The 143,562-nt window shown below is 41.5% G+C and overlaps 4 protein-coding genes and 1 long non-coding RNA gene across 14 annotated transcripts; 2 read left to right on the top strand and 3 right to left on the bottom strand.

Annotated features, from left to right (window-relative positions):
* The first annotated feature begins 32,432 nt into the window (after positions 1 to 32,432).
* On the top strand, positions 32,433 to 64,778 carry Prpf4b (pre-mRNA processing factor 4B). 5 transcript variants are annotated; one of them, XM_059263186.1, is made up of 17 exons: positions 32,436 to 32,637; positions 39,981 to 41,177; positions 42,294 to 42,467; positions 44,878 to 45,033; positions 46,408 to 46,489; positions 48,000 to 48,210; positions 49,501 to 49,574; positions 51,092 to 51,182; positions 51,773 to 51,920; positions 52,891 to 53,028; positions 53,595 to 53,748; positions 57,645 to 57,759; positions 58,373 to 58,524; positions 59,009 to 59,095; positions 60,079 to 61,968; positions 62,733 to 62,778; positions 64,596 to 64,778. In XM_059263186.1, exons 1-15 carry the CDS (start codon positions 32,597 to 32,599, stop codon positions 60,280 to 60,282), a joined length of 3,024 nt encoding a protein of 1,007 aa, XP_059119169.1. In that variant the 5' UTR covers positions 32,436 to 32,596; the 3' UTR covers positions 60,283 to 61,968; positions 62,733 to 62,778; positions 64,596 to 64,778. The 5 variants fall into 5 exon arrangements, with proteins under 5 accessions (XP_059119172.1, XP_059119169.1, XP_059119170.1 ...); XM_059263187.1 differs by having other exon boundaries at positions 60,079 to 62,296; XM_059263185.1 differs by having other exon boundaries at positions 60,079 to 62,396.
* Positions 64,779 to 70,016: 5,238 nt separating this feature from the next.
* Fam217a (family with sequence similarity 217 member A) lies at positions 70,017 to 78,326 on the bottom strand. 4 transcript variants are annotated; one of them, XM_059263174.1, is made up of 8 exons: positions 78,281 to 78,326; positions 78,052 to 78,235; positions 77,004 to 77,100; positions 75,181 to 75,262; positions 75,048 to 75,061; positions 74,235 to 74,309; positions 74,081 to 74,151; positions 70,017 to 71,580 (listed from the first exon to the last, which is right to left on the bottom strand). In XM_059263174.1, the coding sequence occupies exons 3-8, from the start codon at positions 77,064 to 77,066 to the stop codon at positions 70,353 to 70,355; spliced, it is 1,533 nt and encodes a 510-aa protein (XP_059119157.1). In that variant the 5' UTR covers positions 77,067 to 77,100; positions 78,052 to 78,235; positions 78,281 to 78,326; the 3' UTR covers positions 70,017 to 70,352. The 4 variants fall into 4 exon arrangements, with proteins under 4 accessions (XP_059119157.1, XP_059119154.1, XP_059119155.1 ...); XM_059263171.1 differs by lacking the exon at positions 78,281 to 78,326 and having other exon boundaries at positions 74,081 to 74,148; positions 78,052 to 78,229; XM_059263172.1 differs by lacking the exons at positions 75,048 to 75,061; positions 75,181 to 75,262; positions 78,281 to 78,326 and having other exon boundaries at positions 78,052 to 78,229.
* Positions 78,327 to 81,287: 2,961 nt separating this feature from the next.
* Positions 81,288 to 85,585, bottom strand: LOC131911220 (uncharacterized). Its single transcript, XR_009379301.1, has 2 exons — positions 85,248 to 85,585; positions 81,288 to 83,340 (listed from the first exon to the last, which is right to left on the bottom strand). It is a non-coding gene; the product is annotated as an uncharacterized LOC131911220 (long non-coding RNA).
* Positions 85,586 to 85,618: 33 nt separating this feature from the next.
* Positions 85,619 to 113,182, top strand: LOC131911218 (testis expressed protein 56-like). 3 transcript variants are annotated; one of them, XM_059263182.1, is made up of 6 exons: positions 85,620 to 85,942; positions 88,170 to 88,368; positions 95,682 to 95,904; positions 105,345 to 105,443; positions 106,754 to 106,856; positions 112,713 to 113,182. In XM_059263182.1, the coding sequence occupies exons 1-4, from the start codon at positions 85,762 to 85,764 to the stop codon at positions 105,378 to 105,380; spliced, it is 639 nt and encodes a 212-aa protein (XP_059119165.1). In that variant the 5' UTR covers positions 85,620 to 85,761; the 3' UTR covers positions 105,381 to 105,443; positions 106,754 to 106,856; positions 112,713 to 113,182. The 3 variants fall into 3 exon arrangements, with proteins under 3 accessions (XP_059119164.1, XP_059119166.1, XP_059119165.1); XM_059263181.1 differs by lacking the exon at positions 106,754 to 106,856 and having other exon boundaries at positions 85,619 to 85,942; positions 105,347 to 105,443; XM_059263183.1 differs by lacking the exons at positions 106,754 to 106,856; positions 112,713 to 113,182 and adding an exon at positions 97,942 to 98,039 and having other exon boundaries at positions 85,619 to 85,942.
* LOC131911219 (enoyl-CoA delta isomerase 2-like) lies at positions 99,589 to 117,287 on the bottom strand. Its single transcript, XM_059263184.1, has 9 exons — positions 117,139 to 117,287; positions 113,405 to 113,482; positions 112,910 to 113,098; positions 110,685 to 110,754; positions 108,599 to 108,698; positions 107,498 to 107,618; positions 102,687 to 102,776; positions 100,917 to 101,060; positions 99,589 to 99,901 (listed from the first exon to the last, which is right to left on the bottom strand). The coding sequence occupies exons 1-9, from the start codon at positions 117,145 to 117,147 to the stop codon at positions 99,746 to 99,748; spliced, it is 957 nt and encodes a 318-aa protein (XP_059119167.1). The 5' UTR covers positions 117,148 to 117,287; the 3' UTR covers positions 99,589 to 99,745.
* Positions 117,288 to 143,562: the final 26,275 nt, after the last annotated feature.

Here is a 143,562-nt window from a genome sequence, read left to right as displayed (position 1 = left end):
TACATCTATAGGTCATCTAGGATATTTTAACAAGTTATTTTTCTAATCTGTTAACATGGAATGTCTTTTTTCATTTATTAGGGTATTTTTTAAAATTTATTTCATTTGGTATAGTTTTTGTATAAAGCATCTTTGGATAAATTCATTCCTAAGTATATTAATTTAATGTTATTTGAAGTGAAGAATGTTTTGCATAGTTCATAGTTAGTATATGGAAACCCTATTTATTGATATATTTTTGTACATTGATTTTATATTCTGCAACCTTACCCAATTTGTGTATTAGTTCTAGCAGATTTTGGTGGAGCCTATAGGTTATAATGCATATCATGTACAACTAGAGATGACTTAATCCAGTCCTTTCTAATGTGAGCATGTTTTATTTATTTTCTTACCTAACCTTCTGACTAGGACCCCAGGGTAATGTAGAACAGAATTGGCAAGTTGGGGGTATCATTGTACCCCTGACCGGATAATCAAAGCTTTCCCCTTTTCACTACTGACTATAGCACTACATGTTAGCTAAATAATTAGGATATTATTTAGATAAATAGTAACATGGACTTACATATGGCCTTAATTGTGTTGTGATACATTATTTCTATACCTCATTATTCAATTTTAAATTGTTTTTGTTTTTGTTTTGATACAGGGTTTCTATGTGTAAAAGTCTTGGCTGTCCTAGAACTCGATTTGTAAACCAGGATGGCCTTGAACTCACATAGATCTGCCTGCCTCTGGCTCCCAGATACTGAGATTAAAGGCATATGCCATCATGACTGGCTCAATTTTCAATTTTTTTTAAAGATGTATTTTATTTGTGTAAGTGTTTGCCTATATATATGTATTGTATCACATGTATGCCTAATGTCTGAAATTCCCAGAATTGGACCCCCTGGGACTGGAGTTATAGATGTGGTTGGTGATCTGCCATGTGGGTGCTGGGAACCAAATGTGGGTCTATTGCAAGTAGAAACTGCTCTTAACCACGGAGCCACCTCTTCAGCCCACATTCAAGATATATCACCCTAAAACGTCGTTAAACTTGCGAAGTGATTTTTCTACATCTATTGATATGATTATGTGGGATTTCATCCTTCACTTGATTGATGTGGCAAGCCACATTTATCAGTTTGTGTACTTGAGTCATCCTTGTATTGTGAGCACAATGGACTTGACCATCGTGATAACCTTTTTTCCAGTGCTGTTGAATTCGTGTGCGGCATTTTGCTGAAAATTTTTGCATCTATATTCACCAAAAATATTGATCAGTAATTGTCCTTTTTTCATAGAGTCCTTGTTTGTGTTTGGTACCAGAGTAGTACTGGCCTTGTGAAATGACTTGGGAAATATTTCCTCCTCTTTAATATTTTAGAAGGGTTTGAGAGAAAATTGATTCAATAGTGAAGATTTCCTTTGGGGGAAAAGTATATCAGATCCAATCTCTTTACTCATTTTTAGTCTGTTTAGAATTTGTATTTCTTCATAATTCAGTATTGGTAAATTGTATATTTCCAAGAATGTATCCATTCTGGGTTACTCAGTTTGTTGGCATGTTACTGTTCATAGTTTTTCATGTTCTTCTGTTGACTTCCATTTCTGATTTCATTTATTGGTCTTCTCTTTTTTATTCTCAGGTTCAGAATTTGTTCATGTCTTCATCATTCAAAACCACTCAAGCTTTGAAAAGATCTGTTATATTATTTTCTAAGTCTCTATTTCATTCATTCCTATGCTGATATTCCTTATTTCCTACACATTTGGACTTTACTCATTCTTTCTTGCTCCTTGGAGTTTTTGGCTTGTTTCTTTGACTTGATTCTGGCAATGCAGGGACCAGGACTGCAGCCTCGAACGTTCTGGCACTGAGCTGTACCCTCGGCCTTTTGGCGTTTAACATTCATTATCTGCAATCTGCTTCTTCACTATCTGCTTGTTAGGATGAACATCCTTCTTAGAACTGCTTCTCCTAAATCTGGTATGGTCTCTGTCCTTCATGTTTGCCCCACAATATTAATTTCCCATTTGATTTTTAAATCCTTATGTCATTCAGGCCAATATTGTTGCCATATTTTTTGTGAATTTTCTAAGTTTCTTCCTGATACTGAGTTATGGTCTCGTGCCATCATGGTAAGGGAAAACAAAAACAAAAACCCTTGAAGTTTCCTGACTGATCCAGTCTCTAGCCTGCCAGGGCTAGGGTGCTCTTTGAAGCCCAACACACAGGCAGACTTCTATGACTTTTGTGAGCCTGGAGGACATTTTGTCTCCCCCAGCACCAGTCTTGCAGGCTCCCAGTGACCCATTGCCTCCAGTAGGCTGCCACCAAAACAAATTTTGTATTCACTACTTTCAAAAATCACGCCACAAGCTGGGGCTCAAGTGTTCAATGAAGGAACCTCACAGTAAGTTAAAGTTCACAAACAAACAAACAAGCGTAAGTCTGTGAGGGTCATTTCACACTCAAACAACAGCAGAATGCTCTTACTCCTTTCTCTTTACCTTTATGTATCTCTGATATGTGTTTGCTTTGTGGTTACTACAAGGCTTCGTAGAACTTATTTTATAGTTTTTTTAACTTTAATCTCATACCAAAACTCTGCACTTTCCAACAGCTCCCTCCAGTCTGTGTTCTTGATGTCACAATTTAATCATTGGTATATCGTATTTCCCTTAGTTAATTATTGGGGCTGTAGCTGCTTTATAATAATAATACTAACAAAATGAAAGACAAACTATAATAAAAAATTTAAAGGCAAAATGCATTATTAAATAAAAGCAAGACAAATATCAGAAAAACAGAAGTAAATAAATTTTAAAAAAATAAAAAGGGAAAAATATAAGAGTAAAGGATAGGATTTTTTGTTTCTTTGGTTTTGTTGTTGCTGTTTTGTTTGTTTGTCTGATTTTTAACAAAATAAGAAAAAGGAAGAACAGAGGAAAGAAAAGCAAAATAGATGTGTATGTACAGGATGGGGTTGGGGTGGGTCTAAAAAAAAATAGTTGAAAGCACCAAGTCTCTGGGTCACCAAAAATGAGCTTCCAGGTTCAAGGTACCAAAACCATAGCCCAGCTAGGGACCAAAGACAGAAAAGAAGCCTAAACCTGGTGGGATGGATTAGGGAGTAAACGTACTCACTGCCAAGCCTGATGACCTGAGTTTGAGTCCCTATATGACGTAAGTTGTTCTCTGAGCTCCACACACATGCTGTCATTTACACACACACACACACACACACACACACACACACACACACACACACACACAATGTAATTTAAAAAAAGAATAGAGTCAGTTATGGCTAGGAGCTAGAGATAATTCACAGTGGCTTTCTCACTTCTTAGTCTCAAGAATCCTCTGTTTCCTAGAAGGAAAGGACATAGGAACTCAAAGGGCATTTATCTGTGAGGACTGTGGCATTCAATATTCCCTGTGTTAGAAATATAGCCCTCACAATGCCTTAGTTCTTTTGCATTTCTAGCTTGTAACTTTTTTAACTTTTTAAGTAGTTTAGTTTGCATATACCCCAACATAATTCAGTTCCTTTCCTCATTGAGTAATTGGTCTCACAATGATGCCTGAACATAACTGGCATGATGATAGTACAGTGAGCATGATTATTTATCATGGTTCTTGGCGGTGTAGCCTCAGGAGACTGTGGAGTCCTGCTCCCTTCCTCTCTTACTCACCTTTCCACCATAAAGTGAAGGGTTTTGCTCTGTTACACATTCCTGCCCTGATAGGGCTGGACCTCCACAACTGAGCCGCAGTTAACCTCTTCTTTTTTGTAAATTCACAGTTATAGGCCTTTGTTTTAGTAATGGAAAGATGGCTAAAACAATAGGTTTTGTCCTTGCTTGAATGGTTTCTGAAGAGAATTCTGATGTAATTTTCATCCTCGACCCCTGTAGATAATGTGTCTTTTTACCTCTGGCTTCTTTTGAGGTTTTCCCTTTCTCTTTGATTTCTTCTGCTTCTTCAGGACAAGCCTAAATGTCTATGCTTTTCGTCTCTTTCTGCTTTTGGTTTTGTAGGCTCTGTGGTCTGGTTCTTACCATTAACTGTAGAAAGTCCTTGGCTTATCATTTCTATCATATCATATCATGTTATCATTTCTAATCATATTCACACTCTCACAGCTCATCACTTCTGTCAATTTCTTACCTTTTGTTAGTCCTGTGATGTATATGTTACACGTTCTTTTCCTTGTACTCTGGTTTTAAAGTATTGGCTCTATGCCCTCTATTCCTTCTCCCCTTCTTTCCAGTTGGCAATGTTTACAATGACATATCTTTGAGCTTACCGCCTTTCCCACTGATATGCTCGTTGTTACAGACAAATCTGAGATGAATTCAATTTTAGGAAGTTTATTTGAGCAAGAAAGTTTCTGGGGCAGCATTCTGGAGCATAACTGGTCCCAAATTCCTCCCATATGTGGTGGTTATATTTACAGTATGATGAAAGGAAATGACTTAGGGAAATAACCTGTTTGGCTACAATCAGTACTTACCCTATGTGGACATGGTGTGTCAATTGGCAGCCTGTGATTGGCTGGAGCTAGACTACTATGATTGACAGAGAATGAGCTGTTGCAAGAAAATACTTCTAAATTAGCTTACAGTTTATTTACATACCAAGGCTACAGTTTGTTACACACAGAGGCAGCTTTGGGCCAAATTTTAATCTTGATACAGATCCAAGCCAAGCTTACCACCTTAACACTGTCAAAAAAATGAACAGATAAAGAGTTGAAGGAAAGAATTTAAATAGGAAATACTTTTTTAGCTCACTATGTTCAAGTCTATGTTCATTTCTCTCTGTTGCTTCTTGGCCCATGGTGAGGTAGAACATCATGGTGGTAAGAACTTAAGAAGAGTAGGAGGGGGGAGAGGAGGAGGAGGAAGAGGAGGAGGAGGAGGAAGAAGAAGAGGAGGAGGAAGAGGAGGAAGAGGAGGTGGAGGAGGAGGAGGAGGAGGAGGAGGAGGAGGAGGAGGAGGCTGGTCAAGTCTTGGAGGCAAGGAATCAGAGCGAGCGAGAGGAGGCAGCCAAGGATGGTAATATATTCTTCCCAGGGCATGCCTCCAGTAACTTCTACCACTCAGGCTCTGCTTTCTATAGTTCCACCAACCCTCCAGAGTCTGTTGACAGTTTTCAATCCATCAATGGAATAATCCATTGCTAAAGGCAGAGACATGAGGATCCAGTCAATTGCTAAAAGGTCCACTGTGATAGGAGAGTAGAGACAGGAAAAATACACAGGATTAGCACAGGAAAGAAGTAGTTGGCAGAGAAAGACCAGAAACCCTTCCCTACTTGGAACAGATGAACCTGAATAAAAGCACCTCCCCATCGTCACCCCCACCCCACTCCAATATGCAAATGTGGGAGAGGCCTGTGCTGTGTAAATGGTCATGTATAAAGGGTCATGTAGTTCACAGCCCAGTGCCTTCGAATGTGGGCTTTTCCCTCAGCTCACTGGTGTACTCCATTCTCAGAAGTACTGTTACCTTTCTTAATAAACTGTCTCTATTTCTATTTCTACCATGTGTCCTGAGTACAGTTCTTTACCCTAGGACACAAGAGCTTGTAAAACATCAGTACGTGCTCCTGGCCTGTAGCCTTTGACCACTGTAGCATTAGGGGCCAGTACATGGGATTTCAGCGAGACACTTCTTCTCTAAAAACCACCACCAAAACCCACGTTTTCCTATTGTTAGAGTGTTTGGGATTTGAACTGCTTCCTTTTGGTTCTTCTGCAGTGTCTTCTCTTTAGCCACCCCATCCCCCACCTGATCCTGTGTTTTGTCCACTTTTCCCAGTAGCACTCTTAGCATGCTATTCTTGGTTATTTTAAACCATAGATCTGATAATCCCAAACTTTCTGTCCTATTTGAACCTAGTCCTGGAACTTGCTCTGTCTTTTCCAGCTACGTTCTGCCTTGTATGGCTTGTGATTTATTTTGTGAAGGCTACATATGGTCAACTGGGTAATAGAAACAGGTTTGTATGGAAGTGAAATTGTGTTCATCTGTCTAGAAGTTAAACGTGTTTTGCTCTTTGTCCCTCGTGTAGGTGTCAGAGGCTAAAATACCTTCTGATGTCACTGTTTTTCTCTCCTGGTCTCTTTGTGGTTCCAGAGATTTTATTGAGCAGATTTCCATGCCTTTCTTCTAGCTGTGCTCTGCTCCTATAGAGTCCTGACATGGAGGCCAGGCGAGGAGTGAAGAGTGTCCTACAGATGAGTATTTAAGTCTTAGTCTCTGGTAGAACCTGTGCCCCGCTAGCATGACCTTCAGGAGCTCCTCACCCCCACCCTCACATGCACAGCTTAGGGAAAGACAAGGGCTGAAGCTATCTGCCTATTAAAGCAATAGACCCTAGGGAACTGAGATTTCCCCAGGCATGTCATGCTGTCGAGAGAACGTAAAGACTGAAACCTGATATCAGCTGGGAGTAGGGGGCAAAACTTGTCTCCCAGAAAGAGATTTCACATGCCTGACAAGTTGTCAGAGCACCTCAGCAGGAAAGACTGGATCTGAGACTATGATAGATGGGCCCACACCTTGACTGAGATTGCATAGCTATGCATACCTCTTATCCTCTAATTGAACCTACATCCCCTGTGTCAAGGCCCCCCAGAATGGTCTTGGAAAGGAGTGGTGGTTCTGGACCTCTTTGTTCCTCTGCTCAACATGACCACAGTCACTAAATCTCTTCTTTCCACTCCTCACTACTACTTATTGAGGATGAGAATAGATGGCCAAGTCTGGCTTACTAGGGGTTGGCAGAGCCAGGCTCCTCTTACTCTAACTAGCACCTATCTCTATCTTCCTGTGTTCTTATCACTAATTGACAGCACTTTCTTTATCATAGAAGTTCACAAACATAGAAGCCTGCGGGATTGTGGCCTCTTGTCTCTTCTTGTTTCATATTTACTATAAATCCCGTGGCTTTATATTAAGTGTATGCATCCATAACATAGACTCAGCTCTTTAATTCAGATCTTCATTGATAAGAATTGTTTGGCCCTTTGCATCTCACATAAAGTCTAGAATTGGACTGTCAGTTTAATAATAGCAATAGTAAGATAGCCGGGTGGTGGTGGCGTATACCTTTAATCCCAGCACTTGGGAGGCAGAGGCAATCTTCTTAGATGGTACTGGGCAGTTCATCAAGCTCCCAGTCAGCCCATGAACATCAGGAGAAACAAATGACACTCTACTGTTCTGTGTTGCTAAGCTATGATGCTCACTACAGTAGGTTATGACATGAATTTCTCACTTAAGATCAGTTGCCTTAGGGATGTGTCCAGGAGATGCCCAGAGCATGAGTGTCTGAGGTTTAAGGGATGAATCTAGGTGAGTAGATGGAGAAGGGGCAGAGACAGCCCAGGAAAAGCATCTTAGGACAGGTAGAGAGCGCTCTGGGGGCAGTGGAGCCCACATGAGAGCAGTTTAAAGCACCATTCATTCTTATTAGTCACAGTAGGGAGGTTCTCTGAACTTTTTTTATGCTAACTAGTGACTACAAAACCATTCCTTCTAGAGAAAATATAGAATTAGATTCCTCCAAGCCTCTGGTCACAATATCTAAGCCAACCAAACACCACCATGCTACCTAGTGTCATTTTTCTACATCCTAGTACAACAAGCTGGTCTCCTCAGCATTGAAAACCTGCCCTTCCACACAAACATCCTTTATAGCACTTATTAATAAATAAGTTCTTCAAGTTCTTCCTCAGCTTCTAATATGAGGCCATGCCTTGCCTGAAAACTCAGTGTCTTACCACCTTTTGAAATGTGGGAGCCAGGACTAGCAAGAAGGGTTTAACATTTTTGTGACCATAAACTTCTTTGGCTTCTTTCTGCTCCATACACACACACACACACACACACACACACACACACACACACACACACACTCACGTACAATTACTCACTGTATCTAGGTCTGTGAAGTTAGTTAGTTAGTTTAGTTAGTTAGCTACTTGGTTGGTTGGTTAGTTGGTTGGTTGCTTGTTGCTTGCTTGGTTGGTTGGTTAGTTACTTGGTTGATTGGTTAGTTTGCTAGTTGGTTACTTAGCAATGTCTCATTGCTTCAACAAAATACGTGACAAAACAACTTAAGGCTGGGCTGCAGTGGTGCGCACCTTTAATCCCAGCACTCGGGAGGCAGAGGCAGGAGGATCTCTGTGAGTTCGAGGCCAGACTGGTCTACAGAGTGAGTTCTAGGATAACCAAGGCTACACAGAGAAACCCTTTCTTGGAAAAAAAAACTTAAGGAGGAAGAGTTAGTTTTGGGTACACAGGTTAAACATCTAATTCATTAATCCATTATGTTTGGGAAGCCATGGTAGCAGATGTTTGAGGCAGCTGGCCACATGTGTGCATCAGATTCCCGAAGCAGAGAAGGTAATCAACTTACTTTTTTCTTTTATTTAATCCAGGATCCCATCCCACTGACCAGTGCTACTCACCATTAAGGTGGGTTTTCCTGGTTCAACTAATCTAATCTACACGATCCCTCACAGTCATGCCAAGGGGCTTGTCTCCTAGGTTATCCTAGATCCTGCCAAGTTGATAATATTAACCATCATACATACATCCATATACGTTAACATATGCATATGCAGATATACTTATGTGTTATACTTGTAAAGCAAGCACTTTACCACTGAGCTACATCCCCAGCGCTCTTTTGATAAAATCAGAAATCATCCAATGAATGAAGCTGCTTTTCTGTCCTTCCCCTAGTTTCATCGTATTATGTTGATGTCACATTAGCACCTGCTGAATGGGTGAATGAAGCCAGTTTCCTTTTTCTGTCCCGTGAGTTTGCATGTTGTTGATTCATTGACATTAAGCTTGTTGCCATAGCTCTAAACTTTTGCCTGAAGAGGCTAGAACATCTGTCAGCCATGCTGCAGCCTTCTTGTACTAGGAAACAGCAGCCAGCACCTCAGCATGATGCTGGAGGCCCATTAGAAATAGTGAAATACTACAAGAACAAAAATGGAAAACATGGTACATAAGAGGATGCAGAAAGGACAGATGTTCACAGTTAGAGCTGGAACAAGCAACAACCATGTCGCCCTAATTCAGCTCACCTAGAACTTTGCACTGGGCAGCTCAAAGATTTTTCCATTCTGTACATGTCTGCAAATTGCTGTAATATACCAAGTACTCTTTTGGAGGTGTTGGGCTTAGGGTTCTCAGATGATCCTAGCTAACAAGATTCAGGCAGGAGGAATTCTGTGAGTTAAAGGCCAACCTAGTCTACATATTGAGTTCCAGGCCAGCCAGAATTACAGAGTGAGACCTTCTCTCAAAAACAAACAAACAAAAAACTAATTGTTTAAGAATCCCCATCCTGTTCAGATTTTGAACTTATATTGATTTCTATACATTTTCCACTATGCTATATGCCTACAAGTGACACAAAACAGTGTGTGTCACATGTACTGTGATTAAGGCATTAGGAGTTTTGTCTGATTCTGATAAATAGGCATAAAGGGCTCAACACTGCCTCTAATGATTCCATGTGGAGTAGCAAGGCTGTAGAAAATATGCTTATAAAACCAGAAATAGTATCGTACACACAAGGAAAATACTAAGGTCCCAACAAGTAAAAAATTACTTTAGAAAAAATTGTTTGGGGGTGAGGAGATGGCTCAGATAAGGTACTTGCCTTGCAAGCTTGAAGGCTGAAGTTCCGATACACAGAAGCCACATACGCTGGGTGGTTGAGGGAGCCCATCTGTAGTGCTCAGAAGGCAGAGACATGGGATAACCAGGACAAACTGGTTAGATAAACTAGCCATGTCTACCACAAGTTCTAAGTTCAATTGAGAGATCCTGTCTGCTGCAGGCCGCAGGAATATATCATAAGAACTCAGCTGGTTATGGCAAAGTCACTACCTGGAGGAATCAGGGAATTCCTCCAGAGGAAGCTAAATCCCAAGGAGTTTTTGGTGTTACTTGGCTTGTTATATATCAGCTGTATTCTGTTATGAAAATCATATGTGCCTTCATAGTTTTCCCAATTGACTTTTCCCTAAGAAGGACTAACAGTGTGGACTGATCACCCTCTGGACATACACATTATCTCCCTTAGCCACTTTCAAGGACTACAGGAAACACCACCCAGGTGGGCGCCCAACTTCCAAGGACTAACAGTGATAACAGCCCACCTGCAAGTCTCCTGACTTAAATTCCACAAGGAGACACTGCCCAGGTGGGCCCCAACTTCTGAGGACTAACAATGATAACAGCCCACATGCAAGTCTCCTGACTTACGGTAAATTCCACAAGGAGACACCGCCTAGGAGAGGTGGACATTAAGTAATAGCTTTACACAATTCAGCTCGGACCCTCCCTTTATATACCGGGACTTCCAGGGCACAGGGGGAGAAAAGAGAATGGAAGAACTAGATGGGTAAGAACTTGAGAGGAATAAACTGAGATGGGGAAGAACTAGGTTGAAGGGCTAAAAGAGAGTACTAAAGGAATGAGATGGAAGATGAAGAAGAGCCAGATGGGGAAGAACAAGATGAGGAAGAGCCAGATGAGAGAGAAGGAGATGGGAGAGGAGCTGATAGGGGAAAGAACTAGATAGATGAGAACCTAGAAGGGACAGAACTAGATGAAGGAATTAAGATAGAACCTAGAGGGGACAGTAGATAAATATAGAGAAATCAGGCAAGGAAGGAGCTAGACATGAAAGCAGAATAGAAGCTGTGTAGAGAGAGAACTATCACAGAATAATAAAGTATATGAACTAAGGAGTTTCGTGTACATAGATTCATTTCTTTTTATCAAAGATTAATTATCAGCTGGTTGTAGATTCTTCCCGGACCCTGGGAGGGGATTATCGAGGGGCTGGACCCCCCTAGTCCCTGATACCTGTCTCAATGAATAAAGTGGAGAGCAATCAAAGAAGATGTCCTGTAGTAGTTTGAATGTAATTGGCGCCCATAATCTCATAGGGAGCGGCACTATTAGGAGGTATGGCTTTGTTGGAGTGAGTATGGCCTTCTTGGAGGAAGTGTGTCACTCTGAGGGTGGGCTTTGAGGTGTCCTATGCTCAGGATACCACCCAATGTCTCAGTTGACTTCCTGCTGCCTTCTGATAAAGATGTAGCCAGCACATCATCTGCCTGCATAATACTGCCATGCTTCCTGTCATGATGATAATGGACTAAACTTCTAAAACTATAAGCGAGCCACCCCAATTAAATGTTTTCTTTATAAGAGTTGCTGTGGACATGGTGTCTCTTCACAGCAATAGGAACCCTAATTAAGACACATCCAATATCAACTTCAGGCCTCCATATGCATGCCCACACATATGCACCTGCAGCCATATACATATGTTTATACATACACATACAGAAAATTTCTTTTGGAAAAACAAGACTTACCTTGCTAGTGAGATACCATATTTCATAGTGGTACATGTGAACATGCTCGTTCCAGGAAGGCTTCATCTGAATCTAGCTGAGCTCTTTATACATCAGAAAGAGAATGGATACTTTTTGTAGTGGGCAGCTGTTCCAGCTTTGACCTGGAAGTACTACCCCCATTGAGGCTTTGGTAACTGTCATGCCTACAATGTGGGGCTGAGACAGGAGCCCTTGAGACCTGAGATCCGGATGTGCTGGCTCTCTTAATTCTTGGATCCTGGATGCTGGAGGAAGATTGAGCCGAGTTTTCCAGAGAACATCACTGGACTGCGCTACACCTTTCCTGGACCCTGTAACCTATCCCTTTACTTGTAAGTTACCCCACAAAATAAACCTCCCTTTTAACTACATGGAGTTGGCTTAATACTACAACTAATAACCTTTGTCAAATTTGCATGAAAACTCTACTGGGCTGGTTGCAGCTATTGAATCAATTTTCACTCAAAAGAAACAAAAGTGTCTATTTCCTTTGAACAGAAAAGAAACTTATTCAATAATTCAATTTCTAATTTTTAATAATGTGTATGCACACATAAATGCAGTTGCCAGTGGAGGCCAAAGGTTTTGAATCTTCCTGGAGCTGGTGTCACAGGCGGTTGTGAGCTGCCTAAAATGAGAGAGGGAACTGAACTTTTGCAAGAGCAGTATGTATTCTTAACACTGAGATTAATATACAGCTTTTTTTTTTTTTTATGTAACCTTGGCTGGCCTGGAACTTACTATGTAGATCCAACCAGATATCTGCCTGCCTCTGTATCCCCAGTGATGGGATTAAAATCATGAGTTACCATGCTAGCTATATGACCTTTTAAAAAATGGAATTATCAGTTAAGCATGGTGGCACACACCAGTAACCCCAGCTCTCAAGGGGCAGAGGCAGAATGACTAAGATTAAGGCAAGCCATAAGTAAATACATAAATAGAATAAAAATTTAAAAACAGAGAGGACAGGAGATATAGCTCGGTGGTAAAGAGTTTGCAGGGGGGCACTTCTAAAATTAAGTACTCAATATTTTGAGAGGCTCAAAAGTTGTCTAAAAAGTTAATCTTCAAGTGTTGGCTCCACCCTCCAAAGGCACACAGCTTATCTCATGTATATGTGTATATGCTCATTTAAAAATTTCACTCACAGTTTTATAAAATAAAAGATTGACTCTGTTACTCCCACAACTTAAAGTCACCCCCCCCCTCCAGACCATCAGGAGTCCGAGTTCATATGCAAAAGCAAAGAGTCTTTACTGCAAGCTTGAGCTTGGGCTTCCCATCCCTTCTGAAACAGGGGTTGGATCAGAGAGAGCATTGAGCTCAGTTATGGCAGGATTTATAAGGAATAAAGGATGGGGGTAGGGGAATTCTGGATTCAGATGGGATTGAACTCCTGATTGTGCAGGAGTGAGGTAACAGAAGTCTTGTCAAACAGGGATTGGTACTGGCGCTGCTGCAAGGAAATTGACAACCTATAAACAAGTGATGTAAGCTATCCTTTGTGTCTCGGAGCACCTAGTACTTGTTTGTCTCAATTCTGATTGGTCTCCCACAGGGTACAGTTTGTAGCTTTTCCTGGTTATTGTAATGGTGAAGCCTAGTCTAGCATTGGTAGTTTGTAGTCTGTCATGGCTGCATTAATGTTAAGTTAGACTTCTTCAACTCTTCAGATTGACCATTCCTCATCCTTTGGTCCTGAAGTTAAGCAATGAGGACAGCAGCCCAGGTGAGCTTACAGAGTCTGGAGCTTGCCTGGGGATGATGCATGATGTCAGCATCACAGCCCACTCTGAGTAGTGCAGGAGCCTCTCTGTGAACCAATCACTGACATCGACGCACCCCAGCAGCCTCCCCTCTAAGCATTTCCTTGTTTTTCTGTACTCTGTATGTTTTGTTGGGTTAAGCCCCAAATAAATGGTCTTTCCTGTGGAGGGGGATGCTATAAGAGAACAAAAAACAAGAAAGATGAGAAGAAGAACTAGGAATACAATAAAGAGAAGGGCTTTAGAGGCAACTGCCCTATATTTTATTCAGTGGACCACATCAAGGGATAGAGATGTTGGTCATGAGACACATTTTAGTTGCATAACACCTTAGAAAGCCTACATTATTTATGGGCTCTGTCAAGAGATTATCAAACTCCAGTGGATATGGTGTATGCCTTTAATCCCATCAATGGGAGACAGAAGCAGGCTGATTTCTATGAGTTCCAGGCCAGTATAGTATATCCAGGGGGTTCCAGGCCAGCCAAGGTACATAGCAAGACTTTGTCTCAAAAAAAAAAAAAGAAAGAAAGAAAGAAAGAAAGAAAGAAAGAAAGAAAGAAAGAGAGAAAGAAAGAAAGAAAGAAAGAAAAAAGAAAAAGAAAAAAGAAAAATTAAAGGAAAAAAGAAACAAAAGCAGAGGAGGGAGGGTTATTAAACATTAATAAGAACTAGGTCATGTTGTAGAGCAGTAGTTTTCCCTAATGTATCAAGAGTTTAAGGTTGAGACTGCCTGTATCTATGAAATTGAAAGATTCATCCTGTTCATTAGCCTATAAAATGCTCACTGGTCTCTTCATTAAAAAATTTTTTTTCTTACTGAGTTTGTTGAAGTGAAATTCATGCCCAATTAAAATGATGCTATTATACCTTTGAAAGGAACCTAATTAAAGATCTTCTGTTCCTGGAAGTATAAACGTGACAGATGACTAACGATGCTGCTTTGTCAACATTGTAGAATTATAAATACAGCCAATTTATCTACACGTAACTTTCCTTCTCAATATCAATACAGCCAATACATCTACACGTAACTTTCCTTCTCAATATCTGTCCTTTTTAATAGCCCAAGGACACAATATCACATTTTCTAAGAGAATAATAGAGCATATACAGAGCAGAAAATCCACATGGATTTTTTTTTCTTGTGGCCATTGTGATAAGCTAGCTTTAACTACCATGCAAAGACAAGAAATCATCCCCTCACAGACACACAATTTTAAATTTCATTGGAGACCTTAAATTAAAATTACAGTATTAAAATTGTTGACAGTGTTCATACTTGAGTCTTCATGGTTTGAATGTGAAATGTCCCCACAGATTCATATGTTTGAATACTTGGTCCCCAGCTGTTGGGACTCTTTGTAGGAAAAGGAGCTTTACAGGAGAAAGCAGGCCAGTGGGGATGGGCCTGGAGGTTTACAGCTTGGTCCTGCTTTCTGTATGGTCTCTATTTTCTGATCTGCAAAGACATGAGGAGGTGGGGTATCATAGCCACACCCTCTCACAGACATGGAAATGATTGCTCTCATGCCTTCCCATACGATGGACCATATTCCTCAAAATATGAGCCAAGGCTGGGTGTGAAGACGCAGGCCTCTAATCCCAGTATTCAGGAGGCTGAGGCAGGTAGCTAGATCTCTGTGAGTTTAAATTAAGCCTGTTCTACACAGTGCATTGCAGGTAACCAGAGTTACAAGGATGCAATTTTTCCCATTTATCTTTGCTTTAAGAAATATGTGTGTATGTATATTCCATATATATGGACTAAATATGTACATAAGACATATATATATAAATCTATATATCTGTTTATATGTAAACATATTACATATAACATATATCTCCCTACAGTTTAATATGTTTATAATATAGAAGATTTATTTTTTCCTGAAATTTAATTTTAAAATTATTTTCTTGGTCACTCCTTTCCATGCAAGTATTTATCTCTTACCCCTAATCTATCTTCAAATTAATTCATGAGTATAAACTCAAGAATATCTATATAAATGCTCTGCAATGCTCATGGAAGAAATGTATGAATTTGACTGTGTACAGTATTCAACAAGACTTGGTAGACAAGCAGTAAACAGCATTCAGATACAAGAAACGGTGGGTTTTACTGCTCTATCGGAGAAAAAATGCACATGCTTACTTTAACAGTCTAACATGAAACTTTATATTTAAAATACTGAACCCATTTAGTTTTTCTGAACACACAATTAATTCCCCACACATTTGTGTTTGTTGCTTGGAGCTATAATTTATTTCAGGTCCCCAAACAATCTCTCCCTTCATATATCATACCTCTAAATCTATCCTACATGAGTTCGGGCTATTTATATAACATAGACCATTCCCTGTTTAATTTGCCAATCTAAGCCTTGCTTCATTTAAAAGAAGCATTGGAGGGAATAAACTCGTGGAAATGGAACTTGCCCCAAAATTTCATGTGTGGGCAGATAGAAAGACATCTGTGTAGCAGTGATCCGGTAACTGGGGCATTCCACTTGCTTTTGTTTTTTCAAGGGTGAAAGAAGAGACGAGCGTAACCATGGAAATGTTCCCTCCAAAAACACAAATCTTAAACAAATCTCCAAAGCCTAGAAAACACAGGAAACCAGGAGCTCCTGCCTTCAGACAGAGAACTCAGCATCACCGTGACAGACAGTAGCTGGCAGGGATTCCTTTCCAAAACAGAAAGAAACGTTTCTTTAAGCACAGTCTTTTGCTTTCAGTGTGGGCAAGATGCTTTTCTTCTATTAAATTAAATGTTTGTTAACAACTGTGGAAATGAACCAAATGCCTACATTTTTCTTTTAAAATTATTATCATTATCATTATTATTGGGGTGGGGGTGTACTCATGCCATGGTACATGTGCAGAGGTCAGAGGTTAACTCTCAGGAGTTGATTCTCCCCTTCTACTGTTTCTAATGTTTTAGCACTTACATCTAATGTAGTGGCCATTGATTAAAGTAAAAGAAAGAATCATACAGGAAAAGTGCATAATGATAGAAGTATGAAACTGTAATCATAAAACCCATTCTTTTGTACAAACCTGTAAAAACTTAATGAAGCAGTGATATACTGTGTAGTCTTAAGGGGTGAAAGGGAAATGAAACAGGACAATGGGATGTTTGTAAGTTACGAGTGGGGAGTGACTTCAGACTGGATTGTAACACAAATTGCTAAACAGCCTTATTAATATTAAAAAAAAACCTGGAGCCAGATATTGGGGTAAAAGCTGAAAGATCAGAGAAACAGAACAAGTCACAGCCAACCTCACCTTACCAACTCCTCAGCCGATCTTGTTTCCTCAGACTGAAAGCCTCTGAGTCCTCACCCAGGAGGGATCTCAGCTGAACTGCTTAAAAGCCTCTAGTTCCTGGTTCTCACGCCTCATATACCTTTCTGCTTCCTGCCAGCACTTCCTGGGATTAAAGGCATGTGTCCTTCCCAAGCAAACTTGAGATCTCAAGTATTGAGATTAAAGGTGTGTTCCACCATGCCTGGCTCTGTTCCCAGTGTGGCCTTGAACTCACAGAGATCCACATGGATCTCTGCCTCCCCAGTGATAGGATTAAAGGTGTGTGCCACCACTGCCTGCCCTTCTTGTCTAATTTAGTGGCTGGCTCTGTCCTCTGATCCCCAGATAAGTTTTATTGGGGTACACAAATAAAATATCACCACACTGGATGGTCCCTGAAAATGGGTCCTTGAGCTAAGGAGTGAACCATGTTGAAACAGAGGGCTCTGGGCAGAAGAACAGAAAACATAATATGTTTGGGAATAGGAATAAGCTCCATGAATTTCTGGGAAAGATGGCGCCCAAAGCAGACCCAAAAGAAGGAAACAGTTCTATAAGCTATGAGGGACACAAAAGAAGAAAACATTCACTTTCATTAGCATTTTATGATTTCCCATCTATGATAGAGATGGTTGAACCAACTAATTTTCTAACTTATGCTGTGGGATGTATGGCAAATGTGTTGCTAATTAATCAATAAAACACTGATTGGCCATTGGCTAGGCAGGAAGTATAGGCGGGGCAAGGAGTAGAATAAAGCTGGGAAGTGGAAGGCTGAGTCAGAGAGAAACAGCTTGTGAAGATGCCGGTAAGCCACGAGCCATGTGGCAAGGTATAGATTAAAGGAAATGGATTAATTTAAGCTATAAGAACAGTTAGCAAGAAGCCTGCCACGGCCATACAGTTTGAAAGCAACATAAGTCTCTGTGTTTACTTGGTCGGGTCCGAGAGGCTGTGGGACTGGCAGGTGAAAGAGATATATCCTGACTGTGGGCCAGGCAGGAAAACTTAAGCTACAAACTTACACTTTTAAAGCAGATGTTTTAGAATAGAAATAAATAGGGTTGGAGCGATTGCTCAGGGGTTAACAGTGTTTACTGTTCTTGTAGAGGACCTGGGTTCAGTTGAAGCACCCAAATCAGGCACTCACAACCACCTATAACTCTAGCTCCGGGGAATTTGATGCCTCATCTGGCCTCCATGGGCTCCTGCTCACATATGGTGCACATAAACTCATGCAGGCACACACACATACACATAAAAATAATAAGCTTCTAATAAAAAAGAATATGAAGATAGCCATCACAGCTGGGCATAGTGGTGCACACCTATAATCCCAGTACTCCAGAGGCAAAGGCAAAGGATGTGGTAAGCTCAGAAGACTGAAGAGTGGTTGGCATTGTTGAATGGCACAGCAGTTTCACAGATAATCAACCAGTATTATAGGGGAAGATAAGCAAAGGCCTGCATGGATTGTTACTGTGAGTGTGTCAACAAAGACCTGCATGGATTGTTACTGTGAGTGTGTCAACAAAGACCTGTGTGGGCTGTTAATGTGAGTGTGTGACAAAGATCTGTGTGGACTGTTAATGTTAGTGTGTGACAAAGACCTGTGTGGGCTGTTAATGTTAGTGTGTGATAAAAGCCTGTGTGGATTGTTAATGTGAGTGTGTGACAAAGACCTGTGTGGACTGTTAATGTGAGTGTGTGACAAAGGCCTGTGTGGATTGTTAATGTGAGTGTGTCAACAAAGACCTGTGTGGACTGTTAATGTGAGTGTGTCAACGAAGGCCTATGTGGATCCTTAACAGGAATCTGTCCTGAACCTGAGATTATGAATATCTACTTCTGTGTACAACTTAAGATATGATTTTTAAAGGTGTAAACCAAAACTAATAACAATTTCAGATTAAAGCTTCCTTAAAATATAGGCTTATTATAAGGAAAAGATAGAAAAATAAATCTGGCTACATTAAGCATCTTCTTTGCAAGTTGGAGAAGATGAGATACCGATTAATTCCCATTATTGATTAAAAAAAGTAAATGGCTAGTAAAAATATAAGCATAACAGACTGAAAAAAAGAATCTAGTCAATACAACTGTACAGGCAAAGGAAACAATAAGAAAGCTTAACAAAGTCATTGTAGCAACTGTCAGGAGGAATACAATTACCACAATCAATATGTGAGAATTAAAAGAAGGTGAAACAAAGCTGGACATAGTGGTGGATGCTTTTAATGCCAGCATTTGGGAGGGAGAGGCAGGAAGATCTCTATGAGTTCAAGGCCAGCCAGAGCTACATAGTGAGATCCTGTCTTTAAAAAAACAAACAAAAAAACAAAACAAAAGATAGTGAAACAAACCTTCAATATTAGTATTTTTTACTTATTCATTTAAAAAGTTTTAAAATGTACCCAAATTAAGACATGCCATTTGAGATAATAACATTAATATAGTACTCACATGTGTTTATTTTATGAGCTTTAGGAGGTATATGAACAAACTGGTCAATACATAAATGTATGTGACTTAGTAAAAAATACAAGTTGCCACAGAGTAATGGCCTATTCTTTTCTTTACCAAATTCCTAGCAGAGACTTCCTAAGGTAAAAAGCATCTATCCAAGATTGACAGGCTCAGAAGACACACATCATCTCTCCACATTACAAAGTCCTTAAATCATTCTTCCAGAATTCAAACACTGACTACTGACTCAGAACCAAACATTTAATCAACAGATTATCTCTGATATATCAGTCCTCAGCAAATAATAAAACTTACATTAGACCATATAAGACAACCCAGGGATGAAGAAAAAGGGTAATTATGTACCATGTTTCCCCCTTCTCTTTGAATATTTCCATTTTTACAAGATAGGCCAATGGCTGCTGAGACTACATGATAAGAACAAAATCACACTGGTTCTTTACTGCCCTCTGATGGAAGATGCACATAGATACACAGAAGTTTCAACCAGTAACTGTAGGCTCATTTGCCGTAGCTGACATAGTCTAGCTGTTCTTAGCTTTACGTGTAGATGATGCTTTAGAATAATGCACTTAAGACATATGAGGGTTACCATGAGTGTTTGTAGAACTGAGCTGCAAACTTTACTGACATTTGATATTTACTTAAATGAGTAACCACTCTCTAAAACAATCTTTGCAGGGCTGGTAAAATGGGTCAGCAGTTAAGAGCACTTCCTGCTCTTGCAGAGGACCCAGGTTGGGTTCCTAGCATCCATGTGGCAGCCCACAACCATCTATAGCTCCATTTCCAGGGGATCTAACACCCTCCTATGGTCTCAACCAGCATTCCATGAGCATAACACAGACATACAAGCAAGCAAACACTCATACACATAAAGTAGAAATAAATAAATCCTTAAAAATCTTTGTAGCATATAAATTCATACATACCACATTTACTTGATATATTAAACTACATCATGCAGACAGTTTATACACAGGAAGGTAGAAATTGATGATATTATCTAAAACTTCAATTTAATCTTTTGTTTTGAGCACCATGGCCTTTTTAAAAGCTGAAATCTAACAAATAGTGAAAATGAATGGTTGAGGGTTTTCCAATTGTCTTCTGTTTGGTTAGTCTGTTGCCTGTGCCTGTAATCTCTCTTAGGGAAGACCGAGTAACCTGAACTTTGAATTAAGCAAGCCTAACCAGTTTAAAAAAATCTATGAAGAATCTACATAGCAGGCAGTTACCACAAATGAAAATAAATAAATAAATAAGAAAGCAAAAACTTGCTGGGATAATCATCAAAACTATTTCTTGGATCCTGCCTCTGTTGCCACAACCCATGCTGATGTTTGTGCCAGCTTCTTCAAGGGCTTTGCTTACTACTTATATCTCTCCTTCCTACTTTCTTTTCTTTTAATTTTTTTTATCCTTTTGAAGTTTCATATGTATATATAATGAAATTTAGTCCTCCATGTTTTAAATGACATCATATAACCAAGGTTCTTGTCTTCTTACATTTCTCACCAAATGTACTTTATGGATACCCATTACTGTGTTCAATATTGTCAGGACCTAGGTACAGAATGATGGCAGATATATGGTCTAATCGCAAAATCATCTGTAGTCTAATAAAACAGAAACAAACATACAAGTGAATATAATGATGCTAAAACGTCACCCCGAACCATGTGCAAAAGGCTTGGTTGCTAGCTGAGAATTTGGGGAAGTGACTGGATCCTGAGGGCTCTCAATTCCATCAAATGATTAACCTATTGATGGGTTCACAATTAGATGGGCTGGTTGGAGGCAAGAGAAACTTATGAGGCGGGGCCCAGGTGACAGAAGGGGACTTGGGAACTACATCTTGTTCTTGCCCATCCCTTGTCTGTCTCCCCCCACTCCCTTTCTCTCCTGCTTCTGACCACAGAGGGATAAGCAGCGTTGATCTAGCACACTTCCTCCACCTTAATGTCCTGCCTCACCACACACCCAGGAACAATGAGCCAAAGACCTTGTCCTGAAATCCTTGAGACTGAGTCAAAATAAATCTTTCCTACTGAATCAATTTATTTGTTTCTGTGACAAAATATCTAACAAAAGCAACTTAGGAAGGAAGGCAGGGTTAATTGTGGGGAAGGGATGGCATCAGGAGTCTGAGGCAGCCAGGAACCAGAGAGAGAGAAATGTCTGTGCTCAGTTTGTTTCTTCATTTGTAGTCAGCCCAGGACCCCAGCTCATGGACCTGTGTCACTCACATTTAGGGTGGGTTTTCCCACCTTAATTAACCTAGTCTATACAATTTCTTATAGGCATGTCTTGAGACCTGTTTCTATAGTGATTGTAAATGTTGTCCATTTGCCAATCAAAATACACACTTCCTTTAACTGACTACCCTGGCTATAGCCCAGTGTTTTGTTAGGAAAATAATAGATTGTTTTAAGGAAAGTATAGGATAGGCCCACATATAAATTAGGACCAGAGGAAGGCTACCATTTGTATAAGAGTTCTCATGGAACTCATGTTTAAGACAATGTCTGAAGAATGAGTTGTAGTAGTCACAATGAAGAGAAATTTGTGCAAGAGAAGAAAAACTGAGGGCTCCAGGGAAGAAAAAGCAGAGCATGTTTTAGAATTACCACGAGCACATGCTTGTGCTTCACTGAATTCTGTGCTGAAAGCTGAGACAGGAACGTCAGCAGGGCTAAAACCATCAAGGCCCTGACAAGGTATGTGAAAAAGTTTGACTTTATTTGAAGTGTTATTGCTCTGGGCACATTGTTTGACTAGAGGATGACATGGTCACATTGTGCTTTGACAGTTGTGGTGATATTTTATTTGTGCTGAAATGTGGTGATATTTTATTTGTGCTTTAATGAATAAAGCTTGCCTCAACATCAAAGGAAAAACCAAGCCATTATAAGTAAACACAAAAGTCATGCAATGTAGCACATGCCTTTAATCCTATCACTTGACAGGCAGGGATCTGTCCAGATCTCTGTGAGTTCAAGGCCACACTGGAAACAAAGCCAGGTGTGGTGGCACATGCCTTAAATTCCAACACTAGTTAACCATGGAGGTCTGGAGAAGGACAGACAGGAAGTGACAGAGCTGGGCAGGAAGAGGAAGTGATGTAGCTGGACAGAGAGAGCAAATCAGATGGCAGAACAGCAAGGAATATAGACGTGGGTAGACAGGAAGTTGTTCGCATTTGGAAGCTGCAGAGTTGGTGAGGTGAGGTTAGATGTGGCTGTTCCTATTCCTCTGATCTCTCTCAGGCTTAACCCCTATATCTGGCTTGTATTTTTTATTTAATAAGACCATTTAGAAATTCGTCTACAGACAGTATACTCTGATTCCTAGGTGGAAAATAGTTTGGAGCAAAGCAAAGACAGAAGTAGAAAACTCACAGAAGAGATAACTGCAGGAATGCATTTGAACACTGTATGAGGGCTCTCTAGAGGAGCAGAACAGATAATATGAATATATATGTATATATACATGTAACGGGGATTTACTAGAGTGGCTTAGAGGTTATTGTCCAGCTAGTCTAACAATGGCTGACTATCAAAGGAAAGTCCAAGAACTCAGTAGTTTTTCAGTCCATGAGGCTGGATGTCCCTGCAGGTCTTCAGTATATGCCAGAATACTGAAGTAGTAGGCTCTACTGTCAGTGAAGGAATGGACTTGCCAGCAAGAGCAAAAGCAAGCAGGCAAAGAGCAAGTGCTTCCTTCTTTCAAGGAGCTGGCCAGGTAATGTCTCAATGCTAACACCTTCCTTCTTCCACATCCATCATAGGTTGTCACCAGAAGGTGGATCTTCCCACCTCAAAAAGATCCGGGATTTAGGGTAGGTCTTCTCACTTCAAATTATTTAATTGAGAAAAATCTCACAGGTGTACCCAGCCACTTGGGTTTTAGTTCATTCCAAATGTAGTCGACAACCAAGAACTGCCATCACAACATCACAAACACGTCCTACAGTCATAGCGCAGCCGGTACCATCTTAACAGAGCTGTGACTACCTGTATGAGGTTCTCAACAAACTTGGGCCTGTTAACTTTCTCTCACAGGGAGAATCATTGGACCTTCTACTGAGATCCCAGCCACTCCTTCCCTAATTTCCCCAGTTCTGCACAAAATTCAATCCAGAATTCCATGTTCTTGGAAGTGCTAGAGGACATAGAGGGTAGAAGGTAAATAATGAGGAAAGGACTCCAACTCTGCAGCTTTCAGGAGACTGTCAGCCACGCCCACGTGGGGCTTTTCAGTGGTGCAGCACTTTTGGGGTCATTCACACACCCTCACCTATGCGCCAATAAGTAAACCCAATAAACTTCATTGGTTTACGAGCTAGACTTGGGTGGAATCATTTCTTTGGTTGGTTGTTGGTGTTCTTCATGGGGGAAAACAGACACATTCATGTCTCAGGAAAAGTAACACAGCAAGAGTTACAAGACCAAGGCTTAGATTGAGACTGTGCTACTAGAATTTGGGGAGGCAGATGAGTTCACTGTTTTAGTGGTGAAATTAATAGTGCTTGCTGATACTTAATGATAATCCTGATGAACTTGATGACTTATTTAAACAGCTGACAAATGAAGCTGGAATGTACTGAGGTAAGGAAAACAGAAGGCAATTTAGTAGAGAGAAGGAATAAGAATAAAGTTTTAGCCAAGTTCTGTGCAATCTTCCCTTCCCTTCCCCTTCATTTATTTGATTTTTGAGATAGGGTTTCATGTAGCCCATGTTGGCCCCTAATTCACTTTGTAGCCAGGGATTATCTTGAACTTCTGATTTTCCTGCCTCCTCCTACCAAGTGCTGGGAATAGTATGCACCACTATGCCAAGTTTCAGTGTAAGATCTCTATAAGACAGTCAATAAATATATCAAGAACTCAGCATAGGCTGGCTGGTGGTGGCGCACACCTTTGATCCCAGCACTCAGGAGGCAGAGGCAGGTGAATCTCTGTGAGTTTAAGGCCAGCCTGGTCTACAAAGTGAGTTCCAGGACAGGCTCCAATGCTACACAGAGAAACTCTGTCTCAAAAAAACAAAAACAAACAAACAAAACAAACAAACAAACAAAAAAGAACTCAGTGTATAATTGACAAAAATGGTGGAAAGGCATGAGACTCTTTAAAAGAATGTGCAGAGTAAAAAGCTTGTGACTTAAGTGGTGTATACAAGAGGAAGAGTCATTGAGGCCTAGGTCAGAGGGAAGCCAAAAGCACATCATGCTTGGTGCACACGCCTTCCCTTTTGTAATGATCCCAAAAACAATCAAGTTCTCTCTGGGCAGTGATTTCTGCATCAGCTTCATGTTTTATTGCACATAGCTGTGGCCACTTAGCCAGCATGGCTTACTGGCCACCCAGACCCATGTATACCTGAGACTGCAATGCATTCTTTTATCCTTTAATCGTTTCCAAGACATCCCCATACTCACATGGTTAATCCCATTCATCAAGCAGGTGTGCCACTCCATACCTCATAGAAGACAGCCCTGGATTCTCTTTATGGACACCTCATTCTCAGCTCATCCATGGTTGCATGTCCTATCACCCATTATAGGTGCACACAAACACTACTATAACAAAGGAGGCATACAATCCCAAGCCACAAAGGAAAAGATAGCCGCATGGGGATTGTTCCTTGTAACACGAATCTTAAAAGGTCTTCCCAGAGCCAGAGCTTGGCGTAAAAGCTGGAAAGATCAGAGAAGCAGAACAAGCCACATTCAACCTCACCTTGCCAACTCCTCAGCCAATTCTGTTTCCACGAATCCTGAGACTGAAAGTCTCTGAGTCCTTACCCTGAGGGTCTCAGTTGAACTGCTGCTTAGTTCCTATCTCCTCAGCTGTATACTTTCTCCACCCAGCCATGTCACTTCCTGGGATTAAAGGTGTGTGTGCTTTCCAAGCAAAGGCATGAAATCTCAAGTACTGGGATTAAAGGTGTGTGCTACCACTGCCTGACTCTGTTCCCAGTGTGGCCTTGAACTCAGAGATCCAGATGGATCTCTGCCTCCCAAGTGATAGGATTAAGGGTGTATGCCACCACTGTCTGGCCTCTATGTCTAATCTAGTGGCTGGCTCTGTCCTCTGATCTGCAGATAAGTTTATTAGGGTACACAACATATCACCACAGTTCCCATGGATACTCCACCCTCACACAGATCATTCATTTGAGCATGTCTCAGCACCTATTGCATGGTCATTTAATCACTCCTTCCCAAGTCACCGTTGGCTGTCAGTCCTTGTTAAGAGGCCAGTTGCGTTGTGTGACTTTTCCTGAGGAGATGTGAACAAATGTCTACTCATCCCAGATAAGGAACCAATGACAGAGCAAAGAAACAATTCCATCAAAACCCAACTTGGCAAACTAATCAGTTGACCTACCCTCCAGGCAGGCCAATAGGCTGGAGAATCTCCTTAGCAGTTAATACTGCTTGTTATGCCTTGGGTGGACATGAACCTTAAGAGTCTTGTGAGGTGTTTACTTCCTGAGTGTTAAGAAGACTTCCAAGTATTCAATTTGGAACTTTCTGAGTCTCTCTCTCTATCTCTGAGACAAAAGTCTCACTACGCACCCCTGGCTGACCTGGAATTCATAAAGATCCTCCTGCCTCTGTCTCCTGAATATTGACATTAAGGGTCATGCCCCACACCAGGGACTTCCTTAGTCTTAAGGAACTTCCAACCAGGACAAAATTGCTACACAGCAGAGCAGAGCAAAGCTTTAGAAATTACCTCAGATGGCAAATTGAATTCCACAAGAAAAAAACAAAAAGAAAAACAAAAACAAAAAACAGAATCTGGGAGGATAAAGTTAATGTAACAAAAGCCATAAATTCACATTTGACTTCTTCATTTCTTACATTTCTTTAAAAGACAAAAAAGCAGCAATTATAAAAATATATTGGTGAGTTTAGTGTTTCTACCACACAAAATAAGGAAACAATAAACTATATTAGAGTAGGATTTCCATAGCACTGGAACTAAATTAGTAATTCCCACTCTGCTGAGGGAAGATGTGCATGGTAAGCCCTAGAATGACTAAGAAGGAAATGAACTTTTAGAAAGTGAAAAAGTATCACTAAAGAAATTTTGATGCTACATCATGGTCATTGGATGCAAAAGAAAGTCATAAAAGCAGGCTAGAAGAACAAACAAAGTTAGAAAACAAAACATGGCAGACAACTCTAACTGCATAATGTTTACTATGATGGGATTAACCAATCAAGATGCACAGATTGTCACACTAGATTTTCTTTCTTTTTAAAGAAACAAGATCCAATAAAATGTCTCTAGAGGAGACACTCCTTAGACTCACTGGCACTGCTTATAGAAACATCAACCAGGATAAAGGCTACCAGTACCAACATCAGGCAAAAGAAACTTCCAAGTAAAATCATTACTAGTGAAATGCAGAGTTCTAGTTTCATTCTGTGGCTACCATTAAAATACTCTGGACAAAAGTAATCTAGGGGAAGAAAGGATTTACTTGGGTGATACTTCCAGGTCACAATCAATCATTAAGGGAAGTCAGGGCAAGAACTCAAGCATAAACTCAAAGACAGGCCTGCCTCTAACCAGGAAACTCACTCCCAGCCAAGTACATCGGAAACTGTAGTGGGTAGCCATTCCAGCTTTGTTCTGGAAGTTCCAACCCCCATTGAGACTTCGGCAACTGTCACGCCTACAAGGCGGGGCCAAGGGAGGCGCCTGGGGACTCGAGATCTGGATCGGGGGACACACGCTCAGTTCCAGGACCCTGGATGGTGGAGGTGGACAAAGCAGAGCTCCAGAGAACACCGCTGGACTGTGATACAACTTCCCCAGACCCCGCGACCTACCTATCCCTTAATTTGTAAGTTACGCCATTAAATAAATCTCCTTTTAACTACGTGGAGTGGCCTTAATAATTTCACCAATAGGAAACTATGGAGGAATACTCCTTGCTGGCAAGATCACTGGCTCATGCTTAGCTAGCTTTCCTGGAGTCCAGGGCTGCCTGCCCAGGGAATGGTGCTGCCAGCAGTGGGTTGGCCCTCCTACCTGAATTAACAACCACGGTATGCCTACAAGTCAGTCTAATCTGGGAAATGCTGTGATTGAGACTCCTTTCTCTGATAATTCTAGGCTATATCTAGTTGACAGTTATAGCTAACTAGGACACACGGGTACATTTTTACAATGATAAAAGGATTGAATTGTTATGAAGAGATAAGGCTGGCAAGTATCTCCACATTAAAAACAGAGAATCCAATACTGCATTACGGTAAAAACAAATGAAAAGGAAAAGGCACCTCAACAACAGCTGAAATCTTTGAGACCTGACTTTCTTTTTTGTTGGCTTGAGACCAGGTCTTCTGTAGCTCAGGCTGACCCCAAGCTCACCAAGTAGCAGGGGATGACCTGGACACATGCCTCCATTGCTGAAGCACTGGGATCATCGGTGTGAACTACTCTATCTGGTTCTAAGATTCAATTGTCGTTCCTTCTTGCATGTCTTCCTTACTTTATTTTACTTTGTGTGTGTGTGTGTGTGTGTGTGTGTGTGTGTGTGTGTCCTCATACATGCTAAGCAAATGTTCTACCACTGAGTTATAGTATAATAATTGTCAATTAGACATTTGGTTTGACATTAAACATAAATAATTATCTACTTATTTCATTTCTTATAATTTTATGCAATGAGAACTTTTCTTATGTTACTTATTTGTAAGACAAGTAAAGTTAAAAAAAAATTAAAAGTCACGCATAGTTACATAGTAAATGATGAGGCTGAAGTCTGTCTTGGATGTCATGTTCTAAACACTGCTCTAGCTATTGCCTCATTAGTTATATAGACAGCACAGAGCTGATATAAGCTAGACACCTTGTAACAAGGACAAAAATGCTTACTGAAACTAAAATTAAGTAAAAATTACTGTTACATGAGAAAGCAAACCATCACAATGTATATATGCTCTATTCTGAGGGTACAAAAAGACTATTACTAAATTTTCACCCCCTCCATGCATCTAGAACATGCTCTTCTTTTCTTACATTGCTGTTAGCTACTAAGGGCAACTGAAGCACTATCCTGTAACTAGAGTTTTCCCCAGTCCTGCTTGGCCCACAGTCAGGACAAATCTCTCACCCACCAGGCCTGCCACTGTTCAAACCCAACCAAGTAAACACACAGAGACTTATGTTACTTATAAACTGTATGGCCATGGGAGGCTTCTTGCTAACTGTTCTTATATCTTAAATCAACCCATTTCTATTAATCTATAAGTTGCCACGTGCCTCGTGGCTTACCAGTATCTTAACATCTTCTCATGGCAGTGGCTGGCAGCATCTCTCTGTCTCAGCCTTCCACTTCCCAGCCTTCTCGTCTCTGCTCGTCCCGCCTATACTTCCTGCCTGGCTACTGGCCAATCAGCATTTTATTTATACAGAGTGATATCCACAGCACTATCCTAATTAGTCTTTACAATAAAACCTGGAGTCAGATATCGAGGGTGAAAACTGAAAGACCAGGGAAGCAGAGCAGCATCCACAGTTACTTCTTACCGCTACGAAACCTCATACTGAATGGGGGCATTCTGTCTCTACGAATCCTTAGACTGAATGGGGGATGAGATCCTGTCTCCACCTCTCTAGTGCTGGGATCAAAGGCATGCACCACCACCATCTGGCTCTGTTTCTATTTTAGACTGATTCAATCTCGAGTAGAGCAGGGTGGCCTTGAACTCCCGATCTTCCTGCTTCCTCCTCCCAAGTGCTGGGATTAAAGGTGTGTGCCACCACTGTCTGGCCTCTTTGGTTAACCAGTAGCTAGCTCTGCCCTCTGATCTCCAGGCAAGCTTTATTTGTCAGAACACAAACAAAATATCACAAAAATATCACACAACAGGCTAACACATTTTTTTAAATGTAGTACTGAGATTAGAACCCAGGGCCTTGTACAAGCTACCCATGTGCTTTACCACTGAAGTAGCAATCCTCAAGCAAAACACTTCGAAGTGGCTTTCTTTTTCCTACATCCAATACATTAGTAAATCCTGTAACCTGTCTCTTCAAATTGTATCTCCATCCAACCACATTACCATTCTTCCTCCAATCTAAGCTACCACCATCTCACTGAGATTACTAGAATTAGACTACTTCTTCACTGAGATGACCCAGATCCCTTGCAATCTACTTCCACAAAGCAGCCAAGTAATCTTCTAAAAGCAAATTGAATCATGTCACCCTGTGTTACTTCACACAGTAAATTTGTAATGAAGTCCAAATTCTACCAGCTCTCTTTATAGCTTTATCCCCACACCTTTAACACCCTCCATCTCTCTCACTCTCTTTTTTGAGACATGGTCTCTCTACATAGTCCTGAAATTATGTAAACCAGGGTGGCCTCAAACTCATAGATACCTGCCTGCCTCTGCCGCCTGAGTGCTGGGATTAAAGGCGTGTGTCATCATGCCCTAGCTTCTGCCAAAACTTCATCTTCACTATCCTTAGCAAACAATTAAACCAAATTTATAATTCTATTTTAAAAACATAATACACATATGCATAAATCTGAGAAAGGATATTCCCAAACATGAATGATCATGGGTAAAAAGATTAAAATTAATTTTTTCTTTTCTTTTTTTTTTTTCCAGAGCTGAGGACCGAACCCTGGGCCTTGCACTTGCTAGGCAAGCACTCTACCACTGAGCTAAATCCCCAGCCCTAATTTTTTCTTAATGTAAAAAAAAAATAATTTCTAATTCCAACATTTGTTACATCAAAACGAGATAAGCCATCAAACCCCTTACATCTAGTGTGGCAATAGAGTTAACAGGTCCCCAGACCTTAGTACAATTGATGTCATGTTGGCAGCACCATTCTAATCTTGGAACCTAGCATACAGCTCCCAACACCTGCCAAAATGGGAACATCGACCTTATCCATCCAAGACCTGGTCCCTGGACCCAGGAAAGTCTCTAAATGTCCTTACCTTGCTTTTTGGCTTCTGTAGTTTTCCTCCCTTACTGTTATTGCTAACCAAAGTGTGTCAACAAGGATGTGGTTTTTGTACATAAAGGACAAAATAAATAAATAAATAAACAAACAAACAAACAAATAAATAAAGCTCAGGGCAGCATGATCTGGGTAAATTCCCTGTGCAGTTACTAGCAGGCAATACAGACTTTCTATGTTTTCTTTAGTGGAGGTACCATGCAAGATAGCACTTATACACAGAACATAAAAATAAATCATAAGTCACCAAAATAAATCACACAAGAAATACTTTTCTCTATTAGTAACTACTACTTATTCACACAGGCATTTTGGTCATTATTTCATTTTTCATTTTTATACAGTGAGAACTATTACCCCCTATTATTGATTGGTAAAAACTAGAAAAATAAGAAAATGAGTTAGTCTTAGTTGCACGGTAAATGATGAAGCCCTTTACTGACATAAATCCTATGTTCTTTTAAAAACATTTTTATTACATCTTATTTTGCGTGAATAGAGGGCAGAAGACAATTTACGAGCGAGTCTGGGTATTGAACCTAGCTCCTCAGGCCTATTGGCAAGCATCTGATGCACCTCACCAGCCAGCGGTCTCGTTTTCTAAACACTGTTCTAGCTGTTTCTCTTTATAGTTATAATAGTGCAAAGTTGATACAATCTAGACAACTAGCAACAAGGACAACAATGTAGTTAGTAGATGGGTCAAACGAGAATGACATAAGCATTGAGAACTGTTACATGAGAGCAAACTATGACATTGTGTGCACAAGAGTCAGAGAATTTAATATTTCACATAGGGAAAGGCTAAAAATAAACCAACATGTTCTTGTTGGTTCAATGTGGGGTGATTTTTTTCTTTACTTTGAGTTTGCCCCGTTTTCATAAATGCACCAGAACTCTTCAAAACAACAACAAAAAAGCTAAATTAAGACAGGCATGATGCCTCATGCGTGTTAACATCAGTTTGGCGTCTTCCCTCAAAGCTCCAAATTCCAAGTCTAAACTCAAGTGCTGTCTAAATGGCGTTCTACACTCTTCAGACACCTGGAAACTACAAGAGTCAAAATATTTTACGATGCCGGTAATTTGTTGGTAGTCTGTCACAATAAGCCTATTAAGAGCTTACTGGGATTGATGACTACCGTGTCTTTTAGAAGGTACGAGTTTAATAGCTTTCCACGGAAATAAACTTAACTCAAAAGTATTTTCTGATTATTTCAGGAATGTGTATCTCGTTTAGAATAATACTTGAAGCAAGCATAGATGGTAGGAAAGGATGAAGCGTTCATAAAGACGCGCTTGCCTCCAAAGCCTCAACTTTTTGCATTGTCTGCCCGCGGCGTGCCAAGCGCTGTGGTCTCCACTGTGTCACCGAACAGGACGGACCTCTACCGGAGGGAACTTGGGGTCCGCAGGGAAGCGCAGAGCGCAGACGCAATCTCCGCCAGCGTCTCCACTGACGTTGCGGACAGAGGAAACGTCCTGACTGGGGCCGGGAGGCGGAGACACGCTGGCCAGGAGCCGGGAACTGGCAAGGCCTCGCTAAACCAGCTTGCCACAGTAGGATGGCAGCAGCCACCGCCGCCCGCTTTGAACACGCCCACGCTTTTCCCAGGACGCAAGCACGCATGCGTCTTTCTAGCAGACCAAAGACTTCCGGAAAGCTGGTTCCGCCTCGGAGTGTTCACTTCCGCCCTGGTCCTCAGAAACTGTGGCTACGGATCAGGGCGTTCCGGTACCCGGGCTCCCGAGGCGGAAAAAGTACAAGAAGGAATTGCTTGGCTTGTCTGTCACTTTGTAAACGTTTCCCGAATGATTAAGCTAACGTTTGGTTCACCTTCACTAACTGTTAACAGTAACAATTTGGGATGTTTTAAACTTCTCAATTTCGCTCTCAAACTGATAATAGCATGGAAATGAACTTGGTGGAAAAAAATCTTCAAAAGAAAATTTTGCCCCAAATTCCTTAGATTGGTTTATTTTGCTCTTTTAAGAATGGTTTATATGAATCTGAAATTGGTCACAGTTCGGTATCAGGCAGCGTCCATTATTTGTCTCCTACTTATCACTTCCAAAAACAAAGCTTAATTCCCATATAAAGCATACCACAAAGAACAGAAGGTCAAAAGGGGACATGGGAGATATTCTGACGGTTTAAAAGCTTTCAGCAAATCAATCAGCAGCAATAAGAGACACAGAGATATTTTCACCCACTTCTGGGCCTCACGGAGAGTCAGCTCCCAGAAATGCACTCCCAGTACCAGCATCTTAGCCCTTTGCTCCTTACTCCAGCAAGTTTCTACACGTAAACACTTAGCTTCCATAGGGACTGTCACTCAAGTTAGAAAGGCCTTGATCTCCGCTTGCTCCGCCCCCTAGCTCCGGAAATTACATCAAGGCACTCGGCGTCCCGCCCCCGGACGTAGGGCTTTTCTATCCGGATTCTTAGCGCGGACTCGGAGTGCCGCTCTTCTCTACGTGCTTTGCACATGCGCGACTGCTTTTCCCTTCTTCCTCCGCTTCCACTGGCGTCCACGGTTCACGGAGCCGCCGCCAGAGCGGCGGAGAAGTCGGGAAGTGCAAGATGGCCGCCGCGGAGGCCCCGTCGTTGCGGGAGCAGCCGGAGTAAGTGGACTGTGCGGGGGGGTCGGAGCTGGGCCCGCGGGCCGCCGGACGGGAGGCGGCGGTGACCTGCGCGACGGGCGGGAAAGTTCAGGCCTAACGGCGACTGCCAAACTTTGCCTTTCCGCGCGCCATGGGTGGTGCGATGGGAGGCGTGGGAGCGGCCCCGGCTTTGCTGCCCGTGGGGCCGCGGCTGTTGGGGCGCCGGCAGCGCGGCCTGCTGCGCGTCGTTGCCCCGGGAGGCGGCGGCACGAGCGGCCTCTACAGGTCCAGTTCGCGTGGCGGCTGCGGCTGCCCTGAGGTCGCGCCTTCCTGCGCCTCCCCTGGGGACGGTGGAGGTCTCTAGTCTCAACCTCCGCGTGCGGGACCCGAGGGGCAGTGGCGGCAGGCAAGCCAAGCCCCGCTTTCCTAACGCATACATTATCCCTGCGGTCCTGCTGATGGTAAGAGCAGAGATGGAGGTGCTAGGGTCACACTTTTCGACTGTCCCGGAAATTGTGCTAGCGAAGTCTTTCGCCTTCTGCTCCAACCACAGCCCGGTATTTCTCAGTCCATTGGCAGCTTATTTCCAACTTTCAAACTTGAGGCAAAGTAAGGTAGCCTTTCTGGTTTTTGATGCCTTACAGTTTTTGCCCCAGTTTATAGTCCTTTGGGAAGACATATGGGAGAAGTATTGGGAATTGTTGCTACTTCTAAACCATACTAATCTGTTTATAATTAAGCTAGTATAAAAGTAGTTGAGACCAAGTGAATAGTCAAAGGCTAGCCGTTGCTTAAATAAGAGCAGTTTTTTTCCCTCTCTCATGTTTATGCTAGGAAAGCTTAACTTGAAAGAGAATGGCATTGAAGACCGTGCACCCCCCCACACACACACACACTTGCATTATCTAGTGTTCCCAGCCTCTTTAGGAAAGCGTTTGATACCGTCTCCAGCAACTTGTGATAGAGGACAGCTTTGCTACCAGATAACTTGACTTCTTTGCTGAAGAAGTCCTGAGTTCCCCTTTCATTTGCTTTACTCAACTTGACAGAGAATTCAGCGGGTTTATTGTTAAGTGTGTTTTGTTGTGACAACTTGGCTTAGCAGAGAACAGATAGGGTTTTAACTAGACATAGCTTATTGTTTCTCAGTTCATGGTGTGGCAGTTACAGGATGTCAGTTCAGTACAATGGATGTCTTCGGCTGTACAGCTGAGTGTTCTAGTAATTTGTTCTGAGTATTATGTCCATTTATTTGAGGGAAGAGTTCATTTTGAGGATGATTCAGCCCTATTACATTTGCATTTGTGAATAATACTATAGTTGTAAACATGCATTTGTTTAGGCTCTGACAATTGCACATAACACTGATGGTAGTCTTTAATTTACCCTCCCTTTCCCCAAAGAAATTGTGTAAATGGAATATTTTTCTGTGTCCTATTTTCGCTAACTTGAAAGTAATTAATGAAGAAAGTGACAATTTGATATGAAAGTAGGCACTATGTGTATTTTGACCATAGTGCTCAAACAGTGTCTTAATGGCTTGTAGTTACACTCAATAGCTTGTAGTTACAGGGAAGCTATTCTAATAGAAAATTAAGAAAGAATACATATATTACATAGTTTTAAAATTCCTCAAAGGCTCAAAGGGCTTTCGTTGTAATGGCCTGCACATTTGTCACCTTCTTTAGTTCATCTTAAAAAAAAATATTTGCAGTCATTAGTGACCGGGTCTATTCAAATCATTCAAATGGCAGCTCATTAATTCTTGTAACAATACTGTTGAGGTAGATACTGTTGGGGTAGATGGCTGGTATTTTATGGGTGATGAAACTAACCCAGAGAAATAGAGTAGTTTGCTCAAGGTCACACTATGATAGGCACATTTAAATTTGTGCAGTCTGGTTTTAAAGACCCTCTTCAGACTGCTGTACTGTGACTCTCTTTTCAGGTGCCCTTAAGGCTTGAAATAATATTTTTTGCTAGTGTCCCGGAAAGATCCATGTAGGGGGTGAAGAGGGATTAAGACTCAAGCTAGTACTTCACCCTTGAGCCACATTCTCAGCCTGAGATTATTGAGAAGGGCCTGGTACTAGGAGTGAACTCAGAACCTCATGAATACTAGCCTAAGTAAGCACTCTACCACAGAGATGCACCCCACTCCCATGAGGGTTGGCCATGTCCTTCAGGCCAGCCTCCCAAGCATGACCTACCATTCCCAAAGATGTGCTTTTGATGTGATGTTTCTGATTCATTAAAATTTAATTTCTAGAACATTAATTGGAAAAGGTAAGGGCAGAAGCTAGGTCTAGGATTAATTGGTCTTTGGGATCCATTCTAACTTAGGTCTACATCAATTCTTTTTCAAAAGTATTTCAGGCTGGGTGGCGGTGGTGGTGCATACCTTTAATCCCAGCACTTGGGAGGCAGAGGCAGGTGGATCTCTGTGAGTTCAAGGACAGCCTGGGCTACAGAGTAAGTTCCAGGAAAGGCTACATAGAGAAACCAACCCTGTCTCGAAAAAAAGTATTTCAGTTTGTAAGAAAATTCGTTTAACTACTTCCTCTGCATTATTTGCTCAACATTAATATATTTTTTAGGAATTGTCTTTTTAAAAAACAATTGTCTAGCTTGCTAATGGATACATTGAATCCTTCCAAAATAAGACTGTCCTAGCTGGCAGTGGTGATGCATGCATTTAAACCCAGTACTCCATCAGCAAAGGTATTGAGGCCAGCCTAGTCTACAGAGGGAGTTTCAGGACAGCCAGGGCTACACAGAAACCCTGCCTTGAAAAGCCAAAAATTTTTTTTTGTCTCTTTTTTTTTTTTTTTTTTTGGTTTTTCGAGATAGGGTTTCTCTGTGTAGCTTTGCGCCTTTCCTGGGACTACTCACTTGGTAGTCCAGGCTGGCCTCGAACTCACAGAGATCCGCCTGGCTCTGCCTCCCGAGTGCTGGGATTAAAGGCGTGCGCCACCACCGCCCGGCGAAAAGCCAAAAATTTTTAAACAAGAAAAAAAAATCGGTTGATAACTAGACATGGTGTTATATTTCTTTAATTCCAACTAGGGGAGCAGATTTCGCTACATTCCAAGCCAGGTAGGGCTATATAGTGAGACCCTGTCTGATTTTGAGCTGCTTATGATGGTGCATGCTTCTAATCCCAGTAATTGGAAAGCTGAGGCAGGAGGGAAAGTCCCAAACCAGCCTGGATTGCATTGTGATACTCCACCTTACCCTACCCCTGTTTTCTGGGAGAAATTTGTGAAAGAGAAAATTAAAATAACACTAATGCTTGGTAATTAATGACTTCCTGTTATTTTGAAGTTGTTCCATGTCTGTATTTATTGTGCCAGATCCTCCCAAGACCTAGGTTGCTTACAGAGTAAAACCTAACAAATGAGCAAACTGCTGAACCCCCTGTGTTGTTTCTACTTTATATTCAGCTTGGATCCTGGATAATGTGAATAAATGTTAAACAATACTTGGTAATAGATTATCAGTAAATACTTGTTTTATGACAGGTTTATGCACATTCATTTGTTACATTGTAAAGTACAAATGTAAAGAATAGATTTATATAGTCTCTGTTGTCCATGTAAAACTGTCCAAGAAACCACCAGTTTTCTTAACCAGCAGCCTTAAGAGAAAGCTGTTGATAATGAACCTGTTTTTGCCACTTTATTTATATACCCATTTCTTGTGGGACTTGTGTAGTACCAAGGTTTGACCCATGCTAGGCACTGTACTACTGAGGTGGCCCTTGGAACCCTAAACTAACGCTTGTTTTCTGAAGTTTATTTTGAAAGATGAACTGAAGAAAATAGAAGTCTGCTGTATGGGTGTATAGGATTTGTTAACGTTTGTCCTAAGATAACTTTTTTTTTTTTTTTTTTTTTTTTTTTTTGGTTTTTCGAGACAGGGTTTCTCTGTGTAGCTTTGCGCCTTTCCTGGGACTCACTTGGTAGCCCAGGCTGGTCTCGAACTCACAGAGATCCGCCTGCCTCTGCCTCCCGAGTGCTGGGATTAAAGGCGTGCGCCACCACTGCCCGGCGATAACATTTTTTATCAGGAAATTATAATTTGTAAAATTGTAATTTTTTTAAGAGCTAGATAATGTCACTATTTCTAATGGAACTTATTTCATACCTAAAGTTAAAGGCTATACTTAACATCTATTTCCACCATTTAAAAAAAAGATTTTTTTGCGGGGGAGGGGGGGAATGAGTATATTTGAATCATTTAGGGTATTGCATAATATCAAGGAATATTATGTGTGCAAAGAAGTTTTCTGGGGAGCATTCTGTGCTAAGGAAGCAAAAGCAGGGCTCTTAATGTAATTACTATGAGCACATTCCATGGGAATTTAATCTAATTGTCACAACAAACCTATGATTTGTCCGTGTTACTGATTATCCAGTTTTTGTAGCTGCAGAAAATGGCAGTAGAGGAGCACCTTCCCCAGGGTTACAGTAGTTGTGGTATGTTGGCCAACACTTTGAGTCAGGCGGTTTGGTTCTAGAACCATCCCCTTTTGATGGTATTCCTTCAGTAACTTAATAACCACCCAGTCATCTCCACAGGGTGTGTTTGAATAGGCATATTTGTCTAATGTGTATACAGTAATACCTTGGGGGGGGCAGTTCATGCTAAACACTGTTAAATAAGCATTTAATGTCTTCGGGTAGGTGCGGTTGTTTTCCCCACCTGAGTTTACAGACACATTAAACTTGCCAACACCAGAGGCAGGTTGATCTCTGAGTTTGAGGCCAACCTGATCTACAAAGCAAGTTCCAGGACAGCCAGGGCTACACAAAGAAACTCCATTTCAGGGTTGGGGGACAGGGGTCCTTGCCAAATCCTTACTACTAGTACAGTAGTGGAACCAAGTTTAAACTTCAACAGCCTACCTTGGGGACTGCTTACTTTCATTTTAAGTGCGTTTTTATGTAGTGTAACTTAGGGTTACTTTTATGACTAAAATTCTTTACTATGGATGCTTACATTTTATGCATATTTAAAATGAATGTTTTATCTTTAAAAAAGATTGCTGTAATTTTTCTTGAACTTTTCCCCCAATCAGTTAAGATTCAAGGGAAAAAATTGCAATTCAGGGAACCATACTAAAACATCTACTAACAAGAAATTGGCCCACACTAAAACCCGACTCCTCGTAGAACAGTGTCCTCTGCATGTCTCTTCAGTACTTTTTCAGAAATTGAAGTTGGTAGATTTCAGGGTTCCTTTTGTTTAATACCATGTAATGGCTATGTGTTTTTCATGCCTTCATTGTTGTCAGCTGATAACTTCTCAGAAATACTCTGTATTCCTCTCCCCTACCAACTTATTAAAAACTGAGGCCTGCCAGAGAACAAGAGTGTATACCCCAGCTCCTGCTACAATCTCCAGAAATGATAGTGCTTTTCCAGATAACCCAGCCAGCACTTTAACCTTGCAGTTCTTGTGCTTTTGGGTTCTCAGCGGCCCTTTAGTTCTGTCACGCCTAGAATCACACTTTGTCATCTGCAGGCATTTCACTTGAGAGCGTAGCCTCGGTTAGACTACAGTCTTCACAGAGTTGGTGCCCTGACCACAGCCACCTGAGTGTGGTTTTCTCTACATGACTGACTTGTGCTGCCTGCTTTCTCTATTCCAAGTGCTGTTTCTCCACATTCTTTGCTCACTCTCTAGAATACTGTACTGCACCTTTAGTTTTTAGCTCACATTCCTTCTCAATTAACACCTTTTTTTAAATGTGCTCACTTAACAAATGAGTTGGATCCCCCCATACACACACACACACACACACACACACACACACACACACACACACCCCTACCTCATGTGATCTACAAAACACCCTTCTTGTCTATTCTCAAAAAATGGGTTTAGGCGATCCTTCTGTGTTCCAACAGCCCCTTGTTTGGGTCTTCTGCTATTGTTTTGCTATTGGTACTTCTCTAATGTTTTGTGGTTGTTTGTGTGGTGTTCTTTCCCACTGGACTGTACTTTCCTTGAGGGAGGCAAATATGTCCTTGCACATTTTTATTTTCTGGTCACCTTGCTGAAAATCTGCATATCGTAGTAGATCATTTAAAATGTTCAGAGACTGATGAATAGATTCATGATTCTTCCTTTGCAAGAAACAAACAAAAAACTTACTCAAAAGCACCAGGAATATATCATTTGAAGGCAGATGAGCTGTATCTTCTTCCAAATTAGTGTGGTGGACTGAACCCAAGACTCTTAAATTTGCTCTTGGGCCTATCTTGTAGAAAGCAGTGAAGTGCCTTCAAAGGGAGAAGTTACGTGCTTACTGATTGTCAGAGCTCTGACCTTTGGTAGGATTGCTACATTCAATATGTTATTTCATTTAGAATGTTTTGAATTTACAGTGGCTGCGCTGGGACACAACCCCATGTAAGTCCAGGAGCATCTACAATGCTGTTGAGGCTATATTTAATCTGGAATTACTGAACACTTGATAAGTGGAGAGTCATAAACTCTTTGAGTAAAACCCACGTGTTTAAAACAGAACATCCCTTAGTTCATTCTTTTTTTGCATCCACCTATGAATATGAACGTAATCTGGGATAACAGTTTGTATTGGAAATTCACAGAGAGGGAATAATTTGCTGAACAAATACTTGGTCAAATCCTGCAAGGTTTCTGGTGTTAGACTACTGTTGACCTCCAGAATGTCTTTCTCTGTGGTTGTTGTAGCCAGGCAGCTACAAACCAGGAGTCCTCACTCCTGGCCAGTTCTCTGAAGTCTTAGCTCATGGGGGTTTGTTTATATTGTTACTGTCATCTTGAGAAACTTCCAGTACACACTGACCACTTATTTGGAGCTAGTCAATATTAGCCCCTGAGATTTTTTTTCAAGAGGTGATTAGGTGAGATGTGTTCACAAGTAAGCTGCTAGGCTTATTGTAGAGACACCAAGTGTTCTGAGTTTGATCAAGTGGAAGAGGTTAGCTTTCCAGTATGTCAGTATCTGTGCTTTATGAAAAGAGAAAGTGGGCCTTTTGTTTAAGTATTTGTGAGGGATGCTGGTTTAAAATCAAATCACTGGAGTTTCTGTGTAACTAAAAATAATGGGATTTTATTATGGCTGGTTTGGATTTCGTTTCATTTAAATGATTTTTCTTAAAAACATACCCAGTACTACTTTTAATTTTTAATTCAACTATTAAAAACAGTTTGTTGTGTCTCTGCCACCTCAGCCTTTGAAATAAAATATCTGAAACTTACAGTATTTTAGTGGCTAATGTGTTACAGTGAGATTCATTGTATCATTTACTATTGTTATAACTGAACACTGGGTAAATATTGTGATTTGTAAAATGTGTTTCATATGTTTATAGAATGGATGATGCTGATAATTCTGAAAAGAGTGTAAATGAAGAAAATGGAGAAGTATCAGAAGACCAATCTCAAAATAAACACAGTCGTCACAAAAAAAAGAAGCATAAACACAGAAGTAAACATAAGAAACATAAACATTCCTCAGAAGAAGATAGGGATAAAAAACACAAACATAAGCATAAGCATAAGAAACACAAAAGAAAAGAAGTTATAGATGCCTCTGACAAAGAAGGCCTCTCTCCTGCAAAAAGAACTAAACTTGATGATTTAGCTTTGCTGGAAGACTTGGAAAAACAGAGAGCCTTGATTAAAGCTGAGCTTGATAATGAGTTAATGGAGGGAAAGGTCCAGTCTGGAATGGGGCTTATTTTGCAAGGCTATGAATCTGGCTCCGAAGAAGAAGGGGAGATTCATGAAAAGGCAAGAAATGGAAATAGGTCCAGTACCAGGTCTTCCAGTACACGGGGGAAACTTGAAATTACAGACAACAAAAATAGTGCAAAAAAACGAAGTAAGAGCAGATCCAAAGAACGGACTAGACACAGGTCGGACAAAAGGAAAAGCAAGGGAGCTGTTGACATGGCGAGAGAGAAAGCAAACAGGAGCAAGTCCAAGGAGAGGAGGAAATCCACAAGTCCGTCCAAAAGAAGCAAGTCTCAAGACCAAGCAAGAAAATCAAAGTCCCCTACCCTTAGACGGCGGTCCCAAGAAAAAATTGGGAAGGCCAGATCTCCTACTGATGAGAAGATTAAGATTGAAGATAAAGGTAAAATAAAGGATAGGAAGAAATCACCAATTGTAAATGAAAGAAGTCGAGATCGATCTAAAAAATCCAGGTCCCCAGTTGACTTAAGAGATAAATCCAAAGACAGAAGGTCAAGGTCCAAAGAGCGAAAGTCAAAACGGTCTGAAATTGACAAAGAAAAGAAGCCAATTAAATCTCCTTCAAAAGATGCCTCTTCTGGGAAGGAAAATAGGTCACCTAGTAGAAGACCTGGCCGGAGTCCTAAAAGAAGAAGTTTGTCTCCAAAACAGCGAGACAAGTCAAGAAGAAGTAGATCCCCACTTGTCAATGACAGAAGATCTAAGCAGAGCAAATCACCTTCTCGAACTCTGTCTCCAGGTAGAAGGGCCAAGAGCCGATCCTTAGAAAGAAAACGAAGAGAGCCAGAGAGGAGACGACTTTCTTCTCCAAGGTAACCTGTTCATGAAACATTCAAGCTTATTTTTTTCTTTTTGGTGTTTTGAGACAGGGTTTCTCTGTGTAGTTTGTTTTGGTTTCTGTCTTGGAGCTCGCTCTGTAGACCAGGCTGGCCTCGAACTCACAGAGATCCGCCTGGCTCTGCCTCCTGAGTGCTGGGATTAAAGGCGTGCACCACCACCACCCAGCCACATTCAAGCTTTTTACTAGTTTATAGTTTAAAAGAAAAATAAGAGTGTGGAGATAATTTTAAATGAGATAGTGATGAGTTTCGTAACAGTAGTGTAATTTAGTACATTAATTATATTAATACTTAAGTGTTTTGATAGTAATTTATGTTTGTTTTATGAATAGCTTGACGATTTCTTTCAAATTCTTGACTTAATTTAGCTAGTATGCACATTATTGTTGAATATAAGCATTTTCTTATAAGTGGAGTCTTGCAATTTATCTCAAAGTACAGATGGTATACTATTTTGGGAAAAATACTTTGGTGACAGTATATAGGTTTTTTTTTTTTAATTTTGTAACAGCAGTAAGTTATAGTGTAGGTGTTCTGTATTTTGCTGATGAACATTAGATGGGTTTATTTTTCACTATCATGTACAGAGATATCTGCTAGTTATATTTGAAGCTTTTTCATAGAATCCACAAGTGAATTTTCCCAGTCTCCTTACATGTACAATTGTATCTTAGAAAATTCAAGTTAACTCTGACCTCACACATGTACCAAGGCACAGGCATGCACACATACGTATAATAAACAAATAAGATTTCTTAACCATAGAAATACCAATATATAGACACTTGAAAAAGAAGAAATAGAATATTATGACCTATTTAGGTAAATTTCCTTTGAGTTGTGCATCCAAAATTTGAGTTTCTTTTTAACATGAATAGTCTTTAAATTTATACATTCTGAGGTCATGGGAAATAATTTTTATTGTATGCCTTCTGTAACACCATAATGCCAGTGGAATCATCTGACCTTAAATGGTAATTCAAAATAAATTAATCAGTTACTCTCATTAAATTTGTGAATCTTAAGCTCTTTACATGTCGAAAGGGTTCTTTTAGTTTGTTCTCTTAACTTGCATATGTTCCCCTTAAGAACACGACCTCGAGATGATATCCTCAGTAGATGCGAACGATCAAAAGATGCCAGCCCCATCAATAGATGGTCTCCAACCCGAAGAAGAAGTAGGTCTCCCATTAGAAGAAGATCCCGTTCCCCATTGAGACGCAGCAGGTCTCCAAGAAGAAGAAGCAGGTCTCCTCGGAGAAGGTGAATATGAAGGATAGATGTTATCTTCTTGATTCGTTAACCTTTGCCTCCTTTTGAAACTTCAGTTAGCTGCATTGGCAGGTTTTCCCACAGACCATTTTTCTCTGAAACATTTTAGTTTGTGATTACATACCCTCCTTTTGCCCACATGTGGTACTGCACACGGTTCTTCAGTGTGGTTTCCTTTGAAATTTATACAAGCCGTTGGTCTTCAAGTACTTAGTTAAGGGCCTAGGGAGATGGTTCAGCTGCCTTTCCAGAAGATCCAAATTTGGGTCCCAATATTCCTGTCATGTGACCACAACCACTTATAACTCCAGCTCCAAGGGATCTAGTGTCCACTTCTGGCTTTCTTGGACACTTGAATGCACATGGTATTCATGAACACAGGCACACATGATAAAAGTAATCCTTAAAATTGATAATACTTGGAATTTTTTTTAACTAGCAAGACCTTTAAAAAAAACAAGGTTATATAAATAACTTGGTTAGGATTTTCTGATTAAAACATTTCAACTCACTATTAGGAAGCATTTTACATAAACTGTATTATTTAAAGGTCAATCAAAAAGATTTAAAATCCATGTTTGCATAAACCTGAACTTATGTGTAAATGAACATTCTTTTGTCAAAGGTTTAGGAAGACAACATACTAACGGCTTACATTAACACCACCTTTACATGTTTCTGATGATTTACTTTTTAAAACTATCTTCTTAGAAATGGAAATAGTCAGGTGCTTCTGCTCACTGTAAGGTTTCTGACTCTGCCAAGTTTCTGTGCTGCCAGTATGTATAATCGTTGTGATCTCCTTCCTGAGCAGACTGGGGCAGTGGGGTTCCTGCTGCCATCCTCTTGGTGGCTCTCCTGTCTTCTCAGTCATGGGTCCATTTTCTGTTCGTAGTGTCATCTTCTCGTGTGTACAGGTGTCCTAGATGGCCAGAGGGCACTGGATCTCTTGGAACTGGAGTTACAGGCAGTTGAGTTACAGCAAGTTGATCTTCCTGATGTGGATGCCGAGAACTGAACCTGGGTCCTCTGTAAGAGCAGTAAGCTGGGCTGGAGAGGTGGTTTAGTGGTTAAGAGCCCTGGCTACTTTTGTAGAAGACCTGGATTTGGTTCCTAGCACCCACATGACCCACATGGTGGATCACAATTCTCCCTTCTTTCCCCCTTTCACTATAAATAGATTAATTAATATTTTAAAACTTAAAAACAGCTGGGCGGCGGTGGCACATGCCTTTAATCCCAGCACTGGGAAGCAGAGCCAGGCGGGTCTCTGTGAGTTCAAGGCCACCCTGGTCTACAGAGCAAGATCCAGGACAGGCACTAAAACTACAAAGAGAAACCCTGTCTCGAGAAACAAAACAAAACAAAACACCTTCATTTTTACTGTATTAATAAATGTATGGCTGGAAAGTGGCTCAATTGGATAGGAACACTCTACAAGCATAAAAACCTAAGTTCACATCCCCAGCACTCAGATAAAAAGCTAAGCATGGCTATATGTGCCTATGACTCTGGCAATTAAGGACCAAACAGGTGGATCCTGAACTGAGAGCTGGCCACTGTAGCTAAAAAGTTTCCAAGTCATTGTGAGACCCTGTCTCAAGACAGTAAAATGGAGGACAATAGAGAAAGACATCCTGCTCCTCTGATCTCTGCATTCTTACACACGGATGTGTGTACTCACCCTCACATGCATGTCTATATGTAAAATAATATATGCATATATCCAGTACAAACCAGTAGCCTGTGAGTCACAACTTTGGTGCTGTGAGAGTGTTGAGGTACTAGTAGTGTAGTTCAGTGGTAGAGTGCTTGACTAGCACACACACTCTCCAGAAACAAGAAACACGAGTATTTGTTTCTGTTGAGCTTAACTCCATATTCATGAGAAAAAAAATAATCGGACAAGTATTATTAACTATGTTTTAGTTGTTTAAATCTTTTAGTGAGGGTCCAGATAGATTCCTCAGGAGCACTTGGTGCTCTAGCAGAGGACCTGGGTTTGGTTTCCAACAACCATACGGTGGCTCACTGTTGTTTGTAACTCCAGTTCCAGGAGATTGGATGCCCTTTTCAGGCCTCGGCGGGTGCCAGTTGTACAGTACATGCATAAATACATACATTCATTTCGGCCCACACAAACACAAACATTTAATGACTCCGGGGTCTTGCTAGTGCTAGTCCCTTCGGCCTCCTCCCCAGGGATGGGGTTCTATGGTGTGCCACCATGCCTGTGCACCTTTCCTTAAAAGACTAGTTTTTGGAGACATTTGGGTTCACAGAAAAATTGAGTATAGAGTTCAAAGTCTCCCTTTATTCTTCCCTGCACATACATGTCCTTTGCTTACTCTAATTGATACTGTAACAAATAATTACCTGTCCCCTTTTTCCCTTCAAATAGAGATAGGAGTCGAAGGAGCAGGTCACGCTTGAGAAGAAGGTCTCGATCACGGGGTGGTCATAGGAGAAGGAGCAGAAGCAAAGTAAAAGAAGATAAATTTAAAGGAAGTCTCTCTGAAGGAATGAAAGTTGAACAAGAGTCTTCATCTGATGATAAGTAAGAATGCAGCTATACCCATTTCGTGTTTCTAGTAGAGGAAAATTGATGGACTGGAGATCTTTTAATTTCTACATAAATGATAGGAGTGAATCCCTAATTTCATGCAGAATTTAAAAGTTATAACCTTTTGTGGTTATTAGGTAGGCTTATGGCATAGGTAACACTTTTCTGATTTTAGGGGTTCTGCTTTGTCTAAATTGAGTTGAATATTGGGTCATCATTGTACTGAATCTTCCTTTTGTTTTTATTAGAACAGACCAGTTTAGGGGAAGATGTTTCTACACAAATTTTAGACTTTTCAGTTTATGTCAGATGATGCGTGCTTTTCAGTTAGGCTAGTTGACAGAGTGTCTGTTACAATGAGAGAGAAACACTGGAATGACTAATTTGACAAAGTATTAGAAATGATTTAAAATGCAAGTTTCTAAAAGCATGGTCTATGAATCAAAGCTGTTTGAGTTGAGTGTTTCTCAGCAGCACTTCTTGCCTCCTTAGAGACATTTTGTTCATGTCTGAAGACGTTTGGTTGTCACCTGGTGTTAGAAGGCCAGGGATACTAGATCCTGCAATACACAGTCTAATTCCACCTCACATGACAACCCACCCCCCAAATCAGTAGTGCTTGAGTTAAGAAGCCCTGCCCTGTTTGGTTCTATGAGAGGAAGCTGGGAAGAGAAGAGTTGTGGATAGAGCCTGACACAGCCACAGTGCACTGCTAATGGCATGAACTGCTCAGCAGACACTAAGCATTGAGAGGACAACAGTGCACTTACGAGGTCATAAAGACTGAGGAACATGTGGGTGGACATTGAGCCTTCTTGTCTTTCTGAAAGAGTTTGTGTGGATACTTTTTGGTTTTTCAAGGCAGGATTTCTCTGTGTAGCCCTGGATATCCTGAAACTCACTTTGTAGACCAGGATGTCCTCAAATTCAGAGATCTGTCTGCCTCTTCAGGGATTAAAGGTGTGCACTGCCATCACCTGGCAGATGTATGCATTTTTGTTTTTCATGTTAGTTTTTGTTTGGTTTGCAGGTGACCACAGCCCGCTTGCATTTTTGATAGGAAATGACCAGAAACCTCCATGAGCTTTCCGTGATGATAGCTTACTTCTGTAGCTTTCCTTTAGAGATGAGAAAACTCAGAGCAGAGCAGAAAAAGAACTCTTCTCTACGTTTATGTAGAGATCTCTCTTGTTTCTGGTTTTGGTGCCCTGAACAAGGTGAGGGTAAAGTCGCTAGGCTTCCATCAGGCAGCTGAGAGTCGGATCAGCAGGGTTGGTTTAGATAGTGGCTCCAGCTTTAATTTTAAAATGTGCAAGGTAACAGTTTGGGAATCTGCAAAAATGTGTGAAAACATTTTTTTTTTTAAAGCCTTGAAGATTTTGATGTAGAGGAAGAAGATGAAGAGGCTCTAATAGAACAGAGGAGGATACAAAGGCAGGCGATTGTGCAGGTATGTGATGATCCGTCTCGTGCGCGGTACTCGGAAGCAGAAAGGGTTGTAAGTTGAACCAAGAAGGGGAATAATGACAGTAACTAGGTCACTGGAAGAGCTCATACATTTGCGACACTTGCATTTCTTCGGTTATTAAAGCTGACATAATGTTGCTCTTTGTTTTCATTGCATTGTAATGTAAACTTTTTGTGTAAAACATGAGAATTTGAAATTTTTTTTTAACAAACATGAAAATTCTTACAGTGTAGGATAAATTGTAAGTTCATTTAGTAAAGTCTGTGATGTTATACAAAAAACACTTTAGTATCTAGAAAGATGATGGCAAGGTTTATAATTGCAATTTTGCTTTTGTGTGTGTGTGTGTGCACATGCATCATGGCATGAGTATGGTGATATGGATAATTGGGAAGGAGTTGGTCCTCTCCCCCCATGTGTGGGTTCTGGAGATTGAACTTGGATTGCCAGGCTTGGTAGCATTTAACTTTTGCCCACCGAGCCTTAATTGCCAGCCCATAATTGGGGTTTAAATGAAAATTGTGTGAGAAAGGTGTTCTACATAGGTCTCAACAGTAATGAAGTAATAAAATTTGCTGTTTTAAAAGACAAACCACATGTCCTTGGCTGTCCTGAGTCAAAAGCCTGGTACAGTCACTGGGGCCATTGGGGACAATAGTCCTCATAAAGTGCCTTCTCAAAGGACAAAGACAAGAACAGCCATGGCAGTTCACTTATCCACACATAGCAAACGGTAAGGCAGGAAACCAAGGCGAGAATCAACTGCAGAGGAAGCAGGACAGACCTGAAAGGTTTTTAGTGGTACTCTGGTAAAGTCTTAAGCCGTACCTCTGAAAACTTGGTTGAATCTGTTTTACTCTTGGCCAAGTTCATGACCCCTTATCTGCAACCCTTGCCAGATGGGCTTCAAAACTTAGACACCTTTGAATGTTAAAACAGTAATATGGTGTGTATCTGTGCACATCACTTAGAGCCATCTGAGGGATCTAAAACAGGTCCTGTAATTAGCTCTTTAATATTTCTAAAATGAGATACATGAGTGGTCATACTAGATGATAAAGAACAATGATAAATAGAATTTCATATGGTCAGGTTTTACCACCTGATGACTGTACGCCAAACACAGAAATACTTTTCAGAGTTTTTTGTTTTTTTTTGGGGGGGGTGGTTTCAAGACAAGGTTTCTCTGTGTAGTTTTGGTTCCTGTCCTGGATCTTGCTCTGTAGCCCAGGCTAGCTTCGAACTCACAGAGATCTGCCTGGCTCTGCCTCCCGAGCGCTGGGATTAAAGGTGTGTGCCACCACCACCTGGCCACTTTTCAGAGTTTGTGATGTTTGGAATTTTGTAAGGATTATGCACCTGATGCAAGCCAGGCATGAATGCCTTTGTTTTATATTTGCATGACTCTCAGTGTCTTAATGCAGCAACTCTTTGAAATTAATATATTTAGATAAATGGTTTTCTGAAGCTGATATATCTATTGTTATTACAGAAATATAAATATCTTGCTGAAGACAGCAATATATCTGTGCCATCTGAGCCTAGCAGCCCCCAGAGCAGCACGAGGTCACGATCACCTTCTCCAGATGACATCTTGGAGCGGGTGGCTGCTGATGTAAAAGAATATGAGCGGGAGAATGTTGACACATTTGAGGCCTCAGTAAAAGCCAAGCATAACCTGATGACGGTTGAACAGAATAATGGTGAGTTAGAGTGTCTTAATGATACTTTTCTCTGTAGTTTTAGCTGTGTAACTTTATAATGATAAGATTTGAGGGAAAATAAAAGGGAGTAGGAATATTATGCTCAAACAATGCTCTACAATGTGCTTTTTAGCTTATTTTCTGTATATATGTGTCTGTGTATGGTAGGGGTTGCATGTGCAGGCCAAGGGACAACCCCAGATTTTATTTCTCAGGTCCTATTCACCTTTTCTTGTCTTTGAACTTGCTAATTAGGCCAGGCTGACTGGCCATGGAGTCCACATGACTTTGTCTCCCAAGTGTGGGAGTCACAAGTGAGTGCAGCTGTGATGCCCTGCTTTTTTATACAGGTTCTGGCAAGGCAAGGACTCTACTGATTCTCATTTCTTGTCAAGGATGTCTGTATTTTTATTCAGTTATCTGACAGATGTATGTGAATTATGTCCAGTTGTGGCGACCCATTGGATACTAATTTAACAATACTGTACATCAGGTTGTTTTGAGTGCTGAGCTACGGAGTTTTGGAATAGTTTTCTAGAGAGCCAATGTGCAGAAAGTAAAAGAAGTTTTATTACTACTACTGATTTTTCTGTTGACTTAGGTGTTGGTTTCTGTTTTTATTTCTCAAGTATTAATCTAAGAAGTGTGATTCTTGGATCAGGAGTGGATTAGTTATGTGTGCTCTTGTCAGATTCTCTTCTTGCAAGTTGTGTGATCTTGCCATCCCATAAACCACACCTGGGTACTTATTTAGCCAAAGCCTTATTAGTATAGGTGTTATTTTCTTTTGGAATTTTAGCCACTGTCCTTAATAAGCTCTTGTACTTAATGGTAGTTTTAATTTTCATTTCCCTTAGGTGTGTGTTCTCTTGTTGAAAACCATTGTATTTCTTATTTCCTCTGTAGTCTTCTGAGTGGGTATTAGGTATTTTAGGGGCAAATTATGAACAGATGGATGCTGATCTTTTTCTGTCCAAAGGAGGAGATTAACCCTTTGAGGTATTTAAATAAGATTTTAAGGATAACTTCATTTTAATCCAGGATTATCATGTAGGAGCTGTTAACTTATTTATTTAAACTGGCAGTGGCAAAAGTTGATGTTAGTCTTTCGGCATGTACTTATAGTGGATTTTTATATCAAGTGTAATGAGCTGCTTCTCAATTGAATTATTGATTGAAAGCCAATGTGAAAGATGGAAAAAAAGCTTGATAATACTACTAATTTTTCTGTTGACTTCGATTTTAATTTCTGTTTTTATTTCTCAAGTATTAATACATATTTCATTTAAGGGTCATCTCAGAAGAAGCTTTTGGCACCTGATATGTTTACGGAATCTGATGATATGTTTGCTGCTTATTTTGATGTGAGTAATTTTAAATCAGTGACTTAACTGTTTAACTAGTGCATATGAGCAGTTAGAGAGAGAAATGAGGTCCGTGTTAATATAAGACATCTGAACAACCTGTGTGCATAGCATCTCAAAAGTGAAGTGTACTAGCTTTGTTCCTCCCAGAGGCCAAAACTATATCAGAGTTTTTAAAAGATGTACAACAGAAGAACTTTACTGAAGTTATATACACCTACCCAGAAGCCTAAATGTGTAGTACTTATGTGCATGTATGTACATACCTCACCTCAACACATGAACAGGAATATATGCGTGTGTTAGATACTGTAAGGGGTTGCTTAAATGGCCTTAGTGACTAGTTGTTGTTGTTGTTGTTTTGATTTTCATTTTATTTTTGTTCTTGTTTTGCTGTAATGTTTAGCAGTGCCTTTTATTGAAAGTCTGTACTACAAATACACCTGAAAGTCTGGAACCATTTTCAGTTTATATTTAAAGGGTCATAAGAAATACAAGGCGTTAGTAAGAACAAATAGAGGATAAATGTAACAGGAAAAATAAAAATGAAGTAGAATAAACAGTGTATGGGACCCTGAAGACACTATGATTGGCCTAAATAATAATCTGTAATGCATCACATGGACCACAACAGACACACTAGAAGAGGATGAGTTAAGATGAAGTGAATATTTTCCCCATTGAAGTATCAGCACCCATCAATGAGGAGAAAAAATTGCTTTGGGTTCCAATCTATAATCAGTTGGCCTTGCTGCTTTGGGTCCATGAATAGGCAGCACCTGGTGGCAGGAGCAGGCGGCAGTAAAATTGCTCATCTAATGGTCAAGAAGGGGAAGAAAATAAGGAGTTTTGGGTCTCAGAGTCATCTTTGAACTTCTACTAGGTGTCAGCTCTTTCAAGATTCCACTGTCTTCCAGTAGTGTCAGTCTGAGAAACCAAAGACTTGGGAATGTGGGTTGGGGGTGTTTAATAACCAAACAATAACATTATTGCAGGACCTTCTGGGTATCATGGGGAGTAATATGGATAGGGTTCTTCACAAATACTAGATAGATATTGTTATTTTTAATATTCCACACAAGCTCAACCTAGTACAGCCCGTGAATATTATACTACATTTCATGCCTATGTGGTAAGGGTACAAATGTGGACATAGACAGGGAAGCAGACAAAGAAAGGATGAAAATCGGTAGGTAATGTTGGACACTCTGATAGTTAACAGAGTTCATTGCGTAGGGATTTTTCCAGTCTGTCTTACCAGCTACAGAAAACCAGATCTGATTTTTTAATTTTTATTTTCATTTTTAATGCCTAATCATGCCCAAAAGCTTTTGGGAATCTTGAATGTTTTTTCTGTTATTAAGATTATAAGACATTTTGGTAATTATGGTACCTTGAATTTATATAAGCAATAGTAACCATCAACGGATCTAATGAAATGCTAGTCTTGCCATTTTTTGTTATTAAGGAGGTTTGCAGCCACCCGGCAACCACTCATGTTGCCTCCCTCATTTCAGAGTGCTCGTCTCCGGGCTGCTGGCATTGGGAAAGATTTCAAAGAGAATCCCAACCTCAGAGATAATTGGACAGATGCAGAAGGCTATTACCGTAAGTTTGCGTTTCTCATCAACTTTAAAATTCACTGTGCAATTCCATAGAAGCCCACTGCTCAATGTAATCACACATTGTGAACACTGAGTAGAAAAGTGTGGCACAACCAGTCACAGCACGTGAACTTTAGTTATATTCCACTCAGCAGCTCAGAAGCATTACATATTAATTAAATAAAGCAAGGCTAAATCTGTGTGTAGATATTTTCAGCCATGAGTGAATCCTCTAGAGGAGAGGGTCTATCGCTAGACCATCTTTACGTTATAAGTCAAGAGAGCAACATACAGAGGAACTCAGGTGGCAGTCCCACAGTATTTGTCGTGTAGTACTGTAGCTGATGACCCTTCAGTGAGCACGTGTATAAAGTTGCCAGCAGTTGATAGGCCCACGAGAACTCTTAGTTGTCTGAATGGTCATGCAGCTTCTTTCACATTCTAAAAAAATGACCAATTGAGGCAGTGACTAGTTTTCCATTGTGTGTTAGAAACAGTGGAGATTTGATCTATTTTTTAAACAACTTCAATGTGTTAACAACTTTTTGATTTTGTTTTTATAATCAGACTTATAATTTTTAAATTTGGTTTTAGGAGTGAACATCGGGGAAGTCCTGGATAAGCGTTATAATGTGTATGGCTACACCGGGCAGGGTGTGTTCAGCAATGTTGTACGTGCCAGGGATAATGCTAGAGCCAATCAGGAAGTGGCTGTAAAGATCATCAGAAACAATGAACTCATGTAAGTAACTGAACCAAAAACAACAACAAAACACCCAGACATGAATCTTAGTTAAATAAATTTTTTAGGAGAGATTTTTGACTGTAGATTTTAAATTTACAGCTATGTTTTATGTGGGAAGTTCTAGAACCATAGATTATTATGTTGAACTCATTTCAGTATGTCCTCATCTCCTTCTGCCTCACCTAATGCCATTATGTGCTGTGACAACCTTAATCTAGAAGGAAGAAATGAAAGTATATTGATTGTTACTGAGCATACGGCGGCCAGCAAATCAAAACTGATTCATTAGCTGCTGAGAGGAGTTACTTGTGTCTTTCATCTCTTGACTTTTTTCTTTCATAAGCATAAGTAATTGCCATAGCCATATATTTAAATCTGTACCACATACTGAACTGGTAGTAGAGCCAGCTTTTCACTGGCCTTCAAATGGTAGAAGTCTTAGAGATTTTTCTTGAAGTCTTTGGTTGTCCTAAGCTTAGAAATAAAGATAAGTTTGGTTGGGAAGGTCTGACCTTCTGTACTGTAGGCACTTTTAAGATGGACCTTATGACAGTTTATAGTCAGGTTTTCGTTAGCAAAGTTATACTTAGGAAGACATACCCAATAATTACATTTTTAGAAGACACAAAATAATTATTATATCAAGGTATTTTGAGATTAAAATTTTTTATGTACACTGGTGTTTTGCCTGCATTTATGTCTCTATGAGAAAGTCAAATCACTTTGAGTTAGATTACAGACAGTTGTAAGCTGCGTGTGGGTTCTGGAAATTGAACCCAGGTCCTCTGGAAGAACAGCCAGTGCTCTTAACCACTGAGCCATCTCTCCAGCCCCAAAATTTGAAAAATTTTAATAAGTTAAAAATGACACTTAGGTACTTACGTGTGTTACCAATGGCAAATCAGTTGTGTCTAACAGATGTTACTCCTAAATTCTTGTTATGTCCTAATTTTCTTTTTCATTTCAGGCAAAAGACTGGTTTAAAAGAACTAGAGTTCTTGAAAAAACTTAATGATGCTGATCCTGATGACAAGTTTCATTGCCTGCGCCTCTTCAGACACTTTTACCACAAGCAGCACCTCTGTCTTGTATTTGAGCCTCTCAGGTAAAGTGTCAGAACTTGAGTAGTCAAGTGAGCGTGTAGTTTATCTGCCTACCAGCTTCATTCAGGGTACATGCAGGGGAGATTTGGGAACTGCTTAAGGTTTTTCTGCTGGTTCTTTTTGTTAACTTTACTTTCCTGAAAATATTCAATGTATAAAACATGAACTGACTTTGTATGTGTGGCAGACAGTAAGTAACCTCAGGTACCCTGCAGGTCAGCAGTCTGATGGACAGAAATAGGAGTGGTGGGCAGAGATACCAGTTTTACCTTTAGCAGTATGGCTTCCTAGTTGTGTTTGCAAGGGGAGGCCTTTCTCAAGTGAAGTAGGAGTTACTGTGTAGTAGCTCTTCCTTTGTTTATTTTGAAAATCGAGCTTTATTGGAAAGTTGTATTATGGATATATGTTATTCTCTCATCTCAGTGTCAAATAATTTATCAAGCATTGGGGATAAGGATTCTCTAAAATTTTATAAATTGTATTTTGCACTTGATTTTACTTTATGCTTAAAAATTTTTACCTTTTGTATTTGATTTTTGACCCCATTTTCTTTTGTTTTCTCTCAAAGTATGAATTTGCGAGAGGTATTAAAAAAATATGGTAAGGATGTTGGTCTTCATATTAAAGCTGTACGATCCTATAGTCAGCAGTTGTTCCTGGCATTGAAACTCCTTAAAAGATGCAATATCCTGCATGCAGATATCAAACCAGACAATATTCTGGTAAGTAAACAACTAGGCCACCCTGTGTGTTTGTCCACATCTCTTCCTACTAACTGATAATAGGATTATTGTTAGGCTGCAAAATAATATTAAAAAGTATAATTATATTAGTAACCCATTATGATGGACTTTGCCAAATTTTGTCTTCCTTTGAAATTGAGTCAGGAGTTTCATAAGAACTGTGAGGGAAGAGGAAATGAATTGTCCCTTTTTAAAGAATTGATTGATGGATTTATAGTATGCAGTGATCCCAAGAATGATGGTAATAATTTCTTTGGGTAGCTAAAAAAGGCTGTGCAGTGTTGCTGTGTTGAAGTGTGCTCGGATCTTGTGAACACTAAAGGAACTGCTCTCTACTGAGCAGCTATTTAGAATTCAGTTTTAAAGGTGCCTGTTTGGTTTTGTTTTATATTTTGAGATACAATCTTATTCTTTAGCAGCCTCAAACTTATTATTTCTTCCCTAGCTTCCCAAATCTCATGCTGAGATTACAGGCAATCCTACCACCCTTGGTTCCTGTTTTTTTTTTTTTTTTTTTTTTTAATTGCCATTGAAGCTGGCTTCTGGGAACCCAATCTCTGGCTAGGTATTAATGGAAAGGTCTTCCTTTGAAGTTGTGACATCTGTTTATTAGTGATTTCTGCTGTAGTGCAATCAGATTTCACCATGTCTATGATGTTTTGAAATTTGGAGACACATCATCATGGAGATAGCATTAATGCACAAGCATACCTTCCCTTTGTTGGCCCCTTTCTTCACCTTTCTGTGGTCGTCATAGTTTGAAGCATATTCACAACTTGATGAATTGCTTGATCATCTGCCAGTGATGTATTCTACAGCACAAGTTTTCTTTTTTAATTTTTTCTTCTTTTGTTCTTTTATATGTGTAGGTGGTGTGTGTGTGTGTGTGTGTGTGTGTGTGTGTGTGTGTGTGTGTGTGTATGTACAGTGCCCACAGAGGGCAGAAGAAGGTGTCAGATTCCCTGGGACTGACATTATAGACAGTTTTGGGCCACCATATGGGTTCTAGGAATCAAATGCCACCCCCACCCCTGGCTCCTTGAAGTGCAAGGTAGTGCTCTTAACAACTGGACTATCTATCTAGTTTTATCACCTCCAGTTATTTGTTGTTTTGTTCCTGTTTGTTTTTTATTGCATGCTTTTTTTTTTTTTTTTTTTTAAATCACTTCTAGAATAGTGCCTCAGAGGAAAAGCCACATATGTAAGGTTTTCTTTACTGGGATCATGTTTGAGCTGTGACAAACTAAATTCTTTTATTTTGTTTGTTTTTTTTGAGACAGGATTTCTCTGTGTAGCTTTGCGCCTTTCCTGGAACTCACTCTGTAGACCAGGCTGGCCTCGAACTCACACAGATCTGCCTGCCTCTGCCTCCTGAGTGCTAGGATTAAAGGCGTGCACTGCCCTGCTGACGAACTAAATTCTTAAAGAGATTGTGACTGGGCAAGGGGATATTGCAGCTCAGAAGTAGAGTAGAGTGCTTGCCCAGCAATGCATGAGACCTTGGCTTCAATCTCCAGTACCATCCTCAAAATTGTGATCTCATAAAATTTAATGACTCCTGGAGCTCTTTTTAGTCACAATTTTGTGTGATTACATGCATGTGGTGGATAGATGTGTACACCTGTGCATAAGGGTGCCTGTGCCCATGTGTAAGCACGTAGAGGCTAAAGGTCAACATAGAATGTCTTTTCTTTATTGTTCTCCACCTTATTTTTTCAAGGCAGTCTCTCATTGAATCTTGAGCTCACGCATTAGCTAGGTTAGTGAGCCAGGGAGTCTCTGGGAGTGTCCTGTGTCCACCATCCTAGTGCTGACAGTACAGGTGCCCACCACCACTCTCATCTTCTTGTGTGTGTTCTTGGGACCCGAACTCTGGTCCTCTTGTAAAGCCAGCATTTTACCCACTAAGGCACACACATACCATCTGTCTTAAAATCATTCCTTTCAATCTGTTACATTACTAATGCATATTCCACCTTGATAATTGGTTTGTGTTTTATATATCATATATTGTATGTCTAATATAACTTAGGGATGGGATTGCTGAGAAATTGGTGAATGGTTGATATATTGTAAGTGGATTATAAAATTCAGTAGCCAACTTTATACTTACTTTTTTACTTCAGATTGGTCTTTTAAAAAAATTACATATCAAACAAACACCTGAAATTTAGAAGACAATTATATAGCAGATACCTCTGTATTACTGTGGCAGTTAAAGATGTTTGGCAGTGCCCAAGCTTTTTGTTTTTTAGCACCTCTTTTTTCCTTTTAATGTTAGTTTAGATTTTCACATGAAATTTGGGAACTAAATATCCCTTCTTGAAAAGGAAAAAAAAAATCTCAAGAGAACACCTAGAACTGATTTCATTCCTGACAATCCAGTGCTTTTAGCCATAGTTTGATTATGTACAGCATTCCTTATAAGGACTAGAAGTTGTATAGCAAACTAAAGGGGGGCCTGTGCTGAGGGTGTGGTACAGTACTGTATGTTTAGCATATATGAGGGCCCTGCATTATACCCAACTCCAGCTAAAAACCCCACCATCTGAGTGAGTGTAGACAGCCCTGCTACCATTGAATGCATTGTAGACAGCTCAGAAGTTTCCCCCTGGTACATGGTTCCATGTGTTTTCTGGGTGTTACACCTTTTTCAGTAGCTGGATTGTTTTTTATTTTTTGTTTTTTATATAAAAAAGTGTTTACCATTTTAAGATAACTTTCTGCTGGTCTCCAGAGTAAAGAAAATTGGTGTTCCTATTGTGTTGTAGTTCAAAATAATTTGTGTTTGGCTGAGCTTGGTGGCTCACACCTTTAGTCTCAGCACTTGGAGGCAGAGGCAGGCAGACTTTGTGAGTTCTAGGCCAGCCTGGTCTATATAAGTGAGTTCTAGGCCATCCTGAGCTACATAGAGACTGTCTTGGGCTGTGGGGAAGAAGCTATTTATTATAGCTCACTTCTGCGGGTCCCAGTGACAGTCCAGTCTGTTGCACTAATTACACTTTGTGATAATAACTCCCCCTCCCCCAGAGAGTACTAGAGTTCATTAAACTTAATTGTCATGGGGATGGGAATAGTAGGCCAAGTTCAAGTCCCAACTCGGAATTTGTATGTGTCTCTTTTGAAGGGGGGAAGGGACTCTGGAGTATGAATTATCTTCACTTGTTAATCCTGAACATGCTTCTGATCATGAGTGGCAACAATCATGGGAGCAGCTCCAGCCTGTCTCAGCAGATGTCACTGTTACTGTGTATGTGGAAGTATTTACCAAGGAAACAAGAACAGATGTCCAATACAGTTCATGTTTATCAGTTTTGTCAGATACGTTTAACATTTCTTGACTAATACTTTATACTTAAGGGATTTGGTATTTTTCATACATAAAGTGATGACAGAGTTTAAGATGATGTAACCCAGGTAACCAGATGAGGAATCATTTTAGTATTTAGTTTCATTGCCATTGTAATTTTCTGGCAACTAGTAATCAATTTTTTTTTCTACTAATAAACATTCTCCTGCTCTTTTAGAGAATAACTTGACTTTAGGTATTCAAGGGAAGCTTAGAAATGCTTTGCCTCTTGAAATGAATTTTTTTTTATCTCATTACCCAACTCTATGTTAAATATCATTAAGTAAAGTTAAATGTACCTGGTGTTCCCCCATGTTTTCTTACTGGACAAAAAAAGTCTTACTAGTTGTAATAAAATCTTTTAAGAGCGCCTTTTCATAATTAGGAACTTGCATAATACAAAAGGAATTTTTAAATGAGTGATTTTTGTTCTCAGTATTGAAATTAATATAAATTTAAAAAGACAATTTTAATTTGCCTAATTATTCCTGGCATGAATTGAATTTCCTTGAAAACTGTCTTGCAGGTTAATGAATCCAAAACCATTTTAAAGCTTTGCGATTTTGGATCGGCTTCGCACGTTGCAGATAACGACATAACACCTTACCTTGTCAGTAGATTTTACCGTGCTCCGGAGATCAGTAAGTTTCTCAGCGTGTTCTTGGACCTGGGCCATCCTCTGTGGTGGAAGCAGCGTGTGTCATGTCTAAGCACTGTTTTCCATCGCACTTCAGCAGCTGCACGAGTTCATTCATGAGGAAGGGAACCATAGCAAGTTCATCCTCCTCAGGTGGAATGAAGGTAGTTGTGACAGGAGTCTTGATCATGTCGAGCAAGAGTAGCAAAACAGTTGTGGAAAACCTCGACTTTAGAAGACTGCTCTTGATTGATCAAGGTCTGATTATCACGTTTATGGATTGTGTGGGACCTTTGGTTTTCTCTTCCTCTTGCCTGGGTTGAGGTTGACTAGCACCTCCAGCAAAGGTGAAAGGTCAAAGAGAAGGAAGGCATCCAGTTCCTCTCCTGCCCCTGTTTTTAAACCTGTTGGCATTTTTTGTTTTGCTCTTTTTGTTTCTTGTTTTGTTTTTTTAAAGTATCTCTCTTAAGAATTAGTGGGAAAGAACATGAAACTAAACTGAGACATTATGGATGTGGTTAGTCCAAGCTAAGGTGTAGTGCCCCATTACTGAAAATAAAAGTTAAGGAGTCATTCATTCTTATCCTCATGTGCTAAAACCTCCATTTTGTTTTCAGTTATAGGTAAAAGCTATGACTATGGTATCGATATGTGGTCTGTAGGTTGCACCTTATATGAACTCTATACTGGAAAAATCTTATTTCCTGGCAAAACTAATAACCATATGTTGAAGCTCGCAATGGACCTCAAAGGAAAGATGCCAAATAAAGTAAGTGAAGTTCCTTCCTATAGACTTAGAGACTCCTAACACTTTGTCACCTAGACTGTAGCTTGTAAAGCAAAGCTCTCAGAGATTTACGTGGGTGGGTGGCTTTTGTGACGCCTTAGCTCCTTTCTTGTTTTGGGCTTCCAGTTAACGGTTCTAATCAGCCGAGAGCTATCAAAGGGAACTCCCTTTTTACTAACAGGAGGAGGACACCCTTACTGATGAGAAAGAATTGCAACCATGAGACAGTGAATGAAAGAGACAGAGTGGAAAGAGCGGCACATGAGTTAGTTAGCATGGAAGAGAATGTGCTGGGCAGAAGAGAAGGTAGCTAAGCATGGCAGACTTCCTAGCGCTCTTGGTTCTGGGTGCAAGGGCTCAGCAAGAGAGTCTTAAATAATATGTTGGTGTGATTTATTACATAGAGTTGGTAGTGTGCCAGGCTGCTTTGTAGTAGTTTTAAAGTCTTTCTCCCCCTATTTTGTAGATGATTCGGAAAGGTGTATTCAAAGACCAACATTTTGACCAAAATCTGAACTTCATGTACATAGAGGTTGATAAAGTAACAGAGAGGGTAAGTCTGGCTTAAGTGTGCTATAGTAGTAATTGCTATTTTGTCTTTTCAATGTGGGGATCGAGATGGGGTTTCACATTGATTAGGTAAGTGCTCTACCACTGCACTAAATCCCTGATGCTGTGTGCTTTATTATCCATGAATTGAGTTCTGTGTGGTGCGTCGAGTTGTGATTATCTTTAAAATGACAACAAAATATGCCATTCCTTTTTGCTAATAATTCCTGAATAAAGCACATCAGGCTATGGAAACAGTGAAGGGACTTAAAACATTTCTCTAAGGTGATAATAGTTCATATTTAGGCCCTTGCCACCTCTCACTTAGATCCCTTGATCTGGCTTCCATGTGTCTTCTATGTTGCTGTTGGAGGGCACTCTCTATATTTTGAGTATTACAGAGTTACAAGCCGAGTTCTCCATGAACTCTGCCTCCTTCGGCATTTTTCTTCTCCCTGCGAGTCCACTCTTGGCCAGAAGCACACTGGCTTAGGCAGACCGTGGTGCCTTTGCTCACAGACTTCCATGAGCTGAATCATATCCTGAGTTACTTCCTCTCCTAAACACACTAGTATCCAGTATTGCTGAAATTGATTTTCCATATCAGCCTTTCTAAAAATCTATAGAGTGAAGTAATAGTTAGCTGATTTTTGATCTGTAATACTGAGCTCTTGCTTTGTCAGAGCACTAACATGTCCTGGTATTGACCTGGTTCAGACTGTCTCTTGCCATTGAAAGTAAGACCAGAAAGAGCACAGTTCAGGCAGCAGATACTCACTGCGTTTTCATGGCTAATTGGGGGTCTTTTCCATTAAAGTTTCTTGATTGCTCCTTGAAAAGCTGTGCAGGATAAAACTACAGAAAAACCATGATTGATTTTTGTTTATATATTAATATAATTAATATTTTGATAGACAAACAAAGTCTGATTTACATTTACATACATGTAACCTATTTAGAGCTATGCATTGTAAAAATTATTTTTAGGAGAAAGTTACTGTCATGAGCACCATTAATCCAACTAAGGACCTGTTGGCTGACTTGATTGGGTGCCAGCGACTTCCTGAAGATCAACGTAAAAAAGTACACCAGCTAAAGGACTTGTTGGACCAGATCCTAATGTTGGACCCGGCTAAGCGAATTAGCATCAACCAGGCCCTGCAGCATGCATTCATCCAGGAAAAAATTTAAATGAGATGAAGAAACTCCAAGGGTTTGAGTAATTAAATACAAAGACTGAAGAAATTTCACAGCAGTTTATTATTAATGTATATAAACTTATAAATATTTCTGCAGCAAATTTGAGGAAGCATGATATATTTGAATTAACACCAAGGGTGATATTTCTTTTAGAAATGTTAGTTAATCTGTTTTGTGTCTTATGTGAAATTTCACTGTAGAAATGTTTTAATTGCCAAGACTGCACAAAATTACAGTGCTAATGTATATGGTTGCAGTTCACATAAAAGACAAAAGCATCTGTTATGAGTAGCAATGCTGGGTGGTTGATTTGTTTTTAGCAGACTTGGCTTCATTTTGGTCTTCAGATACAATGGCCAGCATAAATGCTGTTTATATTCACGTTTTCCTAGGTGTGTGTGTGCAGGCCACAGCAGCATGCCCTTGGTGTAGTCAGTGCCGAAGGGAGTCTGTTCCTTCTTGAGCCTGCCTGCAGGGATGTCTCCTCTTTTAAAGCAGGTTGTGTACAACATTCAGTACACTGAAGGTAAGCTAAACCATCAACATCACCAGTGTTTTAAGATGTTATTTTATTGGAATAATTGAAAATGAGGGATAGCTTTGTGGCAGAATTTCCTGCATGTGTGATAACTGATCTTGTTTTATTTTTTGGCATCGCAACTGTGGCATAGTTACAGTTTCTGTTCTGTTCATCACATTTAAAATTGGAAGCGTATGCGCTTGATGGGTAGAGCGCCTTCAGTGTACTGTTTCTTATTAACTTTACTTTTTTTTTTTAATCAACTTGCTATAGACTTTATATACATTTTGTTAAATACAGTTCTTAGTGACATAGAAACTGCATAGTTTTCATTTACTGATTAAAATGTTGAGGCCTCCTTCTGAAAGTCCTCATATTTAAAAGATAGACAACATAATGAGATTTTTAACTATTTGTATGTCATTTTGAAAGTGTACTGCTTTATGGTAAAAGTGTTTTTCATTTGTTCATTGTTTGCATTATTTGTGATCATGTTGTCTTTCAATACAGGCATAAACCTTCCACTCTTGAACAAAGCAGCTGCTTTTTAAAAGCGGTAATTGCTTCTTTACCTTTTATTTCTTTTGTAAATGAAGCTTTTCTTTAAAATGTGACTTTAAAGTGTTGTCTATTGCATAAACAGTTGACACTCACTTACTGTAAAGTGAACATTGTTCTACTGCATGGGAAGTGGACCATGCAGATTTCTGTATGTTCTCAGTATGCATCACTAGATAATAAAGTCTTTTGTGAACAAGGCATTTGTAGCCATTTTTAAAAGATTTTGTCTTCAGTGCTGGTAAGTCAGGTAAACTGTAAATAGTTAAAAAAAAAAAAAAGTCTTTGTTTTTCTCCTGAAAGTGTTATCTCTAAAGATATAACTCAGTCTAGCCTGATTTTTAAATTTTTCTTAATAATTAGGGTCTTAATTACTTCATCCAGTTAAAAAGTCCTGCAAATTTTGTCAGCTTTCAGTGTAGTGAGGTTATTCCTGTAGGTTATGGGGTATAACTCAGGATTTAACTAATGTTTCTGCTATTTTCTCACTTTTCCTTTTGATGGTGCGGAAAGAGAAAAGGAAAACGGGGCACAGGCCATTCGACGCCTTCTCCAAGGGGTCTGATTTGCTGAGACACCAGCTTCACCTTCTTAACAAGGTTATTTCTGACAGCATGTGTAGATAAACATTTAGCAACAATTTAAAACAAAATCATGTAAATCAGCTTGGTTTTGCAACACAAAGGAATTTGTATTTTAATATGGTAGAAGAGAATTTTCAAAATCCTATGTAATCTTTTGTTTGGGAGTGAGTAAACTTACTGCTTGTCTCCCTGAGGATTATGGAGAACAATAAAATTTTGGGGTTTAAATAATATTTTTACATTGTAAATGGGATTTTTTTATTCACCCAGGCACCTAATTACAACAAGCATGCACATTTTGGTGCATTCAAGAATGGAATATCAGAGTAGCAGCATTCTCCTGGTGGGTTATGCTCCATTTAAAGACATGAAATGAACTACACAGCCAGGAAGGTGGTAGATGAGATAATAAGCCACCTATGAACCTACACCGTCTCTTCATGGTTAGCCTTACTAAAATACATACAAGGTGATTTTCATCTGCAGGTAGAGTGAGGCCTTTTAAATAAGGCGTCACAGTGCAGCATCCACCTTAATGATCTAAGTAGTGATTTTCCCACCATGACTTTATTTTGGTGCTGGTATGCTGCATATTCAAGTCTTTTGTAGTTGTTTTCACTCAGTAGTTAATGCTTTGCTTCTGGTGCTTTTCATGGCATCGTTGTATAGTTATTTTAAAAAGTTAATTTCCACTAGAAACAATTCATCTTATGCCTTCAAAGCTATTGCCTGCTCTTTAAAAAAACAAAGTTGCTTGTTACTTGTTCTTTGTGTTTTAGGTGCAGCTCAGTGGAAGATGACGACAGCCGGAAGACATGAGCCAAGGTTTCTGTCTCATAAACGATCTTTTCAGTTCTCATTTAGTGTGTGTTTACTTTTTAGTTTCAGCATTATAATCTGGGTTTGATTGCTGTGGTACTTAGAGTAGTAGTGCTGTCGTGCTCATCTGTAAAGTGCTTGTTTTATCACGTGTGCTGCAGCTACTCCCTTCCTCTAAATAAAAATCAGGGTTAGTCATATAAAAGCCCACATTGCGTGTTTGTCAGGATTAGGTCCCAAAGATCACTAAGAAAACAAAAGCTGCCAAGTTAGTGTACATTTGAAAGTCATCTTCAAGTTGGGTGTGGTGGCCACACCTGTAATGTCAGCACTGGGGAAAGTGGAGCGAGAAAGATTTGGAATTCAAGGCCTACCTGGCCTTTATGAGCGCCCCCTTCCCTTTTAATTCTTTAGCTTAAGCTGGTACTGAAATTGTATGAATAGTCTAAGATTTTAATATGCTGTTTGACTCCTTTAATAGCTGTTCTTTCTCTTAGTCCTTTGTGACCAGCTTTTTAATACCAGAGACTTAAAATAGTAATAGCAGACTTGGGGGAGGTGATGAAGGGGGTGCTGTTCCCGAAGGAACTCTGTAAACTGGATTAGGTACACACTTCATTCTACTTGAGCTGGTGGTGACTTTGCTGAGGTGGAAGTTTGCAGTTGTTTAGGACCTCTGTCAGGTTGAGGTCATTTGCTGAATGATCCTATTTAACAGATCTGTGTTCATGTTTCTGAATAGCTGAATAGTTTTCACATAAATGTCTTGAACTTTAGGCTTTCATGCTTTACGGAAAAAATGACAAGTGATTATCAGACTTGAGGTTCATAAAACTATTTTGTCTTTTAGAAAAATTTTAAAGCCAAGTTTTGTTTTGTTTTTTAGGAAGTAAAGAATACCAAGATACATGGATGTTCATGTAATCATTATACATGGGCAGTTAATCCAAAGATCTTCTAACATTAAAACCCTTATTCTGGGCAGTGTATGCACACACCTTGAAGAGTGTCCAGAAAACTCTTAAGTATAATGTGATCATCTAAGGTTAGAGGAGGGAAAGACAGTCAGGAAGCATCCATTATAGATGTTAGGTCTCTTGCCAGACTTTGTTCTCAGGGACCATCAGAAACTCCCTCAAGTTCAACGGTTCTGAACAGGAGCAGCATTATAAACAGCAACCTCCCCGTATTTGTATATACACTGAAGTCCTGATTAACATAACAGCATTCTGTTTCTTCATTCCCAGTGGCTACTTTTTCAGCTATTTTGTTTAAAATAATAATAATAATGTGGTTTATATGTTGCCATTGCAGTTACCACCTTTTTTTTCTAATGAAACTAAATACTCAGGACATTTTTGGAATAGAAAATACATATTTTATTGTATAGCAGATTTAGTGAAATGTAGTATTCTCATTTTGGCCCTAGGTTTGCATTTCTTCTAGTCTGCTCTACCTACCTAGATAAAAATAGACTCTGAAATGAAACAAAAGAATCACATGTATTAAAATTTAGGTTAGGCATTTAGGGGATGAGATTATATAGTGAGATGTGATTATGTAGTATATTTCCTTTCTTACGACACCATTAGCAGTTGGACTCTAATGTTTTTTAGTATTGTTCTGTGGCCATAATATATTCAACATGAATTTATTCTCCTACATGCAATGTTCTTATACAAATGTTCACTGCAAATTCATTTGTAATTTTTACATGTCAATGATGTATGCAAAGTTGACTATAAAATGTGTTTTGTTTTTGTTTTGTTGGTTACATTGAAATACCACTGTGGCATCCTTACTTTCTCTTCTTCTGTATATAGGGTAAGGGACTGTTCTGAAGAACCATTCCATTTAGTGATCAAGATACAGAAGCTGCTCTCAGAAAATGCTTGATGTGTATCCTAATTGTCCGTGATACCATTCGAGTTATAACTTGGGCTGTAGCAGCAAATGATCCCCAACAACTTAATAGGAAGTTTAATAAAGTGTGCCTGTTGCTACCATATTGTCTACTGGCATTTTCTTTATAGACACCATGCCTGTTTCACTAGTGGTAGATGTGTTTTCAAAAGAACCTCTGCTCCATTGTGACTAGGGACTTGTTCATTAAAGTTAAATGGGAATCTTTACCTAACAAACTCTCAGAAGAGGAGCCTAGGGAAATGGCTTAGTCAGTAAAGTGTTTGCCTTGCGAGCATGAGGACCCACATAAAAGCTGGGCGCTGTGGTTTTTGCCTGTAACCCAGTGTTGAGAGAACAGAAATGGGGTACTCTGGACTTGCTAGCCAGACTGTCTTACAGAATCAGACGCTGCCTCAGATATAGTGACATAGACAGCCAGCATCAGATTTTGGCCTTCACATGTATGCACACACATGAACCTTATGCACAAAGTTCTTAGGAGACTTAAATGTACCCTGTGAGTCATAATGATGGGAAGATACGGAGGGGAATGTCCAACTTAAAACCTGTAGGCTTAGAAAGTAGGCTGATTTTACTCACAAATGTGAAAATGTGATCAGAATATTAGGTACAGAATACCAGGGTGTTATATGCATGTTCCTTCTCTGGTTTTCTCTTAATGAGTTTCATTCCTTGGTTCATTGCAGTGTGAAAGCTAGACCTATTAGACCTTCTTACCCCTCAATTCTGCTCACTCATTTAAGGAAACATTTATAGCTTTTAAAAACAAGGTATATGCAACAAGTATGAGTCTGTAGCACATGCAAAACAGGATTGGAGTTGTGGAAGAGTGTGTTGATCTTAGCTGGGTTAACTAGTTAAGTGGCAGGTAGAGTTGAAGCTAGCCTGGTTGGATCTCATTAACCTAACCCTTGTGATGTTTACCATCTCCTTTGCAGGTAGGTCCCAAAAGTGAAGTAGAGAGATGAAGAACTGTCTAAATGTTAGAGCTGTAATTCCACAGGATTTGGGTTCGAATTCTCAAAATAAGCTGTTGCTGTCATGGTACCAAGTCCGTGATTACCATTTGTCGATTTCATAACAAATATCAGGATGAGATAATAGATAAAACAGGCATGTTGATTCCTAAAGATCTTATACAGATTATATTATGAACCTAAAAGTGAGGGAATGAAGGCCAGGTAACTAAAGGTAAAACAATGAATAAAAGCACTAGTAGTAAAGGTTCAGGACTGATAAGAGTCAAGATAGATGGGACTCAGGAAATGAGTGAAAATGTCTTTATTTTTTTCATTCTATGAAGGATTGTTACTAAGCATCTTTGAATAATAATTGTTACAGAAAATTCTTTGACATTAACCTAAAAACTAGGCATGCTTTCTGTGACCTGTGGCCTGCATTTAAAAAAAACTATTTGAACCTTATCCTTGACTAATGGTAAATAGTAAATACAAACAAGCAACAGCTAACTTCAGCATAAGTTTGAATCACCCATCCTAGTTCCAGGATTCCTTGGAATCATTTAGGAATTCATTTAGGAAAATAATACACAAAGAAATGAGCTGTATTTACATATAGCAATGTGTAGGAGGTGAGGTATGCCTTTTACTTCATTTGGTGTCTTTGGTAGTATCTGAAGTACTAATTATGTGTTACTTTTCAATGTTTAGAAAAGCTAATTGGGGCCAGGCGGTGGTGGTGCACCTTTAATCCCAGCACTTGGGAGGCAGAGGCAGGTGGATCTCTATGAGTTCAAGGCCAGCCTGGGCTACAAAGTGAGTTCCAGGAAAGGCACAAAGCTACACAGAGAAACCCTATCTCGAAAAACCAAAAAAAAAAAAAAAAAAAAGCACTAATTGGAATTTATCAAACATCTACTTAAAATCACAGCACAATACCCCTCCTCACAGACATCCTGACCTTGATGCAATATCATTACATCAAACGTTCACATTTCTCAAGTTGCTTGGATGATAATAGAACATATTCATGGATCCCACTCCCCAAGCTTCTCCTTCAGGAGGCTTGCAGCTGAAGCCAGGACTCTACTTCTTTTCCTTATTCTTAGGTTCAGTAAATATCATGTCTCTTGACAGTTCGTGAGTTAAGTTTTAGCTGTGCAGTTTCTATGCATCAGAGCTAATACAAGCATCCAGAGCCTGGTGGGGGAGAGTTTTTAGCAACCAAGTATTTTTGGTTGCTCTGTGGACTGTGATCGTCAATTTTCCTGCAGTATTTTAAAGCTATAAAGTCTATGTAGAAAAGGTTATTTCACACATAGGCCTATACTTGGGCTTTAAAGAAAAGTGATATATTTTCATGTCTAAGACAGAAGGGCCAGGGAAGTGGGAACTTTCCAGCAAGTCCAATGTATGGCCTTCAGGCTGCAGCCAAGGGTAGGTGTCAGTATCAAAATGCTGGACCACTATGTCTGTGAGGATCTGGCATGTTGACTAAGCAAAGTGACTTCTATCATTGCTGTTGCTGCTATTGTTGGAATGCCCATGTGGCGTCAGAGGACTTCCAGGTTCTCTCCTTCAAATGGGGGTTCCAGGAATCAAACTGAAGTAATCAGGCCGTCTCAGCCCCCAAATAACCGCTCTGTAGAGCCAAACAAATGCTGGAAGGCTGGAAAGAGAGGTTTGTGGAGATGAGGAAGGAAAGGGGAAAAGTGCTGAGGTTAGGAAGTGTAAGTCCCTCAAGGTGCAAGTGAGAGACCAGCCCCAGCCCCAGAGGACCTCCAACTGTCAGGCCTCACCCCCCCCCCCCCCCCCGAAATCTCTAATGTCCAGAACAGCTGGATCCAGCCCCTCCAGATGCAAGCAGCCAAGTGGAGCTTGAAATCCCACCAATCCCTTAGCTTGCCCCAAGATCAGGCCACAAAATCCCACCAATCCCAGGCTACCCTGAAAAGCTCCACCCCAAGAAACCCTATATAAAGCCTGCCTCCTGCTTAGTTCTGGGCTGCTTCTCTCTGGAGCATAGGCAGCCATCCTGTGGTTTTTCCAAAAAAAAAATTGCGTGGGGTTTGGTGTGTGGTGTGACTTTGTGGTATTCCTTGGCTTCTGACTGCCAGGATACCTTTCCCTTCAGAGCTGTAACACATTGAGCTGTGACTCAGATGGTGCTCCTGGTGCCTGTGCTCCTCCTGGTGGTCTGAGCCGCACTGAGACAGCACTCACTATAGATTCCAATATTACTTGGACCTTTACACATACATCAAGCAATTGGGGAAATGGAAAGAGATTCCCCATCCATAAGGTCAGACTTTCTCTTTTCTCCACTCCAAGCCCTGTTTGTTTTTGTTTGGTTCCCCACCCCCCATTTTAAATGTTATGTCTTATAACTTACCATTGATGGATCTGCAAGTTGGTTGCAAAGAGAAAGCCATGAGCCTGACTGATCAGGAGGAGGAGAAAGCAAAGGAGTAGGCCAGCTGCAGCTTGAACACACCCAGTACATGCATACTCCTTACTCCTCGCTGGCTGGTACGTCTCAGCTCCCTCCTGCGGCATCTGCCCTCTATAGTCAGGGGTCAGAAACTTCCCATCTCTAAACCTTCTTTGTTCTCAGCTTACTAGATTCAGTTTTACAGGGATTCAGGTGTCTTTTAGGTATGAGTGGCATTAGACTGTTTTATGCTGTCCCATTTCAGTTAAAAGCTGGCTCTGGAATTGGGGTATGGCTTCTCTCCTCTAGACCCAAGCATGCTTGTTAAAAGGTTTCCTCCAAAATCTCTGTCCCAGGTCAAGCAAGCCACCTGACTATGTGACAGAGAAAGAGCAAAACAAAACAAAGGGATAGACTGCTCCCAGTGGGGACTGATGCTACTCTTGGTTTTGGTTTAATTCTTAATTTTTGCTAACGTATAAATCTTATCTCAAGATTTGTAAGACTCTTGTGTAAACTTTCTGTACCTCAAGATTTGCAAGCATACTGTGTATAATTAAAAATCTGTAAAGTCTTTAACAAGAATTAACTTAAAATTCATAACACCAGGGTTGATACTTAAAAATCTATACATAGGCCGGGCAGTGGTGGCACACGCCTTTAATCTCAGCACTCAGAAGGCAGAGCCAGGCAGACCTCTGTGAGTTCGAGGTCAGCCTGGTCTACAGAGCAAGATCCAGGACAGGCACCAAAACTACACAGAGAAACCCTGTCTCCAAAAAACAAAAAGTAAACAAACAAACAAAATCTATACATAGGTAATCTTAAAGGACACATATGACTGGCTGCCATCTTAGCTGCTGTACCCCCATCGGGATGGGGGTCCCACACCCCTCTCTTTGGTATTACAGTCTGCTTTAACTCCTCAGGAACATGCTTTGTGGGCACACTGGATTCCACAGATTGCAATAATACCTTAACGCTTAATCTACCACACAGCCTCTATGCCCAAACATTTACAATGTTTCAAGTTTACCACTGGGTGGTCTGGGACATGTGTGCTGGTGTTCCTTTTTCCAAAACTAGGGATGGTACCCAGTGAAGAACCCTTGCTGACTTCATCACAGGGTTATAGTGGCACAGAATGACAAACGAGTGGTTCAAGTCCTACCCTTTCTAGCAGATCCAAAAGATTTCTAACCAGACTTTTAATCAGTTGCTACTGTCGGATTACTGGTCCTTGCCTGTGGAGCCAGAGGCCTGCAACTCCCTGATATTACCCTGATGGTGACGACCAAGCTGCCCAAGGTCTTTAATGTCCCCATTCAGCAGGAAGTAATGATAATGTCACACCCTTTTCCAACTCCTGATTATTTATCAACAGTAAACAAAAACGGGGGTGGCGTGGGGGGTGGGGCCTGGCCACTCAAGTGGCCTACATTCCTCACCCCTGAGAACCTCCAACCACCAGGCTCTGCCCACAGAACGCTCTAAGCGCCATAATGGCTGGACCCAGTCCCTTGAGATGCAGGTGGCAAAGCTCCACCCTACAGAGTTAAAAGCCCAAGATCAGGCTACAAAATCCCAATCCCTGAGCTTGCCCCAAGATCAGGCAATAAAATCCCACCAATCCTAGGCCACCCTAGAAAGTTCTGCCCCCAAGAAACCCTGTATAAAGCCTGCCTCCTGCTCAGTTCTGGGATGCTTCTCTCGAGCAGAGGCAGCCACCCTCCTGTGTTTTTCCCAATCTCTTATGTGAGGTTTGTTGTGCAGTGTGACTTTGTGATATTCCTTGGCTCCCGATTGCCAGGATACCTTCCCCTTCAGATCTGTAAGTGTTACAGGAAGAACTAAGAAAAATCACTTCAGGGAACTGCAACTCTTACCTGACTATATATTAGAATAAGACAGTCATAACTGCAACGGAATAAGTTAACTGTACTATTTATTGATAATTGGATATTGATAATATTGGAATCATCTTGGAAAACAATCACAAAAAAACGGTCTTCTGAATAATTTGCTTTACTAAGTGAGACATTTCTTTGAAGTACAACATACAAAAGATTGTCAATATGTCAATGAGGAAGCCCTTGACTGTATAGATATAGCAGTGACGTCATGAGCTCTACCCCATATCATATTAAGGAGTTATGTTTTTATGGGTGAGGTGGTTTTTATTTCTAATACCTGTTTCTCAATGATGAACCATATTTTTGCTGGGTTTCATGGAATAGATTTACTCACATTGAGATGTATGGAAGCTATTTTTGGTCAGTGGGTGAGCACTTACCCCTGGCTATAAGTGAAGGCGATAAGCAGTTTTGCTTCTGAATGTAGAAAGGTCTATTCAGTAGTATGCTTTTTCGGTGAAGTTTCCTTTTGGTCTTTGGCACCTTAATTTCTTCCTTTGGATTTTCAGGAAAACACAGGGGTATGGGAGACACTGGCACCGGGGACCTTGGTGGGAGACATTTTGTTGAGACTACTTTAGCCAGTGGTTGAGCTGCTTGGGTAGTAGTAGGCTTGGGTGGGAGTTCCTGGCAAGGATTTAAAATGGAGCTTTTGGAATTCTTCAAGTCCTCGTGAGCAGCAACACACTGTTTTGCAGTGGATGAACATCTTAGCAACGGTCTAGAGTTCAACTTACATTTGCCAGCACTGCTCCAGTTCCATCTGGAAACATTTTGTTCTGACTTGCCAGAACCGGAACTGTTTTTTCTCTTGTCTCGACTTTTCTCTACACTAGAGGTCTGTAGAATCAATGTGTCAGGAAACTTCGGTGGCCTGCCTTTCAGTGCAATGGCTTTAGAGGAAGCAGGTCGTTCTGCCATTGAAAACATGGAGCTGTAGAAAGTGCTTTGCAGCCTCGGCTTCTCTTTTTGGATGGTCATATGTTGTAATCTTTCCAGTTCCAATAAACGAATTATTAACCGCTCAATGGAGCTTTCTGGAGGGTCTACGACTGCCTTCCAATTTTCACACTTTGAGAGGGCAAATTTGTGTAAGTCCAGAGTGTTGAAAGGAGCAGGGAGAAAGTCAGCATATGCAGACATTCCGTTTGCTTCCTCTGGGAAAGATCTCTCCATGTGTTCTATTGTTTCTGGCTTTAAGTTCAGGTCCATCTTTTTAAAATAGCTGAGCAAAGAGTCATTCATTTTCTCATTTTCTGATAAGTCACTTTCATCTGTGACATTTTCTTCCACACTGCTGTTTCTGTATTTGAAATTCCAATTTGAAACGGATAAAGAGTCACCATTGTTGTTTTCCATAGTTGAGCATGAGTTAAGACGAAACTCATTTCTATCCTTAAGAAAGTCTCCATCGGCATAGGGCCAGCAGAGCCCTGCTGGCACTGACTGGCCAGGATAAGGACTGACTTGCTTGCTGGCTGTCAAACCCGGAATACTTGTTAATGAGTGGTTTAGGGTGAAGAGCCTGGGACTGTTGGATGCACTGAAGCCAGTTTCCACTGAAGAGTTTTTAAATTCCCTTAAAAAGAAACTTCATTAACTAGAGGCTTGTTGACTAGAATTAAAATGCTATTAAATGATGAGGTTGGAGAGATGACTGGGCAATTAAGAGCACTTGCCCTTGTAGAGGACCTGGGTTCTCAATTCCCAGCTCCCACACAGTGGTTCACAATCATTGATAATTCTAGTTCCAGAGGATCCAATGCCCTCTTCATGGACACTAGGCATTCATATGGCACACATGCATACATGCAGGCAAAATACTCATAGATGTTAAAAAAAATCTCTAAAAATAATATTAGTAACCTTTATCAAAGACAGGTTAATGTTTAGTTTAGCATTCATGTATGTAGCTACCTCTAAAATGTTAGTTTCCAAGTATACTTGAATTAGATGCAACTACATAAATGTCTTAAGGTATACATTAAAAAACTGGTGGGCAACTCTTTGTGCAAGCACAATTAAGCCCACAATTAAATGGGGGTGGGTGGAGCCAAACCACGGAACATTGAGTTTTCAGTTAGGTTTGGTTTTGTTTGTATGTTTGCTTATTTTAAAGACAGCTGGAGAGCAAGGAGCAGCAACCCCCACCTGCAGACCTAGCTACGTGGGAAATTAAGGCATTCAGACAGCTTGAGCCTAAGTGAGTCTAGCCTGGACAGCAGTGACAGACTGACAGACAGACAGACAGACAGACACACACACACACACACACACACACATACACACACACACACACACACACACACATACACACACACACACACACACACACACACACACACGGGGCGGGAGGGATAATTTAGAAATACTAACATTGAAAGATTTCATGCACCTTCTTGACAGTCTCAAAGGCTTCTTAGTTCTTTTAGGTTCAACATGTAATAAAAATATCAATCTAAATCTTTGAAAAATACTTTCATTTGTAGAAAAAGTGATTAAAATGGTCACTTAGCTGGGAATACTGGGAATGCTACCTTGCCTTTGAAACACCACAGGAAAGTCATTTGAAATCTATGATTATTAACAGAGAGGAAGGAGCCCCAGTAGTACAGCAGGAGAGAGGAACATCAGAGGGGAAGCCTTTGGCACTAGGGAGAGAGCAGCATGGGGAGGGCATCTTCTCGGAGCGCATCTCAGCCAGGGCTGCTCTGAGAAGCAGGACTTTCTTAAGGCTGAACTGTAAACACTTCTCCAAACTGAAGGTAAGTTATTGTTATGCCACCACTTTCTTTACTTATTGATAACAGACTGAGGAGAAAAACTAGTAAACTACTTCATTGATACCAAACTCTTAAGAATGTAATAAACACATTCTTCTGGTTACTCCTCACCACATTCTTTAATTTCAGCATTCACTGATAGAGAGTAGCTAACTCACACACCTGTGAGTGGTGGAACTTCATGCTGTGTCTTAACCATTGCACCATGCTGCCACACTTGGTGCTTGCTCTGATAAAATGCAGTGCCCTTCATTTGACCTCTAGCCTGAAATCCTTGTTCCCAGCAGTTCTTTCTGGTAAAAGTAGGCTTTCCTATCTCCTTCAGCTCCACCATTCCATTAGGACTAGTCCCTCCAATTCCCTGTGTCTTGGTTGTCCCATCAAGCTTGAACATAAGGCAAGCTCTACACTGGGGTTCATGCAGGAAGTATTCTGACCAGGGGATGATGCTCACACCCTGGTGAGCCACTCTATTGTTACACTTGTAGTAAAGAGGGGTAGAACTCAAGATAGCCATTAACTAGGAATACTCCATGTGTAAAGTGACACAAAGCAGTGCCCAGTAAAAGGTCTCAATCACATGTTACTAATCTGAATCGTTTCGAAGCAGTCTGGCTGCTAACACACAATAAAATGAGCCTGAAAACAAGAATTCAAACCCAGCGAAGGTCTTCTGAGAGGATATGCTGTCATGACTGTGAGCTCGAATTCAGCTGTGTCCACACCCTGATCTACCACCGTTAATGGGAGAGTTTGACAAGTTTCTTAACTTTCACCCTCCCCCCCCCCATGTCCTGTCAAAGAGGAACGCTGGCAGCAAGCTACCCTGTCAGACTTCTAGGTGGGTTGGATGAGTTTATATGTATGGAATTAAGTAGTTCCTAGAATAGAGAATTGTACTTTCGTGCCACATCTCCTTTCCCTCCAGTAAGAAGCCCAGCTCCATCCATCCAGTTTCACTGTAAGGGTTCATTCAGTACACATACACTGGCAGTTTTTACTGTCTGTAGCCACTTGCTATTTTAGAGTGAATTTCTATAATTTCCTATTATTTGCACAGGATATCTTTCTCCCTGGAAGTATTTGATCTTTGTATCTCAAGTAATTAATGGGTATATTTAAATTTATTTCAGTGAAATATTAATAATCTATTTCCTGCTAGGTTTGGTGGAACACACCTTTAATACCAATACTTGGGCTTAATCCTCTGAGAGTTCCAGGGCAGCCAGGCCTACACAGTTAGACCCTATCTCAAAAAAAAAAAAAAAAAAAAAAAAAAGGAGATATTTTTCTTACCTGCTGTCCAAGGTACTTCCTTTATTGACAGGAGAATTCCATAGCTGAAATACCCCTTGGTTACTGTTCTGCTAATACAAAATGTACACACAGTGTTTAAAAGCTTTGAGAATTTCAGCAGCAGTAACTGAAGAGTGTGAGGAAGAAATCGCACCTGCACTCTACTGTGAGCATGCTCTGAGATGGTCAGCTGCAACACCAGCTGTTCTGCCGGAGTTTCCAGATGGTTCTACAAGGCAGCAGGAGACTTGAATACAACACAGACCTGTTTACTATTCACGTTCTAAGTAAAGTCCAATGTACTCCCAACTTTCTGTTGTTTTTGGCACTGTTAATTAATGAGACTTAGATACCACTAATACTACCTTTACAGTTAAATGTTTCACACGTTGATATAAAGGGTACATGGAAAGATTATTTTCACCACAAAAGAGGATATTGACCATTTCAAATGCTTCAAGGCATTTTAAGAGCACACATTACTTTCCTTTTGATAACGACTAGAAAACTGTATTTATTGCTGCCAAGTTCAATTTACAACATTGTTATACTGAAAAAAGCGAATGTAAACAATCTTAGTTTTCTTTCTTTTGTGACACTGGGGATTGGGAAGGGCCCTGCACATACATGCTAAGCAAGCACTCTCCCACTTAGCTGTAGCTTCAGCTTCATTTTCATTTCACTAAGTTGCCCAAGCAAATCCTGAACCAACTGTGCCATAGACATCTGTTTGCACCTTCACCTCCCAAGTCCCTGCGATTACAGGCCTGTATTACCAGACCATCCAAAACAGTAATTTAATGACCAACGTATAACTCTGTAAAATGGCAAAGGTCTTGACTTGTTTAAAGAACTCTCTGGAAATAAAATTTCAATTTAGCCTTAAGAAAGAGAAAAATTTGAAAGAGCATGCAAATAATTTTTAAGTAGAATGTTTTATGAGTTACTTTAAGCCAAACATCCTTACCTTGTTAGTTTTGCCTGAAAGAATATATATGAAAAATGTCAATTAATAGTTCTATAAAATAGGCTAAAATCTTAAATCCTTTAATCTGTGCAATTCTCGTGGTATAATATACACATGCAGGGCTTCTCACTACCTGCCGGACCATCCTTTCCAGGCGGAAGGTTTTCATTGTCAGCAAGGGGTTCTTCTGAATCCAAGTTCCATGGAGAGAGATTCTAAAACAATATTCATTTTAAAGGATAAAGTTTGTATTGGTGTTTAAAAGCCCGTGTATACCACTTTACATCTTCTCTGGGTAAAGGCTGACAGAGGGCTCCCTCTGCCTCCTCTGCAGAGGTAGGTGGTCAACAAGCACATCTCTGAGGAGTGTGCGGCCTCCTCTTACCGAACCATTACCAGCTTGTTTGGTGGGAGATGGAAAGGCATCTACAATATATGGTTTTGTTAAAAAGAGTGGTACATGGGTTTTCAATACTGATTTTTAAAATACAATGAAACATCCTCGTCAGTGTGTCTCTGGTATGTGATGGCTCATCAATCAAGCATTGTGTACTGAGCGCCAGACCTGACAGACCACAGCTTCTTCCATCAACTACAGAAAAGCTCCAATCCTGTGTTATACTCAATACTAACCAGCTCACTGCTTATTCTGGATTTTTAGGTATTAGGAAACACATAGAAAATATTACAAAGAAAGCCAAAAATAAGTGGAAAGTACCAATATCTACTATTGGGCAGATATTCTGGGAGAAAACTGGGGTGAGTGTAGAAGGTGATTCCAAAACTTCCTTCTGGAAAAGAGTGGCGAGGTGCTTTAGCTGAGAAAAACTTCTGTTGGTGAATCTCTAAGCAAATGACATGTTAGGCGTTACTAGGTAGCACCTTTGTGCTGTGGAAGAAGAAACTTGCTTCACTGCAGTGTGAAGATTTAATTTACCCCCAGAGAGGTTTCTCCTGATACGGTGGGTACTTGGGTGTATAAAGGAGGCTGCAGATTATCCATCTTTAGGGATTTTGAAAACAAAATTAATACTTTTCTACTGTCTTGAGTAATCTAAATAAGGCCAATCTCCATGAGAATCACCAGAACAGGGAACGCAACTGAGGGTTTCAGAGCACTTGAGTAACATGCTTAAGGTTTGTATTTGGTCTTAAGCACTGGGAAAAAAACAAAAACAAACAAACAAAAAACACTACAAATTCTAATTCAGGAAGATGAGGGTAAGGGACCTGTAAGGTGACTCAGGGTTAAGAGCACTGACTGCCTTTCCTGAGGATCTGGGTTTAACTCCTAACTCACAATTGTCTGTCACCCTAGTCCTGGGGATCTGACACCCTCTTCTGACCTCCATAGGCACTGGATGCATATGAACAGACATACATGCAGGCAAAACACATATATCCATAAAAATAAAGAATATCATTTCCCTTTAAAAAAGATGAAGGTGAGAACCAGCTATTGGCATTTTGAAAAGAGCACAGTGGATGCTCAAGCTTCTTGGGGCTACATATTCCTGGGACAGTGGCGTCTGGAATATCACATGTGAGAAAACCATATCCTTATGTTGAAATGGGAAAGAGATATTGAGACAACTGAGCTGTTTATATATGGAACCAACATGCCAAATGGTAAAGAAGACTAGAATGCCAATTTCTCTAGGGTTAGGGCTTGGCTCTGTTTTTGGTATCCCAAACACCTTTACTGATGTGTAACAAAAACAGGGAGAGCATTGCCTAACTGATAACAAGTCCCATCCTTAATGAGATTATTTCCATTTGTTTCAACTGGGTTTTTGGTTGGTTGGTTGTTTTGTTTTTCACTTGATGATCAAAATTTGATAAGGGGAAAGCTCAGCAGAAACTGCTCACAGAGCAAAAGCAGAGTTATCACCACAGCAGGACTCTGGAGCCCTGGCCCTGCCATCCAAAGTCTCGAATTCAAGGTCACTGCCGTACCTCCTGAGAGACGCTTGACACAAGAAGGTTGGTGCCACAATTGTCGTTGTTTTTTCTTCCCATTTTGTTGGAACTGTTCTTCTGTCCCCTTGAAGTCCTGCACGTTGTAGAACAGGCAGACTTAGGGGAAGGTTTTTCATTGATATATAAAGAAGCCTGTTTTGTTAAGAAAAATGCTTAGAAGGGCTGGAAGTGTAGCTCAGTGTCAAAGACCTTGGGTTCTAATCCCAGCAGCACCACCACGCTACCACCCACAAAAAGCTTAGAAAGCAGAGAGGGGGCCGTGTAACATTAGAAACAGTGGCAAACCGGACCAGACAGACAAAGTAAATGGCAACATCTAGGTGACCGGATATTAGGAAATGAGATCCAAAGGCTAGATATCAGATAAGAAAATGTAAGACAATTTGGGAAAAAACAAATACAGTGAGTTATCTCAAATTTAAAAACAGATTCCAAGCCTGCTTTTAGTCATTCAAAACAAAATGTGCCACGCCTGAAAGCAAACTAACCTTTCCACATAGGCAGGGCAAGAATCCCATGCATATTTCACTAAAAGGTTCAGAGGGCCAGGCGTTTTCCAATACCAAACTATTTGGTGTCTAAAATGCCCCAGTAGTATTTAAGGCAAACATATTAGATAGAGAGCTGTATGTTAATGCAGTCGCTATAGACTAAGGTCTGGATAATCAGAAAAGCTACAGACCACTGGAGTAGCCAGTAGATCTGCTAACGGTTTAACAAAGTGTTGTCTCCGGCAAATATGTATAGGTTCAGGCAGCTTATGAACCAACAAACTACCTGATCCACTGCACTATACATGCGGGACTCTGGGGCTGAAAAACGCAGAAAGCAGCAGGCTCCTAAGAAGTAGGGGCGCCATTGGGATCACTCAGATGTGTGCCCCCCAGTAAGGCACCACACCCGGAGGAAGGGCTGGAGGAGACCTTCTGTGACCTCCGGTTCAGAGTGTGCAGCCTTAGCTTCCCTCCACCGGGTTCGTGGCCCAGGACGTCAGGGAGTCCTTCAGGGTGGCTTGGGCTCTTACTTGTTCACCTCGAAGACCCACGTGTCCTGGCCGGCGTTGTCTTCCTTGCCTCCAGCCCCGGGTGCAGGCGCCTCCTTGTGCTTCGAGAAGAGCTCGGCAGGGGCCGGCTGCGCCTCGGCCTTCCTGCGGCGGGAGGACAGGGAGAGCGGCGGCTGCGAGCCGCGGGCGCCCCCGGCGGGGTCGCGGGAGAGCGGCGGCTGCGAGCCGCGGGCGCCCCCGGCGGGGTCGCACCCGGGCCAGGCCAGGCCGGCCGCGGGAGGACGCGTCGCCCGGCAACTACCTCGGAGCTCCACGTTCCACCCAGGCCCGAGCCTCTTGGGGTCGCAGGGACGCCGCCAGGTTGCGGTGGCGCTGCCCCAAGCCCCACCAGCCTTGCCAATGGTCCAGCCAACCTGACATCCTCGGTGCCCCACCCCTGTGGGGCCCCTGTTTCTTCCCCAAGATCCTCCCGGGTTTTGCTAGTCCTTCTTAGCCCTCTGGGAAACTTCTGGGGTCTTTTAGATCACTCCTGGTCCTTCTCAGGCCTCCTTAAAATTTCTGGGACTTTTTAGGCCCTTTATAAAGGGGCCTTCCTCCATTGCTTTCCTTCCCAAGGTTGTGGGCTTCCTAGTGACCTGTGAGCCTTCTTGGCCCTGGTGAGGCTCCACAGGCCTTCTCGGGGTGGGGTTGAGGACTCTTGCAGTGGCCAGTAGGCCTGTGGTACCCAGGTCCTGACCCACAGACCTCCATTCCAACATCTATTCAAATAATATCCCAAGCCCACCTCTTTTTTTTTTTTTTTTTTTTTTCCTGTCTAGGATACGTTTATATTGTAAGAGACCAGTTTTGTAACCCCAAATGAGCATCTCTTGCCACCTCCACAAATTAAGTGGAAAAGAAAAATAATCTATCTCTCTATATATAATATACACTATAATTGAACTTATATACATATAAGTGCCTTTTCCCAGAACAGTTGGGTATAAGGAAAATTTTTAAGAGCCACTCTATATATAAGTAAATGACTACTAAAAATGTCAGTATAAGCCGGGCGGTGGTGGCACATGCCTTTAATCCAGCACTCGGGAGACAGAGTCAGGCAGAGTTCTGTGGGTTTGAGGCCAGCCTGGTCTAGATCCAGGACAGGCACCAAAACTACACAGAGAAACTCTGTCTCAAAAAAACAAACAAAAAGTCAGTATAATAAACTAATGACATTTGAGGGGCTTTGTTTGATTTGGTTTTGAGACAGGGTTTCTCTCTGTAGCCCTGGCTAGTCTGGAACCCGCTGTATATACCAGGCTGGCCAAATTCAGAGATCTCTGTCTCTGGAGCTGCCAAGTGCTAGGATTAAGGAGATGTATCACCATGTCCAGCTTTGAGGAGAGATTTTTTTTTTTTAAATTGCTTGTTGATAATACGTTTGTCTGACTGAACACTAGGCTCTAGACTCATTTCCAAAAGGCTCAATAAGTATTGAAATACATTGGCTCTTTAATGTCTGAAGGAATGGGAGTCCTGTTCTTTTATCTTCTAGAAAAATACATATACATGTATATAACAAACACTGAACATGATTTCAAGAGTTTCAAAGATCTTTGATTGACTCTCCAACCTCACCCAATAGATGTCTGTCTTCTTTCTCTGCATTTAGTCTGTTTCCCCACCACCACCAAAGGTTTAAAGAAGCCCTTCCTATTTACCATACTCTATTTTATAGACCTATATGTTTACTCCTTGTACAACTCACAGCCTTGTTTATGAGCCCTATTTACTTGTTATCCTTAAAAATCATCTGTTTATCCACAGTACTGAGGGAAGGGCCTTGTCTGCTCCATCCATTATGCTACCCACCTTACTTAAAACTGGGTGGAACCCATAGTGGGGGCACACTCAGCCAATGAAAAGAAAGACTAAAGTCTCTGGAGGCCTCATTGCCCGCAGGCTTCTTGGAGGTCTAGGCTCTTCCCTCCACTGGGCTGTGTTCTATCTAGTAGCTCTGACATACAGCTCTGTCAGATGTTCTCCCAAGGCCTGAAGAAGGAAATCTTCATTCTTCAGTCCAGCTTGAAGAGATTGCTTTCACCTTTCCTCTCTAACTTCTTATACATGTCAATCACGTTAGATAATTCCACAGTTTTGCCGAACTCTCCCTTTTATCAGTGGTTCTGTTTTGTTTTTAACCTGCAGGATTAAACTGGAGTCAGATTGTTCCAGCTCACTTCTCATCCTTCCTGACTGCTGAGGAAGAATGAACAGCTGTCCGCTCACTCCAAGACTGCTACTTTGGGTTGTATTATAGTGACTTGTGTAAGCCATTTATTAATGTAATAATTTTTCATCAAAATATATAACATTTCTTTTCTACACTTTGAAGACAAGATCTACCCTTATCCAATCCAGCAGAATGTCTGGCATACAGTAGGCATTCAGAAAATGCTTGAATTAATTTAATTACTGCCAAACAATAATTGCCAGAATGCATGGTGTATGAAGAGTGCCGGCCATACTGCCGAACATTTTATATGAATTACCTATTTAATATTCAATCCAATGAAGCAGTTACTCCTAGTTGTCCCTAATTTGTAACTGAGAAACCTGAGCTGTAAATGTATTGACTGTTTTCAATTTACAATTACTTGAAAAATGGTGAACTGGGGACCACGTACTCCCAGCCAATCATTTCTAGAGTATATGTAGCTGGGGATTTTTCTTCTGTCTCCTCAGGAAACAGAAGTTATATGTGCACAAGTGTGTGTGTTGCATGTGCAACATTCATGTATCTGGCTTACTTGGTCTCATCTTCCTTGTTTAATGTCTCTGAGTCTGCCTTTTCCTTTTGTCTTAGAACCAATTCCAGGTTCCTAAGAATCACTCTGAGGTTTGTACATCCTCTAAGGTTCTCTTTTGTCCTCTCAAAGGCCTCTCTTTCCGATTATCATCCCTACTCGAATGTTCCTTCCGTGCTTTGATTGCATCAAAATTGCGGCTGTCTTTCCCTTCGTCCCGAAATGTGAAAGGCCATAGTTAAGTGTAAGTAGTTAAGTACATAAAAACAGCTAAAACAGTGGTACTTCTCCAATCCCTTGGTTCTGCTTTGGCTCTAGTCCACTGGGGAAGCAAGATAGCAGGCCATTTTCTTCGTACATTAGACCTAACAGTAGTGTCAGCCATTGGCCAAAGAGAATGCACTTGCCTTCAAGGCCATGCCCAGAATTCAGTTCTTAGGAGTAGTCTCAAGATGGCCTTACTTTAATTCTGTTCCTCTTTAGCTAATACAGAGGGAAACCATTTTTTTTTTTTCAAAACAGAACTAGAATAAGGTGAATATTCTCTGTCTGGTAGTATTTACCATTTTTTTTCTACAAACTACAGCAGAGAAGTTTTGTTATTAATTTACTTATGTGTCTGAGAAGGTCAAAGGACTGTCCCCTGTAGTTGGAGTTACAGGTTGTTGTGAGCTTCCTGATGTGGGCGCTGGGACTAGAACTGAGGTCCTCTAAGAACAATGCATGCTTTTAACCACTGAGCCAGAAGGTTTGGATCAGAGGAAATGAGAACAAACCCTGGGCCAGGAACTTAAGAGGGTTCAGTGAGCCCACCTTAGCTTGGCCAGGAACTTAAGAGGGTTCAGTGAGCCCACCTTAGCTTGGCCAGGAACTTAAGAGGGTTCACAGAGCCCACCTTAGCTTCTCCTCTTGTGGCAGAGAGGACAATGATGACAGAAAGATACTATTGTGGAAAGCACCTCAACTTATGTGTCTCTTTATTGCCCTGGGTTACACAAAGAAATGCCAAGAACATCATTTCTTAGTTATTCTTCAGGGAAAAAGATTTCCATTTCTGCCTATCTCTCAATGCCTTTCATATTTCAATACTCACCTGCATGACCTCAGAATTTCCTTCAGTAGGATTATGTAAGCATTTTCACAAAGTTGGTCAATATTTTCTAATTAACAGTATGCCTTTTCTGTGGTATTTAAATGAGATACTCCATCAGGGGTTAGAGAGATGGCTCAGCAGTTAAGAACACTGGCTGCCTTTCCAAAGGACCCAGGTTTGATTCCCAGCACCCACGTGGCAGCTCACAACTGTCTATAACTACGGTCCCAGGGGATCTGATGCCCTCTTCTTTGGCACCAGGCATGCATGCCCGGACATGCTTGGAGGCAAAACACCTGTACACAAAAATGTGAACAAATACTTTAAAAATACATATATTCGATCAGTGGGAAACATCTCAAATCACTCACTGGTAGACAGATGATACTTAGCATACGCTTTAGATTAATAACTTGATTTTATCCCTTCCCCCATCTGTGCCTTTCATTAGTAGCTGATTCTCTTCTTCCCAACTTAAGGTTTTGTTTTTTTATGATCATTAATCATGAGTATCCTAGCTTTCTTGTGTTTGAATAATTCCTTTTAAAGAAACATGAGTTAAATGTTTTTACTTTGAAGGATTTCTTTTTTCATTTTCTATTTTAAAGTTTTATTTTAAAACTCAATCTTTGCCTGGAGTAGTGATGCATGCCTTTAATCCCAGCACTTGGGAGGCAGAGGCAGGTGGATATCTGTGTTGTTGGAGGTCAGCCTGGTCTACAGAGTGAGTTCCAGGACAGCCTGAGCCACATAGTGAGACCCTGTCTGGAAAAACAAAACAAAACAAACAAACAAATAAACAACAATATTAACCTTTAGTGTGTGCTTCCTTAACAAAACTATCTGATTTGGGAAGCTACCATTTTATTCCAAAAAATATAAGGAATTTTGTTTCAAATCTACTTATTCCTACCGTGGATGGCAGTGATGTATTTAAAAACATTTCCCCAAATAAGAGAAGCACACACATCGGTGAATCCCACATCCTATGCCGGTGTTACAGGTGGTACTTTGAAAACGTTCTCAGTTACGTGTTTCCTGTTTAATTTTGCTCTTACCGCTGGACCTGGCCCCTGGGTTTGCGGTTCCTCCTAAGCCTTCTGGTTCTCTGGATGCCGGTACAGAGGTGTTTTCCTGGCCATCTGGGATGAGCTTACTTTGAGTTTGGGTCTACTTTGCAATACGGACTTACTTTCTGGTGCTAGGACATGCTGGGCTGGGATCCTCTTTCTGGGAGTTGGGGCTCTCCCATCTCAGCTGCTGCGAGCCAAACACTCTCTTTAGGAGGCTTCCTTTGAGAAACTTGGAGATGATCTTCTCTCTCTGAACGTTGCTGAACACTCTGCCTTCTGGGAGCCAGCTGGCCTTGTCAAACGCACAGCTGTGGCTTGCTGGCAGTGGAAGGTGCTCCGGAGACACGGGAGCCCTCTTTGAAACAACAAGAAAGAAAGGGAATTGCCTGTTACCTAAGAGCTAGCTGTAATTGAAGAAAAAGAACCCTGGGTGCTGCCCTGCCCTGCGCTGCTCTGTGCTGCGGGATCAATTTAGTTAATAAGGCTGGCGGCAGGGCCTAAGCTGCCACTTGGCTGGCATAGCAACTCACCATCTCCTGCAGCAAGGCAAGGAGGGTACTGGGCACAGCAGAATTCTCTCATCAAATACATGGTTTGAGAAGGTATTGGTCATTGGAGAAAAAGATTGGAAATAAGATTAAAAACACAAGCGTTTGTTGCATCTAGTCTCAGAATTGCAGGCTGGGCCCTACCTAGGAGCTTGGACCAAGACCATCAGGTGTAGTCAGCAGTGTATGGCCAGTCTTTCTGCCTCACTGAGCTCCCAGCCCCAAGTTCTTTCCACCACAGTATGCTTGGAAACAAAGCAAACGACAATGGCTCCCACAAGTCCTTCTTATCGTAAAAACATCAAAACCGGGCCAAAAGAAAAAAAACATTAGATGATTTGTTTCACAATAAAGTGGACGGAATAGTATTCTAATGTGTATATGGACAGTCCTTTTTCTTTTTGACCCGTTGTAGACCAGGTCGGCCTTGAACTCACAGAGGTCTGCCTGCCTCTGCCTCTGCTTCCTGAGTGCAGGGATTAAAGGCCACCAGGCTCAGCCTATGTACACCTTATCCATTTATCTGTTGATGGACAGCTAGCTAGGCTTAGTCCCCATATGCTGGCTCTTGTTACGGTGCTTTGAAGAACACAGGTATGCAGGTGTCTCTTTGACATAAGAGTCTGATTTCCTTTGGGTTACCTAGAAGTGGGATGGCTGGTTTTGCACTAGTTCTGTTTTTAAAGTTTTGGATGAACCCAGTACTGTTTTTCTCAATGACTATTGTCCTAATTTCCATTTTCACTAACAAAGAAAGGGGATTTTAAAGTTCCCATCTCTGGCCCCTCATCAGCATTTTATATTGTCTTCTGTTTTTAGAGTTTTATTTTATTTTAAAGTTTGTATTATTTTATATGGATGAGTGTTTTGCCTGCATGTATGTATGTTCACGACATGTACCTGGAGCCTGCAGAAGCTCGAAGAGGGTGTTGGAACTCCTGGAACAGGAATTACAAATGGTTGTAAACTGCCATGTGAGTGCTGAGACCCAAACCCGGGTCCTCTCCTAGAGGAGCAAATGACGTGCTCTTAACTACTTCGTCATCTTTCCAGCTCCTGTTTTCTCTTCTTGGTAATAGTCAATTTTTTTTTCAAGGATAACTTTTAACAATCATGACCTACTTCTGATTTCAGCCAATGTCCATAGCTTCAGTTAACTATGAACATTCCATCAAGTGCTACTTAGAGTAACAACTCAGAGCATATTGTCAGTCAGGCAGAATTGTGCACACCTTTAATCCTAGTACTCATGAGGAAGAGGCAAGCAGATCTCTGCAAGTTTGGGGCCATCCTTCCTGGTCTACATATGGAGTTCCAGGCCAGTCAATAAATAAAACATAATGTGCCCATTCTTAGTGTTTTCCTATATGAATATGTATCTGCTTTTCCAGTGAAATCCACTGTTTTGTTTTGCTCTCGGGGGACACTGCTTTGGAAATAAGGGAACCCTAGTGTCCTGACTGGCTGGTGGATTTAAAATCAAGGGGGGCAACTTTAACATGCTATTTGCATTTTGTCAAAAACTGAGGAGTGGTTCTTGGTTGCTTCTCAGTTGTTCTAGCTGGTCTATGAAGTTTGGGGTTTTATTGTTATTTGGTACTTGTGTTATCCTCTGCTCCTTGGTCTACAGTGGAGAAAAACTAGTACTAAAGAGGTTTATTTGTTTCCTTTGGCAATCTGGAAAAAAAGAGTAAAAAGCAGACAGTCCCCTTACCTGTATTAATCTGGACATCTCCTTAGTTTAGGACCATAGAGCTCTTCCTCGTGTCTACAGGGGCAGTGCTGATGTAATCACTCTCTTTGGGACCTCCTAGGTCTATGGAGTCTTAATTATGCACACACCAGGTACAAGGCCTCTAGAATGGTGAGACAGCATGGGCTACGTGCACACCAATTGGTTTCCTTTTAGGAAAAACTCGCTTTTTCTCCTCAGAACTCATCCATATCCAGACAGGAAATTGGAATTTCTGTGGAATATCTCTGAATTATTTGATAGGATACCTTCCATGGGCGGCTTTTCTCTGCTTTGAAGATGCAGAACAAGCTCTGAGAGTTCCAGGCCAATAACCTGGGCCATTATGACACTCAGAATGCAAAGCAGGGGCCAGAAAGCAGGTTCCACCATCTCCTCCTGGAGATGGCAGCAAACTGAGGCAGGTACAGTCGCGCAACACGCTAGCACGTTTCATATGCTCTATTTGCTTTTCTCTGTAACTTAACAAGCCATCATGGGAACAGCCAACAACAGTTCATCATCCATAAACCTCTTTGAGGAGAAGATGAAAAATTATACCCAGCCTGACGTCCTGTGTCACACGTTTGACCTTCTCTCTAACCTTCACAAGTTGCTCCCAAATAATATGGTGGAAGTGCTTCATTCCTACAGAAGTAAAGACGACAAAATTAAATGTAAGTGGGTGGAGGGCAGATGAGAATGTTTATGTTTTCGTGCTGGCGTGAGCCTCTTCTTTCAGCTGTGGGCATTAACTTCGTCACATTGCCTGTGACGTCAGTTCATGAGACTCATGCCACATCGTGGCTCCATAAGTCTGTGTTCTCAGAATGGACTGTGAATTTGCCCATGGGTAGAGGTCGTTATCTATCTCTTCTTTGTGTAGTCTTTCATGAGCCAAGGTAAGTTACCACTCATCTCTAGGCATAACACACCCATGGAAAGATGGAAACGAGCCGTGTACAAATGTACACAAGTTACAGATTAAGATGTAATCTCTGATTTGGAGATCAGTGGGAGAACTTTCAAGGTGAGGGTCAGATTAGAAACTTCATTCCTTTTGTTTGACTCTCTACTGCTCCCTTCTCCTTCTGCCAGGAAGAACTTGGTTACTTCCCCTGAAAGCAATTTTTAAATATTTTTTTTTAGTGGTTAGTATTACTATTTTGAGATGGAGTCTTGATAGGTTGCCCACACTGGTATGGAATTTCTGGGCTCAAGTCACCTTCTTGCTTCAGTCTCCTGGGTAGCTGAGACCACAGGCATGTGCCATTCCTTATAGTGAGTAGTCGCTAGTTTTTGCAGTTTGGAGTGGTCTGGTGGTCCTAAAATTGGGTCAGGATGGTGGAGAATTTGATTTGTGAACTTAATGGACCCCAACCTTGAATTATTTGTGATTAACTGCAAGATACTGGTAGATGGCAGCCACCTGTACCAATAAACTTAGAAGACAAAATTGAAGCTTCCACACCAGTTAAAACAAAGGTGGCGGCTGGTACAAAGACTTTTACACTGTTGGGACAAAGTTGGTTATAGTCAAGTTAATCTCTACTTCCTAATGCAGAGTGTTATGAACAAACCCAGACATCCAGGTTACAGTACGTATTACATCGTGAGCACACACAGAATTTAAGCAGCTTCGTACAAAACTGCACCAACCAGCTACTCTGTCCCTCTGCCCCTGCCTTAGCTCTTCCTTTTGATCCGTTCTATTGACGTTTGTTGCTAACTTTAGGTGAATTACAAGCAAATTGCTTCGCTTTGGGGAGTTATACTGCGAATGAAACATCAAGTCTAATATCAGCACTCTAAAGTTGCTCTCAGCATGTTGAAATTCTTTCTGCCCACTCTGCTCTGGTGTGTTGAGACTGAGAAGCCAGGGGAAGGCGTGGTGGTGTGCTGAGTTTCTGTGTCTTTCTGTCTCTGCTCTTCCCTCGGGTAAAGAGGAACTGCTAATGCAAAGGGCAGGCATATGTAAGAGGTTCTGGATTTTTCTGTATATTATAGTCTGTGGACTTAAAGTCCTCCATAGGTTGATGAATTGAATGCTTGGCCCCAGATGGTGGTACTATTTTGAGTGACTCCAGAGACTTAGCAAGTGGAATCAAATTGGAAGAAGTAGGTAACTTGGGGACACATTATTGATGACAACTTTCTGTTGTGCTTTTTGGTTCCTGGTTAGCAATGAAGGGGACAGCTCTCTTATGTCACTTGTTCCTACAGTCATGATATTCTGTCCAAGCTTGTGGGATCAAGTGACCATGTCGAACCCTCTAAACCATGTGCCAAAACAATCCTTCCTTCTTCAGTTGTGTGTGTCTGCCGGTTCTGATAACAGGCTGTGAACCTCTGGAATCGCCTCATCCTCATTCGAGCATCCTACCTGCTGCTGACCACTCAGAGAGTTCCAGCAGTAAAAGACAAAGGTCCAAATCCGAAGTCTCAGTTGTTCCATCTCCAAACGCAGAATAGTTCTTAGGCAAAGTATCAGGAAGATGGCGTTCCAAATTAAGAGCAAGACAATAATCTCTACTCATTCCATTTCCTCTGAGAAGTTTTGAAATGCATAATAAAAATAAGAATTGTATTTTAACTTACTATTAGTTTACAAACTTTACATAAGGAACCAACAATATTTACAGTGGTCTTAGCACACTTAATGCATGTATTTATAGCCAGTGCGTCTCTTAGACTAAGATTTAAGAAATACTGCTTAGAGAAAGGGACGTCAGGGCTGAGAAGGAATTACTAGATTGTACAAACACAGTTGGGGGGGGGTATACCTAACACATGTGAAGGGTTCCATCCTCAGCACCAGGTACACGCACAAAGACTTGAAAGAATCTTGCTATGCAGAGGTTGGAAATGAACACTGAATTATGTTAATACTTATTATACCACCAGGTGAGAATTCCGAATTCTCAGGCTTGGAAAAGATCTTAGCAAGACATCAGTTGCCAAAAGAGGTTAGTCTGACTCCAAAGCCCAGCAAAATGCCCTCATGGAAAAGAAAAACTATCAACAACATAAGCGGCAACTGGAGGAAATGTCACATGTGGAAGAAAAACACATACGAGCCGCCCATGAGCACGATCGTTGTTAGGTAGGTTCTTGGACTTTTCATCTCATGCTCATGTTAAAGAAACACAGAATGGTCACAAACAGAAACGAGTAACATTACATTACATACGAGTAACATTATACAGACGGAGCAGGTTACATTGAGGAATATGTATGTGCATACATTTACATATGTGTATGCAATAACAATTAGTGAAAAAAGAGGTCGTGAGTTTAAAGGAGAGTGGGAAGAGGTAGATAGGAGGGTTCGGAGGAAAGAAAAGCAAGAGAGAAGTAATGTAATTAATTAAATTATAATCTCAAAAAACCCCAAAAAACAAAAAACCAAGCCCCATAGCTAAAGAAAGCAAAGTTATGTTATAAGGGGACAGCAGTCATTAGAACCATGGCATTTTCAGGATAATGAAGTGACACTGAATTTTTATTCTATTTTATTTATTTATTTATTTATTTATTTATTTATTTATTTATTTATTTATTTTGTTTTTCGAGACAGGGTTTCTCTGTGTAGCTTTGCGCCTTTCCTGGAACTCACTCTGTAGCCCAGGCTGGCCTCAAACTCACGGAGATCCACCTGGCTCTGCCTCCTGAGTGCTGGGATTAAAGGCGTGCGCCACCACGGCCCAGCGAGACTGAATTTTTAAAGGGTGAAAGTTATTTTAAGATATTCAAATTAAGATTATGTGACCGTGTTTGGAGGCCTATTTTTTAAATCAAATTTCAACATCATAGAAGGCTGTTTGGAGTATGATGCCTTCAAATGGACTGACCTATCTTATTTAACATCCTAGCATGGGCCTATGAAAATACAGCTTGAATATCAGCACCCAAGGGTGGACACCTATCTTCACACATTTCCTTCTACAAACATACATCTGCTCTCTGTAACAGTGCAGTCTGTTTTGTTCATTTGTAGGTTTTGTTTGTTTGTTTAGGGTCTCTGAGAAGCAAGGGCTCATACAGAAATAAGAGCACAGAAGATCAGCTGGTGACAGGAAACTTCAAAGGGGGTGTGAGGGCAGCATCGGGAGAAGTAGAAACAGAACCTGGCTGGTGATGGGGTACATAAAAGGGCCCTGAGGGTAGCATTCATCAAAGGGGGCGTGAGGGTAGCATCGGGAGAAGTAGAAAAAGAACCTGCTGGGATGCAAATTAACTTACAAGGGATCCAAAACAGCCTTCCAAGCGGTGGGGGCTGCTTCACAAGGATTCAATCCTGAATCATTTTCTGGCTGCCGTGACTCTGGATGCCAGAGGGAATCTGTTGTATTGCCTGTGATTCTTGCCCTGTCTCTAGTACCATGACCGTCTAGACACTCGCCAACTCTATCATTCTTACTCTCTTGTGACTTAACTGGTACCCCTGAGAGCACCTGTTCTTGAAGGCAAGCCTAGATGTCCCTGAAGAATATTATTGAGAAGAACGACATCCTTGTCTAAATGTTGCCTGTAACACTGTTGACTCTCCTGCCCTTGCTCATCTGTAAAATGAGATTGGTAAGATCTCATGTGGTGGCCCTATGCTGGGAAAAAATGGCAGGTATAACTTGCAGTGAGAATGTGTACTTTAATGTGTGTAAATTTTAGACTGAGCCAACTATGGGAACCTTGAACTTAACACTGGCAAATGTGTTTAGTGTTTAGAATCTGTATCTCATTTGCACGGAGAGGGCAAGACCTTTCCCTAACAAAGACTTAATCCATTTTCTATTGCTATTGCAGAGTACTTGAGACTGGGTAACTTATAAAGAGAAGAACTCCACTTAGGCTCATGGTTCTAGATGATAGAAAGTCCAAGATAAGACCCTTACTTCTGGTAAGGGCCCGGCACTGCTTTAAAGCATGGCAGATGTTAGAAGGGTAAGTAGGGACATATGGAAGAGAGGAAGAGAGCAAGCAGGGTGGGTAGTCTTTCTTTGAAACAACCTCTTATTTGTGTGTGTGTTCCTGTGTGTGTAAATCAGAGGCCAGTGTCACTCACTCTCTGGCTCCTTTTTGATACAGTCTCTCTCACAAACCTGTAACTCACTATGTTAGCTAGACAGGCTGGCCAGTGAGTCCAGGGACCTGCCTGTCTCCACCTCCCCAGCACTGGGATTATAGGTGTTTGCCACACTCAGCTTTTATGTGGGTGCTAGGGATTGAACTTGGGTCTCCATGCTTGCACAGCAAAGGCTTTATTGATGGAGACATCTTCCCAACCTGTAATGAAACTGATTTCGTCCTGTTAGAATGAGAGTTAACACAGTCCCATCAGATGGTTATTAATCCCTCTTATTGAAGCCCCCACCACCATGGCATGGAGAATCAAGGTTCTAATTTATGAATTTCTGGGGAACACAGTCAAGCCATAGCACACAGTGATGGTAGTCACGGGGTCAGATGCTACATCACATTGGCTTTTGACAAAAATTCTTCCATTCTGTTCTGTAAATAAATCAGTAGTTCCCAAAGCCATCCCATGCTGAAAACCAGATTTTCCAAGCATCTAGAGTCACAGATGGTGGTGTATTATCCCTGTTGGAGAACTTGGCAGGATGCCAGACCCCACTTTTTATAATATTGTAAATCCTTTCTGGAAACTGCATGCAAATTATAACTGTAAACTGCATTCATTGGCTCAATATTCATGGGCTCTGGGGCTCATTTTTCTTTTTCTGTTGGGAAGTGTGGCAAAGCAGTCTTGAACAGAAGATGGCTGAATGATCCACACAGGGACTTTAGTTTAGATTCCGAAGTATTTTTTGTTATTAAAACAACACAGTAATAAGCAGAGACAGGAGCCTGGTAGCAGTCAGTAGGATTGATTCTGCTCCGCCTCTGCTGTAGACATTTGTAGTTAAACTTCCATGCCCAGAAAGGCCTTGGGCACCCCATCCACATGTCATATTTACTGTGTTGTACTGTAAGGACATGATTGTTTGCCACCCCAACCTATGCTCTCTTCCTGGTTGCTGGGTAGGCATTCAAGAAAAGTATTTATGTTTTTACTACAAATGGACTCAAGACAAATAAAAAATGAAAGTGATGAAGTGTAGTCAAATGAAAGGCTCCATGTCTCTTTACTTCTCTTTTTTAGTAGTTGTCCCTCCAAATGAGGCAGGACCCGTAGGCCACTCAGAGCAGTGAAAGCTCTAGGCAGAACCCCTGGTCCAGGAGAGTGTCTTCCAATAACTCTGCTGATATAGTAGAGCCAGGATTAGGGTCAAACCTGAATGGGTTGCATTTACCATCTACTCAATTCATCAATGTTGATTCATCAAGGTCCCTGAGTTCATCTACACAAAGAGACCTCACTTTCAGGCTACCTGATGGTTATTAGTTATTTGAGATACAGTCTTACTATGCTGCCCAGGCTAGCCTCAAATGCCTGGCCTCAACAATCCTCCTTTCTCAGCATCCCAAGGGAGACTATAGGATACTGTAGCCAGGTTACAGGATGATTAAATATACACATCAGCTTGGCGAGTCTATGGTACCAGTCGTTTGAACACCTGTCCTTGTGTTGCTATGACAATATTTTTCAGATGAGATTTACATTTCAATCAGTAGTCTCTGAATAAAATAGATAGATGGCCTTCCACAGTGTGATAAGCCTGTCAATCAGTCAGTTTAAAACATGAATAGAAAAGGCTAAGATTCCATAAAAGGTAAGGAGTTCTAGCCTCAAGTTAACCTTTGGTTTCTTGACTGCAAGGCAAACTCCCACTGGATTTTCTAGTGTGCCCAATAACACCCCATGTCAGTCCCAATAATCTCACAAACCAATTCCATCCTCATTTATGGTCATTTGCTGCTAAACCCTCTGGATACATTCTGAGAAATGCAGTGGGTTGCAGGTAATCAATCTCATTATTGTGCAAACACCACAGTTACACAAAGCTAGATGGTGTGTCAACCTCTGGATATGGCCGCTTGATGCAATCAAAGAGGTGGTAGCAAATGAATCACAGTCAGCATACAAGTGCCTACTACACACTCATGTTTACCATAGAATGATTCATAGTGGCCAGGGCGCATCCATGGATGAAAGTGTGAAAGTGTGTTGACTATATACAATAGACTTTTACTCAGTTGTAAAGGTTGAAATTACGTTGTTTGCAGTTACGTGAATGGAACTGGGGATCATCATGTTAAGCAATATAAGCCAGATGCCAAAACACATGAATTTTATGTTGTTCTGTTGCTGTGATAAAACATTCTGACAACAAGCAACTTGGGAAGGGAAGGGTTTATTTGACTTATACTTCCAGGTCATTATCAGTCACTGAGTGAGGTCAGGCAGGAATTCAAGGCAAAAATCTAGAGACAAAAATTATAGAGATACGCAGCTTGCTGTCTTGATCTCTGGTTTGCTCCCTCTCAGGCTCATATTTAGGGACCATTCCTATAAAGACCAGGTCTGTCAGCCTAAGGAATGGTGCTGCCCACAGTGGCCTATACCCTCCTACATCAATAATAAGACAATGGCCCATAGACATGCCCACAGGCCAGTCTGATCTAGGTGATTGAGGTTCTCTCTTCCCAGGTGATTCTAAGTTGTGTCAAGTTGAGTTGACAATAAAACTAACCAGCATACATATTTTCTTTTATATGTGAAATAGGCCAGGAAGAGGTGCAAAAGTAAAAGGGGGACTATAATGATTATAAAGAATCTAAGGCAGGGGATTAAAAAAAAGACATAAAGGAGGTGAATATTGCCAGGTGTGGTGGTGCGCATCTTTATTCCCATTACTTGGGAGACAGAGGCAGGTGAATCTCTGTGAGTCTGAGAACAGCTTGGTCTACATAGCAAGTTCCAGGGAAGTCAGGGTTACATAGTAAGAGCCTGTCTCAAAAGACAAAAAGAAAGTGAACATGATCAAAGTGATTATATGCTCATATGAAAATACCACAAAGTAGTTACTATACTTAGTATGCAATTAATTAAGCACCCTACCCAGAAAGACGTGGTAACACAATGAGGCTGCTACTGGTGTTACATAGCAGCAGATCTACAATAATGCTTTTTAGTAAGTAGAAGTACACTCTAGCATAATGATAATAGTATTGTAAATACATAAACTAACAACATATCATTGTGAGATTTTATGTACTGCACATAATTTTATGTGCTGTGTATCACTGGTTGCAGAGTAGGTTTGTTGACACCTTAACACAAACTCATGGTGCTTTTCATTACAACTTTAGAATGGTTAAAAAAAAATCTCCACTAGTTTGGCTATTTGTCCCTGTGCTTTTTCCAATCTTGGTCTCAACAATTCTTCCTCATACAATCCCTCCTCTTTCTCACCGATTGGACTCCTGGAGCTCCACCTGGGGCCTGGCCGTGGATCTCTACATCCACTTCCATCAGTCATTGGAAGAGAGTTCTACCATGACAGTTAGGGTGTTTGGTCAACCGATCATCGGAGTAGGTCAGTTCGGGCTTTCTCTCGACCATTGCCAGTAGTCTTCTGGATAAGTGAGACAGTTGATTAGCTTGAACTGTTTGGGAGGCCCCCAGGCAGTGGGACTGGGACCTGTCCTTAGTGCATGAGCTGGCTGTTTGGAACCTGGGGCCTATTCAGGGACACTTTGCTCAGCCTGGGTGAAGGGAGGAGGGGACTGGACCTGCCTCGACTGAATCTACCAGGCTGAGCTGAATCCCCAGGGGAGTCTTTGCCCTGGAGGAGATGGGAATGGGGGGTGGGCTAGGGGGAGGGCAGGGAGGGCGGAAGGAGGGAGGACAGGGGAATTCCTGGCTGATATGTAAAATTAAATTATAAAATAAAAAATAAATTAATTTAAAAAAATCTCACTAGGAACTTTTCAGTTCCATAGTGATCTTAGCATCATTGTACCTGCAGTCCATCATGGACTGTTATTAATTGATGACTGTGTGTATCCATGTACAGGTACTAGATACAAACATAGATGGATGCCATTCTCTATTTCTATAGGAAACCCTATCCCAATCTATAAACTCAGCATTTGTATAATTACAACTGTGCTTAAGTGGAGTTAATTTTATAATCTAAGAAGAATGGTCTCACCATGGAAATTAACAGATTAAGCAGAATTGTCTAATGAGTGGGAACTGAGCATTGCTTAAATAAAGAAGGCAAGAATTGGTTACCATGCTGTCTTTGTCTCACTGTGACTAGTTCCCAGGTACGATGCTGGGATGAGGAGTAGCTAAAGCCCTGGTAGACTGTTACAGGAGTTGGGGTCTGGGTCATGTCTTTCTAAGTTCTTGGCCTCTTATTCAAGAAATTGAAATAAAGGCTCACATAGATTTTATTCAGAGAAAAGCTATAGAATAGGTCAGAACACACTGCAAAAAAGCAGTACACACACACACAACAACAGGCCACGAGTGACAAGTCAAGAGGAGGTAGGGAGACAGTTGGGTGCAACATGGCTAAGTAGCGGGTGTTGGGTCAAACTTCAGGAGCCTGATGCCAGATAGTTTATTTTAGAGATAATTATTGCAATCCTATGTCCATAACAAAGCTTAAGACATGACTACATAGAAACTCTTCGTAAAGTACAAGTGACATCTTCCATAAAGATAAGTTCTATAAATTGACTGAGATAATCAGGGTCAAGATAAAGGTCTAGGGAGGATCTGGTGTGGCCTAGACCACAGGATGTCACAAGGGTCACCAGGCATTAGATATGTCAACTCCCAGCCTCTGGGCAGAAAATATATCATACACCTCTCCCTTTGAAAAGACAACCCTGTGTGTTTAACATTCCTGGTTCCTGTAGTAATTGTCTAGGGTTGAGATCTCCTCAGCTCTCCCCTTCCATGTTAGCATGTCTACGGTGGTGTCCTTGTTCAGATGTTTAGGCAGACACACTGGTGAAACTTCATGGGTGTATGTATCTTCTGACATTTTAAGGGGAGACAACCTCATAGCAAATTCCCTGATTCTCTGGTTCTTACAATCTTTCTGCCCCCTCTTCTGAAATGACCTTGAGCCTTAGGTGCGGGAGTTGTGTTGTAGATGTATTCGTTGGGACTGTGTTCCACAACACTGCATTTTTATCAGTTGTGATTTTCTGTAATGGTCTCCACCCAAAATATTTTAAAAAGCAAAATACTCCATGCCAATTTTGTGGGCTTCAAATAGCTCATCGAAGGCCTTGCCAAGTTAGAAGTTTAGGCAGCTTACAGGTGCCTCACAAAACACCACACTAAAGAACGAGGATTGTAAAGTCAACAAGGAACACTGCTTTTCCGGTGAAATGACCCACTGTCCCCTTGTTGTCCCTTCCTGTGTAGGTATGTGTTGGAGAAGTGACAATGAATATTCTTATTTGTTTTCCTCACATTTCCCCCCTTGCCAGGTGGGCAAAAAAGAACTTGCAACCCTCAGAGGACCTCAAGTCGGTGATGCAAAGACTGTCCGCACTAGGCCCAATTGTCTCAGTCACTCCCTGTGGACGACAAAGTGCTGTCGTGGTGTACAAAGATACGACCTCGGCTTGTAAGGCTGTGAGTGCTTTTCAGAAAATATCTGCAGGCACAATGTTCCAGTGCTCATGGCAGCATCGATTCATGTCAAAAAAGGTAAGACTTTCTACTGGCAAAAACCTGATTTTAAAATAATTTTTAAAAATTTTGAAATTATAATTACGTAATTTCCCCCCTTTCCTCCATCCAATCTCTGCCTTGCACTGCTCCTCATCTCTCTCAAATTTGTGACTTCTTTCTTTACTTGTTCTCACACACACGCACACACACTCTTTCAGTGTATGTGTGTGTGTGCGTGTGTGTGTGCGTGTGTGTGTGTGTGTGTGTGTGTGTGTGTGTGGTGTGAATGTATAAATACCATCTGTTCAGTCTGTATTATGTTACCCGTATGTGTATGATATCAGGGCTGACCACTTGATAATGGATAGCCAATTGGAAAGGGAAGACCATTTCTTCTCCCACTCTCAACACTCCCCAGCTGCCTATAGTCCTATCCAGGGGTGAGGCTCCATAAGCTTTTCCCCTTCTACCTTAGCATGTCCATTGGTGTTCATGTCTCGTTTAGGCAGCCTGGCTGATGAGACTTCCTGGGTGTAGCCTCTCTGACATTTCTAGGAGGCACAATCTCACAACAAACTTCCTTTTCTTCTGCCTTTTACAATCTTTCCATCCCCTCTTCTGCAACTCTCCCTGAGCTTTAAGTACAGGAATTGTTTTGTGGATGCTCATGTCAGCAAAGGGGAGTAATACCTACTGAGTACCACATGACCTCTTGTCCTCTGCATTTTGATCAGCGGTGGTTTTCTGTGATGGTGTCTGTTGCAAAGACAACTTTCTTTGATGAGGGGTGAGAGCTCCATGTATTTATGAGTGTAAGGGTAAATATTTAGAATGTTCTCAGGAGTTATATTGGTTAGTAAGCTGGCCATTGTAGGTTCACCTTCAATGTCTATGACTGCACTAGCCCTGGGTAGATGGCTAGGTTTCCAGTACCAGGCATGGTTTTTCTCTTGTTGAGTGGACCCTAAGTCCAATCAGAGAGCTGTTGTTAATTACTGCCAGGTATCTCTACAACTACTGTACTCTTAGTGTTATCATGCCATGCCAGTCATTATTATGGTTCACAGGCATCACAGCTGGGTAGGAATACTGTTTGCTCACCTCTCTTGGAAGCTTTCATGGCACCTTTTGGTACCATGATAGCTGGTCCTCAGGGAGGCAGCCTTCAGGTCACGTGCAGCTCTGTGGCCTGTGTCTGAAGTGCATGGTGTCTTCGGCAATAGGGACTCACCCTCCACTTCTGGGAAACTACCAAGGGCAACCGCAATAGTGTACATATAATGTTTTGCGAGTCTCTTGGACATCTCAAAAGGAGGTTCCTCATGCTTACTTTTGGGGTTTTGTTAAATAGTTTATGGCTCTTTGGTAGAGCATGCTTTGCCAGCTCAAATGGAAAAATTTTATTTAAACTATGTATCTATACCTAGACTTACATGTATTATAGGTATTTTTAGGTAGTCACATAATAGTAAGATTCCTTATGACTTTTTCAGACATTCTTTGTTATCTTACTCTCCTCTCCTTCTTTGGTATTTATCTTTCTCCCCCTCCCTAATTAAAGACTCCTGTCTTTTCATTCCCCCATTCAAAATCACTTGTACTCTAATATGTTCCTATTGTTCCCCCAGTGGTCCCCTTTTACTTTCCTGGTTTCTATGGTTACTCTAGGCTATATACTCACAGCTGAAGACTTGGATCTAGGAACTACAGATTAGAGAGAACATATGTTTGTCTCTCTAGGTCTGTTTTTACCTCACTAAATGACCTTTTCTAGTTCCATTAATTTGCCTAAAAAGTTCATGATTTCATTTTTTCTTTATGGATGAATAGTATTCCATAGTATGTGTGTGCCACATTTTCATTATCCACTGCCAGTTAAAAGACACTTAGATTGTTTTGTGACTTCAATGAGAATGGCTCCCAAGGGCTCATATATTTGAATAACTGGTTCACATTTGGTAGAACTGTTTTGGAAGATTAGGAAGTGTGGCCTTGTTGGAGGATGGGCTTTGAGATTTCAAATGCCCATGACAGGTCCATTCTCTCTCTTCCCACCACCTCTCCAACTTGCAGATCAAGATATAACCTCTTAGCTACATCTACAGCGTAATATCAGCCTGTCTGTTGTCATGCGACCCACCATGATGATCATTGACCCACCCTCTGAAACTGTAAGCAAGCCCCCAATTAAACTCTTTTATAAGTTGCCCTAGTCATGGTGTCTCTTCCTAGTAATTGAAAAGTAACTAAGACAAGTTGTTCCCATTTCCTAGACATTGTGAACAGAGCAGCAATAAACATGGCTGAGTATCTGTGGAGTAGGATGTTGAGTCCTTTGGGACTACATATATACTGAGGAGTGGTAAAGCTGAGTCATATGGTAGATTTATTTTTAGCCTTTTGAGGGTTCTCCACACTGATTTCCAGACTGTTTGAACTAGATTTATGAGGTCTCACATTTCAATTGTTGACCTTAATTCCCGGGCAAGTGGAGTCCTATTTAAAACATCCTTTCCTACACTTATATCATGTATGGCACAGCTTACGTTTTCTTCTAGCTGTTTCAGTGTTTCAGGTCCCACATTTAGGTCTTTGGTCCATTTGGAGTTAGTTTTTGTGCAAAGTGATGGGTACAGGTCTAATTTCATTCTTCTACAAGTGGACATTCAGTTTTTCCAGCACTGTTTGTTGAAGATGCTGTCTTTTCTCAAGCATATATTGTTGGCACCTTTGTAAAGAATAGATGGCTAACGTTATCTATCCCCATGTTTAGATCTTTGACTTTGTTCTATTGGCATACATGTTCTTTTTGTGCCAGTATCATATTGCTTTTATTCCTTTGGCTTTGTGATCTATTTTGAGGTCTGAAATAGTAATTCCTATAGCATTTCTCTTTTTGCTCAGGCTCATTTTGGCTATACTGAGTTGTGGCTCCATATGATGTGGTATTGTATTCCCCCAAATATTGTGCATGCTAATAAACTTATCTGGGGTCAGAGACAGAGAAGCCACAATATTAAACATAAAGGATAGGCAGTGGTAGCACACGCCTTTAATCCTAGCATTCCAGAGGCAGAAATCCATGTGTTCAAGGATACAGACAGGCATGGTGACTCATCACGCCTTCAATCCCAGAAAGCAAGCCTTTAATCCCAGGGAGTGGTGGTAGAAAGCAGAAAGGTATATAAGGCATGAGGACCAGAAACTAGAAGCATTTGGCTGGTTAAGCATTTGGCTGGTTAAGCTTTCAGGCTTCTAGCAACACAGTTCAGCTGAGAGCCATTCGGATATGAGGACACAGAGGCTTCCAGTCTGAGGAAACAAGACCAGCTGAGAAGTTGGCCAGGTGAGGTTAGCTGTGGCTTGTTCTGTCTCTCTGATCTACCAGCATTGACCCCAATAACTGGCCTCGGGTTTGATTTTATTAATAAGAACTTTTAAGATTCCTGCTACAATATGAATTTTAGAAATTTTTTTTTCTAATTCTATGAATAATTAATGGGGATTTTGACTGGGATAACATTGAATCTATAAATGGATTTTGGTAGAATAATCATTTTTAAAATATTAATTCTACCAATTCATGATCATAGGTTACCTTTCCATTTTCTAGTGTTTTTCTCTTTTTCTTTGTTCAGACATTGAAAGTTTTCCATTGTAGAGGTCTATGACCTCCTTTGTTAGGTTTATTCCTGGATATCCTACAGAAACTCTTAAGGCTTGTTTTATGGAAGTTTTTATTTGTCATGACTGGGACATTCCCATAACTGCTATGTTAGTAAAGAAAAAGACACAGTGAAGTGTGTGTAGTTCAAGGACCCTAAACCAGAATTGCAGCACATCCTTCCTCTGAGAGGTCTAACTGCTGTGGTGGTCTTCACAGCTTTGCTTTTCTGGACATGAAGTTCATGAGTGCATTTGAGTATTCTTCTGATGCCATCCTTTCCGGGATCACAGCACACTCTACAGCATTAACATCATGGAGATTTTGTTTCTCATTTTTTCTCATTAGCTCTTTGGAAATTTTCATTGCCTGATGAAATGAAACCAAGAATGAAAGTTATTCAAACAGGAATAATGTTACACTATTCTTGTTTGTTTGTTTCTTTGAGGCAGAGTCTCACTATTATGGCCTTGGCTGGTCTGGGACACACTGTATAGACCAGGCTGGCCTCAAACTCATAGATATCCACCTTCCTCTGCTTCTTAAGTGCTGGAATAAAAGGAGTACACCACTATTCCTGGCTATTTCTATTTTAAAAAATTTTTTATTTGTGCGCATGTGTGGTTTGTCTGCTTGTGTGGCTATGTACCATGTGCATGCAGTGCCTACAGTGGCCAGAAGAAGGTGCTTGATCCCCTGGGGACTGCGGTTACAGAGGGTGAGCCACTATGTGGGTGCAAGAAATTAAACCAGATTTGTTGGAATAGCAGCAAGTGCTCTTGGCTGCTGAGCCGTGTCTCCAGCCCTCAAGATATACTCTACTATTGACTTCCTCTCCTTTAATGAACTGCTCCTGCTAAATCTTTCTAAGACGTGTATAACAGGATACACTGCTTCCCAATCCTGAATGTGCAGGGATCAGTATAGTGAGTGTGAGGCAGGTCTGTTTCTGTATATTTCCAAACAGCCCTAGATGGACACAAAGCTTCTGGTTCCAGGATCACACACTCACCAGCAAGGATGGAAGAACAATACATATACAAACGGAAGTGCTAGAGAGTGAGGATCCTAAATATAGCCAACCTCTTCACCTCCCACCTGAATTCCAAAGTCAAAGAGCTGGGTGTCTACTGGTATCCTCCTGGAGTCACCCCCATGAAGGATCTCCTATTTGCCCTGTAGCACAGAAATGCAATGTCTATCTGCTAAGTTCTTTGTAAAGAAATTACTATTCCCAACATTATAGTAACTTTTAATACAAAATCCAGAGGTGCTCAAAGCAACTGAACACATGCCTTGTCTTTTTAGGATGTGTCCTCCTAAGGCACATTTCCCCTTTGGGAAATGATTTCCATGTCCCCACAAGTGAAAAACCAATACTAACGTTTGGCGAGAGCTTCGCATATGCTTTCAGCCTGGTCCAGACTTCGTTCTCAAAGGTGCTTTCTGGAAAAACTTCAGTGACAAGGCCTTGAGCCCAAGCCTCTCTTGCTGTGAGCTTCTTCCCAAAGAGAAGCATCTCAGTTGCCTGCAATGCAAAGCAAGATGTGACCCTAGCTTAATAAAGCAAGGCTTCAGTTGACTTCGGGACAGTCAGCCTCGGGGAGACACAGATGCACTCATGGCTCTTAAGGATGCCTGTCTTTCACAGAACAGGGAAGCTGATGGCCTTGCTGGGCAAGGGTTTTCAAACAGCTGAGGCCATAACTGGTTCTGTCTCATGAGGTGCTGGAAGGCCAGCTGCTATTGTGAGGGTCTGCCTTGGAGAGGCAAGAATGGGAATCCCAGGGCAGAAATGACTTGAACCCCTGATAACTGTGGTTTCCTATTTGTATGTAAATGATAACAAGGTGGGGGTGGCATCGAAAAACTATGGCCATAGGGTCAACCTTTTGAAACATTCAAAATTTCCTTGTCTATCTGGTTGCTCTAGGGCCGAGCTCTGAGTGTCTTCCTTTTCTACACAGATACTCAAGTTACTTTCATGTGACTGAAGGGACACAGGAAGGACTTACATTGCATTTCTATAAAAACTGAGGGTAATGAGCAAATGTTTGCTCTACCCTTGCAATTTCTCTTTTAGAAAAGTAAATACATTCCAAACAATTGCAGTCTGAAGAGCGGGTTCTGCTCAACTTTTCAGAGCTTAACTGATTAATAGGTTGGGCTCTTTGACGACAGCGCGATGAGGTTAAGGAAGTGTATGTTGGTGCTGGAGACATAGCTCAGCCATTAACAGCAGTGGCTGTTTTTGAAAAGGATCCAGGTTAGACTCCTAGAACCCATATGGTGGCTCACACCATACCGAATTCTAGTTCCAGGAGATCCAATATTGTCTTCTAGCCCCTGTGCGCCATGCATGAAGCAGTGCACAGACATATACACAGGCAAAGCACTCATATACATAAAATTAAAAATAAATCTTAAAATGTAATGTATGGATATACATTATACATGTGTGCACATGGGGGGCATTTACAAAAAAAATCTAATAGTCAGCAAGGCAGTATCTCCCCCCATACACTTGGAGAGGGCAACCAATGCCTGCTAAGCCCTTCCTCAGTCGTGCCCCCCCCCTCCAGTCTTGTCCCAGTGTCCTTAGAGCCACTCCAAGGTTTGCACAGATACAGAGCTAAACCTGAGCAGCCCATGGGCCACCTTGGGAGTCTCAGCACACGGCAGAACAACTGGTAAAAGTCAGCTCTGACTGGGAGTCACAGGGACTACGACTTCATGGGGCTGCTAAGAGCCGGCAACAACATGGCCCCAAAGAGAGGATGTCGTCACCATGTCATCTCAGAGGATGCTGCTCATTCACACAGTGAGGTGGCTCTGAGCTGATCACATCTGTAAAGGCTTCCTAGTCTTGGGCCTTCAAGGAATGTCACACAGCTGTGGAGGACAAGGTCTTGTGCTGCCACCAGTGCTCCAGCTCTAGGCCACCAGGTGTCAGACTCTGTCCCTGCATTAGGGACTGCAGAGAAAATATCCTGACCCCTGCCTTACATCAGCTCTCCCCTTAGTTGGGTTCCTTCATGTTGCTGAGCAAAGAGTTACCCTGCAAGCTTTGCCCAAGGGAAAGAAGACAGAGTACAGGCTTGCCTTGGCAACAAAGATGACAGACACACTACACTTTAAGTTTTTTCTAAGTTACCTTTGCTGAGCCCATTATCTTTGGAAAAGTGTAGGAGGAGCATGCTTCTGGGCCCTGGCCGAGGTGGCTGAATGGAGTATGAAATGTTGCCTGGTTGGGATGGGGGGAGAAAAGAAAAGCATTTAAAAATTACTATTTTAACTTTATAATTCTCTCTCTCTCTCTCCCTCCCTCCCTTCCTCCCCTCCTCTTCTCTCTCTCTCTCTCTCTCTCTCTCTCTCTCTCTCTCTCTCTCTCTCCCTCTCTCTCTCTCTGTTTCAGATAGTCTTGCTCTGTAGCTCAGGCTGGCCTAGATCTCACTATTCCTACCTTAGCCTCTCAAGTACTAAAATTACAGGTATATATTACTATGCCCATCTCACTGTTCTTTTTTTTTTACCCTTCATTTTATTTTTATTTATGTTCACGGCTGTTTTGCCTGCATGTACTTCTGTGCACCACATATGTGCAGTGACCATGGAGGCAAAAGGTGTCATATTCCCTGTGACTGGAGTTATAGATAGTTGTGAGGCACCATGTGAGTGTTAAGAATCGAACCTAGATCCTCTAGAAGAACAGCCAATGCTCTTATCTGTGGTAGTTCACTATTGTGAATGAAGATATTTAAACTAATATTTGTGTTATTCTATACATATACAATTCACTTATAGTGTGTTATCAATGGATTTTTTAAAAGAGAAAATTATATAGCCATCCTCAAGTTCAGTACATATCTACAATCCTCAAAGTTCCCATATGGTCCCTGTGGGCAATCCCCATGCATCACTATCTGCTCTCTGCCCCTGGTGTCTTGCCTCTTTTAGAACATCACACACATGGAATCCTAGATACAATGCTGCTCCCCATTACTTAGTGTCAGGTTTGGGAGTCACCCCTGCACTGCATACTGGTAGCACCTTTGTTGTGTTGTTTCTGTTGCTGTGTGGTTGTGTCATCATTTTTTTAAATCTACATGCACTGTTTCCATTGTTGTGGTTATTATCAGTAGGTTCAGTCAAGAACCATAGACCTGCTTGACATAATAATACAATTTCCACTTGTCAATAATACCTCAATGAAGCCGGAAAAACTAATCTTTTTCGATTAAGTCTATCAAAGTAGTTGTGAATATTTGTGTACACTTTCAATTCTCATGGGTAACTACCTCTGAGTGGAATCACTAGTTGTGAGAAAAGTATATGTTTATCTTAAAGAAGATGCTGACCTCTTCCCCAGAGGGTCTGTGACATCAACATCCCACATTGAGGTAGGAGAGCACCACCTGCTCCATGTCCTTGTTAAGCGTCACCAGAAGTCCTTGTAGCCTAATCCAGACACTACATGCACGGTAGTACCTTATGTTTTCAGTTTATATGTCTTTTATGAATAATAATGTTGAGAATCTTTCTGCATACTTAATAGCCATGAGCATATCATCTTTGGTGAAGTAACTGCTAACATGTTTCCCGTTATTTTTAAATTATTTGCCTTATTTTTGAATTGTAAGAATTCTTTATGGACAAGATTACAGTGAATATCATGCAAAGAATGTTTACTGGTCAGTGTCTGTGGCTTATCTTTACTTTTAAATAAAAATAAAGGGTCTTGTAATGTAGCACAGGCTGGCCTCAAACTTAAAGCAGATCTCTTGCCTCAGCCTCCCAGAAAAGTTCTGGGATTATATGCATGAGCCATCATAACCTGCTGCCCTTGTTTTCTGTGTATGGAAGGCCAGTTGTGAGGAAGGGTGTAGGAAGGGGTCTCGTGTAGCTCAGGGTGGACTTCAATGTGCTATGTAGCCGAAGATGACCAACTCCTGACCTCCCTCTATCCTCTCTACTTCCTAACTACTAGGATTACTCCCACACATCATTATACCCACATCTCCATCCATTTCAAATTTATTACATCTATCTATCATCTAGCAATCAATCAATCAATCAATCAATCAATGAATCAATCTCTCTCTCTCTCTCTCTCTCTCTCTCTCTCTCTCTCTCTCTCTCTCTCTCTCTCTCTGTGTGTGTGTGTGTGTGTGTGTATGAAGGCCAGAGGATGGTTTGTTGGAGTTGGTTCTCTCCTTCACTCAGGTTTTGAACTTAGGCCATCATCATACTCAGCGACAAATGCTTTGCTTGATAAGTTGTCTTGCCCATTCCTCAGAGCTCTCTCTCTCTCTCTCTCTCTCTCTCTCTCTCTCTCTCTCTCTCTCTCTCTCTTTAATACTCTCTCTCATGGTTTGAGGAGCCATTACGTTTCATTTTTTGTGTGTTATTTATTTCTCCTCACTGCCAATTTTTACACTAGATTCTTGATCAATTGCTTTATAAATATGTTCATTTTTTTCTATACTTAAGAAAAAATTTTGTGAGACAGGGTCTTATTCTATAACTCAGATAGGCTGGCCTTGAACTCATGATAATCTTCCTACCTCAGCTTTCCATGTGCTGGGATTATAGGTATAAGCAAACATACTCATCTATTTATATATGCTTTGATGTTTGATGAATAATAAATATTTACAAAGAGAATCACTGATATAAGTAGACAAATGCTTAATTTCCAATAGTAAGACATAGTAGTTATTTTGAAGCATATTTGTGAGAACATATGATATATGCTACATACAAACAAAAACATAAAATACTCTTATTAATGTCACATTTCTTTTCACCCTAGAGACCTTGGACAAGAAAACGTCCTTTAAGAATATAATCAGTCAACGTAGCTTCAAGAATATAATCAGAAAAGCAGCCACAATTAAGGAACCATAAACAGGTACATACAAACTTGGCAAGGAGCAGTTATTACATTGCTCATTTCCAGAGATGGAATGGTGGATGCAGTTAAGGGCTGAGGGTCTAGCAATGGAGTGTTTAAAAGCTTTGGGACAGTCCCTTACCCTCCCTATGACAGTTTCCTCTATCTGTAAACCTAGTATGACCTCATAGGGCTGCTGTGTGTATTGTGTGAAATGTATATATGTATAATGTGTATTAACAGAGTAGCCAGCACACTGTTAGCATGCAAACATTTATTTGAACAAATTTAAAATTCACATGGAAACAGTGCATTTGCTGATAAGAGATGCTACTAGCATTTTTAGTCGCTAGTATTTAAGACCGGTACCCATCACAGAGCACAGCATAGTGATGGGTGTTTTAATAGGGTTGAATGTGAGCCCCTTGTTCAATACAGTATTTGTTTATGAAGTCAATAAAAACCAAGGGAATCTCTTCAGTGGCTCACCAGGAAACTTTGGCACTTCCTAAGGAGAAGACACCAGAATAACCTGCTACTGGTCTATAATTCTGGGGTAATCCCTAAGATAACTGTCATCACATCTGTGTTTACAATAACAAAACTCAGAAACAGCCTAGGGTTTCAGCAGCCAGGGACTGGTGAGATTTGCTAAGGTATAGAAACCAAATGCTGGCATTGGTTTCCATCTGAGTGATTTTTTCCCCAAATAATAAATTTCACAATATGTATTTACAGCTAGACATGTTACTATGAGATACATATAGTCAAACAGTTTCTTTAACTTAACTCACATAGTCACACGCCAGCCAGGGGCAACTATAATACATCTACTCAGTTGGCAAACTTTCTGGATGTAGCCCACTATTATTAACTATAATCTACATACTGTACATTAGATCCTTTAGCCCTATGTATCTGCTACATAACCCTTCAGTCACATTACCCCCACCCAACAAAATGGTTCCTTTCCTTCCTCCTTTCCCTCCCTCCCTCCTTCCCTCCCTCCTTCCCTCCTGATGTTGCTGGGGAACCAATGCAGAGCCTTGCTCACATTAGGTAATAAATGCTCCATTACTGATCACAACCTTACTCTCAGTTTTTTAAACTTAAATCTTCTTCTTTGTATTTTGCATCTGATCAAGTTATTTCATTTTTGGCCACCACAGAGAGACAGTGCAGTAAGAATAAAAATTAAAAGTATTAAATACAGTGGTGAACACAAGTCTGAACTGTGTTGTGGACTCAGGACTGCTCGAGGCTTTAGTTTTCTAGTATGCAATAGAGGGAGGGTAGTGAATGATCACAGTCCCTTCTCATTTTCGAAGCCTAAATACTGGACTTCCTGAACTAAGAAAAGAGGATCAAGCAACCTCCACAGAGGTTACCACCTCTCCTTCAAGTTTTCAATCATGTCCTGAGCATTTGGAGGTAATATTGAAAATAAAAATTGAATAAATATTAAACTCTGGTTAAAATACAGAACCACCAGAGTTGGGGTAATGTTTACAATAATGTATGTGTTTAAGAAAATCAATGAACAATCAAGGAAAAACATAATCTGTCAAGTGAGACTAAGTCTTTATGAACGATCTAAATTACTGCATCCTACCACTGTCTTGGCTTGCTTTCTGTTGCTGTGATAAGACACTGACCAGAAGCCACATGGAGAGAAGGAATTGCTTGGCTTACAGGTTACAGTCCATTCTTGAGGGAAGCCAAGGCAGGCACCACGGCGGAACAGTGCTTCCTGGCTGGCTCACTATGACTTGCTGGGCCTGCTTTCTAATACAACCCAGAGCCACATTTGATGGGTGGCACCATCTATAGCAGTCTGAGACCTCCCACTTCAATCCTTAATCAAGAAAATATTCTGTAGACAAGCCCACAGGACAATCCAATGGAGGCAATTCCCCAGCTGAGTTTCCCTCTTCCCACGTGACTCCAGTTTGTGTCAAGTTGATAAAAACTAACCAGTACAACCATTAACTCATTAGCCCATAATATGTTTAGTTCTAGTCACTGTAAAGGAGAATCACAGGAGCTTACTGATTAGCCGAGAAGAGACTTACCTTGTCAGATGCATAGACAGCATCAAATAGTCCCAGAAGAGTGACAGCAATTCCCACAGCTGGGCCATTTACTACTGCAACCAGAGGCTTGGGAAAGTCTATAAAACAGCTTACAAATTCCCTACAGAAATGGAAATAGGAAAGCATTACATATTTCAAAGTAGCACTACCTGACCATAGAAAGGATTATATAAATTAAAGCTGACACCACCCTAAAGGGTCACCTTCCCAGACTAAACCAAGGTCCTTGTATATGGGGCCTAATGGAAGGTCAGACCAGGACTCCTACAAGCTGAGCCTGATTCACACTCTTTTCTGAGCAGTGAGTTCAGGAGTGGGCCATCTGTGACCTGAGAGACCATAGTGGGGGACTAGGTGCGTGACTGCATATTACAGCACAGGGGGATGGAGAGACTCAGCAGAACTGGGATAGGAAGCCGAAGCCTCAAACCTCCTTCAGCACCTTTCAAGACTACTTCCCGAGTACAGCCAGCACTCACAGGCACTGTCCATTCACCCTGCTGCTGCACAAGAACTCAGACTCCCTCTGCCTCTTTCTCACCTCACACTTTCCAGTCAACCTCATGTAGAGGACAGGAGGAAGAGCGGGATCTGACCGGGAATCACAAGTAAGCGCATCGGCACAGACAAGTGGGCATTTTACTGATGTGTTAAGAATGAACCCTCTTGGGAGAATGAGGAAATGACTCATCATTTAAAACATCTGTCAATCAAGTATGAGAACTGGAGTGACATTGGGATCCCCAGAGCCCACACAAGTGCTGGACGGGTGTGGAGGCCTGCTTGTAATTCTGGCCTGAGAAGGTGGAGGTGGGAACCTAGAGCAAGCTGGCTAGCAAGGCTAGCCACGTGAGTGAGCTCTGTATTTTGAGAGAATGTGTCTAAATAAATAGGAAAAGCAATCAAAGATGATTCCAATGTCTACCTAGGACTCAACAACCATATGCATATACATACCCACAAACACCTAGGCCTACACACATGCAAAACATGTACACTAACAAGCACATCATGAGCACATATGGGAAAGTGGGGAAAAAAAGAATGAATCCATTGGGATCAGACACATGTCAATCTTACCTCAGTGCCATAGCAGTCTTTATAGCTACCTCCTGTATTTCACCGGTGGCATCAATCAAGTTAGTAAGATCATTCCCACTGCAGTAGTAGTCACCAGTTCCTGTGAACAGTCAATCAAGAGTCATGGTTCATGGTGATGTATCTACTCACTCTAGAGCTACTGTGTATCTGCTGTGTGCAGGGCTCAGCCAGGTAGTAGTAGCAGACTAGGGAGCCTCATTTACACACTAGGGACTAGCAAGAACATAACTAAATACAGATGGTGTGACTATAACATGACAGGTGGACATGTGGTCTGACTACAAAACAGGGTTGGTCTATTGGGGTGTTCAGGGTGGAGCTCACTCAGGAAGGGACAGCTGGACTGAGAGCTGAAGAGCAGGCAAGACTAGCAGAGACGCAACAGGACAGATGAGGTTCTGTGTCTGAGGTCTCCAGGGTCTATACAACTGTAAGACTGTAAGAAGAGCCCCCAGGGCTGAAGCAAAGAAAAAACAGGGTGCAGGGGGAGCTGGTATAGTCAAGATGAGAAGCCAGACTCTGTGGGCTGTCTAGATTACAATAAGAGCCACTGTCTCTATGTTAAGAGCCACTGAAGGAGTGTGTTTATTAAAGTATAGTTTGCCTACAATGAAATGGATACTTCTTAATGAGTTTTGTTTTGAGACAGGATCTGAAGTAGCCCAGGTTGGCCTCAAAACTCTCCATGTAGCTGAGGATGACCCTGGGCTGCTGATTTCTTGCCCCTACCCATTGATTGTCAGTATTGAAGTCCTGTGTCACAGTGCCCATGCTGGGGATCAAACCCAGGACTTCCTGCATGATAGGCAAGCACTCTATCTCAGGCTACTTCCCTAGCACCCTTAAATAGTTTTGATAACTGTAAAATACAGGAGTGATCCCAGGCCAAAAGAAGACACAGTGTTTCCCCTTTATGCTCAGGGGATACATTCCAAGATGGTCCAAAAATCCCTGAAACATGGGGATGGTACCAGGCTCTACAGTATGTATTGTGTTTTCTCCTTTCCAGTTGATCCTTCATACCCTCAGGTTTTACATCTGTGGATTCAACCAACAGAAAATATTTGAGGAAAAAAAAATCATCTGTACTGAATAGTCACAGGCTTTTTCTCTCATGACTGTTCATTCCTAAATAATGTAATCAGTATTGACATAGTATCATTCTGTGTTAGGCCTAATAAGACACCCAGAGGGGATTCAGATCCTTGGGATGTATGGGCCTTCTATGCAAGTAGCACATGATTTTATATAGGGAACATGAGTGTGAAAAGTTCTATATTGATGGGAGTCATGGAACTAATTCCCAGAAGATGCTGAGAGTGACTATATGCACATACCTGTGACTAAGTTCAATATCTAGATTAGGTAAGGTATTTACAGTAACCAACTTTAATAACAACATTGTACTATGTAAGAGTTATTTAAAATATACTGTTATTTTTCTAGACACTTCTACTTATTTCTAGACCAAGGGTGATGACATGTAACATAAAGTTTGGGGTGCAAAACCACAGGAAGGAGCACTCAGTTACGAGGGGCTATGGTACTGACACCTCAGAATGTTCCAGATGCTCTTTCTACCCTGCCATGCCAGCTGGCCTAATGAAGTTACTTTCAGACTCCATCAACAGAGTAGGACTTCTGTCCAATACTGTAGAACTCATGAGTTGGACCAAACATCATGTACTCTTATTTTATTGCTTTTGATGAATCTTGTTTTAAAGACTCCTCTACATGCTTGTGTGTATCAGACTTTTATTTCTTTTCATTGTTGAGCAGAATCTGTGGATAGATAAAAGCTTTCTATTCATCCATTTTTGGACTGCTGAGTTGTTTTCTGCCCTGACTCTTGTGACAGACACATAAACTTTACTGTACCAGTCAGGTTGGGACATACGATCGATCATGAATCATTATCAAAGAATATTTGTCCTATGTCCATGATATTATGGTATATTTATAAATTAGTCCACTGCATACTGGAAAAGACCTCCAAGCATTATCACTCAATTCCCTATACACTAAGAGATTCTCTAAACAGAAATTGCATCTGAGAAAGTCTTACCTGTGAAAACAGTTATGGCTGAGTTATCGGTGCTGGCATTTTTAAGTGCAAGCTTAATGTCTTGATACATCTATGTGAATGAAAAGGCAGGTTAAAAAAAAATGAAAATGAGATCCACCATCCAGGGGACTGGGCCACTGTATCAGTTTGAAAGACTCCTCTCAACACAGTGCTAAGCATTCTATAAAGATTATATTTTGATACCAAAAAAGAGGCTGCCTGAGAGGATTTCTGCTCCTCTAACAACCGCTGGATGCACATGATGTACAGGTGCTGTGGCAGATGCACCAAGCAGCCACTGTGTCCAAAAGCGAACAAGAGAGACACAGACCTGGTGCCATGCAGCTGGACAGTTACTGTGCCCAACAGGGATGGGGTGGGGGCAGGGAAGAGGTAGCACACAGCTTGCAGGAACTGTTGAGGTTGCTGCAGCAGGTGAGAGGGAAGGTGGCTGAGAAAACTGTCCCTAAAACAGCATCTCAGCTGGAGCTTCAAGGAAGGAGAAGTGTCCTGGGCAGTCTGGGAAGTGATAACTAACGCAGAGGCTGGATTTATGAGACTCTGTGCTGGGATCCAAGGGCCCTGAACATTTCTGAAAATCTTGCTGTAGTTTTAGTGTGTTTTCAAAATTGGTTTAAATTTTACTTTAATAAGATTCAATGTGGGTTAGAGTTATGAGGAGGGTGGGTATTTCTAAAGACACTGGAAAAATAGAAGCATGTACTTAATACACGAATAATGATGTGACTGTTCCCCTCAAGGCAGGGGACAGGAAATAATTCCTGAGAATTACAGCAAGAGAGACATGGCAGCCAGGTGACTAGCTAGAGCCAGGGCCAGGAGAGAGATGGGTCAATTTAGATTCTCCTGCTTATCAGCTGTAAGAACTTACCAAGTTACTTCTCAACTTTCTCTACTCTTTTGTTAAATAATGGTGATAAGGTCCTTGCAAACAAATATAAATCTCTGTGCAGGAGGTCCCCCTAATGGGAGATAAACCTCCCCAGAGTGTCTTCATGTTGCTGCCTTCTGTGCTTTTCTATCCGTGTGAACCCTAATTGTGTACAAGAAGTGGGGGAAGAAGAGAAAATTTCATACAAAAAGAGGGAGTAGAGAGGGGAGAGGAGGGGAGGGGAGGGGGGAAGTGAGGGGAGGAATCTTCAGCAGAGCAATAATAGCCCTATTTTAATGAACTGCTTCACAGGGCAATTTGAAATTTCTGCTTGAACTACACTGATAATAAGTTAATCACTTGAGCCCCTCCCCCTGGTTACAAGGATTTATCAGATGCTTGGAGGTGAACTGGGGATCAAGGCTGCCATCTGTAATGTGGGACAGCATGCTCATTTGGAGCCTTAAGAATCTTGTGAAGTTGTTCATGTGCTTTCCAATGGATAAGGCACCTAATTCTGAGAACTTCCTGCATGTTTGCCCTGAGACACTTCTGTGTAGGCAGGGTAGTTATAGCTACACACTACAATATGCAAGACTCAGGACTTCCTGCATAGAGATTTATATTTGTTTGCAAGGACCTTATCACCACTATTTAACAAAAGAGTAGAGAAAGTTGAGAAGTAACTTGGTAAGTTCTTACAGCTGATAAGCAGGAGAATCTAAATTGACCCATCTCTCTCCTGGCCCTGGCTCTAGCTAGTCACCTGGCTGCCATGTCTCTCTTGCTGTAATTCTCAGGAATTATTTCCTGTCCCCTGCCTTGAGGGGAACAGTCACATCATTATTCGTGTATTAAGTACATGCTTCTATTTTTCCAGTGTCTTTAGAAATACCCACCCTCCTCATAACTCTAACCCACATTGAATCTTATTAAAGTAAAATTTAAACCAATTTTGAAAACACACTAAAACTACAGCAAGATTTTCAGAAATGTTCAAGGCCAGTGCCCTTGGATCCCAGCACAGAGTCTCATAAATCCAGCCTCTGCATTAGTTATGGCTTCCCAGACTCTGCATCTTCTATCAATGCTCTTTCATTTAGACTGATTTAACTCTTTTCTGCTTCCATTCATAGCAAAGCTTCATAGTCTTCTGGATATATAGAATCTACTGGAAACTCTCAAGTTCTAAACAATTCCCAGCTCCACTGAGTTAAGCAAACACTTTAATCCCCTTCCACAAAAATAGGAATAAGGCCGAAATTCTACAGTTGCATAAATGAAAGAAATAGAAGAAAGAAAAATGTGTCCGTGTCCTGGGCAGCAGCATCACCTGTAAAGTTATGGCATTCTTTTTGGTGGGTCGATTGAACACAATCTTCGTGATGCCATCTTCAGAGGTCACCACAATGTCCTTAGACACCTGGACTTTTTCATCGGCTCCACACTTTCCCTGGCTAGAAGCTTTAGATGAGGGACTCAGACTGGACACCAGATCCGCATGGCTCTGCCTGGCAGTTTCCTGTGGATGACAAGACCTTTGGCTTTTAAAATAAGTAATTTGAGAAACATACTATGCTAATAAACACCACTATGCAATAAAGAACAGAGCCTTTGATTCAATAGAGGTACATCACGACTTCAAAGATCATGGGACAGGTGACCCATATGTGTAATTCCAGCCACTGGGAGGCTGAGGCATGATTGTGGTGAGTACAGTGCCAATCTTGGCAACAATAATGAGAAAAAAAACTTCAAAAAACTGGATAGCCATTCACCGAGAAACTAAGCCTATTGTCTTCTTGTCAGTAACAATAAGCAAGTTTACCTTCCATCTGTCCCGCTTGGCATTATTGTCAACATCAAACAGAACTGGTTTAGGCATATTACAGGGTCTTTCTGTGGCCTGTAAAGAGCACAGGGATGATTAATATGCAATATGCCAGAGAAAGCTTTTGAGAGGGTGGCTCTAAAATCCTGAGTTCAATAATTTTGAATTTGTTATCACACTTTTCACAGGAAGTGAAAACATTGAGCCAATTTTCAAAAGTCACAGAACATTTGGAAGTCCACACCATATTCTAAAGTCCCATCTATGGGGACAGAACCAAAATGTTAGTGATAAACTTCTGGGAACTACTCAAAGGGCTGTGTAGCTGGTGTAGGCAGGGATGGGGTCTTCAGTTCCTAGTTTCCAGGAAGTTCATCTGAGGGTCATGCCAGTAAATAGAAAACTAATTTTGTTTGAGGGTAGGTGGAATGGGTATCCTGAGATGAATAAAATACCCTACACAGCTCCTTTTCTGAAGTGATTTTTAAGCATTTTAAAAATTTTAAATTTTGTAATAGAGTGACTTAGGAAAGGACAGAGAGCTTGAACATCACAGGTAGTGGAGGCTCTGACTCATACACACAAAGTCACTCAATGGAGTCAGCCATCTGGGAAGTCACAGGGAAGCCAGTCCACAGTGTTGTCCTTCTCTTCCAACTGCTCTCACTTCTGACACTGATTGCAAGGCACGACATGAGAGTGCTGGGGGAGGGTGTTCTGGAGCCTCACTTCAGTAACCCATTAGAGAGATTCATGGCATCCCTGCAAGCTGTGGTATTCATGCTTATAATTCCTCACAGGGAAAGAATACAAAATAAATAAGCCAAGGGCAAAAAAAGCTCAAAGGATAGTTCAGAGCAGCAGCCAGTGTGACACTTCTGTTCTGTCCAGAAGAGTTAGGAAAGAGATTGCCCCAGACTGATGGGTACATGATAGTATGCACAGAGTCTTGCCAGCAAAGACGCTCTCTACCGGTTCAGTGTCCAGTTTTTGCCAGGACTCTTTTTTTTTGTTGTTGTTGTTGTTTTTTTCATTTTACGTACCAACCACAGTTCCCCCTTCCTCCCCTTCTCCATCTTTCCCCTTCTCCCCGACCCCTATCCACTCCTCAGAGAGGGTAAGGCCTCCCATGGAGAGTCAAGGAAGTCTTTGCCAGGACTGGTAACATACAGGCAAACCTGCCTAACCTTAGGCCACCTGTGATGATATATTGTGTTTCCCAAAATACTGTGCACCCTAATAAAGTTTATCTGAAGATCAGAGGAAAAACCCAGCCACTATAATAAACATAGAGGTCAAGCAATGGTAGCACATGCCTTTAATCTTATCACTCGGGAGGCAGGGATACATCTGGATCTCTGTGAGTTCAAGACCACACTGGGAACAGAGCTAGTCATGGTGGCACATGCCTTAAATTCCAACACTAGTTAATCATAAAGGTCTGGAGGTCTGTACAGACAGAGAGGAAGTGATGTAGCTGGGCAGAGAGAGGAAATGAGATGGCAGAACAGAAAGGCATATAGGCATGGATATAAAGGAAGTAGCTCTTTTTGGAGAATGAGGTGTCGGTGAGGTAAGGTTGTCTGTGGTTTGTCCTATTTCTCTGATCTCTCAGTTTTTCACCCCAATACCTGGCTCTGGGTTTTTCTTAATAAGACCATTTAAGATTCGCGCTACAGCTACCCTGTACCCGAAACCAACTGCTAGACAATCCAGGCAAACAAAGGTACAGGACAAGCATGACAGGTCACAGGGTTAGGAATACCTCTCAGCAGCTGAGGGCAAAGGCTTTTTGGACAACTAAAACTCTTCATTGTACATACTCACGACAAATCATCTAGAAGATAATGAAACAATAACAGTAGTTCAGAGCAGTAGCTACACCAAGGACGTCTTTACCACTACAATTTAACAGCTTTCTCAGTATCATTATAACAGTTTCCAAACATTCACAAAAGGATGAGTTACAATAGGCAATCTAATTGAACACTTATTAAAATTTATATCATGTACTTTACCTATTTTCTTTCTTTTGTGCTTATTACAAGAAATCTAAAACATCCCGCACACCACTCTAATTTCGCCCTGAATATTTACTATGCATTTCTCAAAGCACATTTTACTATGTAACCAATGGCACCATTAACAATAACCAGGACCTCACTAGATAATAGTTGCTAAAACTCAGTCCAGATTCAAATTTCCTCAGTTTCCCAAAATACCCTTTCTGTGGATTTATTCAAATCGGAGGGAATCAAACAAGGACCAAACATCTGACTGTTATATCTTTTACATCTCTTTATTAGGAGAGATGCTCAGGGCTACTCTGTGCCTTAACGGTATTTCAAGGCCTAACCTTAATATAAAAAGCAAAACAAAACAAAGCCTGCATACATGTACCCAAAGCCTGTATACATGCACCCAAAGCCTGCAGACATGCACCCAAAGCATGCATACGTGCACCCAAAAGTGGTCAACCATGCAACCCAAACATTCAAGCTACATGTTAAAAGGAGCTCAAAAATTTTAAAGCTATTTTTATTTTTATGTTTATGAGTGTTTTGTCTGTATGTGTATGCACCAGGGGCCTGCCTTGTGCCCACAGAGGTCTGGAACTGGAGTTAGAGATGGTTGTGGAAGGGGATGTGGCTGCTGAGAGCCAAGCCTGGATCCTCTGAGGGGAGCAGCAAGTGCTCTGAACAGCGGAGCCGTCTCTCTAGCCCACTCAAAATGTCTGTAAGCAACATCAGATCTCGGGGTGACACGGCTTAGACAGTGCATACATAGAGTTTTAGTTTCGCTTAGTCTCCTTCCAGAGCTTCACTTGGTTCATGGCATTTTCAAAGTCCCACTGACTGGCTCTCATCGTTGGTCTGCCCAGGTGCACCTGAGCCACCGGGAACCTAAAGAGTTTGAGACTGCAAACAGTGGTTTCTTTTTGTTCCTAGCCCTTCATTGAAGCAGGATTGCTGATTTGCCCCAAACTCTACAGAGCAAAATGCCATGTTTATCTCTATTTCCTTCTGCTGTCCCAACAAGCTAGCTTCAATTGTTTCCTGAATAAAATCTGTCTACAGATTTTTTTTTTCCCCTCCGAAAAAGAAAAATCTGACAAGGGCCATTTTCCAAGGAAAAAAGAAAGGAAAATTTCAAATGTTCAGGAAAGGCTCTTGTAAGCAACTTCCCACTGACTGGTAAACACCTATTCAAATGAAGGTAGGTTCTGCCTTTTCAGGTGCCTTTTCATGCCACCTCTTTACTGCAAGCACCAGGTTCCAGGCTTTGCTCCAGATGCGCGGGTTCTTTGTTAAATATGCCTCGCTCTCTCCAGCCACTTCTCTCAGTATAGCGAACCGATTGTTTGAAACCCACGCTGCTGATAACGGGCTGCGAGTGTGAGGCGGCGCTCAGCTAACTAGCACTCTTGGATGTAGTGTCGCCTTAGCCAAGGTACTCAGAGGCCTAGGAAGTTCCAGGCTGGGCCTTCAGGCATGGGCGCCGCCGGGGACCAGAGCTCACATCTCATCCAGGCTTGCCAGGGGGCCTGTGCACGTCCATCCTTACCCTTCCAGATACGCGAGGTCACTCTTTAGAGCTCTCTTGCTGTAAAACAGCCAAAAGAATATCCTGCTGTCCTGCTAGCCAGACCAGGTGACAGAGTGGACAGCTCCGCGGGCGGGCGACAAACCGCGCTGGCAACTTTGGGCCAGAAGCTGAGGCTGCAAGCTTACCTCGGACATCAGCACCGCGCCGGTCTCCAGGTCACGGAAGCTAAGGCCAGTGTTGAGGGAACACTGAGCCCTGACGCTTAAGACAGGCTGGAACCGGTGAGAGGGGCTGGGCAGGGGCGGATTCTGTAAGTGAAACTAAGGGCCTCATGGTACAGGGCAAGGCGGAGCCAGTAGGCGAGGTCTGGGCTCAGATGGGGTTGGGGGCGTGGTCTGAGTTGGGTAAGAGCAGGTTTCTGGGATGGGTGCTCCCTGAGTGTAAAGAAGCGGGGCATAGAGAGTGGAGGCAGGCGCTTGGCTCTAGCCAAGGAGGACTGAGCGCTTTATAAGCAGGGAAGGGCCTAAGGGTGTAGGGTACAGTGGCCGAGATCTTGGAACTGAGTTCACAGAACAGGCCCCAGGGAATTAGATGCAGAAGGTAGGGTGCTGGGCTTTGGCGCACGAGGCAGAGAACCTGGTGCTAGACAGAGAAGGGAGGGCGCTGGGCGCAGAGGGTGCTGGGCGCAGAGGGTGCTGGGCTTGCTGGCAGGGTTCTAGGTGCAGGGGGCAGAGGGCAGGGAGCTGGCCTCACCGAACCCAGGGCAATGGTTCAGTGAGGGAATGCTACATGGGAGATGAGGCCTCTTATGGTTCCTTCTAGATCAGTTCAATGCTGGAGGACAGTTGCCTTGTGAGGGAAAAACACTTCTCTAGGCTGCCAGAGAAACTCAGAGAGAGTAAGGAATGATTCTGACTTGCCCAACCAACAGCTAAAGCTAGAAATCTGAAAGAAGCCTGAATCCCCTCTGTCTCCCTGCTGGCTCCCCTCTGTGGATCTGTTGTCCTTCCATAGCTGTTTCCTGGCTTTATCTCCCCTCCCTCACCCCAGTCAGTCCTTCAGGTCTCACTGTTTCTGCACTGCTGTTATTTGGTGGCTTTTGGTTGTAGAAACATAAAATGGACCAAGACACTGACATGACTCACAACATTCTCTTGATCCTTCCTCTGTCACTGGAATCTTGTGTGGGTCCCTTTGCCTAATAAGTAAACCACACCTCTTAGTGTAACACATAAGACCTTTGAGATTGGCCCATAATGTCTAATCATCTCTCATGCTTGCCCTTTCCATTTCATTCATTCACTCACTCATTTATTCATTATGTTAGCTTTTTTGAGATAGTCTCACTATGTATCCCAGGCTGGTCTCAAACATGCAGTGATCCTCCTCCCTCTGCCTCTTGAGCACTAGGATTATAGGCTTGCACCATGGTGTTCAGCTCTTTGTTTTTTATTTAAAAACTTTCTTTTGAGGCAAAAATCTCACAATAAGGGCCTTTGTTGACCTTGTGCTGATCCTCCTGTCTCAACCTTGGATTACAGGTAGTCATCCCTGCCTGTTCTTTCCATTTGGAAATGGGGTGCTCAGCCTCTCTGGGTCTTGTCTGCCCATGCTTTCTCAGTCCAGACACTGTTTTGTGTGAGAAATCTGAGGCCCTCATTGGCTCCAGTCTCCTCCTGTGATCCTCTCTCTCCAGAGCTGGCTAGTTTATTTCAGACTAGCAATTTGTTCAGCCCTCACCTGCCCTGTATTGAATACCATTTCCCGTCTCCGAGCTCCCTGCTTGACAGGAAACACTGTGGCTGTTTGTTGAACGTAAGTGGACTGCTGACAGTAACTGTCTAGCCTGTGTGTTCCACATGTGATGACAACATGGGGGTCAGCTGCCATCTTTTCAGTAAGCTGTCAGATGGCGGTAACTGGCAAGACTTTATGCTTACAGGTATTTCTTTTCAGTGAGTCACAGCTCAAGCAAAGCTCCAGGGAAAGTAGTACCAAGAAAATTGTGATATTCACCTGTGTAATTGCAGGGGGGGGGGGTACCTATTATGACTTGATTCGTCACCGAGGATTTTTTGTCCTCTCCCTCTCCCTCATGTTTCCTGCTTCCGTTTCAGGATGCTGCTTGAGATGAATTAAACCCGTGTAACTACGACAGAACAGACTGGAGCTATGCTTCTATCTCTTTTCAACCCTCCCTCATCTTCAATCTTTATGTTGTTGTTTTGAGACAAGGTCTCATGTATCTCAGGCTTAGTTCAAAGTTTCTGCTTAGCTGAGGATGACCTTGAACTTCTGATCACTCTTCCTCCATCTCCAAGTGCTGGATTATCTGCAACAAGGGGTTCGAATCTAGGGTTTCATGCTCCATAGGCAAGCATTCTACAAGCCAAACCACATCCCCAGATACCTTTCCCACTATTATTTATTTATTTATTTATTTATTTATTTATTTATTTATTTATTTAATTGTGTAGCCCAGGGTGAGCTAAAAGTCATCTTCCTGTCTTGGAATCACTAGAGCTGGAATTGCAGGTGTACACCAAGCCAAGCCTGTCATCCCCTCCCCTCCCCTTCCCTCCCCTCTCCTCCCCCTCCCTTACACTTCCCACCTTCCTCAAGTCAGGCTCCTGCCATGTAGCCCGGCTTGGGTTCTAAATAAGGATCAGTCTTTCTGGGATTGCAGGTGTAGACAATATGCTTTTCTTTTGCTTCATCTTTTAACAACCTGCCCCCCTCCACAGGGTGTTCTAAGTCTAAGGAGGGACCTTGGTAATGATCCCTTCCTTTCTCATCCCATATGGATTCAGCTGCAAAAAATGAATGTGTCTCTAACACTAGTACCCAGAGGTCAAGGACTGATTGATTTTTATGAGGAAGAAAACAGAGACGAGAGTTATTGAAAGGGATATCACCCTTGCCCCATGTTGTGGACGGTCTCTTGACCATTGTCTTACTGTAGCCCCTATGTGCCCCATAATCTCCCTTCATGCCCTTAAGGCCCTGAAGATGGAGATCTGACGCAGGGAAGACTCTGCTGTTTTCCTCAGGGCCTGTCACTGGCAGCAGGAATGAACCTGATGCAGCTAGCTGGGTAGCCTGATGGTCATCCTCAATGATGCAGGGGTGCTCATCTACTTGAGGGACAGAGGAACTTCTTCAGGACTCAGGGGCCTCTACTCAAGAGACAGAAGAGTGTCCCCCAGACTCATTGGCAGGATGGGTGAGAATGACACAGCTAGTGAGTTTATTGACGAAGCAGAAAGACAAGAAGACTTGAATGGAGTCAAGAGCCTCCATCAGGAGAGGGATGTCTGTTTGTACCTCAGCAGTAACTGTGTGTGACCCCGGGGCTATGAGGCTAATAAGCTGTAACCGAGTTTAGATGTCAGGGACAGTGTGTGTCGCTGTAATTCTTGTCTTATCTACAGCATTCTGCCCTTGAAGAAGAGACTGTTTTGAAGGTGCTCTGTGCATGATGGAAGCTTGAGAAGGGTGTGCTAGTAAAGAGAAAATGTTGATCAGTGGGGTCCTTACTAAACACCTAGATCACAAGGAGGGTGGACTAAGGCTTAGGTCATCAGCCTTGTTAAACAGTCTTGTTTGAGATGCCCTGGGCAAGGCCAGCACAGCTCCTTTTCCAGGTGTGGAGCTCATTATGTAGAAGCTCCAGGGTGTCAGTCAGTGAGATGGAAAGTAGAACCAGCAGAGTGAGAGGAGGCTTCCAGAGGCTTCCCTTTCTCAGTCTTCTGTTTCCTAACTACCTGTCCTGCCTCAGGCCACCAGGAAGAAATCTGTTTCCCTCTGATTCTGTCTGTCTCCCTGGTTTTCAGGACAGCAGCCAGCAGCCCAGAATCTGAAATTCCAGTAATACAGTTACTAGGCATTCTTTACAGAATCAACTTGCTTTCTCATTGTCTCTACTTTTTTTTTTTTTTTTTTTCTGGTTAGGCTGTGCATCCAAGTCTCACATCACCACACTGGTTCATTCAAAGATGCTAAAAATAACATGCTGAATCTGCCCACTTCTGGGATCCTCTCTTATTTCAAATTTTCAAATGTTTATAGTTTAGAAAAGAAAGACATTTCAGAAATAAATATTTGCTCCATTTGCCTACTTCTGCCTAAATTCCACACAGATGCATGGTCTACTCACCCAAGGCTCTTTCACTCATTTTTTTTGGTATGTGTATGTTGCATGAGTATTAGCCCAACTTAGGCTCTGTGATTACCCTCAACTACTTTCCTGGAGCAAAGAAATAGCCCTCAGGTATTTCTCTCTGAAAAAAAATCACAATTGTTAGTCATTACTGTGTAAGAAATAGCTGGTTTTTTCCCTCTAAACCTCTATTCATATTTTTTTGCATTTATCCAAAATTTAATCTGCCCCAAAGTGTAATTAAAATGAGAGTAATCACTACACCGTAGTCAGCCTAGGAAAGCCACAATGACAATCATATATATTAAGCACAGTGTTATATAATTTACTCTCATTCAAGGGATAAGAAGGATTTACCCAAAGGCACCATGGGTAGCAAAAGCAGGTGGGATCTCCATGTATAAGCAAGGGTGACCTGGCCACCCTCCTCCTGTGCTAAACAGACCTAAACTGAAAATTCACCCACAGGGACCCATGCTGTCAATACCAGCAATCAGGAGGCCAGTGCACAAGGATTTTGAGTTGGAGGCTAGATGTATTACATAGTAAGTTCCAGGCTAGCCTGGGCTGCATAATAAGATCCTCCCAGCCTCAAAATTCACCAGATGAAGTTTTAAAAATTGTAAAAGAGGCATTTTTTTTTTGGTAATTCAGTAAAGGCATGGTAATTCCTTATTACTTATAAGTTCTGCATTCATGAATTTTTCTACTTTGTGACATTTAATCTTTTTCTCTACTTTGTGACATATAATCTCCCAAATCACAGGGCTTTAATGGCTATTTTAAAAATGCCCAAGAAAATTTGACTCATGGGAACTGTACATTCACCTTAAAGTCTATGTAAATGCAAATATAAATGTAAATGTAAAGGTACAGGTAAGCAAAGGCTCAAAGGAAACTGCCTTGTATTTCCCCAAGGAACAGTGTTTCAATACAGTTGTAACTCAGGGGATTGGCTCCAGGACCCCTTACAAAAACTGAAATCTGAAGATGCTCAAGCCCTTCATATAGAGTGGCATAGCATTTCCCAAAATGTAGGCATATCTTCCACTGTACTTTAAAGCTGTAGATCCACTGCAATAAATAACACAATGTAAGTGCTATATTAATGGTTTTCATATCACTGATTTTCATTTGTATAGTTCATTGTCATGTGGTTATTATTTATTCATTTTCGAATTTTTTGTTGTTTTTTGTTTTCAAGACAAGGCCTCACTATGTAGCTCTGTCTGTCCTAGAACTCACAATGTAGACCAGGCTGGCCTAGAACTCGCAGAGATCCACCTGGCCCTGCCTCCCAAGTGCTGGGATTAAAGGCATGCGACACCACTCCCGGCCAAACATTTGTATTTATATAGACATATATATTCCTAAATATAAGCAGTTGAGTCTGTATAATGTTATTTGTATGCCTGTTTTCAGGACTGTTTGGCACTGGACAGCCAATTGGTGTACTTTTTAGGGCCACTTCTCCCAAGCCAGCTTTACATAGTTGCCTGTTCTTTATGTAGGGTTGAGGCCTCATGGGCTTCTCCCTGTACACTTTGACATGCTATCCCTGTTCAGCTTACAATTGGGTGCTCATGTTAGTGGCACTTTACAGTTATAGCTTCTCATGTTACTAGGAGACACAACCTCACAGCAAAGTCCCTGATCCTCTGGTTCTTTACAATCTTTCTGCCCCTTGTTCCTCAATGTCCCCTAACTTAGGTATGGTGGTGTTGTGTGGATGGATCCATTGGGACTGGGCTCTACAACTCTGCTTATTGATTGGCTGTGTTTTTTCTGTAGTGGTCTCCACCTGTGCCAAAGAGAAGTTTCCTTGATGAGAGGTGTGAACTACACTAGTCCTCAGGGAGGGGACATCCAGGTCAGCTCCAGCTCAGGAGCCTTTGGGTGTGTTTCTGAACTAAATGATATCTTCAGCAATAGGAACTTACCTTCTACCTTCAGTGTGTGTTTTTTATACCCTGTAAAAAATCAGCTGGTGGCCATAGCTGTAGCCTGTTATTTCTGGGTCCTCTATTCAGTTCTGTTGGTGCTTATGTCTGGTTTTAGGTCAGCACCAGGCTATCTTTGTTGCCAAAAGGTTACATAATGGGTAACACAGCAGTGTTCTTTATACTTAGGATGACTTTGGCTATTCATGGTCCTGTGTGTTTCCATATAAATCTTTGTATTCTTTTTTCTAGTTCTGAGAAGACAGACATGGGAATTTTGATGGTAACTTCATCATAGGTTACTTTTGCTAATGTAGCTATTTTCATGATATTAATTCTGCCAATCCAGGAGCATGGAAAGTCCTTCCATCCTCTAGTATCTTCCTTGGTTTTTTTTCTCAACATCTTAAAGATTTTGTTGTAGAAGTCTTTCCTTTCCTTTGTAAGGTTTATTCCTAGATGCTTTTCTGGTTAGGTTTTATTATTAACCTGATATAACCTAGAGTTACCTGGGAAGAAGGAACCTCAATTGAAAAATGGTCTTGATCAGAATGGCCTTAGTCTATGTAGTCTTTGACAGACTGTTTTGTTTGATGATTGATGTGGGAGGGCTTAGCCCACTGTGGGTGACACTATCCTTAGGCAAGTGAACCTTAGCTGTATAAGAAAGCTAGCTCTGAGCATGAGCCAAAGAGTGAGGCAATAATCAGCATTCAGGTACATGATGGGAACAGCCAACACCGTTGACATGTCAGTATAATATGAAGGACAGCTAGCAATCATGTCAGAGGCCATAAGGATATCATTTGTTTCTGGTGAGGCATCATCATCCTAGGCTAGGACCTACTGGAAAGCAGCTCTACCATTTTGTCAGCCTTTAGATGTCTAGCCTGCCTCCAGCACACTGGCAGTGGTTTCTGTTTGTCTTCCTTCATCTGGGGGCTCCATACCACATACACCATACCAGACAGTATTTCCACTATGTGTAGAATTTGGAGATAACCTTTCTTTCCTTTCAGCACTTGAAAGACTTTTTTGAATTCCTGGCTTGAGTTTGGATGACTCCTCCATGTACTCTACTGTCAATTTTGAGTTATTACTTTCTGGACACATGCATCTTCTTGCTGCAGTCTTTCTACAGTTTTTTCTTCTTCTAAGATCTCTCTGTTCCAGCCAGAATCTATGTCACGCAGCCTGGTTGGTACCTTGTCATCCTCCTGCCTCAGCCTCCCAAGTGCTAAGGTTACAGTTGTGTCCTTACAAAGCTTGAGTACGATTTTTTTCTTAGTTTTTCATAGGTTGGTTTTGATATGTATAAGCATGATTTCCTTTAAGTTTATCTTGCTTGGAGTTTGCTAAACCTACATTTGTGAATTTATATATCTTTCATTAGTTTTAAGATGTGTTTACTCACTCTATTGTCCTCCTCCCTTTACTCTCTGAGTACAATGATAATAAGATGCCCTCCACTTCCTGTGCCTGTTCATCCATTTTAAAATTATTTTGTTGTCTTTTTTTTCAGATTAACTAATTTCTACTGATCAATTTTCAAGTTTACTGATGACACTTTTTGTTTTCTTCACTTGCCGTGGTGCCTGCATTGTACCTATTTAAATTTGAGATATTCTCATTTTTAATTCTCAATTTCCCTTTTTGCTTTTTATTAAGTTTAATTAATTTATTTATTTTACATCCTAACCTCAGTTTCCCCTTCCTCCTTTCCTCCCATCCCCTCCCCCCACTCCCCCCCAAATCCACTCTTCCTCTGTTTCTGTTCAGAAAGGGGCAGGCCTCCCATGGGTATCAACAAAGCATGGTATATCAGGTTGCAGTAAGACTAAGCACCTCCCCTTGTATTAAGGCTGGGCAAGGCAATCCAGTGTGAGGAGTAGGTTCCCAAGAGCCAGCCAAAGCATTAGAGACAGCGCTGCTCCCATTGTTAGGAGTACCACAAATAAACCAAGCTACACAACTGCTACATGTATGTAGAGGGCTTATGTTAGTCCCATGCAGGCTCCCTAGTTGTTGGTTCAGATTTTGTGAGTTCCTATGATCTAGGTTAGTTGTTTCTGTGGGTTTTCTTGTGATGTCTTTGACCTCTCTGGCTCCTACAACCCTTCTTCCCTCTCTTCAGCAGGGTTCCCCGAGCTCAGTCAAATGTTTGCTGTGGGTCTCTGCGTCTGTTTCCATCAGTTACTGGATGAAGGCCCTCTGATGACAATTGGGGTGGTCATCAATCTGTGAGTATAGCCGACTATCATTAGACATCATTATATTAACTTTTTTTTCTCCAGTCATGCTTGGTTCTATCCTAGGTCTTTGGACTGTCTAGCCTCTGGGTCCTGGTACTCCAGGCATTGTCAACAGTGGGTTCACTCTCACGGCATGAGTCTCAGGCTGACCAATCATGTGGTGGCCACTCCCACAATCTCTGCACCACCCTTATCCCCAGCAAATCCAATAGGCAGGACAAACTGTAGGTCAAAGTTTGTGTGGCTGTTCTGACCCTGAAATACACCCCCACCTTTCCAGTCATCTCTTTCAGTACTCTCCCCTTCCACCCATCTGCCAACCTGATCCCTCATGTTCCCATCCCCACCCTTCCCCAGTCCACCCACAATTTCTTCATTTCCCATTCCTGGGGAGATCCATGCATCCCCCCTTGGGCTCTTCTTGCTACCTAGACTCTGTGGATTGTAGCTTGGTTATCCTTTACAGCTAATATCCACTTATAAGAAAGTACATACCATGTTTGTCTTTCTGGGTCTGGGTTACCTCATTCAGGGTGATTTTTTTCCCCAGTTTCAGCCATTTGTCTTCAAATTTCATGATGTCATTGTTTTTAACAGCTGAGGGGCATCTAGGGTATTTCCAGGTTCTGACTATTACTAATGAAGCTGTTATGAACATAGTTGAGCAAGTGTCCTTGTGGTGTGATTGAGCATCCTTTGGGTATATGTCCAAGAGCAGTATAGCTGGGTCTTGAGGTAGATTGATTCCCAGTTTCCTGAGAAACTTCCATATTGATTTCCAAAGTGACTGTACAAGTTTGCATTTATGCAAGCAGTGGAGTGTTCCCTTTGCTCTACATCCTCTCCAGCATGAGCTGTCATTTGTGGTTTTGATTTTAGCCATACTGACAGGTGTAAGATAGAATCTTAGAGCTGTTTTGATTCACATTTCTCTGTTGGCTAAGGATGTTGAACATTTTTATGAGTGTTTCTCTGCCATTTGACAATCTTCTGTTGAGAATTCTCTGTATTGTATTCTTCTCTGTTGCTATTTTATTGATTTCAGCCCTCAGTTTGCTTATTTCCTGCCATCTGCATCTCCTGGGTGTATTTGCTTGTTTTTCTTTCTAGAGCTTTCAGGTGTGTTGTTAAGTCATTAGCATGAGACTTCTCCAGATTCTCTATACAGGCACTTAATGCTGTGAACTTTCCTCTTAGCACTGCTTTCATTGTGTCCCATAAGTCTGGGTATGTTGTGCATTCATTTTCATTGAATTCTAAGGAGTCTTAATTTCTTTATTTCTGTCTTGACCCAGTTATCATTCAATTTGTCTATTAGATGTCTATAGTCTATTTGGTGTTCTGTGAGCTTCTTATACCTGTTGTGCCCAGATCGCAACCCCCAGAGAGAGACCACCAAAGATGAGCATGCTGGAATGCAAAAGCAAGGTTTAATTCTGGATATCCAAAAGCAATACAAGCCTAGGCAGGGACTTCGTCCAATACATCCAACGCAGTGGAGGCTGGAGGAAGTGCCCGCCTCTCTGCAAGCTCAGTTTTTCTTTTTTTTAAAGGCAAAAGCCACAAGGTTACATCATTTAGGGGTGCTAGTACAGGTACAATTCTGATTGGCTCGCTTCTAGGGCCTTTCTAGAAATCATGCTTAATCTTACTTCTAAGGGAGTGGTTATCTGCCATCATTTCTCATTGGCTGTCCTCAGGTGGGGACCTTTCTGTGGTCAGTGACTCTGGAAACCAGGGAGAGGACATTCCATAGTCCAGCAGTCATTACCTTGTGACTACCTTGTGACTACCTTGTGACTCTGTACTTTTACACTTCCTGGTTTCTGGAATCTGAACTGACTGGTTTCATTAACTAATGGCCTATTCTTAAAAGGAGAAATCTTAGGCCTTAATTTTAGGGTGGAAACATTTTGGTCTTATTTCTAAGATGGCTCATTTTGGTCTCACATACCTTTATAAGAATGTCCTTTAGGTTGAGAAAATTTTCTTCTATGATATTGTTTAATATATTTTCTGGGCTTTCTTAGTTAGGGTTTTTTATTGCTGTGAAGAGACATCATGACCATAGCAACTCTTATATTTAAGGAGGCTCACTTACAGTTTTAGGGGTTCAGTCCATTATCATCATGGCAGGGAGCATGGCAGGGTAAAGGCAGATGTGGCACTGGAGGAATAGCTGAGAATCCTACATCTTGCAGGCAACGGGAAGTCGACAAAAAAACTGAGCAGTATCCTGAGCATAGGAAAGCTCAAAGCCTGCCCCCACAGTGACACACCTCCTCCAACAAGGCCATACCTACTCCAACAAAGCCACACCTCTGAATAGTGCCACTACCTATAAGATTATGGGGGCCAATTATGTTCAAACTATCACATGGGCCTTTGAGCTGGGATTCTTCTCCTTCTTCTTATTATTATTCTTATTATTCTTAAGTTTGGTCTTTACATCGTGTCCCAGATATTTCCTGGAAGTTTTATGTTAGGAATTTTTTAGATTTAGCATTTTCTTTGACTGATGAGTCTAATTTCTCTATTGTATCTTCAATGCCTAAGATTCTCTCTTCCATCTCTTGTATTCTTGTTGGTGATGCTTGCATCTGTAATTCCTGTTCACTTACCCAGATTTTCCATTTTCAGAATTCCCTCACTTTGTGTTTTTCTTTATTGCTTCTATTGCCATTTTTGTGTCTTGAACCGTTTCCTTCACTTGTTTGTTTTTTTCTTGGCTTTCTTGACATTCTTTATGGGATTTATCGATTTCCTCCAATTTTTTTGTTTGTTTTTTCCCCAATTTCTTTAAGGGATTTTTTACATTTCCTCTTTAAGGACCTCTATCACCTTTGTCAAGTTATTTTTAAGGTCATTTTCTCATGCTTCAGCTGCATCGGAATGTTCAGGTCTTGCTGTCGTAGGATAGCTGGGTTCTGGTGGTGCCATATTGCCCTTTTTGTTATTGAATGTGTTCTTACACTGGTGTTTAGGCATCTGGGTTTGTGATGATTATAGGTCTAGGTGTTGATTCCTGTGTTTGTCTTTGTTGAATGGGTGTTTTATTCCTTGGTTTCTGTTTCCTCTCTGATCTTCTGGCCTAAGTGGCCAAGGGTTCTGGTGACTGGCAAGTCTTCAGGTTCAGTAGGGTGTCTCTGCTGGGATTTTGGAGGGCCTTGGGGCCCTAGATCCAGCCTGGTCTCTGATAAAGCCGAAGTATTCTTCCAAAGTTGTAGATCAGAATGTGGAGCCCAGGAGAAGGGGTGCAGTCTGGGTTTGTTGGGTGTTTTTTTTTAAAGAGTGTTAGCAGGCAGTAGGTAGTGTCTTACCCAGGGTCTCCAGGACTAGCTTGACTTCTGGTAAGGCTGCCAGGGCTGTGGGCAAGGGGGAAGGCCATGGGATGTGCCCTGGGGATCAGGATCTGGGTAGTGGGATAGCTTGGCTGGAAGATAGGTCACTTACTTGTTCTTCTGACTGGTGTGGACTGTAACTGGGTCTATGGAGTCTGCCTGAGTTGTGGGGAAGGAGTGGCCATGGAGAGGTTTATGAGGTAGGAGGAGTTGGGGTGGTGGAGTACATCTTGAAGGAACAGAATCCAGGGAGTGGGAGCAATCCAGCTGGCAGGCAGGTCACTCACCTGCTCATTAATGCCCCTTTTTGCTTTTAAGATAAGTTTCTCAGCTAACTTTGTCGATGTTTCTCCAGCTCAGTGTGCCCACTTACATTGTATACAGGAAAATGAAAATGGCTGTTTTATATTACTGAATCCTATCATTTTTTTTGTTTGTTTTGTGTGCGTGGGTGTTCGTGTTTGTGTGCGTGCGTGCGTGCGTGCGTGCGTGCGTGTGTACCTGATAGATTTGGTCTCTTGTACTTGACTCCTCAGGTTTTCCTGACTGCATTGGGACTCCCTTTCCTGCACTAGCCAAACCTGCACAGGGCAGTTCTGCACTTGACAGTGTCAGACCAGAGACATGATCTGAGTCCCCAGCTGAATTATGAATCTCCTCCAATAGCGTCATCTTCAGTTATGATGCATGACTTGAATCATGTTAGAATGGTGGACTTACTGATAGAAAATTCACAAGTCCCATCCAGTTAATGTTCTATTTTATTACTGATTATTCTCTTAAATAATACCTTTATTTTTAATCCTAAGTATCTGTAGAGTCCAGTGGGGAGAATTTAACAATTAAAGGGTTGTTTTCAACCATAGGCCAATAGGCTGCTTCGTAGAAGTTTTGCAGCACTTGCAAGGTTGGTATTTCTTGTTCATCTCTTGGGTGCCAGGTAATAGCAAAGGGCACTGGAGTAAAGTTGAGGCTTTGAGTTGGCTGTGGACTTCAGGTCTCTGTTCCTTTTGCTATACAAAGTAGAACAGTAAGTTTCCATCAGTGTCAGTTCCAGGGAGCCACAAAAGAGGACCTCATTTGTGGGTCCACATCTTTGCTCTGCAACAACATTAGGAAGAGTTAATGATGACGAAGTTCAATAAGCTAAGCTCAGCATCGTCAATGAGCCACAGTTGTCCACAAGTGTTATCTACGATTACCTTGGAGATACAGAACATTGTTTTTGCTATTTACTGACATGGAATTGAAGCACAAAGTCTGAATAGCTTTGTCAAGACCCCAGAGCTAGGACTCAGACTCATGACCATCGTGGTTTATCTGCTGACTATTATCATGAGTGAACAGAGTCAAGAGCAAGAATTACTATGAAAATATGAGGTGTTTCTGGGAGGCAGTACTTTTTTTTCTAAAACGTTAGAAAATAAACGTCAGAACTCAAATCACCTATTTTTTTAATGCTAACAAACTAATCTATATAAAATTGAATTTAGATAGAAGGATATAATATTGTATTTGGATCATCTAGGAAACAGAACTGATAGAAAGAACATACATTACAAATTGGATTCATTAGCTTGGCAGACACAATGCAAAGACACAAAACTAAGAACTCCATAGCTGATCAGGTCATGGATGCTTCAGAGGTCCTATCTATCTAGTGAGGAAGGCCAAGGGGATTCCCATAGAGCTCCTGGTCTTCAGTCCTCAGTGGAAGACCCAAGAAGCTGAGTTCTACTCTAAGTGGAGGATGGCAGCCGCAGCTGCTGTAGCAACAAAGTGGATACACTCTATTCATATCAGGATCAAAGGAGAGCAGCCGCAAAGCAACAGTATTTCTCCTTCCAATACCTGGACCCTCATGGGAAGGAAATGCCTACTCTAGATGTGGGTCTTCCTCCTGTCAGACGATCCTTCCTGGAAATACTGGTCAAGAGGAGTATGTGATGCTTAGCTGATTCTATATCCAATCCCGTTGACAATCAAGATTAAGCAACAGGGATATTAATGGTAAATTTCACATACTGAAGAGATAAGTCCATCTGATTTTCCTGGGTGGAGATGTTTAAAGGAAAATTTAGCATTTATGAATAATGAATATTGATGGCTATTGTTGTGTGGTAAAACAAGCACGGCACAAAGGCTACCCTTTTGGCCATTTTAAATGTATAGCTCAGTAGCGTTAGAAGCCTTTACACTGGTTCACACCCTGTCTGCAGAAGTCTTTTCAAAGCTGGAACTCTGTCCCCATGAACCTGTGACTTCCATTTCCTTCTCCCCTCCCTCTGGCCATAATCAGTCTGTCTATGTGAATTTGGTGATCCCAGCTTTTGCTTTTTGACACCACTGTCACCAGCAGGCCAGTTTTATGTCAACTTGACACAAGTGAGAGTCATTTTATAAGAGGGAACCTCAGCTGAGAAAATGCCTCCATCGGATTGGCCTATGTGCAAGTCTGTGGAGCATTTTCTTGACTGGTGATGTGAGAAGGGTTGCTGTGGGATGGTCTGTATGTCAAATGTGTTGCTCTGATTGGTCAATAAATAAAACACTGATTGGCCAGTAGCCAGGCAGGAAGTATAGGTGGGACTAACAGAGAGGAGAATTGAGAGAACAGGAAGGCGGAGGGAGACACTGCCAGCCGCCGCCATGACAAGCAGCATGTGAAGATGCCAGTATGCTATGAGCCACGTGGCAAGGTATAGATTTATAGAAATGGATTAATTTAAGATGTAAGAACTAGATAGCTAGAAGCCTGAGCCATTAGGCCAAACAGTTTAAATAATATAAGCGTCTGTGTGTTTATTTTATAAGTGGGCTGTCGGACTGCTGGGGCTTGGCAGGACCCAAAGAGAAAACTCTCCAGCTACAAAGGGTCAGCTCTCTGGGGGTGGTACCACCGCTAGGGTGGTGGTCCTGTGTGCTATAAGAAAAGCTGAGTCAACACACAGGAAGTCTGAGGAGCAAGCCAGTAAGCAGCAGTCTTCCATAGCCTTTGCATCGGGTCTTGCCTCCAGGTTCCTTCACTGACTCCCCAGGATGTTAGATTACAACCTGTAAAGCAAAATACACCTTTTCCTCCTCAGGTTGTTCCTGGTCATCCCACAGCAATAGACATCTTAACTAAGAAAGTCACATACTCAGTTGTTGGTTTTATTCTAAGCAATGTTCTCCACATATCTGATGAGTCTCTTTTTTAGGAGATAAGCTACATGTTTTCTGAGTGGGAAGAACAATTTTTGTTTTTCTGCTACTTTTCTGGAACGTGTTTCTCTTGATTTCTAAGTTGAGTAAGCTAGCATTTTATTTTCTAATACAAAATAAGGCTAAAAGTAATGGCTGGTCATTAAGTTAAGAAAGTCATGACAGCAAACATAATGGGCTCCAGGATAGAGCAGAAGAATGAGCATTCCCCACATTGGAGGTGGTGCCACCCTGCTCAGGACACACAGCTAGAAGACACTTTACCCTGGGAAGACTGACCCTCAGTTCAAGGAAAGGCAAATACAGACAACTGCAGAGGACAGCTTTGAGACAGGGTGGAGTAGTTGGGCTGTCTCTGAATTCACTAACACTGCACGTGACTGAGGCCTCAGGGCTGTAAAAGCGTGGGCCAGTTACTCACCTCAACTACTATGATTTTTTCAATTCTTTTCAATTAAATGAATCAAAATTTGATCAGAGTACTTATTGGTTAAGACAAGGAAAGTTGGCAGGGTTAGGTCTTAGGACCTATGTCCATATGTCCAGAAATGAACTGAGGATGGACTATTGAAGGATTTCCAGCAGTTAGATAAAAGCTAGAATTCCTCAGGAACTGGTGCTCTGGCCCTTAAAGGAGTCATTTTCCATGGCACTCCATTGAGGTATACCTGTGGCACTGTCAGCATATCAAAGCCCATGCTGGCCTCTAGTCTCTCTCAGTACCACAAGTACCATCGTTTCAAAGTTTATGCTAGCATCCTGGCCCTTAAGCATCCCCTCAGTTACTCATCCTCCTTATAATCCACATGATTCATCTACCCCCCACCCCCGCCCGCTCTTCTGCTCACTTGTTATGCTCTGGTCTCTATTGCTATCTTGCTGTCTCCATTATTCTCTACAGTTCTTCCCTGTAGTGGGTAGCTGTTCCAGCTTTGACCTTGAAACACTGCCCCTAGTGTGACAGCAGGTAACTGCCACACCTTGTAGCTATAGTTTTCCTGGTCCTGCCTGGCTCACGGTCAGGACAAATCTCTCTCACCCGCCAGTCCCGCAGTTGTTCAAACCCAGCTATGTAAACACACAGAGACTTATATTATTTACAAACTGTATGGCCATGGCAGGCTTCTTGCTAACTGTTCTTATATCTTAAATTAACCCATTTCTATTAATCTATACCTTGCCACATGGCTCGTGGCTTACCAGTATCTTACTTGTTGGTACTCATGGCGGTGGCTGGCAACATCTCCTGACTCAGCCTTCCTGTTCCCAGAATTCTCTTCTCTGCTTGTCCCACCTATACTTCCTGCCTGGCTACTGGCCAATCAGCGTTTTATTTATACAGAGCGATATCCACAGCAACACCTGCCTATGACCTGCCCCTGGGCCGTGGCTGAGAGGGAGCCCCTTAAGATTCGAGGTATGTATGTACATATGTGCTTGCCCCTTCTGGTTACCTCGTGGTCCTGGAAGCTGGACGGTAGACCAAGACAGATTTCTCTGCTGGATGGTACCTCATCTCTCCCAGATCCTGTAACCAACTCCTATTGGCTCTAAGTTACCCCAGAAATAACCTCTCTTGATTACCAGATAAATTATGTGGAATTGCCTTATTAATTACAGTTTATACTTCCCCTTTCCTAGTCCTGGCCATGTCCAGTCTGTTGTTTTTTTTTTCTGTTTTTTTTTTTTTTCCCTCTATGCTCTGGACTCTTCCTGATGAACCTTCCTGCTGCCAGGTGTGGTAGCCAGGTTCACATCTTTAACCTCACCACTTGGGAGGCAGAGGCAGGTGCATTTCTGTGAGTCTGAGGCTAGCCTAGTTTACATAGTGAGTTCCAGGACAGCCTGGGATATGTAGAGAGACCTTGTCTCAAAAAACAAAAACAAAAACAAAACAGAACTTCTCCCCAGTAAAGGAGTGGTCATGTCAGCAGTTTCTTTTTTGTGCCCCCTCAAATACACTATTCTCTTTGCTCTCTCTTTCTTCATTGCCCTGGTCATAACCAGGCTACATCTCTATCTGTCTATGTGTACTCTTCCAGATAATTCTAGATATTTTTTCACTCATTCACAATAAAAAAAAATCTTCCACCTAATAATGGAATGATCATGTTAGTAGTTTCTTACTGCATCCCCTCCCATAAAGCCAGGTGTTCCACACATCTGTAATATCAATACTTGGGAAGCAGAGGAAGAAGGATAGAGTTCAAGGTCAACCTAAGCAATATAACAAATTTGAAGCCAGCTTAGGCTACATGAGACTCTCTCTCAAAAAACTCAAAATCAAAGCAAGATACAAAACAAGCACAGCTGAGACCTCTGTTTCCTCCTCCTCTTCCTCCTCCTCTTCCCCCTCCTCTTTTCTCTTCTCCAAAAGATCTAAGTCACACAGTGCATTCTCCCAAGTGAGTTACAGAGTAACCTAGCTGGGTACATGCAGCCCACATGTACAGGACATGCAAGCTTGAGCAGGCTGGATCATAGCCACCGTCTTGTCCCATTGGGTTCTTCCCTTAGGGAATGGACAAACTTATACAACTGTAAATGTTCTTGGTAAGCTGTGGCCCCAAGTACCTGGAACGCTACTGTAAGACTGAATAAATGTTTGTTAATTTCTGCACTCTTCCTGGCTCAGGAATGTCACCTGACAAGGGAGACAATGGAAGGAAGAAAGGAGACTCAAGACACTTGTAGAGGAAACCTGGAATCCAGTGGGCTGTGCTCATGGGGGATGTGCTTGCTCTAAAGGAGGACACCACCAGCAACCCCCAGACTCAGGGGGTTTATTTTACACATCTGAGTAGATGATGTGGAATGATTGCTTACAGCTGAATAAGGAGGAGGGCTTGTTATGGTATACAGCTAAATGAGGCAGGTTTAGCAGGCAGTCTCTGTAGGAGAGCAGCCTCAGGTTTTAGTCACCTGGAAGAGGAAGCCCTAGTTAATAGTTTCTGTACTTACTGGCTGATCTTTTGTAAGTACTAGATACTAGTATCAGATGAAGGCTTTGCCAATTTCCTGAACTTGACCTGGATAAGGTTTTGCCATTCCCACAGGTCTGAGGCATTGCAGACCTTGATATGGCTGTGCCTGTATCAACAACACACTAAAGGTTTTCTTCCTCACCACAGCTAATAAAGCAAAATGATTTTTACTTTGGATCAGCATATTATAAAGAAGGATTTCGAAAGCAGGCTGAAAAATGTAGATATAGGAGCCACTGATGTGGACTAGAGTGGTTAGAAATGGAAGTAGGAGGGGCTCTCTTTCTCTAGAAGAAATTTTATTTTCTTTTACAAGCTTGTAAAGTAAAGCTCACACTTTGTAGCAAGCTCAGCTTGGTAGTACCCAGTATTGTAGGATAAGCCTGAAGTAGAATTATTGGTCCTCCTTAAAAATCCTTAAAACTGAAGAACTCTAAAGTATCTGTGTCTGGTAGCAAATTCTACTGTACCACACATCCCAAAGAACAGGAGCTTAGCAAGATAGAATAAGGTTTCTTTCTTTAGATAATTTACTACATTCAAGAGCATGCTTAGAAAAAAATATTTTGAAAGAGAAATCGTAGGTAAACTATTAGCTGACCCAGGTCCTCTTTCCCCTTTTCTGTCCTTGATGCTAGGTACTGAAAGGCAATATATTCCTTCCTGAGAGCCTGATGGCAGGTTCTGCCAGGGGAATGGTCCTCTTCTGAGGGAAGTTGTCCTGCAGTTTAGGGAGGGACACACCTGGTGGGTGGTGAGGAAGGGAACACCTTCCTAGCCAGCCAAATCAGGTGCCAGCCAATCCTGCAATCATAGCACTGACAGATGTCACAACCAGATCACACTCAAAGTCAAAAAAATTCCTTCTTAAAGTAATGGCAATCAGATATTTTAACCTCTACATTTGGGAGGTTGAGGCATAAAGACTGAATGCAGGTTGCTGGGCAGCCTAGGCTATATAGAGAGGCCTTGTCTCAAAAAAAAGTAACAGTAAACAGAAAATATACCAAAAGCTGCTAGTGGGGAGAGAATTTTCTTTGTTGTGGATTTTTTACACTACAGATTTTCACACAGTTGTTTCTTAAATGTTATTTTATTTTCAGGATCTACTTTTTGGTTCCTTTTTGTACATATTTGAACTCACATTAAGTACTATTTGCTGATTTTACACAATATAAATGTTATAATCAGTCTGAATAACTTTTTTCAATTATTTAACTTTATTCATATTTATTGATGTCATGTAAACCTTTTAGCTATTGAGTCTCCAAATTGTGGGGTGACTCATCCCTAACAGGCTTGAGGGCCAGCTGGCCCAAACAAGTAAAAAAGATACTTTCTGAGAGCCAACCTGGGTCTGCCAAAGGGCCTTAGCAACAGCAGCTGAAACATGATCTGAAGATGACCTGGACCAATGAGAGGCAGCCATGTCACACCAACAGATGCATATTCATCAGACCTTCCCACAAGGTGGGGTGGAGGGTATATAAGGCTTTCCTCTTCCTAAATAAACTGAGCTTGTTTTGACATTCTCCCAGAGTCTGTGTCGTTGACTCTGCACCTACTTCCCCCCCTTCCCCAATGGGAACAACAGCACAGGACCCTGCTACACCAAATCAAACTTTTGTCTTTGAAATTTAGCACAGAAAAACCACTCTGTGAGACTAACCACATATAGATGAGCCACATTTATCATAAATACATGTGGACTTGTTCCATGTTATTATTCGTTCCTCCTCTGATTTTTATATTCTACTAATCAAACTTTTGTCTTTGAAATTTAGCACAGAAAAACCACTCTGTGAGACTAACCACATATAGATGAGCCACATTTATCATAAATACATGTGGACTTGTTCCATGTTATTATTCGTTCCTCCTCTGATTTTTATATTCTACTTCCAGTATTAATTGAACTTTTAAAAACATTTCATCTTATTTGAACTTTATCTTCTTATAATGATTTTGTGGTTTCATTGGGGATTTAAAAATAATACAAGAGAATCAATTCACAGTACTACAATGAAATACTAGACATAGAGTACTTAAGAATGAAACAGATTTTTATTTTGGTTCATAGTTTCAGAGATTCAAGTCCAACATCAGGCAGCCCTATTGGGTTGGGTCTCTACAGGGTGATGCCTCATGGCAGGGAAGTATGTTGAGTGAGTGCTCAGTTCTGTGTCAGGAAACCCTGAAAGGTGGGGTGGCTGGAGTGGGAAATGGGGAGAAGGGAGGAAAGAGGGGGAGAGGCACTGCATCCTCTTTCAAGGGCACACCCATAATGACTTAAGTACACTACACCCCTTGTGATAGATTCTCTGGTAACAAGACTTTAACATACTGGCTTTGCGGGGATATTAAAAAGCCAACCCAAGGCAGCAAACAGAACATTTCAAAGGCAATTTAATATCAGAATTTTACCATTTCCATTGGAATGAACTACTATTGTATCCGTCTTTTTATTTCTCCATTTTATGTTTTAGTCACTTTGGACATTACTTCTTTATACACTGAACATTCCATCAGGCAATGCGGTGGCTTCAGGACTTTATAATCCATGCTTTCTATAGTCAGACAGATGAAAACTCAAAAGAACAGTCACTATTCCTCCTTTTCCTCTGAAGCCAGGCTTTTCTCCAGGTCATTACCCTCTTACCTAAAGTGTAGCTTTTTTTCTGAAGTAGGTCTGCTGGTCATGAATTCTCAGTTTTCCTTCATGTAACTATGCCTTTAATTTCTCAGAATTCTGAGTTCACGATTCCTTTTGTGCCCTAGAACTTTAAATGTGTTACCACTTTCTCATGGTACCCATGCTTTCTGATGAGAACTCTGTAATCACTCAACTTCAAAATCCTGTAATGGGCTGTAGTGGTTTAAAAAACATGGTCCCTGTGTGCTCATATATTTGAATGCTTGGTCTCCAAAGGTGTTGATTAGAATGAGAATGGCCCCCACAAGCTTGTATATTTGGTCACCAGGGAGTAGCATTATTTGAAATAATTAGGAGGTATGGCCTTGTTGGAAGAAGTGTGTCACTGGGGGTGGACTTTGAGGTTTCAAAAGTCCATGCCAATATCAGAGCTCTCTTCCTGCTCCCTAGAGATCTGATGCAGAACTCCCAGCATCTTCTCTGGTACCATGTCTGCCTATATGATGTCATGCTCATACTGTGATGACAATGGTCTAGACCTCTGAACTGTAAGCAAGCCCCAATTAAATACTTTCTTTTATAAGAATTGCCATGGTCATGGTATCTCTTCACAACAATAGAACACCAAGACAGAAGTAGTAGGAGGTGTGGTTTTTTAGAGGAGGTATGTCAATGGTGTGAGCTTAGACATTTCAAAAGCCCATGCCATTTTCAGTTAGCTCTCTCTGCCTCAAGCTTGTGTCTCAAGATGTAAGCTCTCAGCTCCTGCTACAGCACCCTGCCCACCTGCCTGTTGCCACGAATACTCATGAATTATAACACTCTAGAAACACTGAGCCACAAATTAAACAATTTTTTTATAAGTTACTTTGGTCATAGTGTTTTGTCATAGCAATAGTAAGATAACTAAGACATAAACATATGCTGTTTTTTTCCTCTGGCTATTTTCAAGAGATTTCATTTATCTTTACTTTTCAATAGTTTTGTGATGCTGTATCTAGATATACATTTATTTATATTTATTCTATTTGGAATTTACTTACTTTTTAAAAATCTGTAATCTTTTGCCAAATTTGAGAAGTTTGTGGCAATTATATTATTACTCATGGATTGGTGCTGGGATTTAAATGTGGGTTTTTGTGCATGCTAAGCAATGCTCTCCCACTGACCTACTCCCCACCCATTGAAGCTTCATTTATCATATGCTTTATGGTATCTATCAAGGGAGTGATTTGTTTTTGTTTCTGTTTTTATATTGGTTATTATATTTTCACTCTAAAAATTTCTGTTTTGTTTTCTTTTATCTTTTATTTCTGTAATGATGCTTCTATCTTTTGTTTTAAAGGTATTCAAGATTGTTTACATAAAAAATTAAAGCTTTAGCAGATCATTTCTATATTCATGTCTTTGTGTTACTGGTAACCGATGACTGGTTTTTCAAGTGTGTGAAGAGTTCCATGGCTGTAGCTAGAGTTTTCCTACCTGGCCCACATTCAGGACAAATCTTTGTCACCCGCCAGTCCCACAGCTGCTCAGACCCAACCAAGTAAGCACAGAGACTTATATTGGTTACAAACTGTATGGCCGTGGCAGGCTTCTTGCTAACTGTTCTTACAGCTTAAATTAATCCATTTCTATTAATCTATACCTTGCCACATGGCTTGTGGCTTACCGGGATCTTCACATGCAGCTTATCATGGTGGCGGCTGGCAGTGTCTCCTGACTCAGCTTCCTGTTCTCTCAATTCTCCTCTCTGTTAGTCCTGCCTATACTTCCTGCCTGGCCACTGGCCAATCAGTGATTTATTTATTGACCAATCAGCAACACATTTGACATACAGACCATCCCACAGCACTTCCCCTTTTCTTTTCTTAAAAAGGAAGGCTTTAACCTTTACACATCTCCAAAGTCAGCTTGGTATATTTGGGAATTTGGGTGTAGCTTCTCTTACTACTTCCTGCTGGAGGGGGGCGCTGTATCTTATGGGGACACAAAGAATATTTTAGGATTATGGAGTAGTCCATGAGGGTATATCGTCTGAGCCAGTTGCCTTGAAACGGTTCTGGATGTTGGATCATCTGGGCCATGGTGTCATCGGAGACCTTTCAGGTGGTCTTGGATGATCAAACCTGATGTATCTTAATCTGGAACAAGTCCATAGCCTCTGGCTTTCTGTGGAAACAAAAGCAGAGCCTCCTTTCCAAAGCAACATATCCTTACATCCAAATTTTGAAGTCAAGGTACCTTTAAAATATACATTTTGGCATAACTCAACAGCTTTTGTAATCAAATGTTTTTCTTCAGTTACAAATATCAAAGAGAACATAATCCAGATTCTCTGTGTGATAGCCATCTTTACGTGACTTATTTTTTTATATTAGCTTGAGCCTATTGTTTTAAACTGTAGCCTTCTAACCCTGAAACGGCGCTGGTGCTATGGCTGCTGGCTCCGCCCACTTCAGCTTCCCAACATGGTGGTGGTAGGTTTTCCGCCAGCTCTGGGAGCCATCAACTCTCAGAAATAGTGGGTTTATGCTTCTATCAAAGCAGCGTGTAGCCCAGAAACCTCTTTTTTTTTTTTTTTTTGTACTAGCAAAGGCTAAATCCACCACACAGCCACTTGCAGAGGCCTCATTCCCGCCATACTGCAGGTTGAGCATGCACGCCAGGAACCCACCATAGTAGCTCAAACACGCAGGCTGCCGCTAGCTTGAAAGAGACAACTAGGAGCTGTTTTTAGCTCCGTTTTAGAATCTTTTTACTCAGGTTTTAGATGGAAACTCTTGCCACCACGTTGGGCGCCATTTGTAGCTAGTTTTCCTACCTGGCCCACATTCAGGACAAATCTTTGTCACCCGCCAGTCCCATAGCTGCTCAGACCCAACCAAGTAAACACAGAGACTTATATTGGTTACAAACTGTATGGCCGTGGCAGGCTTCTTGCTAACTGTTCTTACAGCTTAAATTAATCCATTTCTATTAATCTATACCTTGCCACATGGCTTGTGGCTTACTGGGATCTTCACATGCAGCTTGTCATGGTGGCGGCTGGCAGTGTCTCCTGACTCAGCTTCTTGTTCTCTCAATTCTCCTCTCTGTTAGTCCTGCCTATACTTCCTGCCTGGCCACTGGCCAATCAGTGATTTATTTATTGACCAATCAGCAACACATTTGACATACAGACCATCCCACAGCACATGGCCCTTCATATGCTGAGTTTTGAGTCTTGTTTTTACCCTTTGGAGAATATTGACCACTGTGCATTTTGTTTGTCTTGGTAGGCAGTTACCTATTTAAGTTCAAAGGCCCGTAATTCAACCCCTTGTCAGTTCAATTTCCATACTTTAAATACTACTCATGTTTATCCTGTGTGTTCATCACCACCCCCACCCCTACAGAACAGCAGTCAACCTGAGTCCAGGAAAAATACTGGTCAGCTGAGTTCTAGAAGTCTTTGGAAGGCTCATCAGGGCCAGATCTACCCATGGTTAGTCCACAGTTACTGTTTCCAACTTCACCTGAAGCAGATAGGAAGATAGGGTGCCTAGGGAACAGGAGAAGGGGAACAGTCTCCTCACCCTGGGATCTGCTTATCTTTCCCACTGACTGAGAGTCAAGGAAATTCAACATAACTGGGTAAGCTAAGGCTGCCTGTAACGGATGCCTTCCTAATGATGCCTCAAACATGGATGTAAAACACAAATGTGATATTCTTACTTGGGGCCAGAACATCTGTGGTCAGAGTTTTATCATATAAGCTTTCTTCTCTGACCCCCCCCCCCAATCTACACAATGAACTTCATAAGACCACCTTGATTTCATTTACAAAAGGAAATTATTTATGGTAAATAATAAATAAACCAGCTTGCTGTGGGATGTTCTGTATGGCAAATGTGTTGCTCTGATTGGTCAATAAATAAAACACTGATTGGCCATTGGCTAGGCAGGAAGTATAGGCAGGACAAGGAGGAGAATAAAGCTGGGAAGTGGAAGGCTGAGTCAGAGAGACACTGCCAGCCACCATGATGAGAAACAGCATGTGAAGATGCTGGTAAGCCATGAGCCATGTGGCAAGGTATAGATTAATGGAAATGGATTAATTTAAGCTGTAAGAACAGTTAGCAAGAAGCCTGCCACGGCCATACAGTTTGTAACCAATATAAGTCTCTGTGTTTACTTGTTCGGGCCTGAGAGGCTGTGGGACTGGCGAGTGAGAGAGATTTGCCCTGACTTTGGCCAGGCAGGAAAACTCTAGCAACACCAGCTGACATATTTTTAATTGCTCTCTAAAACTTTACTTAAATTTAAAGTTTTCTTTCATTTTAAAGTCTTGCTGGTAACTCAGGAAACCACAGGGCTTTATACAGACTTGGGAAGACATGTAAGTGTAATTCTTTCAAGGAGTTCACTCTCCTGCTTTGAGATTGTGTACTATACTTCCCTATGTAACTTCTTGTCTAAATATTTAATCCACTAACTTTGTCTCACTCAGGCTCATCCTGAAATTCTTTTCTATGACACTGTCAAGGAGCTGGCTACCTCGAAGGGATGTCCTAAGAGGCTACTGAAGTCTTAAGTGACAGGTGGCTATGCCTTCCTGATGTCACGGACTCTCCATGTCTCCCTAGTTCTTTGGATTAATGGAAGTCCCTTTTCTGGTTGTCTACTGGTAGCCATCCACTCCCACGCCTGCATTGCTGTGATAGGAAAATAGAGTAAAAGCAGACTGCTGCTTTCTTTGGGCTATAGCTCAGCATGGTCCCCACTGCTTGACAGAGCCCACTGGACTTGCCCTGTGCTCATCCTGCTGTCTCTCAGCCCTCCTATTCAGTCCATACCAATCCCGTGCTTCTGCAACTTGGCTCACATTGCAACACAGTGGTGTGTGCTTCCTGCCATCCTTTGTGGGAGCTCACCTATATCTTCTATCTTACCTAGCAGCCTCAGGGCCCCTATGCATGTGGGTCAACCCTTTGTCCTGCTTCGTTAGAGCTGTATTTGAACTCTGAAGCTTCTGTAAGCCTTTGCAGCCATTCTGTAGCCTATACATATACATATTATCATACAGATGTGATATAGGATCTGAGGGTTAACATAATTAAATTCATAATAAAATAACCAATGTTTGCCAATAGCCATCTATCAAGGGAAAGTGGAACAATTAGGCAAACTGCAGTCAACAACACCCATACAGCGCTTATAAATTTGTTATTCAAAACATTCTGACATTGTGGAAAGACACAAATGGGACTGTTTCTGGCATATCACACTCCTGACAAAAACTTCAACCATTTGGCCATACTTGGGAACACTGAAAAGGGTGAGGGGTTAAATGACAGATGATGAAACTCCACTTGGTTGTTACTACTGGGAGAAGTAATTCCATTGGGCCATGATCAACATGTGTCTGTGAAACACTCAGCCAGTATGTTTCAACATTGGACCTCTAGGCAACAGCCTTTATTGCCTCACCTCACCTGGGATGGGGTAGTTGTTCTTAGGACAAATGTCACAGCCATAATGACAGATTTTTTCAGGAGTGAGAGAGAAGAGGCCTACCTGAATAAACCTTCTGTTAACACAGAAACAAAACAAACACAAAACTAAAGGTTCCACTTTAGGAAGTGAAGAAAGAACCCACTGATGGTCACGAGGGGTGTGTGTGTGTGTGGAGGGGGGAGGGGGGCACATCTGCCAGCTCCTTTCCTTGCATACTAGTTGATCCTTAGGATGTATTCCCTCCTGCTGTATCCTCTGGGGGCTACAAAAATACACATAGTTCTTTGAGACTATCATCTGAGGGATTTTGAAAGTTGAAAACCATCTGGCTGCCTTCAGATGCATTTTGGTAAAAGGTAGAGAGAATGTGTGTTTATCGTAGATGTAACTCTCCCCTGAATGGAGGTAGTAGCCTGAGACACTGGAGTTATGGCAGAAAGAACAAGTTCAAGAGAAGTCTAGGAAGGTCAAAATGAAGTGTCAACTTTGCTGGAAGGAAGATTTCTCAAATGACTGATCACCTGTCACTCAGGTGAGCTACAGAAAATCAGGAGTAGCTCAATGAAGTGTGAAATGG

This window comes from Peromyscus eremicus, chromosome 5, assembly GCF_949786415.1.
Source record: "Peromyscus eremicus chromosome 5, PerEre_H2_v1, whole genome shotgun sequence".
NCBI lineage: Eukaryota > Metazoa > Chordata > Mammalia > Rodentia > Cricetidae > Peromyscus > Peromyscus eremicus.
Note: the sequence above shows the minus strand (reverse complement) of the source record. Positions and strands in the feature narration are given on the sequence as shown.

Coding starts and splice junctions, on each gene's coding strand:
- Prpf4b (XM_059263186.1), top strand. CDS start 32,597: ATGGCCGCCGCGGAGGCCCCGTCGTTGCGGGAGCAGCCGGA. Junction 51,921..52,890: donor ATCAGAAACAATGAACTCAT/GTAAGTAACTGA, acceptor TTTTCATTTCAG/GCAAAAGACTGGTTTAAAAG. Junction 53,029..53,594: donor CTTGTATTTGAGCCTCTCAG/GTAAAGTGTCAG, acceptor TTTCTCTCAAAG/TATGAATTTGCGAGAGGTAT.
- Fam217a (XM_059263174.1), bottom strand. CDS start 77,066: ATGGGAAGAAAAAACAACGACAATTGTGGCACCAACCTTCTTGTGTCA. Junction 75,263..77,003: donor TGTCAAGCGTCTCTCAGGAG/GTACGGCAGTGA, acceptor ATATTGTTTTAG/AATCTCTCTCCATGGAACTT. Junction 74,152..74,234: donor ATGCTCACAGTAGAGTGCAG/GTGCGATTTCTT, acceptor ATTTTGTATTAG/CAGAACAGTAACCAAGGGGT.
- LOC131911218 (XM_059263181.1), top strand. CDS start 85,762: ATGGGAACAGCCAACAACAGTTCATCATCCATAAACCTCTTTGAGGAG. Junction 85,943..88,169: donor TAAAGACGACAAAATTAAAT/GTAAGTGGGTGG, acceptor TTATACCACCAG/GTGAGAATTCCGAATTCTCA. Junction 88,369..95,681: donor ATGAGCACGATCGTTGTTAG/GTAGGTTCTTGG, acceptor CCCCCTTGCCAG/GTGGGCAAAAAAGAACTTGC.
- LOC131911219 (XM_059263184.1), bottom strand. Junction 107,619..108,598: donor AAGACTGCTATGGCACTGAG/GTAAGATTGACA, acceptor CCATTTCTGTAG/GGAATTTGTAAGCTGTTTTA. Junction 102,777..107,497: donor CTGTCTATGCATCTGACAAG/GTAAGTCTCTTC, acceptor CATCCCAACCAG/GCAACATTTCATACTCCATT.